The 126342-nt window shown below is 32.7% G+C and overlaps 4 protein-coding genes and 1 long non-coding RNA gene across 9 annotated transcripts; 2 read left to right on the forward strand and 3 right to left on the reverse strand.

Moving 5' to 3' along the window:
- Positions 1-25857: 25857 nt before the first annotated feature.
- On the reverse strand, positions 25858-30409 carry LOC139491377 (uncharacterized). The gene is made up of 2 exons (XM_071279027.1): positions 30349-30409; positions 25858-28040 (listed from the first exon to the last, which is right to left on the reverse strand). The coding sequence occupies exon 2, from the start codon at positions 27973-27975 to the stop codon at positions 27055-27057; it is 921 nt and encodes a 306-aa protein (XP_071135128.1). The 5' UTR covers positions 27976-28040; positions 30349-30409; the 3' UTR covers positions 25858-27054.
- Positions 30410-41973: 11564 nt separating this feature from the next.
- LOC139492463 (uncharacterized) lies at positions 41974-53953 on the forward strand. Its single transcript, XM_071280645.1, has 6 exons — positions 41974-42061; positions 45155-45847; positions 48213-48323; positions 50654-50758; positions 51790-51941; positions 53359-53953. The coding sequence occupies exons 2-6, from the start codon at positions 45244-45246 to the stop codon at positions 53524-53526; spliced, it is 1140 nt and encodes a 379-aa protein (XP_071136746.1). The 5' UTR covers positions 41974-42061; positions 45155-45243; the 3' UTR covers positions 53527-53953.
- A 6421-nt stretch (positions 53954-60374) lies between these two features.
- On the reverse strand, positions 60375-73631 carry LOC139491378 (coiled-coil domain-containing protein PF3D7_1144200-like). Of its 2 annotated transcripts, XM_071279029.1 has the most exons (3): positions 72986-73631; positions 65491-65613; positions 60375-63489 (listed from the first exon to the last, which is right to left on the reverse strand). In XM_071279029.1, exons 1-3 carry the CDS (start codon positions 73551-73553, stop codon positions 63104-63106), a joined length of 1077 nt encoding a protein of 358 aa, XP_071135130.1. In that variant the 5' UTR covers positions 73554-73631; the 3' UTR covers positions 60375-63103. The 2 variants fall into 2 exon arrangements, with proteins under 2 accessions (XP_071135130.1, XP_071135131.1); XM_071279030.1 differs by lacking the exon at positions 65491-65613 and having other exon boundaries at positions 62530-63489.
- Positions 73632-74939: 1308 nt separating this feature from the next.
- On the reverse strand, positions 74940-79593 carry LOC139491379 (uncharacterized). The gene is made up of 3 exons (XR_011656526.1): positions 78926-79593; positions 76737-76949; positions 74940-75521 (listed from the first exon to the last, which is right to left on the reverse strand). It is a non-coding gene; the product is annotated as an uncharacterized lncRNA (long non-coding RNA).
- Positions 79594-106609: 27016 nt separating this feature from the next.
- Positions 106610-119899, forward strand: LOC139491380 (fibropellin-3-like). 4 transcript variants are annotated; one of them, XR_011656527.1, is made up of 10 exons: positions 106610-107032; positions 109789-109896; positions 111176-111286; positions 112427-112534; positions 113801-113908; positions 114283-114390; positions 115188-115298; positions 116703-116812; positions 117171-117322; positions 119370-119899. XR_011656527.1 is itself a non-coding variant. In XM_071279031.1 (9 exons), exons 1-8 carry the CDS (start codon positions 106693-106695, stop codon positions 116783-116785), a joined length of 1077 nt encoding a protein of 358 aa, XP_071135132.1. In that variant the 5' UTR covers positions 106610-106692; the 3' UTR covers positions 116786-116812; positions 119370-119899. The 4 variants fall into 4 exon arrangements, 1 of the variants encoding a protein (XP_071135132.1); XR_011656528.1 differs by lacking the exon at positions 114283-114390; XR_011656529.1 differs by lacking the exon at positions 111176-111286.
- The last annotated feature ends 6443 nt before the right edge of the window (positions 119900-126342 follow it).

Consider the following 126342-nt stretch of genomic DNA (forward strand, 5'->3'; position numbering starts at 1 on the left):
GATGCTGACGAATTAGGGTTTAACGTCCAGTGACAAATATCATGTTCATATGTGAACGAGAACACGTTATATGTACCCTGTGTTGTATTAGAAAGACACGTTCAGTCGGAATTGAGAACGTGCTACTTCGAACAGACACAAAAATTAAGGCTGATTGAAAATGTCAATAAAAAATTCATGCATATTCCAGAGGCCAATCCATATCACGCTATATTGAAGTGACACACCCTTCAATAAAACGAAAGAAAGTCAAAATAAAAATGCTCTTTCTAGGATACTGTGGCACCGTATTGTCATTTTTGTTTACTCAGGAACATCTCATTCTTAATTTTTTCAAGGGGAAAATATAAAGGTAGTAAAATTATTGTCGTGGCTAGTAAGTAACTCTTAACTGACACAATTTCAATTGTCCAACCCATTAACAGACTTTATTCCCATAATTTTCACTAAAACGTGGTATTATTCACGTTATTTTACAATTGTGAAATATTACTAATGTCAATTTATTTTTTAGAACCACAGTACTATTGTTTGTCCTTTAAATGATATCTTTATTTGTTTGTTTCGCCTTTTATTAAAAAATTTGCTATGCGTATAAGCATAAATACTACATACTTGCGCGACGCCTTTTAGTTTTACTGAAAACTGCGCAGACTAAGAAATGTTTTTACAAGTGAAAAATGTTCTATGAAAGATATCATTTTGACAGACACTTTTCTTTTTTTGATTTGGTTCTTATAACATGTCAAAAATCTGTATATTTAATAGAGTTTTACATTAAATTAAGCGTTTTACTCTTAACAGACGTATAACCAACCCGATTAACAGACCAATCGCCCATATAGCCGCATACTCAATATAGATTAACCGACCAATCGCTCGGTTAGCCGAGTGTCGGTCGTGAATCTGGGGTTGAAAATCATTAGCTGTGTTTCACTTTTTAGTCGTGTTGCTGTCTCTATGGCCTATACTCATTTCCATTCACAACTTACGCATTTATAAGATATAACTGTAATGACTATTGTATTTTAGTATTCTCCCCCTTTTCAAGATTTTATATGTATTTGTATGTAATTACAGTTATAGCATTAGTGTTATTATTAACTTTGCTCTTTTATGGTGGGGTTAACAATTTTCATCATTCATATATAAGTTTGTCAGTTATAATTAGTCAGCCCACTGTTTTTCAAGGTTGTTCTTTGTTTCATAACTGAAATTTAACTATCAATGACAGACATTTCCTGTTTTGTTGACCTAGTTCGCAGAGCCCTACCAAGTGCCCTACCAGGTGCCCTACCAGCCCTACTACTGGAGCTGTAGTGCCCTACCAGGTGCCCTACTAGCCCTACCAGTTTATGTGTCACTTTTTCATTGGTTAAGAAGTTAAGTGTTTTATAATTATTCAGGTTAATTGGGGGAGTATAAATAGGGGGGTTAGGCATTATTTTAGTCAGTAAGATGGCAAGAGTTTTGTAGTCTATAGGGTAAATTTATTGTAATACAGTCCGTTTACTATGCACTGTTAAATTGAGTATATTCTACATGTCTTTTTAATATAAGTTGGAACTTATCATTGACTTCGAGTATCTTTTAGTTATACACTACTCAAGGATCCATTTATAATTTATGTGACCATGAACATTCTCAGTACAACGCTACATAATTCATGAAACTTAACATGACTTGGAGGATCAACCTGAGAGAAAGCGGAGTACCACAGGAGTATTAGGAAATTGCCATCACTTTCATTCGTCATCGTCAGGTTTAGGCATTTCTAGTTCCTCCAGTTACCCAACCATCCTCGCTTTTTCGTCACATTGGTGGCAGCGGTGGGATTTTTATTGAGTTACTTTGATAATCTTAATGACATTCAGTTGTGATATTTTTCTCTTGGATTTATTGTTTGGGAAAGTCCAAGGATTATATACGGAGGTCAAATACTCGGGCTCCAAGGTCCGTTGAGGTAAGACAAGATAAATGTGGATCTGGATTATTTTCACCTGCAGACTCAGGAGTGGAGGTTTCACATCAGTCCTCTGAATGCACACTGGGAAGAAGGCAGGCGAAACGGATATTCATCACCCAGGGGCTACCAGAGTACGGATGTTGTTGGTGTGGTCATTGGTTTGGAGATCAAATGCAGTTGGGGTTGGTTTTGGTCCGTATGGATTTGCTTTCTTGTTGTATGCAGTGGCTGTGATATTTTTGTTTGGGTGTATTTTCCTGAGAATAAGGTTGTCCTATGGTCCCAGGAATATATAATGACTGGTCTTTTTATGATTATTTGGCTCCTTGTTTCGACGGTAGGCATCAAGATTGTTTGGCGCTCTAGTAAAAACGGTGAACGCCATATGTCCGACTCGATGTGTGCTGAGGATGGTATTTTCCCTGAGATAAATTGGAATCAATGCGTTAGTGAAAACCGTGATCAACCATGCGACAGAGAAGATTGTAATATTGGCGCCTCGATTCCTTTATTTAGGCAGTCGAAGCCCTCACAATGTGCAGATGGAGCTGAAATGGTGGTGAATGCGAACGATGTGTCAGAGCTTGGACGGTGTGTCTTTTCGCTGGTGTCACACCGGGATGCTTCGGCTTCATCTTATATGGCAGCTAGTATCTCACATCAACCAGAATACCCTGTTCGTAGAATATTCTCTGGAGTCAACAAAGACGTCTGGAATGAATTTCTGCAGTATTTTGAGAACATCGCGGAGCTCAATTCTTGGGATCCTGAAAAATCAAGACGGGTAAATCTCAGCACTCTTAGAGGACAAGCCGAAACTTTTGCATAAGGGTTGCCATTAGTATTTCAGCGAGATTATACGAGGTTGAGGCAAAAGATGGAGGAAAGGTTTGGCCATACAGCAATGAAGGTGAAGGAGAAGTATGTAGCCGAAGCTAAGATGAGGAGATGGCGGGATAAAGAGTCCTTGCGAGATTTTGGACAGGGGTTTGAAGATCTATGCTTACCTGGGGAATTCTGATATAGTTGAAGAAAATGCTGTGAAAGCTTTTCTGGACAAGTGCGGTCAGTCTGAGGACTTTCGCATGGCCGTTAAAAGGACAAGGCCTAACAATTTGCAAGAAGCAGTTATAAATGCAATGCAAGAGGAATGTCTAAGAGTAGGAGAAAATGATTTTGTTAAAGATAAGCCTGTTAATAGGCCTATATATATGAAGTGAGACATAGAGATAATATGATGATAGATGACAGTGAACCTCCAAGGGCGGGTTCTACTGAGCAAACAAATGATTATGAATATAATAGAGGCGTCCGCCGAAGAAGATATAATTGGAATTTTACTGGTAGGGGTCCAAAGGGAGACTCTTTAATCGAGGCTTTATGAGAGGTAGGGAAAGTGCCCCACAGTTTGGTAGAAGCCAAACAGACAATGGAGGCGGATAACAAGAGCCGTCACCATTGTCCGTTGGAGCCGAGCCGAGTCCGTTAAACTAGATGTGACCGATACTGAGGGCCAAGTATCGGTTACCCAAAGAAGGCCTTATAAAGAAGTTAATGTAAAAGTAAAGAGAAGATGGAGGACGAGGAGAAAGGTGAAGTTTAAAGAAGATTGGAGGTTATTGTAATAGAAACGAGTAGCAGTGACGGTCCTGCAGTTGAGACGCCCAGGGAAACTGGAACTCCTATTGATAGTCCTATCCGAAAGTTAAAGTAAGATGAATTGCAAATAGGATTGTGAAAGGACAGATCGAGGGCACGACGGTCGAATGGAAAATAGATACTGGTGCCATGAGTACTTTCATTACCAATGAAACGTTTGATTTATTACTGGACAAACCCATATTAAGCCCAGTTGATAGTCATTTTTTAGCTGCTAACGGACAACCACTGAGGTGTCTTGGTAAAGCGGAGATGATGATAACGTTTGGGGAGAATGTTTTTGAACATGATATTATTGTTAGAGGAGTGAGAAACAACTTAATAGGAGAGGATTTCATCTCGACTCATCGTTGTACCTGGTATCATGACGAGTCTAGTTTTGTTATTAAAGGTAAGAGAATACCTTTGGAAGGGTCGAAAGAGACCAAGTTCAGGAGAGTTATAGCATTGTGGTACCGCCGAGACATGAATCTGTAATCAAGTCGGGATAACGAACAAGGCTAAATATCGCAGTGCATCCAGTTCCTTGGGTATCTTGACACCCTGGATCGGCTTGGGCTTGCGTTGGCAAAAACGTTAGTTGAATCAGCGGATGGAGTGGTGTATACCCGAGTGTATAACCCTGGTTCTTCAGATGTTATTGTATATAGGCATACACAACATCTGGCATTGTTTACGCCCGTGTGTCGAGTCGGACCGGTTATAGATATGAATGAAATGTCGAACATTTGTAAGGTTGAAGTGGATGCCTCAAGTAGCACAGGCAATACACCTGAGCACCTGCGTCCAATGTTTGAGATTGGTTGTAGTTATTTAGATTAAAAAAAACCAAGTGGAATTTCTCCCCAGACGGGCTTCTCGGATTTATCTAACTTAAGGTTTAAAATTTTCTCTAAAAAACATCATCTTGTTGTCGGCGAGATATGCAAGGATACATTAAGTTATATATACAGCAGTGCGAAATATGCGGGGAGCACAAAAGCCCGATGGTCAAGAAACGTCATTTGATTAAGTCGTACGTAGTTGGTGCTCCATTTGAACGGATAGTGAGTGACATTGCCGGCCCTTTTCCTACATCAATTAATCAGAATAAGTACATTTTGGTAATAAGGTATTATTTTTCGAAATTACCAGAAATGTATGCCATGTCTGATATGCGAGCAGAAACCGTTGCGGATATTTTATCAAGGGCATGGGTAAAGAAATACGGTTGCTCCGTTGAAATTCACTCTGACCAAGGTCGACAATATGAGAGTGCTGTTTTCAGAGAGTTATGTCAGTTATTAGAAATAGATAAAACTAGAACGACACCCCTTCACCCAAGATCCGATGGCATGATTTAAAGAATGAATAGGACCGTCAATGATATACTTTCGAAGTATATTAATTAGAAACACCAAAACGTTTGGGATGAACATTTATACTATATTGTTGTGGCTTATAACGCTACACTCCACGAAAGCACTGGTAATACACCTTACCGCATGAAATACGGTCGGGAGATGTCATTTCCATTAAATTTAATGACTGAGACTGTCTCGGATGAAGAAGATTACTTTTTTTCTGAGTATGCTAATAAACTTGAATATAAATTAAGGGAATCACATGAGTTAGCCCATAACAATTTAAAGTCTGCTGCTGAGCCGCAGAAAAATATTTTTGATGCCAAGGTTCGACCATTCATCTATATATAACGTCAGAATACGTGTGGAAAAACCAAAAAAGAAATGTTCCAGGAATTAAACTAAAAATTGCTCGTCATTGGACTGGGCTTTAATAACTGAAAAGCTTAGTGACATTACGTTTAAAAAAAGTGTGCAAAGAATTTTTCCAGAAGTAACTGTTCATGGTGATATTTTAAAACCGTATTTGCCCAATTGGGATCTAAAAAAATGGTTTGGTTTAATCTACCAAGAATTATGGGGGGTGAACAAATATGTTCGCCTGAAATAATACCGGTAAGGGATGGCAACAACTGTTCTGGTACATGCCCGACTAATTTGGGAACCCCGGAATCAGGTACCCGACCAGCCTGACCAAGCGCGCGAATTAAAATCCACATGAGCATTTCAACAAACGATTACCAGACCTAAAGATTTTTGGATAAAGACACTTTCGACAAGATGCCAGAAGTTATTTTTAGCTATTGTGACACAAAGTATGCTAGTCTGAGGAACCTAAAAAGGCATATAAATGCCGTACATAACAGTAATGTGAGATATGTCGGTTGCAATGAAAAAAACTGTGATCGAATATTTTTTCGAAGGAAATATGTAACTATTCACCTCCAAAGTACGCATAAAAACAATGGACAAGCTCGGGATCTGTCCAGAGAGGCTTACCTGAGTTACACCTCTAGAGAGAACATTGAAAACTATGGGCCCCAGGAAAAGAAACTGAAGAGGGATGAAGAAGATAATGTGCCTTGTCCCAGCAGTCCAGAAGTCCCTGAGTCCGTGGATGAGGTAATTCTGCAAAAGGACGCTTCAGAATTTGATATAAAATCTGCACAGGAGGGTGTCGGTGCTTGAGGAAGCAATACGCTGGAACTTGATGATGTGTATAACTCTGATTCAGATACCACAAGTGATTAGGAAGAGGTAGGAGATTCACACATTGACAGTGTAGAAATAGTGAATTTGTCCTTAATCAACATTCGATCGAGCAGGCATGGAGTCTCGTCCGTCTGGAGAGAACACAATTTTGCCACATCCACACATTATGATCCAAGGAATTTTGATTGGCGTGGTATCATATGTCACATGGAAGAAGAGCTGTGTGAACATGCGGCAGCTTCAACTTTGTACTTGTTTGACTTTGTAGCTATTTTGATCTGAGCGTTACTGAAGAGTCTTATGTAGACGAAACACGCGTCTGGCGTATTATATTATAATCCTGATACCTTTGTTAGCTTTTGACATGTTTAGTAAAACCATACAATCTGTCTTTCAATTGATCTTTCGGAAATTGCAATGTAAATAGTAGGAAACGGACGGTTTGGTATAACTGCACAATTGTAAATATTGTGAAAGATTTTTTTACGAGTAAATCTTTAGAATTCTTATGAATCAGATGTGATCCTTGTTGAATATAGCTTATCATATTTAACTTTTTACCGATTTATTTTGACAAAGAGACGAAACGATTCATACATCATGTACATGTTGAAGACACACTGGAGACTAGCGATCTTTATATGACAAGGTCATTTAGTCTAATCTTCTTCTTATTTTTTCCCCGTCAATTCATATTGTTTTTTAAAATCTTTTTTGGGTATTTAATGATGTAAAGGTATATAATAGAACTTTAAAAACCAACGAAACATTTTGGGAAATCCCAGTGAGATCTATTTAAGTTTAGTTTTAATCGGTGTTAAAGATAGAAAAATAAAATAGACGATAGCACGTGTCTTTTTTAACTAACTATTCAAGATCTCGTATATAAAAGGTACGTGAAATTATTGTATACTGCATAATCATTTTTATAGAACTGTTGGCTGATCAATGTGTTTGCCGAGATAAATCACTTCGGAAACAGAAAATGTTTGAAACAAAAAGGTAAAACTGTAATATCTACTTTTTTCCATAATACTTTAAAACCGATTCGAATTCGGTGGCTTATGTTTGTTTTCATTATTAAATGACGAAGTTGTGATTTTTAATGCTTTTTATAGACTATGTACAATGAACATTTTAATTTTCTTCAAACTATTTTGCGAGATTCTGAATATATGTTTTGAAAGAATTAACATTTACAGGAAGATGCTGGTATTCCGTCATCTTTTAAAAAAAATTACACGACAATGGGTTTAGATCTTTACAAAATATACTAATTTAAAGAGAGGAATGTGATGCATATGATAATAGATGGCTGCTTTACGTCCAGCGGTAAATCAATGTACATCAAAGAGAAGAAATGCTAATGTTAAATGAATACTACTCCTGCTTTGTACTGGACCGGATTTTAAACGTGTTAGTTCACAAGATACCCGTTCACTAGTAGACATATCACCTTATCCGGACACATTATTCTGACTCACCGACCAGCTATCACTACTTAATGCCGCGTGCTGAGCGCCAAAGCATCAAATACAAATTCTAAAGTTTTTGATTTGACCCGGTCGCGGTTTATACCCCTGACCTTCCGCACGTTAAGCAAACACGCTTCTACGTGACAACATAGGCAGTTTAATTCTTATTTATTACTTATCATCTAAATGAAGAAAGGTGTGTGTTTTGTCTTTTTAAAGCGGTTTTATTTTTTAAATGCAAAGCATTTTTCCCTGATTAATTCTTTTTTCAAATTTATGATAATGGATTAACGAGATCACCTTACTTTTAATGAAAAAAATGTGAAGAAAATTTACCTATTTTGTTTTGTAGGTAGACAACAAGTCCCGTGACCCAAATATTTATTCAAACTTTCTGAAAGTGCGTTATACGAATATTTGGTTTCATTAAGATATTTCAAAGATAAAAGTGTCGAAATAAAGAACTGTTATTGCCGATAACAGGATAAAGAGAAGAGTAGAGAAGTTTATTTACTTTTATAACAGAAAATATTATCATAACTAACACAAAGCATCAAGCCTGCAACATTTGTTGTTCTTTAAGAAACGTACGTAGATTGAAAGATAGATATCATTTTCCTATCAATACGCTTATTGTTACCATTTAGGAACATCTAATGTTATATGACGAATTTCTATAAGCCTTAGAATGGTGTACTGTTATCAAATATAAAGCGTATTCAAAAGTCTGGTTGAACATTGTAATCACATTTTAGCATCTACATACCGAACTGCATGTCATTTAAAATTACGTTATGTTGTATATATTTGTCAAGAGAGAGATGAAAACAGAGGGGCCAAAGATACCATAGGGACAGTCAAACTCATAAATCGAAAATAAACTTACAACGCCATGGCTCAAAAAGAAAAAGACAAACAGAAAATAATACAACACAAGACACAACTTTGGAAACTACAGACTAAGCAACACGAACCCCATCAAAAACTGGAGGTGAAATAAGTTGCTCCGGAAGAGTAAGCTTATGTTATTACAAATCCGGTAAATAGTATAATTCAATAGGTCAAATTCGTTAAAAAGGGGCGGGGATTGTAGTAATGACATAAGGAACATATCCGATATGATCTGCGAAGTGGTTATTCCATACCGGTCAACCAACTCTTGATGGCGTCCGTCAAATTTACGAAGGTATGATTTCAACTTCCCCATTTGGACTCTTGGATTAATAGCTTCCTTGTAAGCAGCAACCCTCTATCAAGGAAATCATGATAGGAAATACAAACCCAAAAATTGTATCAATTGGGACATATATACTGCAAAAGCTTTGATTTTGTATTTTCACTCGTTGGTGACAGACTGTTTGTTTTTTTCTGTTTATTAATGTCTTTCTACTTAAAAAGGAAAGACCTTTTGTTAGTGTTCTGATAATATTTTTTTTCCCTGTCGTATGAGGTTTTTTTTATGGTTTCAAGCCATATAGCTAGCTGAAACCTCTCACTTGTATAACAGTTGCCTTTTTTGCGCATAATATTGCACAGTGATTAGGGTTTCACCAATGATACTGCATAACCGAACGAACCCCAAGTTTTCAAAGAAGTTATCTCCCTCTGCCCAGTTTTTTCTTTTTATCTTGATTCAAGATTTTTACATTTGCTTACATTTCATATTTATACATCATTAAAGCTATAGGAACTGACATTTTAAACTAAATTTTAATATTTTTTATATCAGAATATATTTTAAGTCCTCGGTGTGGAAATACATTCAATTGTTCTCTGAACAAATGGGTTTAAATTTTTTTTTTCTTCCGTCAATTTTTTTTTTTACGTTTAATTTTGGTTTCGAAATATGTCGCTTAGATATTGCTTACGTCGTATTGTACAGTTTATTTGCTATTTAATTTCATTCTGCCAAGCCGAAAAACTATCTTCGTTATAAAATTCCTGATGTGTTTTTTTGAATGCTTTGTTGGAGTTTCACAGGGGTATTTCCAACAATTCCATCCAGACACAAGGCCTAACGCATATCATGACAGCTATTCGAAGCTCATGTACAGCCTCTTTTAGAATCATATAAGCAATGGGGATATGCTGCATCACCTACATTCAAGTACTTGTATATGTTTCTGGAAGCTGTAGAAATTATGCTGTCAAATGTTAGAAAGTAGACCGAGAAGGTAATTGGTCACTTCATTTGAGATCGTCATCTCAAATGTTACCTTTTTTTTTGTAACCAACCGTACAAATTACCCAAGGTGGATGCCAGTTTACATACTCGATATGCTTCAGCTTCCTGAGAATATTCGATCAGCTTTTATAGATAGCGACTTTGCTATTAGACAGACTTCTTGACATTTTAACGATATATGGACCGACATGGCAACAGAAAATACCGTTATAAAAGACTCAAAGGGATCAGGTGAGTGGCATTGTAGACATAAAAAATCAAAAGGCTGCTCTTGTACGATGGACACTTACCAGACATTTCCTAGCATCCCTTAGTCACGTAATGCTGGAAAGGGCTGGAATTGCTACAAATAATGCAAATACACACGAGGAAACAACACCAACAGCAATGAAAAATGACGAAGAACATGTTATTGCCATTGTGAACCATCTGAATGAAATCATGACTGATCCCTTTGACGTGGAATCCCATCCTCCATGTTTAAACAATATATCTTCTGATATACATGCTACATATTCAAGATTCTTTGCTCACAGCTGTCGAGGAAGGCTTGAACATGTCTAGAAATTTCATCACTAATGTTCTTTCTGTTGGTCAGTCGAAGAATTTTATTGTCCAATGTCAAAGTCAAAACTAAAAACGTTTGAAAACATGACCTCAAAAACAAACCTTAAATGTAAATCGGGGGAAAATGATTGCAGGTCACATAAATCCAGAAAATGTATTTAGACTTTCACTGATTTTGGTAAACTATAGGGATGATGTAACACAAGAAAATGTGTTGTCACACCCTGAAGTTCCATTCCAGATTCCCTTTTTCACGATGACGGCACCATGAGAAAATCATGTAAGTCTGATTTGGTGAAGCAATTCGAATCTGAATTCGCTTGTGCACTTCCACTACCTTCCTTTGACCCATCACTCACAACTTACATCAGGTATTGCATTGGTTCAATGTTTTGATGTTAAGAAAAGTAAAACATTCGGCGACCTTGCAGCTGACTATTATAAACATAGGTCCCGATGCTTTTCTTTAACGCACACAGTTGCAGTTTTTGACCGCTACGACATACACAACTCTATAAAGTCTGCTGAAAGGGAACGCCGCACAAAGACTACAGCTTCCACCAAAGTGTATCAGATAATTGAAGGGAGAAGTTTTCCTGACTGAAAGAAGTTTCTTTTATTGAAAGAAAACAAACAGGCTCTCCTTAATTTCTTTGGCACTTTCATTCTTCAAATTTTTAACATATCCCCTTTGATTCCCCCCGATTGTGAACGTTTGTAAATCCCGAAATTATCAAAGTTATTCCAACCAACACTATTATTGACTGTCGTAACTTGTTTAGCACTCAAGAGGAGGTCAAACTCGCATGATACTTCATGCCTTATACTTTGACACGAAGTTAAGGGAAATGGGAAAGAGCGGCAGAACAATAATACGGACCTCTGATACGGATGTGACTGTTCTGTTTGTTCACTACTACCAACAGATGACACATACAAGCGAGTTGTGGGTGCAAATAGGGAACATTAGCAGTGTTAAGGAAGGGCGAAGATTTTTACCTATACACCAACTATGTGCCTACTTTTCCCAAACGATTCGTAAAATGCTGCCTGCTTTTCGTGCTCTTACCAGATGTGACACAACTTCGTCTCTGTTTGGAGTAGGTCAGAAAACTGTCTACAAGACTTTGAAGGACACGCACGACTATTTCAGTGGTTTGCACAGCTTTGGTAATACTGATAAAGATGAAGCCCTTGTTTGGACAAGAAAGTTATGAATACAATTCGTGTCAAGCTTGCCATCAGTAAAGATGTCAGTTTAGTCTCGTTACCTCCATGTGAAGCGGCACTGAACCAGCATGTTTTACGTGCTTCGTTCCAAACTAAAATTTGGACGACATCGCATATTGCTAAACCCCCTATTCCTTCACCTTTGGAATACGGCTGGCGAGAGTCAAATAATTCCTTACACCCCGTGTATTTTGAAAGCCGTATGTCAGCAGAATTCTTGCAGGATCTTGTGTGTTCATGTAAGGGACAATCTCCATTTAAAAAGTGAAAAAAAACCTTACATGTAAGGAGCTTTGCTCATGTCAAGGGTCAGAATTGTGTAGAAATTCCCAATCATGTTCCTTGACAGATGAACCAGAAGATAATTGTAATTGTTTCGAGTTAGTGAGTGGTTTTTGTGTTTGAAGAATAACATGAATGAGCCTTTGCAAAATACGCGTTCAGGATACATTGTAGTAGGCTTCAAGTAAAAACAATGTTTATCATTTATTTTTGAGGTAGAATATCAACCGGTAAGGTAAATACTGTAACTTTAACGGAATATGTGTTGAACTTGTATATTAGAAAAAGAGGATGAATTTTTTTTTCAGAATAAATTGACTACCTTTTTTTTTCTTCATATTTTCGAGATAATTCATTGTTAATTGATTTAAAAGAAAATATGTCTGTAACAGTGTATCTTAAATTTTACACAAATTGCTGCATATATCTTCAAATCTTGAAAATAATGAGAAAATAATTAAAACAGAATTTGATCTTTGACCTCATTTAATGCAAAACTGTTACCACATTTCTTTTTGACGACATCGTATATCAAAAGTTCTAATTTTTCCGAATCCAATGATATATAATATAGCCATACAGTATGTTTGACGATTAAATCTAAAACAATATTGTGTCTGGTCACCGTACTACTTAAAGAAAAAAAAGAGTTTAAGGTAAAACACCAAGTTCTTCTTCTTAATTTTTACTTTGCTTGACTGTGATCGTTTATTCCGTAGAAACCAAAGCAGCATTTGTTAATAGACTTTTCTAAATAATTGGTAACTATGTTTTGCAACTTTGATACAATTGAGATTAAGTATTTTGGTGACGTTTTATGGTTTAATCCCTTCATATATATTTAAGATCAGTATAACGTCTGTACTATTCATGGAAAATACGTTAATTTTTGTGTTAATGTGATATCCATTATTTATAGCCTTAACATTGAGCCCCAAGTCTACGATCAGTAGATTTGACGTTCTAGATGTTGACTTTTGCGATAACTTTAGGTACCAGTCTTGTATTACAACTCCAGTTTCCGGTGCATGTCAAAACATGGAGGGAAACAAAAAAGTGTCTTTTTTTCTGAATTTTTTTCTGAACTCAATTTTTACTGTTTGATTATAGGTTTATGCTGAATTGAAACATATATATAGACTTTAAAAAATCTTGCATCTTTTTGGGGATATCAATCTAGGAAAGTGGAAGGATATCATGTTTACTGGAAGTGGTGCGGCCTAGTAAAAACAGCAAACAGAAAGTAGAAAAATAATGTTTTGACTTCAGGGTTACATAACTTTTTATTATTCGTGGCAAGACCCACTTTTTTTCTCGATTAAATCACAATTTCACGTTAGTACATATATGATATGAACATGATTTTTTTTTCTATGTAGCATTTTTTTTATTTTTTTATTTCAAAGATCAGCTGTTTAACATGTAAGCCTATGGAGCAGTCAATTACAAGACTGCAACCTTTATATAGGGAACTTCATGATCCATCTATTGTGTCTTTTGCATTTGGTTTGAAGGCATGTAATCTTAAAAAGGGCAAGCGGCAGCGGTATTGTGTAAACAAGATGTGGAATTTTTTAATTTTTAATATTTCAAAGTAAAAGTACCAAGAAAACATATACTGTAATAGTTAAAGATAAGTTGTTAGTTATCATGTGACACTGGAAATTGCATCTTGTATACATCAAGTATACAAGTATCTCCCTTATATCAACGAAAAAAATATATGGAAACCATATAAATTTGGAATTAAAGAAAAGTATTCTTTCAATTGATAATCGAAATGGGTTTTTGAAAGCGGAAATATCAAATCTCAATTTCTTGATTTCAAAGAAGAACTACAAACTCTATCAACTTTAAAAAAAAACCTTTTTATAAACGTATGGTACCTTAGACAGGATCAGTAATAAGACCATAATGATGCTCGCTTCTCTGTTTCAAAATAAAAAGCTTTGTAAAAAACTGTTATATATTGATAGTAAATACATAATTGAACTAAGAAAGAAGAAAATCATGACAGGTCCGTGTACTTGTTTTAAATATACATGTAATCAATCGATACTTTGGCGGATCATTATTCTCTCTAATTTTTCATGCATTTAACATTGGCACCCTTTTCTTCAAAAACCATTTGAAAAATAACTAGTATGTTATTTGATTTAAAATAAAGTGGCTTCAGAACCTAAATGTATTTAAGTTAGAAAATTAGGGATAAACCGGAACATTTTTAATGGCACTTTCCATGAATTTAAAGTTTTTTTTAATTATGATTGTTTGTTTGTTGTGGTGATGAGGAGTTCGTTTATTATTTATTTTGTACGGTTTATTTATCAGGTTTTGTTTTGTTTTGTGGTAGGGGTGATTTGTTTAAAATAATTATTTTGTTCATTTTTTTAAATAAACTATTTATTTTTACTCCAAAAATCGGCGGTTTGTTCTTTAAATTAACACAAGGGACACATTATATAAGTTTTTGATAAAATAGATGGCATAATTGCTTAACAGAATTAGATTTGTTTAGCTTGCCCATTATATCTTTATTTTTCAATGACAGTTGATAACACTGAAACGATGCATACGATTGTTGTCTCTTTGGCACATTTCTCATTCCAAAACACAATTTAATAAGATACTTTCGAAAGATAGATTTAACTGGAGTGACTATCTAGAATTTGAATAAGCTTTGGAAAATAGAGTTCAGGTGTCGCTTTTCAAGAACATGGCACATTGTTATTAACGGAGAACTAAAACACTTATGTTCAAAAAACACAGACAACTCCAGGTCAAAAAAAGAAAATGAAATGCTTTGTTATATGTAATAAGAAATACAATTACAGGTGATCTTTTTTTAAAGCATTTTCGATATATCTCAATCGTTGTATTGATATGTTTCTTTGCAATTCTTAAGAAAATTACTGTACTTATTCAAATTGTTTGATTTTATAGAAAGAAGAAGAGACCTCAAATTGGATTAGTTTAATCTTTTACGTGAACAATAAATATTGAAGTGGTTTTCATAAGAACTATACAGTTTCCAAAAATCATTGACAGTAAACGATCCGTTCTTTGCTATGTTCAAATACAACAATAACAATTTTTTCGAACAAAACATGGATGTTTATCTATATTCCTAGTTAATAATAATATTTAATATGTAAGTCATTCCTTTGTAATTGACAGTTTACGAGTGAAAAAATCGAGGTACTTTGCGTGTGTAACGTAAAAATATTATCTACGGAAATAAGTTTGTTACATAATACGGATAGATAACATCTCACAAGATTGAATCAATAATTTAAATTAATAGCTAATTTGAACGGGGCTTTTTGTGTTTTTTTACCATAACATTAGAATTTCAGTCATTTAGTTATCTTATTTTGTTAGGGTTACGTCTAGTTGACATTTTAAATATTTGTATTCATATATATTTAAGTACATTTTGTTTCTAATTAAGTTTTCATTGAAACTTATATTTGTAGATTCAACCGCAATATGCTCTCTTCTTTAACAACAGAATTACATTTTTTTTAGACATCAAAATCTGGCCGGGATGTCTAAAGCGAAACCGAATGTATATTTTAACAAGGTCTTTAATGAAGGAAAACCAGATGATGATGCAGTGTTCGAAATACGTTTTGATACTGTAGAGACATCCAATTGTGATCAACTCTCTTCGATTTCAAAAGAAAGTTCTGCTTATGCTGTCTTTAATGTTCCACATAGTAAATCCAACATTCAGTCAATACAAAAAGCTAATTGCCAGAGTCGAAAGATACAAGTTCCATGGAGGGTACTATTTTTTATTAGTTGCGTTTTGATAACAATGCTTGTATCAAATATTATCACCTATAAAACAACAAAAAACAAGTTTTTGGGAGAGAATACACTGTGTGAGTATATGTTCAAACAGTCTGTTTATTCTATCATATAATATTTTCATTCGTTGTGTAATATACACTGAACTTTTACAAACTGCGAACTTAAATGAAATAACTAAAGCTAGCTCACAATAGCAAATATTCTTGAAATTAAAAGAAATTTTACAGCTTATTGTGAATTGCAAGTTTCTAAAATATTAATACAAAATTCACACGACCCTTTAATGTAAATGCGGCTCTTGATCAGGTTCTGCAAATGTTTTTCGAAATTAGATTATATTTAAGTCTATTTGACATTTTAAAACATAATGAAATATAACATTTGAAAACTATTACTGTTTGACTTCTATATAACTGAAGGAAACTTAAAATTTAAAAATACTCATCTTTTCAGATAGCATTTGTAGATCATCCCCTTGCTTGAACGGAGGAGTTTGTGTAAATGATGACGAACAATACTATTGTGGCTGTACTCGAGGGTTTTCGGGTACAAATTGTGAAGGTGGGTTGATACTGCATGCGGTAGGAACAATGTAATATTTAAATTCTATTTTTTAAATTCTATTTTGAATTAGTAATTTAAACTTGTGTTGATCGGTATAATATAACTACGCTAAAGGAATGAATATATACATTTGTATTAATAAAGTGTTCCGATAACTATTTATTATTATCTTTGAAAAGGAATAATTTTTGTGAGTGACCAAAAGTCGGACGAAAATAATTATCATGTAAATAGAAGATGTGGTATGATTGCGACTGAGTCAAGTCTCCACAAGAGATGCTTGTAATTTATAGACAGAAAATATCAAACAAAAAGTGTTATAGTTTATATTAAGTCACTTGATTCGGTGTGAAGATGCATATATGTTTATGTGCATGTATGAATACAGAGAGTTTATAGATATTTATGCTAAATCTATCAAATCTTTGATCTGTTATGTATATTGTTCATACGACAAGCATTATATTATTTCAGTGACACCTTGTACTGGACTTAATTGCTTGAATGGGGGATCATGTGAAGTGTCAAATGGTACATTTCATTGTATATGCAAGTTTGGCTTTTCAGGACATTTGTGTCAAGGTACATTTAAATAATTAAAACAAATAATAGATATTTTTAACTAGAATACCTTAAGTGAAAGAAAGTCAAGGTCTATTGATTTTAGGTCCAGGGTTAATCAAAAAAGAAAATAATGCGGTCAAGATGAAAGGTCAAAATCTTGTTGGTAATTTTGATGTTTTGTCATCATAGCTTTATATCAGAAACAGAATAAGATTTCGAAAACATATTTTGAAAATTAACGACATTTCGAAACATATATTCTTAGGTTGAAAGGGTACGTTGACAATAAATAGAAGTTTTCTCCACTCTTATACATCATTTTAGTTTCACCATGATTTTTATACAGAGTGGGAAAGTATTAAATACTATTCATCCGCTTATTATTCAGAAGAAAATGCAGTTTTTTTACTAATTATCCAGCAGATAGGTGAATAATTGTGCACTTTGTGTTAAAAGCATAAAATTTGGTAAAAATCTAGTTTGGACCATTCTAAACAAAACTAGATATGGAGACAAGCTTGATTTTATCCACTTCCGGTTTTATCATAAAAATGGCGGACATGCATTTGATAACTGATTAATGGTTATTTAATTCTCACAACTGGTATCCAAAGTTTGCTTTGTAGACTATAATATTATTGTGTATTCATGGTTTGAAATAATATATCATTTCTTTGAAACCCTCGTGGTATTTTATTCAGAACTGTGTTGCTTCCTGTAAAAAATATCACAAGAAAACGTAATTTAGAGACAAAATACATATGTTTAATAAAAATAAGCAATGTTGTCAAAAATAAAGGTTGAATATCATTGACCTTCTCTGATAAATTTGTTCGATCATACATCAGATTATATATATAACGAACGGTTCGATTAATTGCGTAATACTAAATAGTGGTTTCGACATTCAGATTACTTGCCTTGGTTACGTTCAATATCGTAGCAGCTTCATAGGGCGACGTAGATTTATGAATATTGAACGTGTAGCTAGCCTAGCTGCTACATAGATATTGATAGCAGCTAGACTAGCAACTCATTCAGTAGACAAATATCTACGTAGCACTCAGTTGCTGCTACGATATTGAAGGCAACCCTGGTCTCTCATAACGGTGAATGCTCTTGTGACACCATTCAATGCCATCCATGTATCCCCTGCTGTTTTTTCCTTAAACAGCGATCGATGCCACAGTGTCTAATCCAGTGAATGCATGGAAAACAGGTAATGCATATGCTTTTTTCTTGTCCTAAAAAGTTAGCAAGTTCATGAATTGAAATGTATTCGAAGTGTTTTCCAGTCCTAAAGCAACCAATAAATATCAGCTGCATTTGTTACATGAAAGCATGACACAACAAGGACTACTACATTGGTATCAGGTGTAGCAATAATTCTCTTCCCGGAAATGTGTTTATCCATCAGTTTATTTGACAGAAAATGAATAAGCTCTGTTTTGTTTATATCTACACGTGAGAAGCTCTATTAGTTTCGTGGTTAGCATGTTTTGCCTTTGACAACGTCTCCTTGTACCGTCAATCTTTATATTGTCTACAATAGTAACATCTTGTCAATTGTTCTAAATACTCCGTATTAAAGAAAATCAGACTGAATGTGATTTTCCTGTTAGAACTCGTCCAAGTTTCATATTAGATAAACTTTTCATACTGGTACTGTCCAACTATTTCTATTCAACGGACTACGAATAGTATCAAGAACTGCTGAGGGAGCTATATCTGTAATTGGTATACAGAACAAGCAGCTCGTTGCTGTCTTCAAGAAATTGATTTCCTAACTCTTCTACCACAGAAGCTACATCATAGATAAACGACATTTGAACACTTAGTTTCTGCTCATGGTCAGTTGTGTCCTCTTCATCAAGAAATCGATATATGACTGTCCCTCTGGTATCTTTCGTCCCTCTTCTCAAACTCTTAAGCAAGTCTTGCCATTTCTTGTCAAGCTATCACCCATCTTCGCAGGGCTAATGGGTTTTCTGTCTCCATCTGACTTAACAACATGTTTATTTCATGTTTTCTGTCTGACAGTGTACAATTTTTCCTAGATGCATATGTTAAGGGTTTCTTTACATGCATGATGACGGATCTTTGGAGAGTTAACGTTAAGGATTCGTTTGTAGCTGTTAAAAATTAACATTTAAGCAATCGTTATTATTTCCTGCTAATGAGAGTCGGTTGTTATATATTGTCCATACAACAACATACTAACTAAGAGTTACAAGAGATCTTGGAACATAATTCTCCTCACAGTGCACTGAAAAACTACCATCAAACCCAAATGTAACAATAAACATGTCGCTGCGAATTATTGTTACTGCTGTATAAATCTGCATTTAGTTTGAGTCAAAGTCATCATCGCCTATTTTCTGAAGGGATGGTCCTATGTCATCTTTGAAAGCAAGTTAATTCTCTCTCCCTTGTTTTAATTCCTGAATATCAGGTCAATAAGCAATCATTAGATATAAAGTTGTTGTATGAGTGCCATTGAGACAACTCTCCATCCAAGTCAAACATGGGAAAAGCTCTCTCAGAGGCAAACAACCCATAATTGCAAAATGCAAGAAGTCTATTCTTTTATCTTGTACTATGATATCTGTCGTCAAATGTCAACTCCTAGATTCCTTATTCGTCTAGAAAAAAAACCTGACATCTCGAATACTGGTGCTAAATCTTCCTCGGTTATGGAATCTTTAATGTAGCTGATGAATTCAGCTAATGCGATTCCATGGCTTATTCGTTTGTTTCTTCCTTATTCAGTCTCATCTTCACTAGAAACTCTTGATACCTTTCGATAAGATAAGCAAAACATTGGAAATGATATTTCGTTTCTTGTACAATAAGGTTCCCAGCACTGATCTTCTGTAATAAAGTTGTGTACTGAAGCTTTAGTACTCATTGACGAAAAGGGATATCAACATTACTTGTTTCTTCTTGTAGGTTTTCAACTGGTTTATACGAACAACAAAACTAACATACACATTTTGTCATTGCTACTTTCATGGTAAGCTGGTGCAGGTGAGTTTCCAGCTCCGATTGCCTGTTTTTGTTTTACACATCATCTGTATCATTTTGATGCCTTATTTAAGGTAGCACAATACAAAGATTTTTCGTCCCCATTCAGACATCTTTAAACTGATGTAATTCCACCCATCCTTCTTTAAATTTTATAAATGAGGTACCAAAAGAAAGAAGAAAGATTAATCTTTCAAATTGTGATAATTTCATTATGACATAATTATACATAATTAATTGTTATGTAATTAGTTGCTACATTGTGATGTCCATATTTGAATGAATTTAGCTTCTTTGTTATTCATAGCATCCCAAAATATTTTATAGGTTCTTGCAAAACACAGTTTGACCTCCAAAACCGTGTCTCAGATTTTTCCTATTGTATTCATTCTCTCATAAATCTTCAATGAAGTTTGCAACATCAATTCGTAAGAGATCACTAAATTCAATTGGGTATAAAATTTATTCTATTGATGTTTTTGGAAATCTGAGACACAGTTTTGGAGGTCAAGCTGTGTTGTACAAGAATCTATAAAATAGTTTGGGATGCTATGAAGAACAAAGACGCTAAATTCATTCAAGTGTGTACATCACAATATAGCAACTAATTACATAACAATTGATTATGTTATAATTATATCATAATGAAATTATTAAAATTTGATAGATTAATCTTTCTTCTTCCCTCTGGTACCTCATTTATAAAAAATAAAGAAGGATGAAATAAATTATATCAGTTTAAAGTTGTCTGATTGGGAGTGAAAAAAAACCGAGATTTCCCGCCAAAGTATCATATCCGGCACCAATATTTATACATTTTGCGGATGTAGGGCGTTGCAGCTATTTGTCTATCATATTTTAACAAACTATACATTTAACATTGAGAATGGAAATTGGGAGTATATCATAGAGACAACAAACTGACCAAAGAGCAGACAACAGCCGAAAACAACCAATGGGTGTTCAATGCAGCGAGAGATTCCAGCACCCGGAGGTGGCCCTCAGCTGGCCCCTATACGAAATTGTGTACTGGTTCAGTGCAAATAGATGTCACACTAAACTCAAAAACATATAAATGAACTAAATTAAAGTCCAGTCAACCTCTTCAACATTAGAGGAAGAACTACCTGGTCTTTGATCATCTGATTTCGCAATAAGTTTAAATTTTTAAGAGCTCATCTTTGAATTGTTATTTAGACTCTTGATTTATAAAGTGTATGTCTATCTTCATTTAAATATAATAATGAAACAATATTGTTCTCCTTTTTAATTGAATTCTAATGGTCTCCAAAGAAATAAATACATGATTCTATTACATCCTTCTTCTCACTTTTTGCTAAATTAAAAGTCGACATTTTTCTTGAATTTTAACATGAAATTTCTACCGGAAGTTGACCAAACGTCACCAAGTTGCTGCTTCAAGAACACTGAAAACCATCTTATGATATTCAGATCAATTAAAACATCAGTTCTTGTAGTTTAAACTAAAAAAATTGAAAGAGAATTAAGAAAAGTTGAAATTTAAACATGCATCCGCCATTTTGAATTTTACCGGAAGTTAACTAAATTTCCAGCTTGCCTCCATATCTAAAATTGATGAGAATATACAGAAGTATGTTTGATCCAAGTTTGGTGCTTTTAACACGAAGTGCACAATCCCTTCATATATTGCACCTATCTGCTGGACATCGTAACCGTCATTATTTATCCCTTTATAAATATATGTTAGATATTTACATTTGTTCAATAACATTTTCGTCATTCTTTTCAAATGCGACAATTGAACTGACCCTATAGAAAAAATACGATGTGTTAATTATAATATCAAAGATTTCATTTCATTTAATTTCAGAACTTGGACCATGCATTTCAAATCCCTGCTTCAATAACGGCTCGTGTACTGTATCAGACAACTCTTACAGTTGTAGTTGTCAAAGTGGAACACACGGCAATCATTGTCAATGTGAGTTGAACATAACAAAACCAACATAAAAGATTAATTCAATAAAGGAAAAATTAATAAGATAAGGCATACTTTTTCTTAACCGAAAAGAAAACATATTTACAAAAACCAAGGAAGAAAACAGGAACAAGTTCAGATAGAAATCTTTTGAAAAAACCCAAAACTATTTGCTTAATTCAGTTAAGGACTGTAACAAATGAAAATAACAATTCTAGTATAGAAAAGCTGTTCTTGAAATAAACGAACTTATCAGTCACGGATCCGCTCGGGTGTGTTCCAATACTTAAGATAAGAACGCTTTAAAATATTGCATGTTTTTCTGGAATTGTCACAGGTGACAGGTGATCATATTCCTTTTCAGTGTAGTGTATCTCCGGATTCGTCAGATGCTGAGGGTATATGGCACTGACATAAAAAAAATCAACCAATATTCCCTGTGACGCCCGATTAACAATTATATTATGTTCCCTATCATTTAAATCAATGGAATATAGCACGTTTTCATGAAATTTCGGTAAAAATCAAAATGAGTACGTTTTATGACGTGGCGAAAAGAGCACAGTACATATATTTCATAAAAAAGGCTATATTTTCTATGTATTTATTGCAATAGATATAGTATGTTATTAGGATAAAAAAATAAGGACCATTTTAGAATCTTATAAGAACTACTTCTTTTGGAAATTTTAAATTCTAAATTTTAATAAACTTATTTGTATTCAAACAAAACTACGTTACCCCCATAGAAAACAAAACAGTTTCAGTAGCTTAGAAAAAAAATATTGTTACAGACTCGAATATCACGTTCATGTACACATATGTATTAATTTTTAAAATAATTTCGTTTGAATAATTTAAAAGTAAAATATCTGTTAAATTTGTTTGAATATTTCAGATTTATTTCATGAAACGATAACATCCCAAGGATATCCGTTGAACTACGTATACGGCAACTCAATGTATCATATATGGAATATTGATGTCGGATTTCGAAACACTATTGTATTAAAGTTTACGGATTTCAACCTTGAAAAAGGTTTTGGCTTTGTAAAGGTATGACATTTGCTCTAAAAATACTTTCCCAACTGTGCAATGCTTCCGATTTCAAAATTAGCATATGAAACTTTATAACATAGTATCATGGTCTGTTTTAGAACATGAGGGTGTCCTGGTTGAAATTAATCAAAGGTTGTGTGAGCTTTTGGTCATCACGCATTGTCCGTCATGGTCTGTTGTAATGTTTCTTTTAAAGATTGTAACTGCCACGAATGAACTTATTGGTATCAAACCTTACTTGGATGATCCTCGTTGTAGTTTATGGAATTTTTAAAAGTCAAGCTAGTCAACAAAAGTGAGCCATATAGGCTAACAATATAAAACTAAGATTTTTGATTGGAGGCATTCAGATGATTTCTGATGAAGTTTTTTGACAGCAAAATCATACTTGTTTTGATTCGTGATATACCTTACAAAATCATATCTCTAACATTTGATTAGGAGTATGGGGGATATCTTGCGTAACCAATGACACAGTGACGCTTTTAATTTTGAGTTTCGTTAGAGGCTTGCAATAACGCATACTTCGCCGTCCCACGCAAACAAAAAAATATTTCATTTTAAAATTCCTTTTGAAATCCAAATTTGTATAATGTTTTAAGCTGCATATGTATTCGTTTAAGTTAAATAAATATAAGTATTTGTTTTATCCTTTTTATTAATCTGTCTTTAAACTTCTTCCAGATCTATAATGGACGTTCAACAGACTACTGCCTTGTAGCAGAGTTAACTGGCCTCACTCTGCCAGCAGAAGTATCAGTCATGGGAAGATATATGACAATGGTATTTACATCAAATCGTTACTTAACACACCAGGGATTTCATGCAGTTGTTTATAAAATTCCATCAAATGATGTGTTATTTTCGACACATAATATCGAATCTAAATCAACTGTTTAAAGCCATACATATAGATGCACCGATTCTGCTAATAACGTTTCTGTGGAAATAGTTTTCCCATTTTATACATTTTTATTTTTCTTGCTTATTCTTAATTCACATTTTATAATATATATGTATTGCAATCTTTTTATTGTTTCGTTGTTTTCTTCTCTTTGTTGATGTTTTTTTTACTCGTTTTTTATTCATAACCTGGATTTGTTTTCCCTCAATTGATTTATGACTCTCGTACAGCAGTATACTAATGTTGCCTTTATTATTAATATTGATTATGCTAGTATCCTAGAAAACTATTCCTACTGAGTTTTTTTAAATACAATGAAGATGAGAAAAATACTTTAGCTTATGAATACTTGCCTTACTTCTAGAATGATTATATTATATACAATAAGGAGAAATGGTATTATTGCTGAGAGAAAATATATCGATCCGAAACAAAAATAAAATGTGATATTAAGCACATTTAGGTCACTGTTTGGCCTTCAACATCGATATCGAGGTGTGTCCCTTATCAGTATGTATTGCCTGTATGCGTAATAAATAGAATCTTCAGATTTGTAGAAAGTAATAATCGATCATTTTAAAATGAATGACTAATTATGTCTCCAAATTACACTTTTCTGTGGATAACAGATGAATTGTTTAGAGTTATACTATCTAGATCAATATAATTGCAGTCACTCTGCTAATGAATTACAAGATTCAGTTATTATGAAAAAATACTTGATAAATTTTGAAGAATCCTTTGAAACCCTGTTGTTAGTCTAAAGAGGCAAAACTTACCTTCGAGGATTGTTGCTGTTCTAATCATAACATTTTTAGTTTTGATGCCCTTAAATAATTTATAACAGTTGTTGTTCATTCGTTTGATGTGTTTTATTTTTTTTCCATTTGATTAGGGAATGTCGTTTTGAATTTTCCTCGGAGTTCAGTATTTTTAATTTGTGATTTTACTTTATATATAAAAAAAAAGAAGATGTGGTATGATTGCAATTAAGACAACTCTCCACAAGACACCAAAATGACACAGAAATTAACAATTATAGATCATCGTACAGTTTTAACAATGAGCAAATCCCATACCGCATAGTCAGCTATAAAAGGCCCCGACATGACAATGTAAATCAATTCAAACAAGAGAACCAGATAAACAAACGACAACCACTCATTTACAGGCTCCTGAATTGGGACAGACATATAAATACATAATGTGGCGGGATCTCAATTCTCCCCTAACCTGTAAAAGTGGTATAACAGAACAATAAAAAACGAACTATAAAAAATCCGTTAACTCATCAGATGGACAAAAATACAAGAGGACATGGCCGGGTACTTGTACATTCCAACAACAAAAAGACACTAAGAACATATCTGAGAGTACTCGCAGTTAACTGACAGCTAGTTCAAAGCCACTAACAACTAATAAAACAATCATGCATCTTAGACTAAATTATCAATCCGTACACATCAAACATCCAATGGATTTAGTGTAAAGATGTCATAAACCGTCAGCGAAAAACATGACCTTGTGCAATGCCAAGATACAGGAATCGCGAGATTGTAGATTCATCAATGTGTATATGTATATAACATACTAGTAATATTTAGTTTGCTTTTAATAAAATCAATATTTATACCAATGAAAACAATATATAATGATCTTATTACAGTGTTTTTATATGTATTTTGTGTGTACCTGCAGAAATGTAATTCTTAAAATACTTATTGTACTCACTTAAGTTGGTATCTTTAATTTCTTCTAATAGCTGTTTAATAGAAAGTGAGTGTACTGTCACCAACTTAAGACATATATAAATAGAAGATATTGTATGATTTACAATGGGACAACTCTTCCCAAGAGACCAAATGATACATAGGTCACCATACGGTCTTTAACCATGATCAAATCATATACCAAAAACTAAGCATAAAAGGCAACGAAATCTCAAAAGTAAAATATTTAAACGAGAAAACAAACTTTTTAATTAATAAACGGACGCTTAAAAACAGACAATACAAATTGTAGAAAGAATATAGAATATTTATTACTAATAATACAACAAGTATATATGTACAAAATATGTATGTGTGGATATTTGATAGGCCGCAGATAAAATGTTTAACCAGTTCCAGGGAGACAAACAAACCGATAGCCAAAGGATTGAAAAGAGCATATCGGTGACCCTATGATAACATAAGTGTCAAAACATCCCTCCTACGTGCAAGAGTGGACTGGACGGAGAACCCCCCTCTGTTTACACAGACCTCTGAAAACAACAGTCTCTCCGATTTTTTAAATGCAAACAACCTGAATTACGTGTACTGCGGAGATGACACCTCCCTTCTGATACCAGAAGTGGAGGGGATTCCTCTTGATGACAAGAGTGAACCCTAGGAAATTATTTGATACCCTCCACTAAAGAGCCGGTAGGGTAGAGATATGTGCCAGAGGGGGACAGTTCCAAGTCCGTTTATTGTCTCCCTGAACCGCCAAATGAATGGGGGTCTTATAAATCCCCATTCACCGCCAAACATTCTCTGCGCTCATTTTTCTGGTGGGAAAACCTTAGCAACACCGAGTACGAAAGTTTCAATGGCAGCCTGAATGTTATTTAAGAAAATGCCAATACCGACTTGTGACAGGTGGCAGCCGTCATGTCTAAATAAATTGTGCTCAGAGGCTTTGATAGTTGGATACCTCGAAATATATTGGCCTTCGGTCTTTATAAATGATCTTACGGCACAATTGACTCTTTTTCTAGCTATTTCCACTAACTTTGGCCTTAATGTTCCATGCCAATAGGGCCTTGGTAAAATGTCTGACCAAATTATTCTAATGTCAGGTGCAAAAACCTTTATTCTCAAAATTGAACATTTGATGTTCTCTATTAGCTCTTTTGATTTCATAGAAACTAAATCATTTGCACCTAGATGTATTAAAATATAATTAGGGGCTGGCCACTTTTTGATTTCACTTTCAAAAGATGAATCCAGATCTTTCCATTTCATTCCTGATTTAGTTATCCATTTAACTTGTACTCCAAGCCTATCCAAATTAAGGTTTTTCCCACCAGATCGGCTAGCAGCTGTTATGCCAGCCCAATGGGGAATAGAAGATCCCATTATCCAAATAGTTGACTGCAGCTCATGACCTACAAACCGAAAACTTTTTAAGGAGTTTGTTATAATGTTGTATACTTCTGTTCTATATGTACATATAAAGAAATTGAAAAATTTCGAAATTATTTTCACCACGGAATCCTGATGTAACGCTCAAATGCACCTGACGACCACCTTCCCCATTTTTTAATAGTTTCGTCATTAATACCACGTTTGCTCGCCTCTGTGGCGGCTCCAATTCTAAATGAATGAGATTTCAAAAGGTTAGGGTTTGGAATGTTACAAAAATTAACTGACTTTCTTAGCATGGCTGACAGTTGATAACGGGTAAGCGGTGATCCGTCAAAATGCATAAATAAATGATAACAGCCTGAAACCGCAGGACGTGCAGCTAAATATTTCTTCAAGGTTAACACAGGGCAAATGTTCGCGTTATCTCTGTATTTATTTATCACAATGAACGTTGAATAACCTCTCTGATCCGTTTTACTTTTCTTAATGTTAATTTTTAATTGACAATCTGACACGACCACATCCGACAATTGCAGTGCCTCGGTACTAGAATCAGATTTATTTTTTGTCGTAAATTCACTTACACGTAACATAGCGAAAAATGCCAAAATAAATGAAGATTTAAATAATAAAGATTCATAAGTAGATGAACAAATACTAGGGAGAGCGTCTGTAATCTGTCGTAATAATGGTAATGTTACCGGGGCCCTATTGTCTCTCTGTGGGTGATTTCTGTGTAAACCTTCAAGCATTTTTGATACCACAAAATTCTTAGTAGTATCCTCTAAATTACGTTCCTTGTGAGAAAAAGAAATGCCACTTATATATAATCGAACTGTAGCTGGAGAAAAATGCTTCAATGATAAATAAGCGATGAATTGTACTAACTGTTCAACAGGAACTGGCCATACTTTATCCAGTGTATATAGAAGTTGGAATGAATCAAGAACAGATCTCGCTCTTGAATAGCTTTTCCATGTATTTCCGGCTAACGAATCAGAAAAAAGTCTAGCTGATTCCTCTGTTATAGAATCCATACTTGGTTCGGAATTGGAGTTGGTGTCAGAGATGCATTTGGTGCTAGGTTCCGGAAACGGGACCACTGGCAACGAGAAATAGCATCAGCTATAGTATTGACCTTACCTGGGACGTGATCTGCTTTAATTAGTATGTTATGATGTAATGTTTCTAGAACTAAACGTCTAACTAAAACCATGACATCTGATGATTTTGATGATTTCTTATTAATAATGTGCACTGCTCCTTCGTTGTCAATATGAAACAACACCTTTTTATTTCTAAGTTCAGACCCCCACAGAATGATCGCTACCATGACTGGAAATAGTTCTAAAAATGTAATGTTAGACAATAAACCGCGCTCATGCCACGTTCTCGGCCATAACCCGTGAGCCCATCTACCCTTAAAATATATGCCGAAACCAAGTGTGGACCCCCCAGCACTGTCTGTGTAAAATTCGAGCGCCTCGTTAGAGGTCCATAGTCTATCTGGCATAAGAGTAAGACCGTTAAAATTTTTCAAAAATGATTTCCACATCAAAAGATCAGCTTTTATGTTCGAAGTTATTCTTATTCTGTAATGTGGTTTATTCAAACCAATCGTTGAATCAATCAATCTTCTGCAAAAAGCTCTCCCCGGCACGACATGCAAAGTTTAATGAACCCAAAAGGGATTGCATTTCTCTTAGCGTGACCTTCTTGCTTTTTAAAACAAAGGAAATTTTTTGAAGCAATTCATCAAGCTTATCTGAAGGTAAGCGGAGAGTCATGTCGGAAGTGTCAATTTCTACACCCAAGAATGTAAGCCGAGTCGTGGGAGAGATTGTTTTCTCATCCGCTAAAGGAATTCCCAGATCATTGCAAATAACCTTGAAAGTATGAAGCAGGTCAGCACATTGACAAGTTCCGCCCCTTCCCAAAAATAGAAAGTCGTCAAGATAGTGTACAATGGCGCCCTCAGATTGTCTTACAGAAACCGCCCAGTGTAGAAATGACGCAAACTTGTTAAATAAAGCACAGCTAATTGAGGCTCCAAAAGGGAGGGATTTATCAAAATAAAATTCTTGATTGATTTTGAAACCAAGAAGATCAAAATCAATCGGCGAGATAGGGAGTAATCTAAATGCTGAGCGGACATCGGACTTGCTGGCTAATGTCTTATTTCCGTATAATTTTATAACATCGACAGCGTCATCAATATTTGAGTAGACAACTGAACATTTCTTTGGATCAATAAAATCGTTGACGGAGGAATTTTCGGGATAAGATAAGTGGTGAATAACTCTAAACTGACCGTCCTTTCCCTTTGGAACTAATCCCAATGGCGAGATTCGTAAAGTAGGAATAGGCCTAAACTTAAAGGGACCAGCAACACGCCCTGCATCTATTTCTTTCTTAATTTTTTGAAGAAGTATGTCTGGTCTCTCAATAGCACTTTTTAAATTTTTGGAATCTGTAGGTAAACGAGGTCCTGAGTAATGTAAAGAAAACCCAAATTTGAAGCCGGACAATAAATACGAGGCATGTTCTAAAAGGGGGTAATCATGTAAATATATTTCTAAATTTTCAACCTTAACTGGGGAAAAACCAAGTGAAAATGTGTCTCTCTGTTTTGCCATTTTAATGTCTCTTACAGAAATAAGCTGGGTGTTGACCTCCGCATGCTGAGCATCCATGTTTGAATCTGCAGGGGTTAAAATTACACCTCTTCCCTTTTGTGTTGTATGCATTGCATGTTCTAGGTTGCTGAACATTTTGTTGGCCTGATGACTGACGAAAGGAATGAAGAGGCTCACTTTGAGAACTGAAACCTACTTTACTTTCATTACTTTGACCTTGATCTCTCATAGCTGTTGTTATATAAAATGACCATAAGTCTTGGTTTATGACAGCCCAAGATGACTGAGGTCTTTGTGCTTTGCGGAGTCTGAATTGCTCATCGTATGTTCCCCAACCGTGTGATTTATTTGCTGCAAAACGAATATCTCTCATGTACTTTAGCAATTCTTGGGCCAAAGAACTCTGTTTCTCTAGCAAAATACTCATATAAATCATGAAAGCGCTTGTCCATGTGTGTATATTTGGTATAGCGCGACATGGTAAAGATTCAATCCGCATGTGACCCCCTTTTACAACTAAATCACCTACATGGTCAGGAAAATTTGCCAGTTCTCTAGGAGATTTAATCAACAAATTTAGGTCGATAAATTCATGTTTCCAAATTTTATCTTTTAGTTTCATGGGTACATAACACCCGATTTGGTCAAAAAAACTTTCCTCAAGACAGGGAAGGCTTTGTGAAAACTGAATGTTTTCGTTAAATATGTTAGATTCTGTCCCAGTTGATGTTTGGGAGGGCCCTGGGTCACTACTAAAATCTATAACCGACTCACCAGATGATCTTGGATTAACTACACTAGCTATAGGTTGTTCCTTCTCCTTAGGGTCGGCCGTTCTTCGTCGTTGGACCCCCTGCCCTCTAGCTGGAGTTCCTTTCTTTAAATTTCCTCTAGGCATGGTATATTAGAAAACTGGTCAGCAAATGAAAAACTAGGATGGCACTAAATCTGGAAACTGGCAGCAAACAAACAGCTAGGATAGTTCGTAATTAAGACAAAGAACGTCACACTTATATACGGCTAATGTTTCTTCGTTATAAAAACTCTTAAGTCAATAAAATGTTTGTTTGCGATGATACTCCGAAAATAACTACACAGGTGGAAATTGCACAAAAACTAAGAATATAGACTAAGTCAAAATTATTTTTTGTTATAACAAAATGTTTGTATAAAGCTAAACAGATGCTATGTGAGAAAGTTATAACGTGCTTTACACTCTTAAGAACAAAATGCACGTGATAGTAATCATTCTTAACAAGAGGCGTTCCCAAAATGTAAGACAGTGTAAACGGCCACTTTTGATTTACAATACAAACACGTGTACAAATCCAAAAACAACATACGCCAGTAGCCTCATTAAATTCAATTATCTGATAAACAATAATTGCTATTAATGTAGATTTTTTTTAGACAGGCACATATATACAGAATGTGGAGGGGTTAAACATGTTAGCGGGATCCTAATTCTCCATATTCTGGGACAGCGGTGTTATAGTACAACATAAGAACGAACTCTTAAATTCATATGAAAAAGACTTTACTCATCAGATGGATACAAATAGAAATACATATAGCAATCAGACAGAGCACACATGGACGGGTACTTTTACAACCACACAACAAAAAGACACGAAGCACAGAGATAACTGAGAGCTAGTTCAAAACCAATAACAACTAATAAAAGAAATCATACAACTAAAACTAAATTAGAAGTCAGATCACATACAACATCGAATGGATATAGTGTTAAGACACACGATATCCAATCTAGACGAACTGATTCTGCAAATACCACTTCTTTGTGAAATAGTTTTCCTATATATACATTTAATATATCTTACTCATTGTTAATTCACATTTTATAATATATCTGCATTGCAACGTTTCTGTTGTTTCGTTGTTTTTCTCCCATAGTTGATGCGTATTCCTCGGTTTTAGTTTATTACCCAGATTGTATTTCTCTCAATCGATTTATTACTTTCGAACACCGGTTTACTACTGTTGCCTTTATTATTCATGTAGATTATGCTAGTATCCTAGAATCTATTACGGTACCAATGTTTATGAAATATAATTAAGACGAGAGTAACAAATCAGCTTATAAACACTTGCCTATCTGCCAGAGCGGCTATATTATAAAAAATAAGAAGATATGGTATGATTGCTGATGAGAAAAAACTATATATCCGAGACCGAATGATGCGATATCGATTGTAAGCATATTAAGGTCACCGTTTGACCTCCAACATCGATATCGGAGTGTGTACCTTATCGAAATATGTATTGCCTAATAAGGTCTCCAAATTACACTTTTCTATGTATAACAGATGAATTGTTTAGAGTTATAAACTAAGAAAAAGCATTAGTCAACTATCTAGATCAATATAATTGCAGTCCCCGATGAAACCCTTTGCTAAGGAATTACATGATTTAGTTATTATTCAAAGGTTACTACAAAATACTTGTACATTTTGAAGAGTCCTTTGGAAACCTGTTGTTAGTCTAAAAAGGGCAAAGCTGACCATAGACGATTGTGACATTTCTAGTTTTTATGCCCTTTATAGAGTTGTTGTCTATTCATTTGAAGTGTTAACAGCTATAGGTCATTGAACGGCCTCCTAACATGATCAAAGCCTATACCACAAAGTAAGTGATAAAAGGCCCGAAATCACAAATGTAAAATATTCAAACGAGAAAACTAACTTTAGAATTTGTTTTAACGAAAAAGAAATATGGAACACAGCAACAAATGACAAAAACTTAATTACAGGCTCTTGATTTGGGACCGGCAGATATATACAGAATGTGGAGGGGTTAAGCATGTTAAAGGGATCCTTATTCTCCAATAATCTGGGACAGCGGTGTAAAAAGAGAAAACACAAAAATACTGAATCACATGGCAAAACCAAATGACAAAACACATAAAAAACGAATGGACAACAAACTGTCACATTTCTTACTGGGTGCAGGCATTTTCAAATGTAGAAAATTGTGGATTAAACCTGGTTTTATAGCGCTAAACCTCTTACTTTGTCCGACATTCTCATCAAATTCCGTAACAATACAACATAAGAACGAACTCTAAAAATCATTTAAAAAAGACTTAACTCATCAGATGGATACAAATAGTAATACATATAGCAAAAAGACAGAGCGCACATAAACGGGACTTTTCCAGACCACACAACAAAAAGACACTAAGTACAGGGATTACTGAGAGCAAGTTCAAGACCAATAACAATTAATAAAAGAATTCATGCATCTCAAACTAAATTAGAAGTCAGATCACATACAACATCGAATGGATATAGTGTTAAGACGTCATAAACAACCAGCAAAAAGCATGAACTTGTGCAATGCCAAGGTACAGAATTTGATAGATTGTAGATTCATGAAAATGCATATGTATATAATAATTCTGTTTATACTGCACTCGTTCTATTTGAGCAGTCACAATGCCTTGACTGTATATTTCTATGTCTAAGAATCTAGTTTGAAATAGTCCTTTTTGGGGCCTATTATTATTATTCTATTTGTAATGGGTTCATTGCTACATGTTACGTCTTTTATCTATGCATGTCAATTTCATAAGCGATCATACCACATTTCCTTGATTATTATCGAAAACAGTATATATACATACCAAGTCTTCTTTGTATGTGATATAGGGGCCTGAAATTTGTCTTAGTTATTAGTCACAAGTCATATTGGGAATCATACCAAATCTGTTTCCTGCTTATTTTTGTATTTTTTGTATTAAATCCAAATAACGTATTCGTAATACCTTGTCCTTTTTTATTTAAATTTCTTTACTCCAAGTTTAAAGACATAAGAATTATAGTTTGAATTCAACAATATAACATAGATTTATGAATAATTAATATAACTCATTTAAAATCATGTCAGTCATCCAGATCAACAATATTTGTGTAGAATAAGATAAGCTGAATTCTTGAAAAGTCAACTCAAATTGTTATCATTACAACCACTGGGTCCATGCCACTGCTGGTGGAAAATTTATTTCCCCGAGGGTATTACAAGCCCAGTAGTCAGCACTTTGTGCTGACATGAATTATCATTGATATTGTTATATTTATAAATTAACTGTTTACAAAATTTTGATTTTTTTGAAATAATAAGGCTTTTCTACCTCAGGCATAGATTAACTTAGCTGTATTTGGCAACAATTTAAGGAATTTTGGATCTCAATGCTCTTCGACTTCGTACTTTATTTGGCTTTTTTAAAACCTTTTTTGGATTCGAGCGTCACTGATGAGTCTTTTGTAGACGAAACGCGCGTCTGGCGTATAAATAAAATTTAGTCCTGGTATCTATGATGAGTTTATTTACAACCACTAGGTCGATGCCACTGCTGGTGGAGATTTATTTCCCCGAGGGTATCACAAGCCCAGTAGTCAGCACTTTGTGCTGACATGAATTATCATTGCTATTGTTATATTTATAAATTAACTGTTTACAAAATTTTGATTTTTTTTGAAATACTAAGGCTTTTCTACCTCAGGCATAGATTACCTTAGCTGTATTTGGCAACAATTTAAGGAATTTTGGATCTCAATGCTCTTCGACTTCGTACTTTATTTGGCTTTTTTTTTAAACTTTTTTGGATTCGAGCGTCACTGATGAGTCTTTTGTAGACGAAACGCGCGTCTGGCGTATAAATAAAATTTAGTCCTGGTATCTATGATGAGTTTATTTACAACCACTAGGTCGATGCCACTGCTGGTGGAGATTTATTTCCCCGAGGGTATCACAAGCCCAGTAGTCAGCACTTTGTGCTGACATGAATTATCATTGATATTGTTATATTTATAAATTAACTGTTTACAAAATTTTGATTTTTTTTGAAATACTAAGGCTTTTCTACCTCAGGCATAGATTACCTTAGCTGTATTTGGCAACACTTTTAGGAATTTAGGATCTCAATGCTCTTCAACTTCGTACTTTATTTGACTTTTTTTTTTAACTGTTTTGGATTCGAGCGTCACTGATGAGTCTTTTGTAGACGTAACGCGAGTCTGGCGTATAAATAAAATTTAGTCCTGGTATATATGATGAGTTTATTTATTAACATCATACAGAAAAGCTTCATTGGATGTATTTGCAACTAATAATTCATTGGTAGACGTGTCATAATGTAGAGCCTGTGTGTACATCAGTCCATCTTTACTTGATAAGAGTTGTCTGCAAACTTGTCCATTAGGAGATCATATTGTGAATATAGTTCCCCGCTACATAAATGTTGCCATCAATGTCTACAGAGATACCTCGTGGAGACAGCAGGACATTTATATCACAGAACGTCCACATTATGTTACCATGGTTATCACAGCAGGTTACGCTATCATTATCCCAGTTTAAGTAGAGCAATTTGTCATCGAATGTTGTCACGTACGCAAAATCTTGAAATTTGGTGTTGCTAACAGTGGTAATGGTTTCGTCATTCAAACTGATCATCTGTATTCCTTTCTCCCCAGCACAATAAATCAAATGTCCATCCCCGTAAACTACTCCAGCAGTGAATGAATCAACTTTTGTTGATTTATTTCAGTTTCTGCTTCCCCATGTCGATTTAACTAATCTGATTTGACTCCCCGGATGTTACAGGAAAAAATTCATCACCAATAAATACCACATCAACCGTTGGACCAATGTTCTTTATTGCGAAATCTTTTGATGCGTCAGGCGTGAGTATTCTTATTCTATTGTCCCTATAAGAGGAGAATACCATCCTATCACCAGAAAGCCGGATGCAGCGAACAACCACAGACATACGAAAACTTTGTATTGATACATTTCCGTAATGTCACAGTAATGTTGTCAATATTTCTTGTTACCATAATCTGGGCTTGTTTGTCCTTTCGTTTTAGGATAGAAAAATAACATGGATCAGACTTGACATTAATGTCTCCAAACTTTTGCACGCTGGCCGTTATTTGCTGGAAAGACTTTTTAATCTGACAAGAAATATTGACTTGATTTGTGGAGTCACTTTTAGCAATCGATTGAATAAATTTGTCTTCGCCTGCAATATCTTTTTGGATATCTTTCATGGTTAAAAATGTTTGAAGTTCGGATGCATGCTGTTTAAAAGTAGCAACATATTCTTTTTTTGTAATTCAGTAGTCATGTTTTGCTTCTTTTTCAGATTAGTCAGCAGTTTTTCTATTTATTTTTTTCTGTTTGTTCAACTGTCAATAATTCTTAAATAAAGTCCTCCTGAAGTTTATCAAGGTAATGACTAACATTTGTCCTTGTTTGCTTTATTTCTTCTTCAATTTCTCTTTTCTTGTATGTTAGCGATTTTTAATTTTCTTTCCTGTTAGTGCTGATTCGTTTAATATTCTCCACGACTTCCAGCAGTTTTGCTCAATTTCATGAAATGCGTGTGAAGTTTTAACGTTTTTAATGATGTCATTTATGTCTTAAACCTTTACAATCGTTGTGAGATTTTAAAGATTTCTTACAGCAAGGACAATCGTGTTTTGCACAGAACAGCTCGTATTTCTCATTATGACGTTTGCAGGTCTGAGCAATTTTGAGGACTTCGGTCGGTAACTTTTTGTATTCGGAGATAGAAACACCTTCATGGCTTTTTGATGCTCTGGAAACAGCGTGATGTTTCTTACACTCTTCACAAAGTCCTTCGTCACATTCGGAACACCACACTACTGATTGTTTGGTTATCTGAAAATTTTCACAAACACCACAAATATTCGAGTTGGTGGCCATTGCCCTACAAAAGAATGTATGCTCTTCAATCAAAACTTCATCATAATCAAATCGTTATCTGGAAAATGGTCACTTTACTGACAGATTCTAGTTTAACATTGGTCTTCTTCTTATCAAAAGGAAAATGTCAGTTTTTATGCGTGTTCAAGTCGAGCACAAACTAAAAAAATACAGGACAATTGTGGGAGCTATAATGTAGATGGATAGGGATAATTAGCCAATAATTGAATGTATAATTCACTTTGTAAAATAACTTATGTTTTATACAATGTCATATTACTTATGTTTTTATTGCTGATTTTGTGAGATGTATAAAACACATGACTTTAAAAATATTTGTAATATGATTATTATTATTATAATCAAAGTATGTTAAAAAAAAATATTCTTGACATGTACGTACAGTCAAAGTTGCCATGACTTATGCAATGCCAAATAAAAGTATCGACAAGCAGAAGTATAGTTAGGTTATGTTGTACATGCACCGTTGATTGTGAGTAATCTCATTTGTTATTTTATTTTGCTGTTTAAGTGAAATATTACATAAAGTGAAATATTCTAAGTGAACTAAGTCTCCAAAACACATTCAATGAGACATTTTTCTTGAAATGACTCTACCATGATTATGAGTAGAAAGAAGAAACCATACTTAGTGTTTTGGGGTGCTGTTTCTCCTTATTTCTTATATTCTGTAAATTATTTCTAAAGCCGTCACAACAAATTATTCATTGAAAGAGAAAATCTGTATGTCCCTTTCTAGAAGGTGGCGTAAATTAAAGTTTTATGTAAGAACTAACTTAAACCTCCTTGAGACCTTAAACTTTTATATATATAGTTCATTAAGCTTGAATACTTCATCTGCTTATTTCTCATATCAGCACTATCATAAATAAGTGAAATGTATCTTAAATTTGTATTTATTGGCCTAAAACATTGAATTTAGAGAAAATGAGAGGTATAAATGGTGCAAAGAGATCTTATAAGGAAGACAGAGAGATCCATTAGTGGGGTTTATCTTCTTAAAGTCATCGTATGTATAATATTGAACTGTTAGTCGGTCTATGAGATAAATGTGTGATTATTGGCCCACACTATAGTCTATCATGATACGGCTTGGGTTGGATTTTTCCAAGAAATTTTGCTGGAATCGCTGAAGATGTTGTCTCACATTCTTCTTGATTTTTCTCAAAGTATTGAACTGATTATGACTAAACTTGAAGCTTGTAAACAGATAACAAAAGAGGTGAACATTTGATTGATTCATTTCCAGTGATGGTTATTTTCTTATATGCAATAAAATGTTATGTGAATTTTTTTCTATAGTGCTGGGCAGGATAACACTTTATTCATGCCAATTTTTTTTTATTATTAAAACAGAGATAAAATCTCCACAATATTTTGAAAACTGAAAATTTAACAATGACTATTTTAAGGAAATATCAATGGTGGTTTTACACCTTAAAGATCTTTTACAACCTTAATAAGATCAACTTTACGAATGAGTTTGTTCAAAGGTTCGATGAGTTTCATACACGTATCACATAGTGATTTTCGCTCTTTAAGTATAAAAAGAAAAATCACAAAATACTGAACTTAGAGGAAAATCCATTCGGAAAGTCCATAATCACATGGCAAAAGCAAATAACAAAACGCTTCAAAAACGAATGGACAAGAACAAAATTACCGTAAATTTTAGCACGTAAATACCATTTTTAATAAAATTTCTACAGGTTCAACCAAATGTATGTATCTTTGAAAGAGTTTATTATTTAGTGTTTTAGATAATTTAATAATTTATATATAGATCAATATTTTTAATGCAAGAAGGTTTATAATATCTTTCAAAATCTCTTTTTATACGGTGATATTGTTGTGTACCTAACGGCAATTGAAAAATATTTCATGCATATTTTGGGCTACTTAAATCATGCAATAAATCAATTCTATTTGGACGAAGGGTGGTAATTTGATTTTCCACAAGAACCTTTATTTGTCACGAACTAACCTCTAAAGATGTTAATACAAGAGTTCTAGTGCGTACAGCGATCTTACTATCTTGTTTTTTTAAACTTAAGCGAAATTGCTATCTAGGATTTTTGCAAATATGTCACTTCTAATGTCTTGCAGCTTAAATTTGAACTTAAACAATAATATCTGAAGCTATTTTTGATGTGAAATAGAAATATTCTGATGAGAAATTTATTTTTGAAGTATAACTCCTGTTCTGTTTTCCTTCTAATTCTTATGCTTTTTTGTGTACTATTATAATGATCAATTAGAAAATTTAATCTTTAAATGCAAAATAGTTAAAAGTCCTCAAAATCGTAGGAAAGGCATCACTTTTGTTTTTTTATAAAATCTTATATATGCTGTGGTCTTATAGCATTGGTACAGATAAGTTAAAGCTGCCACCATGTGAGATAAGCGTAGGTTTAAATAACGTTGGAAAAGAAGAAAACATTGCTAGCGCCTATTTGCAAATATAATGTAACGTGTAATCAGGCGTTTATATCTTAAACGAACGTTCCAGTAAATACTTGGATCCAAGTTGTCCACAAACAATACGTCAATACCAAAAACTATAACTATCTATATTATTCACAATGAACCAAAATATATACACGGGCTCTTTGCCGATACAAAGTAAGTATGAACTCTTATATATACAAGTTTATACAATATAACAGCCTGTCCTCCTAATGGGACTTTATGTCACTAAAAGACAGTATGGCTGGTACAGTCTGTCTGTATCAGACAATGTGTGCTGGTACAGCCTGTTCTCCGAATGAGACAGTCTGTCACTTCCAGACAGTGCGGGCTGGTACAACTTGTCCTCCGAGAGGGACAGTATGTCACTACCAGACAGTGCGGGCTGGTACAACTTGTCCTCCGAGTGGGACAGTCTGCCTTGTCAATCCAGTCAACTCGTACGTTTACTTTGTACCCAGTACAAAGTGTCCTCTAAAAATTAAAGCTCTTTCAGCCCTTAATATTACCGACGTACGCTCTGTTGACTTATGACGGCTCATCGTCAGCCAACCGACAGCCTCGAATGCCGTTTCTAATTCGCGTATATACCCTTGGTCGAATATATTATTTACTGGATAGGGGTGTTCTCGAAATGTTCCCGACACCGAACACAAGAGTACCTCTCAAACACCCCCATACCAATGGACCGAACCACTGACTCTCCCGCCAAACTTCTAAATCTGTCTAACTCTTTCTCTAGCGTAAACCATGCATTGCTACTATAAGATCCTACTTATTAGTAACCTTAACGACCAATAAACATTACTATAATATCATAAGGCTTAAGTTTAAACGAAGATTGTGTGATTTCCGGTGTTAGACCTGTATGTCAGTTATAAAGCTTACAATATCAAGACGTATTCAATTAACTCCTTATATCATCAATTATTTTGAAAGGCAGAAATCAGTTCTCAATCCATCCAACCATTGTCAATACCGTGTTGGTTCCTTTTCCTAGAATAACCTCTCCTTTATCTGTTGCCAAAAAGGAACTTATTAATTCATACTCAATTGTTTCCTTGCTTGGCTTTACTTTTTTGGAGTTAACTGTATTGTATTTTAAGCTTGGCATTCGTAAATCGAAGATTTCAATGTAGCAAATTCGGTTTACTCAGCGACGCGTATTTGCGCAGTAAAATCAGGTTTTACTAAGAACGAGCAGCTTAAAATACATTACTGTGAACGCGTTCTAATGCCACATATTAAAATAGATTTTTTATTTGGTAAAACATGGTACACAGAAGAACATGTGGTCAGTATGCTGGAGTTTCTTATCGACAACATATTTGTTGAGTGTGGGGGTAGACTTTTCCAACAAATTGTCGGCATTCCTATGGGAACAAACTATGCGCCTCTTCTTGGCGATCTCTTCTTATTTTCTTATGAATCGAAGTTCCTCCAGACACTTGTCAAAAACAAGAAGACGAAAGAAGCCAGATTGTTCAATTTCACTTTCAGATATATTGATGATGTTCTTTCCATAAACAATCCGAACTTTTCTGATTGGGTTCCATTAATATATCCTAGAGATTAAAGAATCAACAGACACGGCTTCCTCCGCTTCATTTTTAGACTTATATCTTGTTTTTGACTTACACAGTCATCTTAGTACCAGAATCTATGACAAACGAGACGATTTTAATTTTGAAATTATAAATTTCCCCCACCTTAGAAACAATATACCAACTTCACCTGCATATGGGATATTAATTTCCCAACTTATTCGATATTCAAAAGCTTGCAGATCCTACTCAGACTTTGTAAAACGTTATCAGTGTCTAAGTAGAAAGTTGATGAACCAGGGTTATGTCAAAGAACGTCTCGTCCTTTTTCTAAAAAAGTTAATCGGAAGGTACCAAGACCTTGTTAATAAATATTCCGTATCAACTTCACAAATAATACACGATGGTCTTGATGTATAGATTCTGCGAACTGATGTTGTTTATCACCTTAACAACGTGTTTTATAGTTCTTTCATTTGTCTTTGTTCTATTATTAATATTCCTTTTACTGTTGGATGGTTTTATGTGATATCCGTTTGATGTGCCTCGGTACTTATACATCTCGTCAATGTGTTTGTATTGTCTTTCATTTTTTGGTGGCGTGTTTAGTATATGCGACTTTTTGTATTTCTTTGGTTCTTATATAACGTGACTCTGTACTTATTACAAAATACGTTGAACCATAAACGTCAAAATCATTCAATCGCGTAGTTGAATTAACTATTTGTGGATTCTTATAAATTCTATATATAACTTTTGGACTATTTTCAATCTCGGTCTATTTCTGAAATTTATTCTTACATACTTTTGTTTTTCTAACCCTATATGCTAACATTACCTATGTAAATTTTAAAATTGTTTGTATGCACATTGAACGACAAATCTATGTGACGTATACAATTTTCTGACATCAGACACACAATATAAATATATGGGCTCTAAAATTCAATGAATGAAAAGTCGTCGAAACTTATGAATCGTCTTTACGTGTCAACCAGGACGAGAATATATACAGTAAACGAATTTATTTTCGCGAGCGATTTATTTTCGCGACTTTCGCGAGAAGATAAGTAACGCGAATATAAATCGTCGCGAATGTTGGATTATTTCTTATTTAACTACATCAAGTAAATTTGAGAATCGCGAAATTTAATAGCCCCAAAATGGACCAGAAAGGGCTAATCGCGAAAATAAAGTATCCGCGAAAATAAGTCGGTTTACAGTGTATATATGAGATATGAATACGAACACTGCTTTGCAATGGTTTGCTACAGATTTAAGAAATATTGTTTTGTTTTAACTTGTTTTACTGATCAATTTAATACGCCTTTATTCTTTTTAAATGGTAATCGATAAATGAATATGTTTATCTGAAGTATCAAACTAAAGTAGGAACGCCCAGATCAAAGGAAATGAAAACACTTGTGAAAATTTTACTTATAACAAATGAAAAACACTTATCTATAGTAGAAACGGAAGAAAATGACAGAATCTTGACTCTCTTCCTATTTCTACAAGTATATGCAGAAATACATGAAATATATTTTACATATATAAAATTAAATATGGAACTTCATAAAAGTTTCCTGTTTGGGTTTTACACTCTGAAATAAATTGTTAAAAGAATAAATAAACAGGAATACAATATCAGCAGTCGACCAGATGTACTGCACAAAACGTTGAGCTAAATTAGCCAAATCATTGTTGTAAGTTTGTTATTTGTTATATTTTATATTGTTAAAGTACTTCGATGGATATTGTGAAACTTATAGGAACAAGTAATTTTGTTTTCGAATGCATTTTTTTTAAAAATCAGTTTAATTTGTCGATATGACTGAATTATGGAATGTATAAATACGCAGTCATGTTCTGTTCAATTCCAAAACTGCAATCACGTAAAAAATTCATTCATTAAAAACTATATTTTTTTTAAATCGACAAGGAAACAACCTCATTATCAAACCTGACTTGACATTAATCAACCAGTCTTTAAGTTCCTGTCCAAAGACAGGAGCCTTTAATTCAGTGGTTTTTAATAGGTTTTGTCTGCTATGTTAGTTTTCATATTATTGTTTTGTCATAAATCAGGTCATCGTTTTGTTTGCTTAAACTGTTTAAGTTTTGTCTTGTCCGAGGCTTTTAAGTCAACTATACAGCATACATTTTGTTTATTTTGAATGCCAATCAGTGACCAATATTTGATATGTTATAAGGATCCATTGACATTCATACCATACTTATCATGTTTGTTGGAAAATACCAAAGTAATTATTAATCTTTGTACATGTTGTATGTCAAGGAGCTCGCTTTTGACGTCAATTTAAAGGTGTTGTATAACAATTGTTTTAAAAGGCTATAAAAGATAACAATTTTAATTATATGACAATACAAAATTAAAATAATATTCATTTGTCTGAATGTTAAACAATGGGATCATCAAGTTAATGTTTACTTTTGTTAGGGAATTAAAAAGGCTTAATAAGCCAAAAGTGCCTTTTACTCGCATTAAAAAGGGGAAAATTACAGAAGAAATTATCAACCACAATAGATCAATTGTATACAGTTTAACCAGGAACCCTTAAGTATTTTCGATTTTGCATGCTTCAAATATATTCAAACTGGACATGCTCTTACGGTTTTCCAAAGACAACACTAATTCCTAATTAGTTAACTAAGGGGTTCATTTCTTTTTGTCAAGGACAATTCTCGTGTTTTGAAGGTAATGTAATCTTTTTTATGTTTTGATTTCGTAAATGCAGTTGCGCTGTCTGCGTACGATGTCTTCTGGTAATTACGACATTTGTATTCTATTATTTTGACTATAATACATGGCAGATTAAACGCAGAACAATAGCTAGTGTTATAGCAAAATGTATTGTTCGTCATTTGTGTCTTATTAGTTCACAGGTTTTACCTGACGAAATTAATTTAAAAATCATTATTTATATAAAAGGTAAAAGTTTGTTTGTTTTTTAATTTGGTTTGGAAACATGTATCAAGCGTTATAACTAAAATTTTCTAATATATGGAATTTCTTGATCACCAAATTATTTAAGAGAACATTCTCAACTTTAGCTTCAATAACTAATCTCCTTATTTGAATACATTATGATGTACAACAAAAACATTTGACAACAGAACTAACGTACACAAGTCCTACATTTTTTTTTATAAATCTTGCCGAAACCTTTTTTTTAATGTTTGATTGCTAATGACAACTGACCTTACATTCGGGGCTAACCTGCACCCACAAAAAATAAATAAATAAATATGACTGGATTTGATTTCAAATGAGATAAGTGTCCAATAAAGTTTAAATGAATAAGATGAACCAATAATAAGTAACCGTACAGTTAATCACGAAAAATAATGAATCCATATAAGTCATATGCTAAATTCTTGACATAAGACAATCCAGTAATCTCTTAAAAAATGAGAAGTCTTCAACAGTGTGTTTGCTTATGCAACGAACGCCTATTGAAAAACATTCATGTATTATGATAATTTACAATAATAAAACAGTTACTTATGAACTCTCTTCAAGGAGTGTAGACCGGATTAGATGACATATACATTGTTGCATTCGGAAATCTAAAGACAACCTGAAAAAGGGTAGTCTAACTGAACATGGTTCATGAAATTTTCTCCATTTCTTCGAACATTCATTCAATGCAGCCTGAACAGCCCTACATGTACTATCACGAAGAGGTAAACGATACCTGTTTTTAAAGCATTGCCAATTTTGAGTGAACCTAAATATTAAGAAAATATGGTTTGTAAGTCAAGCATAAGTTGAAACATGAAATGCATGAAACGAATATAAGACATGATACCAAAGATACGCTAGAAATCCCACATCGAAAATGTACACTACTTATCAACACGAACTCAATTTGAAACGGGAGTTGAATAGACGTACGCCAGAAGAGGCACCCTATCTTATCTCACCAGTTGCATTGCTACCCATCGTATGGGTTGTGGTCTGTAGAAATATGGTAAAATGTCGTATCAATGTTTGATTACAAGGGACAAGGTATATAAGTTATGAAAATGTCTGTGGAAAATAAAGAGAATTCGAAAGTTTAATGATATCTCGAAATCTTTCTGACAGTTTTTCAAAAATTAAACAACAAATTTAAAAGACTGCAGTATGTGGATATATGAATGAAACTATTGCTTAAGTGTATAACGTATACATACACATGTTATATATAAAGGCAACAGTAGTATACCGCTGTTCAAACTCATAAATCCATGGACAAAAAACAAAATCGGGGTAACAAACTAAAACTGAGGGAAACGCATAAATATAAGAGAACAACGACACAACACTACAATAGAACTAACATACACAGAAACGGACCAAGCATCAGACAAAATCCTACGAGAATAACATATAATGATTAAACCCTTAAGCAAAACGACAGCTTCTACACATTAATGTCGAAGGAACCCTCTTCCTTTTGTGAAAAAATTAGTTACCTTAACTGTCAATTATACAAAAGCTATCATTTTATAGCCGACTATACGGTATTGATTGTTCCCATTGTCGGAGGCTGTACGGGTCCTACGATTGCTAAAATCGTCTTCATGTGAGCTTAAGTGGGTATTTCTTGCATTGGAAAGCATACCACATCCCCTTATTCTTATATGCATAGCTTATAAAATTACAAATATTGGTGACCGTATATTGTGCGGTTAGGGTGATATTTTATTGCCGATTTTAGCAAACGCTTAGTATTCATATGATTATATAATTTTATATGTTAACCTTTATATCGAAATCATTGTTATTTTAGTAATAAACAAGAGTAGATTGAACGAAAGGCTTCTGTATCCTATTTAAACAACATGTGTTTAGCTTTGTAAGAAACGGAAACTGTCCGAGATGTCGACAGCAAATCTAAATGTATATGTCAACAATATCGTCGATGAAGAATCAACACATAACGATGTAGTATACATGGAATGTGCTGATGCTGAAGGTCAATATGCAGCTTATAAAAAAATGCCCCCGAAAGCTGAAGAAACGTCATATATTGATGTAGTGTACACGGAATGTTTTGATGCTGAAGGTCAATCCGCTCATATAGAAATGTTCACGGATGCTGAAGAAACATCACATATTGAAGTAGTGTACACGGAATGTTTTGATGCTGAAGGTCAATCCACGTATATAGAAATGCTCCCGAATACTGAAGAAACGTCACATACTGATGTAGTGTACATGGAATGTTTTGATGCTAAACGTCAATCCGCTTATGAGGAAATGTGCTCGGCTGCAAATACAAATCCGGAATATATTGACCTCAATATTGCACATAATAGTCGAGATAATCAGTCCATTCAAACCAAAAATAGCCGGAGTCGAACAATACACGTTCAATATCGGTTACTGGTTTTCATAAGTTGCTTTTTGATCACATTAGTTGTAACAAATATCGTGACATTCATTACAACAAAAAATAAATTTTCTGCAATAAAAAAACCCTGTAAGTATGAATATTTATTTTGTTTAGTTAAATTATATAAATTCAATAAGTGAAGATATATACTTAATGTTATTGCCAACGACCGCGGGCTAAAGCATGAACAAGCAATACTATTTAAAGATGCTAGTCAAAAACATCTGCACGGATATTCATGGAAATACAAAAAACTGACATGTTTTTACCAAATGAACATTTCTTAAATATCAATATAAAAGTCACATCGTTGTTGTTCAATGCAGTGACAACCGGGTTATTGCAAATTTAGCCATTTTGCGTTACCTGTTGCAGCCCTCAATTTCAAAATTGATTAAGCTCTCCAACAGGATATTTATATGTTATCCATTAAGGTATTTATATTACAAATTTGCTTTAAATAATAATGGAAAGGTTTTTAATATTAGTCGCAATAGGTTTTCTTTCCACTTCTGTAAACAATTTCGAAATTTTCCTTTGACCGATGCAGACGATTCGCACACCACTCAATTGGGGAATCTGCTAAGCTCTCCGTCTTGTCATTGATGCTCCATCGGGGTATTTATATTAAATACATACTGGAAAGGCTTAATTTCTGTAAAACATATCATTGATGGTTTTTTTTTTTATTTTATCCTGCAATTAGGTGTCTTACTATAAAGATACAGCCCTACAGATATCACTATGTTTTATCCGTATGACTTACTTTGACTTATTCCTCTTTGTTCCTTGTGGAACATAGGGATGCTACAGTCGCTTTCCACTTTACTCTGTTTTGGGCTATCCTTTTTGCTTCGCTCCAGGTATATCAAATTTCCTCTAGCTCTTTGTGCCTTGATCTTCTCCAGCTGTGAATGGTCTTCCTATCTCCTATGTCCTTGGGGGTTCCATTCTAATGCCTGTCTAGTGATGGTACTTACAGGTTTCCTCAAAGTGTGCCCAATCCATTGCCAAGTTCTACTCTTTAGCTGTTTAGTTGCTGGTTCCTGGTTAGTTCTTTCCCATAAGCATTTGTTACTAATGGTTTCTGGCCACCAAAATTTACAAATTTGGCGCAAGCATTTGTTGATAAAAACCTGGATTTGATGTTGTACCCCTGCTGCAAATCTCCAGGTCTCTGCACCATAGAAAAGGACTGATTTTACATTCGTGTTGAAAATTCGAATTTTGGTGTTTTCTGTAAATGCTGTTGATTTCCAAACTGGCTTCAGCATGGCAAAAGCTTGTCGAGTTTTACTTATTCTTGTCCTGATGTCTGCATCTGTCCCACCAGTTCTATCCATGAAGCTTCCTAAATAAGTAAACTGATCTACTTTTTCAATATCTTCCCCTTCAATTGACACTGTTCCTCCTTTTCTGGTCTTTCGTAATTTTTGTCTTCTTAATGTTGTTTTTTAGCCCTAGTTTTTTTCCTGTTTCATGGAGTTCGGTGGTTTTGTCTCTCATGTCTTTCAAATGGTGAGATAACAGAACCAGATCAAATCTAGACTTTGTGCCAAGTTTCACTGTAAACCTCTTGGTGTAGTGTCTAGTGCTTGCTTTGTTACCCAGTCTATAGCTATCAAGAATAGTGTAGGGGAGAGTAGGCAGCCTTGTTTCACACCAGTATTTATATGGAAAGGATTGGAAAATGATGATTCATATATCACTTGTACTGTGTATCTGTATCTGTATATATACTATACAGGATTCCGTTCAATATAGTTAGTATAAACCCGGTAATAAGTTTAATTTTTGTATGTCACATTCGTGGAAAGTCCAGACATGTGAAGGTTATCCTTTAAAAATTAACGGGAAAATGTAAAGATAGTTTAAAAGAATTTATAAAAAAATACACTGACGGAATCAAATTATTATTATTACTGAAAGTAAACATTTCTCGCACAAATTGTGTTTTGAAAACAACACCATTAACAGAATTATTTGATTTTTCCGACAATTTACCCCACATAACAACACTTTGGAAACATGTTTTAGCATTCTTGAGCAAAATCTATTTTAGAGCTTCACTGAGTTAATATGTATTTGCGTTTTACCAGCGTTCCATTATGAAATTCACACTTAAACAAAGTCTTTATCTAACGAAGATGTCACAATACGTTTTTTACTCACTATCGTCGTAAATATTTCCGACGTTACAGTATTAATGGGCATTTGTTTGTTTAATTTGCCTGTTTAACTTGAAATATATATAAGAACTCTCCGAAAGGGTAGTTACTATATTTTCCTAGATGTAATATATAGCGGCAATATTTCATTTCAGCATATTCCATGATCCTCGACACAGTTTAAACAAACATTGAAATCAGGAATTTTATGGAATACTTAGACTTGAAATATAATTTTTTTTTTCATTTGTTTTTATAAAAATGACGACCCTTTTAAATTTTAGTGACACCTTGTACTGAAAGTAAATGTTTGAACGGAGGATCATGTGCAGTGTTGGACGGCTTGTTTTACTGTTCATGCGATTCTAGGTTTTCAGGACGTTTGTGTGAAGAAGGTATGCCTTTGATAGGGATAGTCGTAGAAAAAATACAGTGAGATTGAAAAAAAAAATATCGTTTTTTATACTTTGCGCTTCTGAGAAACCAATTTTGATAGAAATGTCAAGGCATCATGTTAGTATTTCTGACCAATACATGTGATTGGATCATATGGGTTATATTTAAACAATTTAGCACTTAAGACTTTCAGCTGATCATATTTTTGAAATAATGATAATAACAATACTACCTCTAATACTTAAAGTTATAAATTAATAAATCACCGTAAAAATATAACCGTAAACGGAGAAAACAGATATCCGCTAAATGAATGAAATATGGAAAAAGGAAGAATATACAGTTTCAAACCCCGGGTTCATTTGACGACTTCAATTAAGGAATAACCTATATGTAATAGTTGTACTATATAGGTCACTTGTTAACTACTATATACTGGTGCAATACAGAATTTGTTCATACTTTAAACAATTGTTCATGTTATGCAACATTTTATATTGTACCAAAAAGAAGTATTAACTATACCTCGTTTTTTTAATTGTCTGAATTATGTTATGGATAATGCATATTTAAGGAATTTCTAGTCGTAGAACATTCCGAGGGGATATTCCTTTCTAATGTGTTCAGATTTGTATACGCCCAGTAGTTGTCGTTTGTTTATGTAATGTATACGTGTTTCTTGTTTCTCGTTTTTTTATATAGATTAGACCGTTGGTTTTCCTGTTTGAATAGTTTTACACTAGTAATTTTGGGGCCCTGTATAGCTTGTTGTTCGGTTTGAGCCAAGGCTCCGTGTTGAAGGCTGTACATTGACCTATAATGGTTTACTTTTTTTTTTAAAATTGTTATTTAGATGGAGAGTTGTCTCATTGGCACTCACATCGCATCTTCCTATATCTAGATACATAAACCTTAAAAATTATTATCCATACACAATAAAAATATTACTGTAACTACATGAAGAAAGACACAAAATAATTATTACCATCCGATAAAAGTGTATGACAAATACAAGACACATTGTTAGTAATATATTGTACCATTTTAGTTAATGGAAAAGGGGGAGGGGGTGTTTTTTTTTTTCTATTTGTAATGACATTTCTATCGCGGAATGGCTGTCGGAAAATTTGTTATATTTTCAACAATTTTAATTGAATCGAATGAAATATTCACCTCACTTAAGGTTTCAGACGGCCCATAGCACCGGTTTGAGCGTATATATTTGCCTGATATCTATTACGAATACGCTATGTCAGTGCATTGAAGGAACATTGCTTTGTTTATGTTGTAATATCAACAAATATTTTAAACATAGATAACGTAGAAAACTAATCTATAGATAAGTGTTGTATAATGGTTTGACAAGAGATTATTGTTAAACTTCCTTTAAAGACTTCTTGTTCAACGCTATTTCAAATTTAAACAAAACTGGTGGTCACGGAGCTTTTTAGTAAAAAAAAACATTGAAATTAATGAAGCTATTGATATATTATAGAATGATAGTATTTATGGGAAACTTCAATTCTCCCCATCGATTAAACATTGAATTATAGAATTGGTTAAATTTCAATGAGATACATGTACATGTAACTGCTTTTCATGAATATTTCTGAAATATTGAATAATCATAGGGGGTCATAGACATTATTTTTCTTTAAAATGAAAATAAAACTCATCACAATTAATATTTTTTTTCTGCCTTTGATTTTAAAATAATTCCCCAAACAGTGCCTAATTTTTTATCTTTAAGATTTAAGTTTAAGATGTTTTTGTTATATAATGACTGATACCTGTTAATAAATAAGAACCCAAAAAGTATGTTTGCAACATGAGAGGACGGGATTCTAATTAAAAGACACCCAACCCCCTATTGGCATAACCATGCCACTTCAATAATTCCGCTTTAAATTATGCAAGGTAATACCAGCAACATATATACTAGTATATATTTGTTAAGGGGCCAACTGAAGGACGCCTCCGGGTACGGGAATTTTTCGTTGCACTGAAGACCTGTTGGTGACCTTCTGCTGTTGTCTGCTCTATGGTCGGGTTGTCTCTTTGGCACACCTATTTCCATTCTCAATTTTAGTAATCTAATTTGAAGAGATTATGCTACAATTGTATCTTATTTAGTTTGATTATAAATTGCTTTGCTATATGTGAAGTGTTTATCAATAGCAAATATTGTTAATAACGGTAAAAAAAGTCATTCTTTAAAAAAAACCCAGATCATTCTTTAAAAAAATAAACAAAGTTTAAAATGGATTTTTTTTTAAAATTAGAATATAAAAATTTACATATTTTACCTTGAATTTACCTTAAATTTCAGGACCATGCTTTTCAAATCCTTGTTTCAATTCTGGCTCTTGTACCGTATTAGGCAAAAATTACACCAGTAATTGTCAAACTGGAACAGATGGCGAGCGTTGTCAAGGTGAGATAAATGAAAAGAAAAAAGATTGATCGTCGAAAGGTTACAACACTATAAAAATAAAGTGAAAGATTAAATACATCAACTTGTTTAATTGTGAATATTGTTGAGGAATTTTATAAATAGATATTCAACTGGTATGTTATTTTTATTTATACTCTCTCACAAATTAAGCCGAACAATGTTTAATCTGATTTTTGTGGGATTAGAACCCTTGCTCTTCTTTTACCTAGTTGGTCGAGTGGTAAAAGGCTCTGAGCATATTACAACCTCGATTTTTACGAAGCAGGTGTTCGAATATATATAACATGTACCACATTACCTTGACGATAACAACAACAATTGTTTTACACATCTTGCAAAGTGAAACCGGTTGCAGAAACACTATAAAAGTGAATTTATGTCTTAAATAATTGATATGAATACAAGTCCTAGTTCATTTTCCCATAAATTTACATCATATGATGTGACTTGTTTGGAATATTACACTGTGACAAACTCATTCAGCCTCATAAAGCGCTTCGAAAATCAAGCTGGAATCGATCTGTTTCTTTACTTACCTCCAAACCTTGACTTGGACCTGTATTTTCACTTATGACATCTACAGCAATACCGCTTATAATTGCATGTATGTACTACATCATTTTGCTATGTTTTGTCACTGCAGTAAGTGTATGGTTTTTTTTTACAATTTTTAACTTAACTCATTACACATTCAATCTGTCTATTTCGAAATGAATAGTTTGCTAGAACAGAAACATTACTAAAATAAGTCCCGTTAGGTAGCTTGATTTGCGTTGCAATTTTGTCCTCTAGATTATACTGAAAAACAGTTCAGTCTTATTCTAAAGGACCTTGAGCATTGGTTTTCAAATATGACATTATCAATTGTGGGTACACTTATTCCACACCCTGTAATATTTGTGATCATAGCTAGATAAAAATGAATTTGCTAGAAGACGAGCGCGAATCATACAGTATATTATAATGTTGTTTCATATCTTATAATATTTCAAAATCTATTCAATTTACAGATGTTTTTAATGGAACGATAACATCTCCCGGATACCCGTCAAACTACAGAAACAATATTAATGACAAATGGACGATTGATGTTGGTCTTGGAAACAAAGTCAGACTTAAGTTTACTCTTTTTGAACTTGAGAAAGATTATGGTTATGTAAAGGTATGGTTATAACGCTATAAAGTTAAAAAGGATTATTACGTCAAAATGGGAATGCATCACCTGAAAAACATGTACAAACAAGAATGTAAAAATTAGAAAGATCATATCATAGGGAACATGTGTACTAAGTTTCAAATTGATTGGACTTCAACTTCCTCAAAAACTACTTCGACCAAAAACTTTAACCTGAAGCGGGACAGATGTACATACGGACGGATGAACGGACGAACGAACGAACAGACGGACCCACAGACCAGAAAACATAATGCCCATAAATGGGGCATTGAAAGTATTCTGTCAATACAGCAGAACTGCAATATAGTACATTTTATTAAAAATAAACACAGCTATTCTACTTGAACATGACGTCATGATTGGATTAATAACATTAACCTGAACATCAGGTAGAACAACATATTTGTTTTACTGCAACATTCAATCTATGTATATGAGGAATTCAACTCCAATAGCTGTTAAAAAAAGGATAAATAACTAGGAATCTACGAATGCACCATCCATAGGACTTCTTATTAGTTAATAGGTGGGTAGTATATTATTCTTTCACAGGACTCGTTTGGAAATAGTGTGTCAAATTTTCTAGTTCCGTTGAAACAATTTAGAAGACAATAGTAACAAAACATCAGGTATTTCACTTTACTAATCTATTTTCTTTTACTGTGAATTCCAATTCTATCATAGGAACATGAATTTTGCATTTGTATTACTATAACAAATAATGGTATCTGAAACTTATTTTTTTTCTCTTTAAAATAGTCATTTGCAACACGCCTGAACGCAAATGGGTGTACCCGACCTTCTCGTTTGGATAAGGTTATTGCCAATGTTTTGAATTTTCCCCCAATAAACCTTTCCAGGGGGCAGAGATGAAAACCAGAACTCAAAAGAGACAAAATAAAAATTAAGAAGCTATTCTCACACAACATGTATTTTTTTTATAGATTTAGTGTTTCAAAGAAGTAATTAATAAATAACACACAATAAACACTATTTAATTGAGTAGTTTAAAGGTCTAAGTAAAAAGAAACACAATGGTAAACTGCTTACTGGAGTAGTTAAAGATTAAAGTTAATAAAACAGAAGGAAAAACTATTAAATAGAGTAGTTCAAAATGTTAGTTAAAAACGCACAAATAAAAACTATTTCATGAGGTAGTTTTATGATATTAATAAATAACACACAATGAAAAAACTGATAAATTTAGTATTTTAAAATTTAACTATTAATAACACACACTGAAAAAGATTCAAGAAGTCAATAAAATTAAGAAAGAAAATGGGGAATGTGTCAAAGCGACAACAACCCGACCATACATACTTATATATGTAAATGTAGTTTAATAACTCATGACATAATAAACATTTTATTAATCTTCATTGATATTTTCTTTTCATGTCAGATATATGATGGACGTTCAATAAAGTGCGCTAGTTCTATAAAAAGTTTCACTGGAAATATTCTACCAAAAGATGTGATATCAACTGGAAGATATATGTTAATTGTATTTACTTCAAACGGATATAAAACAGCGCGGGGATTTCGAGTAGTTATTTATAAAAGACAATGAATTTAAACTTCTGAACCAACGTACTTTGTTGTGTTGGACAGGACAGGATACAATAAATGTTGAAAGTCATATGTTTTCAGACATTATACAAATCAAATTAGATTTTTTATTGTACTATTTTTTTTTGTATATAGATGCTATTTAAGGAATGACTGTAATATTTTTTCTGTCTATGAAGAAATTACTTAAAAAATTTGGTGCTCACTGAATAACGCGCGTAGCGGGTTATTTAACAGTGTGCACCACCTTTTGTTTTGTTATTTCGAATAGACAGAAAAAACATTACAGTCGTTTCATATAATTTAATTCTAAATTCCATTTTAAACTGTAGAAAACCATGAAAAAACGTTGATGACGTCACGATCACATGCTAAATTATGTCTATGGGGTGATAACAAAATAACGTCAGCCAATCAGACGACACGTTTCATCCAAAATAAAATTATATGAAAATGGGTTTGGACTTATTGTTTTGTTATAAAAGCTTAAAATGAATGTTAATTACAGTCTTGCTATGTGTAAATACAATCTACAAAACTGTCGGATATGGCTTCCTCTTCGTTATAAAAGAAGGACGAAAGATACCAAAAGGACAGTCAAACTCATAAATCGAAAATAAACTGACAATGTCATGGCTAAAAAGACAAACAGACAAACAATAGTACACATGACACAACATAGAAAACTAACGAATAAACAACACGAACCCCAAAAAAACTAGGGATGATCATAAACTTACAACTGCCATAATCATAAAATGTGTATTAATATAAACGGTACCAATTTTTTGAACCATACGCGCATTTCGACAATCAATGTCTCTTCAATAACGCTCGAGGCCCAAAAAAGAGAAAGTAAAATGCTTATAAAAAAAAATTACGAGCTATAAAACAAAAACGACAAAATGTTTGCATACGCCGGGCAATGTATCAGAGTTTTGCACGAGATTGATACAATCCTAACTCGTACAAAATTTCCCAAAATTTAAAAAAAAAGAGATTCATAGCACAACATCCGTATTTGATGTAATACCAAAATATAATGACTACTGTACTCGAAATACCCCCGGGTACTACCAGTTCAGCAGCAGAGACATCTATTCAGTGGGAGTTATAACATTAACGAAACCAATGTTCCAGCACCAGATCCAACTTCTGCAAACCGGAGCGGTTGAGTCAATACAAATATGATTTGTAAATCTTGTAGTGAATTAGTTGTAAATAAAAGAAATATCGATGCATTAGGTTTTTGTCTCTTGCTTATCTGAAGACGACTTAAGCCGATCAAAGAAAACAACGACTCGTAATCACTTAAATTGTTATCATAAAGTTTTTAAAAAATGTGTCAAGGGAGTATGTTATAACCCTAGGAGTATCCCATATCCGCCACTGGTGTTAAAACATACATGTGAATGTTGGGTGTTTTTGGTAGTTTGACTCGTTGTAATCACTTACATAAAATACATTTGACCTGTGTGTGCATTATTGTCTTTGCGAAAAAATCAAGTACCAAGAAAGGCTAGCTAATATTTAGTACTAAAAATAATGTACAGGAAAACAAGACGGGATAAGGTGTACACCAATTGGGAAATATACATTGTTATATGTGACACAGATATATCAAAACGATTAACCATATAATGAAAGCGTTCTTAAAACTTACTACTTTACAACTAATATTACTAATAGTACTATTATCATTATTAATATTACTGTTGTTAGCAAGGAATATAAATATGTGGATGTGTAAAATACTTTTCTATTATAGCTTTTAACATGAGCAACACGACGGTAGCCACATGTGGTGTAGGATCTGATTACCATTCCGGAACACCTGCTATCACCCCATTTTTTAGTATATGTCGTTTTGTTTAGTCTTTATTTTGCCATGTTGTGTTTTGTGTATTATTGCTTGTCTGTTTGTATTTTTCTTTTCTAGCCATGGCAGTTCATTTTCAAGTTTGAATGTTCTCTGGTAATTTTCGCCCCGCCATCAAAGTTGCTTTACAAAGGAGTTTGTCCAAATGAGACAATCAAAATGTCTTGCATAGAAAATGTTTGACATCCATTTACAATACTATCATGTAACATTTATACTTGTTTACGTATTAATTGTGTGTTTTTAAAACATCTTATAGATAGCCCATTATACAATATATGTTTTGTCCTAAACAGTTTGAAACTGTCATTCAGTCTTCTTACCGCCTTGAACGTCTCTCCTCGGGTATGAAATGCAATGAGCTTAATTCCCGATCGGGTAAAAGTAATGACCTCAAAGATTTTATAAAATGTGCTAAACACGCGACTTTTTGTAGTAAGAATACATTTTTAATAGTGAGAATAACGTGTCCGAGTGTGGCATGACTTCCTGTGGTTAGTTATCTTGTTATAACTAGCATGTTAAAGCTATTGCTTTACGTGTTGTTTTTACTTATATATACTGCAGCTGTGCTATTTGAGCAGTCAAATTGCATTGACTGTATAATTATATGTGGTATACAGTCACTGACCGTATATCACCTTGTTCATGACGTCAATAAAACATACAGGTTCGCGGCAATTTTACGTTGTCTGCTCACAATTAAAGAATGACGGTTTTTACCGTAAATACTTCATTATGAACAGTTATAAGAGTTTCAGTATATAAAGAATAACCATACATTGTCTCAAAATATCAATCTGTTATTTGTACTCGGCTCGAAACAGGTAGAAATGCTCGACACAGCCCCGTTTTCTACCTGTTTTTAAGCCTTGTACAAATAACATTGATGTTTCGAGACAATGTATGGTTGTTATATATATATATAACGTGTCCGAGTAGTGTGTCATGACTTCCTGTGGTCAGTTAACTTGTTATAACTAGCATGATAAAGTTATTGATCCACGTGTTGTTTTTACTTATATTATAGTAACTTTTTAATATTCGAATTTTTTTGTTATTAAATGTATAATATCTCTGCCACAAGGCAATATGGATGAATTAATCCTTGCATAAGATGTGAAAGCCAGTATTATTAAAAATCAAAGTAAAATTAAGAGATGCCAAGTAGCTTTCAACCTAATGTTGCTAAACACTTATCCTACATTCATGACATATGTTGTTGTCCAAGCAGAGAAAGCCCTAAACAACATCGTTTTTGTGTGTAAAACTCATTACATTAAATGCTTGATAACCGAATTAGGTATTGACAATTCACTTGGAAACTCAACATATAACCTCATGAGACTTACCAAAGAGGAAATCCGGGATAATCATAGGTCTGTTCTACGTTCCTTTGGAATTTAAACCAAAGATGATGAACTGGATCTTCCATCACTGTATTGGATACCTAACTGCATAAGTGTCTTTACAAACAACGGTATATTGCTGGATCTTCCAAGTGCTCCACGAAACCTCTTTTTTAAATTATTAACATCTATTTTATCAGCAATTAAAGACGGGCTTCAAAGTTATTGTGAAACTGCCTATGATAGAGTTGCCGTGAATCAGATGTAGATACTTAAAAATTCCAAAGATCTTTTAGAGTTAATACAATCTAGCTCTCTTTCATCTTGTAATAGTATTAAAACATTTGACTTTTATACACTTTATACAAGTATTCCACATTCCAAACTAAAAGACAAATTGAAAGAGTTCGTATTTCTTTGTTTCATAAAAAAAAGAATGGCCAACGAAGATACAAGTATCTTGTCTTAAGAAGGGATAAATCCTACTTTGTAAAGGATCACTCTGATTCAAACAAAAAAATCTCTGAAACTGACAATATCAAGATGCTTGATTTTTTTTATTGACAACATATTTGTTACGTTCGGAGGACGTGTTTTTCAACAGACTATCGGCATTCCAATGGGAACGAATTGTGCCCCTCTTCTTGTCGACTTGTTTCTTTATTATTATGAGGCTGACTTCATACAGGAACTTCTTAGGAAGAAAGATAAGAAGTTAGCAATATCCTTTAACTCTACTTTCCGCTATATAGATGATGTTTTTTCACCTAATAATTAAAAATTTGGTGACTATGTCGAACGCATCTATCCCATTAATTAAGGATACAACAGATACAGTTAATATAAAAAAGAAGATCTGGTATGATTACTTATGAGACAACTATCCACAAAAGACCACACAGACATTTAAAACAACTATAGGTCACCGTACGGCCTGCAACAATGAGCAAAGCTCATACCGCATAGTCAGCTATAAAAGGCCTAGATAAGACAACGTAAAGACAACGTAAAACAATTCAAACGAAAAAACTAACGGCCTCATATCTTGACTAACATCTAGAAATTGACAATGAGGGTCGATTGAAAACAAAACTATACGACAAAAAAGATGATTTCAGCTTTCCAATTGTGAACTTTCCATTTCTAAGTAGCAACATTCCAGCAGCACCTGCATACGGTGTATATATCTCCCAATTGACACGATATTCCCGTGCTTGCAATTCCTATCATGATTTTCTTGTTAGAGGGTTGTTGCTCACAAGGAAGCTATTAGGTCAAGAGTTCTAAATGGTGAAGTTGAAATCATCTCTTTGAAAATTTTACGGACGCCTTCACGAGTTGGTTGACCATTATGGAATAACCGTTTCACAAATGAAATCGAATATGTTCTTTACGTCGTAACGATAATCCTCTTCCCTTTCATAAAAGTGACCTACCGAGTTAGACTATTTACCGGATTTGTTATCTCATAAGCAACACGCCGGGTGCCACATGGGGAGCAGGATCTGCTTACCCTTCCAGAGCACCTGAGATCACCCTTAGTTTTTGGTGGGGCTCGTGTTGTTTATTCTTTAGTTTTATATGTTGTGTCATGTTCACTATTGTTTGTCAGTTTGTTCTTTTCATTTTTAGCCATGGCGTTGCCAGGTTATTTTCGATTTATGAGTTTGACTGTCCCTCTGGTATCTTTCGTCCCTCTTTGTCAGTCATTGCAAATGAATAAACAAACTACAATCTAAATCAAAATGAAACCAATGACATACATGCATTTTCATGTGTGTGTATATTTTAATAAAAATAGATAGGAAATGCTTATTTGCTTCATGCAAATCTTTGAAATAAAAAAAAACAAAAAAAAGAAGTGTAAACTAAAAGTTAAAATTATGTTGGAAAGTGTTTCCTTTTTTTCCAATATGAAAACATCAAGCCAGACAGAAGTTTTAAAGCTGATGAACATTTAATTTTTATTCCAGTGAAATTTTATGTTTCCGTAAAAACTTCCTACCTTAGATTTTTTTTGATGATTTTCATATTAGCCGTTCGAAATTTATTGTACTCTTATGGACAATAACTTAACCTTTTCAATATCCGCAAATATCTTTAAATTAGTGCCTTTGTGAACTTTATAGATGTTTTTCTAAATATCTGCCGATAATTAAAAGTCGGTTTCATCGATTCATATGCAGTGCTTTACAATGACAGAAGTAATCAAGAACAATATAAATAGTTATTTGAATTATTTTGCACAATTGGATATTTTGGTTTATTATTTCTTTCATTTAACGAGTTCATACAATTTTGTTTTACCTTTTCAATTCAATAATAGATGGAAGGTATTTGCAAAACACACAAGGGTGACAAACCTCAGTTAAAAAAAGTCCTTTACTTTCAAACGACAAGATTGAAAATTGAGGACCTGAACTTATCCTTCAATTTGACATCATAAACATACAAAATTAAGTGTTGTCACTAGAACTTCATTGGAGAAACTCGTAAACCATTGAAAATCATATCTTACATTTATGTTTACCTTCACTTGACTTATTAGTTAATAACTTTTTTGTGGAAAGACTTTGTGCTGATTTTATTGGTGTGTTCTTCCGTAAAATTTTAAAATAGCATGTAATGTTTGTCGCTGAGATATTTGGTATTTGATATGATGGGTTTATGTGCTTTGTAAATTTCTTTGTTATCCCCCCTTGCGACTTTTTTTGTTATTGCTAATCCTTTGTAATTTCATAAAAACCTAGATTTGTTTTTTAACAATTCGTTATAACTTCTTAATAATTTTGACTGAAGGGATTTTGAGACCCACTCCTTCTGTATTAGATATTAATGGAATGTGTTTGTTATTGGCAAACCATGAGTGTGAAGACTCTGGGAATTTTTGTTGTAGGTCATTGGTTCCACTGATAAAAAATTAGTTCAAGGTCAAAGGTCAAGGTGTTTTATTTTGGCTTTTTTTCGGTCCTCCTAAATAACCATAAGATATCGACCAATTTTTTTTTACTAAACTGTTAGTTTCGACATCTCGTTACACCGAGCATACCTCTTACCAATTCACGTTCTACTTAATATACTTCATCTTACTTGGGATCGAGATGAACTAGTTTTCAACAGGTCAATTTTCACCTCGTAGATCATGTGAAAAATAAACAGAAGCACCAAGGTAGGCAATTTAGTAGTTATCTTGTTGGTAGCTGAAATGTGTTACGGATGTAAAACGGCGTAAGTCCAGCAAAAAGAGTGGCTACACAAAATAAGCCATCTGAAACATGTGTATTTTGTTGAGTGTCTATTTTTACGCTTGCAACAGTTGAAGGTTTCAAGCTTGACCTGTTTTTAAAATATTCAACGTTTTAATTCATATATGTATTATATCAATTATAGCAGAATAGATGGTTTTTAACTAATATTTGAAAACCCGCTGCAGTGGCCGAAATCTTTGACCACTTTCTTTCGCATGACAGAAAGAGAAAATGAATGTTGTCCTAAAAGTAAAACACAGAAAGGAAATCCTTCCAAGTCTTGCTGTCATAATTGATATATTAGATGCGTTTCTTGCAAACAAGTTTTTATTGTCGCTAAGTTATTATGTCTTTAAAGAATAAAACAATCAAATTCAATCAAATAGTTTTATTAAATCTAAAGTCTAAACATTGGACTTTTGTCAATTAAGAATACATTCAGACTACACAGACAAAAATTTCATTATGATGATATATAAAAACAAATGGTTAACACGTATTTATAAGCAATATCTGAATACAATAATGATAACTGACACTTTTACTAGTGTTCACATGACCCTTACATTATATAAATTCTTCAAACATGTTGTAATACCTGACGCGTATCAAATGCAGTACAAGACAAAGAAAAGGACAATTAAACATCAAGTTAACACTTTTTTACAAATTCTTTGTTCAATTTGCAGGTTTAAATAGCTTGCTCTCTCAAGTTTCTAAAACATTTATAATATCAAAATTGTAAATTTGAACTTTTGAAAGGAAATACTTTTTCACACACATGCAAAATACAACATTCTTGTTGATAAAGTAGGAGAAGAACATTTTTGATATCATTTCATACTGGATAGGTTGTTATAAAAGAACTAGGTCTTTGTCAAATGCATCAATGCATATTCGCATAGCTCATATGCTAAAAATAAGTAAATTCATTAAGTACCATTTAAAAATTTTTACTCGATTCAAAAAACTTTTTTACAGATTTTTTGTTTGTTTTTAAAATTTCTCTCTATTTGTTATCCTTTTTCAATATGATAGCGAAAAAAAGGTGTCAAGCGGGTTAACAAATCGTCCTTAAAGGACAATCATTCGTACACAAAAGTAAAATCACTAAAATACTGAACTCTGAGGAAAATTCTAAATCAAAAGCTCAAACACATCAAACGAATGGATAATTATGGTCATATTCCTTACTTGGTGCAGGCATTTTGTTAAGAAGAAAATGGTGGATTAAACATAGTTTTAAAAACGAGCTTAAGCTCTCACTTTTATGACAGTCGCATCAAATATCTTTATATTGACAACTATGTGTGAACAAAACTAGCATAAATAGCAGGTGAAAATGTCAAAAAAAGGGGAACAGCAGTCAACATTATGTTATAATCTAATCACAATAAAAACAAACAAATATGTAACAAAAAAGCACGAAATAGTATATAGACCAAACATATCAGTAAAAAATAAGACAAAAATACACAAATTTACCATAGTACAATAACACGATGACGGAATGTAAAAGAACACAGCCACGTCATACATGTATAAAAAAAAAAACATAAAAAAAGGCATATGAACAAAGCACATTAGCAAAAATGAAAGACTACAATATAAAAATGTTTAACAATTACACAATAACGGGCAGTATCCTGTATAGGTACAGAGCCACGTCATACTGTAAATATGTATCAAAGAAACAACAACAGTCATATAAACAAAGCACATTTAATTTAGCAAAATTGAAAGATAAGATTACGAGAATTATCATACAACAATAACGACGGGATGTACAAGTACCGAGCCACGTCAAATAGATGTCAATGACTGACAACTCATAACCTTTTTTTTTATTGTGTACATACAATATGAATAGAAACGAGGCTGAAGACGACAGATTAATTTGTTCGCACACCGATGTATAACTTGTTCATCAATTTGGTCATGTACACAACAAAAATCTCACAATGACCATAGCAATTTTTTCTAATTTTGAAAACAAAATCGAGTTTAAAAACCAATTCTACGTAAAAATTTATGAGCATTCTTTTTAAATTTTTTGGTAAACGAGATTAATATTTCAGCTAGAAAACTCAGGAGAACACTGATATATCCTAATGGGGATGTTCATCCCTGAACTATCTGTTATACTTTTCTACGTTGAGACCACTAAATAGCACTTTATAACCCGGACTATGATTATAGAAACAACACATTGACGTGGCGATAAGTGACTATACAAATTTATTACTTAATAAACAGTATGTTTTGGTTTTATTAATATTTCTATATTATTTGCTTTTTTTCTGCCATTTTATGTTCCATGGTCTATAGCACTGGAAATTATCGTTCTATTGCACCTGTTTGCAGTATATTGCAATGTATGAAGATGAGCTTATACCACGGAAAATATTTTTTGATCTTTTACATAGTTACATATTAAATAACTGTATAATATCTTTCTGAATATTTATTATAGGTATAGAAAATAAATAAAAAAATGATGATGAGTTATGAAAAGTGCGAAACCCATGTCTATTTTTTTTTAAATCCCCCGTCCTGCTAACGACACTCATTTTTCATATTGTAAGTACATGCATATTTTAAATTTTAAAATTATCTCTTCACATTTGTGATTAAATGAAGATCTTATTAAAGTTATACCTAAACTATTAGCACTCTCTAAACTTTAATAAGTATTTGTACTCATCAGGTAATCAGTAGAATTAAGGAAAATAAAACCCTATAAAAATAAAGATAGCTAACGCGTCTTAATTCTAAGCTTGTTGCTAACTTATATACTGTATGTTTTTTTTTATAATCAGATTGTATATTATTACTTTAGATATTGTAAGTATCTAAATGCCATATTTGCATAAAAAACTATCGTCGGATATTTATATTGGATACAAAATAAATTCACAAAGAAAAAGAAATAAACCTGTAACATATCACTTTTTTTTAGTCATTTGCCATGTAATAGATAATTTCTTAGATAATTTCAATAGTTACAATAACTAAACAAGTATTTTAATGTCAGTCTATTTTATTAATGAACTCTTTATCTACAAAATATTGATACAAAGTGTAAATCACCGATTTTTTTATTTATTTTAATTTAACAATGGTAAGACACGAAAACTGTGCATATACAAACATCGATGTTGTAGTTTGTGCCCATACAACATCCCCTGCTTTTAATTCAGTGGAAACAATAGCTGAAGCGCTTCCCCCGTTGGTGTTACTAGTATCTGTATCATAATGTGCATATGCCAATGCTATACTTTTGCCGTTTTTATACACCGCGTAAGAAGCGCCATTTGTGTATGAAAAAATCCAAGTAGAAACCAGATAGAGTCCTTCAGTCTCAGTTATGAATTTCCCGTTACTTTTGAAGTAAGATAAATTAGAAATGTTGCTATTTGTCTTAATATCATTAAATTTCACCACACCAGTTACCGTATTTCCTTGTTTGACACATGCTGTCATAGCCACTGAAAAATCAACAATAAACACATTAAATATTGTTTATAGAACAAATGAAATGTCGTTTTCGTGTTAAGATGTATCTGTATAAATAATTTAAGATTTTATTTGGTTTAATCAATGTAGTCTTATCAAATGACAGTTTCATACAAAATGAGACGCTGGAGTATTTAATAAAATACAACCAATCTCCTTATAAGTAGTAAGTGAGATATGATACATTTAAATTAAAATTTACAAATTAACAAGATCTTTATTTTTGCTTTAACAGATTTTCTGTTTGAAAAACTGTCATTCAATAAAATCCCAGACATTACTGTAAATACGTTGAATAATGTACATTCCGTAAAGAGGGAGACAAAATGAATGTACGATTACAATAAACACGATAAAGGTGACAAGGAAGTAACATATAACTGTTTGTCGTAAATATCTGTACGAACTTTACAATAGTGTTTTAAAACCAAGGTACCAAAGCCATTGGTCACTATTGGTACGTGATATACTGTTTATGACGTCCGAACACTAAATATGTTGTGTTTTATTAAATTAGAAATTGAATTAAACTAGATTTCAGAAACTGTTAGTACTTTATATCTGTGATTTGTATCTATAAAGTGTTTTCTACGTTTATGTAGCCGTTCATTTTGATATATGAACACCATGAAATTTGTGTACCAAAGTTTACCCTGAGCCGAAGCCAAAAGATTAACAGAGTTCAAAAATGTGTTAAAATACCAAAATATACGGATATAAACGTAATTAACGAATATCCTCGGTCTTGGTCAACATCGGGTGATTTTTAGGGAAATTCAGACATAAAGTGTAACGTGAAATCAACGTTCTTTCATATTATTCAAAAAGTGTTATTGAAATTTGGAAATTTGACAAAGAACGAGATGTAGGGTGCTCCATGTTGCAAGTGTTATTCCATCGGCGGCGTGACGTCTACATGGGTAATTTAATATGCATAACTAGGCCAGTAGTCCCGTTCATTGAAGACGTGGTAGCCAAGTGATGTATTTATCTAAATTATTGTCAACGGTCGACATATTAGGATAAAATAGTAAATAGATTGCATATTGAATTACAGACATCATACAAAAATCAACTATTCAATGGGAACAAACTTAGGGACCAGAAAACGCTTGACCTTCCCCGTGGTAATAGATAAAAACGTCTGGTTATATAGGTAAGCAAAACCTGTGGCTATGTTTTTTTTTATGACGGTCATTAGCCAATCAAAATGCGAGAAATATACTAAACCGGGGATAATGTTTTTTGTTAATTGCTCTTTGTGTTCTCTATATAAATATATTGGGTTGATGATTTAAAAGGTCACAACAATATTGTCTTGATTTAAATCGCTTGTATAGTTACTGTTTATAAACTTTTAAATTATTCGAAAAAAGTGATGGACTTCTATCTTTAACACAGTCGTAGTTTGCATAATTTTTCAGATTGTTTTTAATGCTCTTCAAATTTAAAAAAAAAAAAGCATTCAAACTATTTTTGGTCTCTATTTATTTAAGAACCACTAATGAGTCTCATGTAGACGGAACAAAATCCTGACTAACCAAATAAAATGTTGGTTATCTCCAACGACTTTTAATTTGTATATGAACATGATGAAACAGGTGTCAAAGTACAAATACTGGAGTTTTCCGATAACATAAGTGTGAAATATATGAATACATTGCTGTCCCTTTGAATTTAAAGATGATTGATATAACAACCAGGAGGGGATCTAATTATCGATGTGTTTGAACCTTACCCTTTTAATAAACAATGATAAAGCTTATGTTTCAGTTAATAAGGATGTATCGTTTATCAGTTGTCTGACTACAAAAAGATGAAAAAGATTGTATGAAATGGAAGTTATGAACAAGTGAGGATTCCGAAGCGGAGGCAAACACTCTTTTCTTAATTAATTTTAGGGAAATACCATACCAGTTTTAGAAATCATATGTATGAAAATAAAAAGAGTAACACTACATGAAGTTACATACCTCTAGCACTGTTACTAACAATCTGCTGTTGCATCTTAGCGATAGTTGTCTTCAAATCTTTGGTTAGATTTTTCAGGTTCATGTTTTGTTGAGCTACGGAATTCTTCAAGGTTTCTTCAGTCTCTGTAAAAGAAATATAATGATTAATTTTGTTAATTACCAACTGGTTGTTCTACAAATAATTTCGGTTAAGAAAAGGGAAATACCAAAATCACTCTCAATAGATATAAGAAGATGTGGCATAAGTGCCAATGAGACAACTCTCCATCCAAGTCGCAATTTATAAAAGTAAACCCTTATATGTCAAAGTACAGTCTTCTACACGGAGCATTGGCTCACACTGGACCTCAACCTATAAAGGACTGCAAAAAAATACTGTGGCAAACCATTCAAACGGGGAAACCAAGTGTCTAATCTATATTAAAAACGAGAAACGGGAAACACTTATGAACCATATCAACAAACGACAACTACTGAATCCGATTCTTGGGTAAGGACAGGAGCAAACAATTATAGAGGGTTTAAAGGTTTTAATGATACCAAACCTTCACCCTTATCCGAAACAACACTGTGACATTACAACATGAAAAGACACAATGTAAAAATATCAATTGAAATGGCTTAACTCAATCAAAAGGCGACGTAGTAACACAAACAAATATACACTGAATGAATAAATTTTATCTATGATTAAATGTAAATACAAAGTTAATAAAACTAAGGGATGAATAATTTATGTAAAAGTATTAAACCGGTGTGAAATGTTAAACAATTTAAAAAAAAAAACATCAACCTTGAAAAAAAATCCGCCATTTGCAATGTCTGTAATTAATTTATCATTCAAAACGAATCAATCTAAAATAGAATTTCATTTCGGATTAGATATGTTAGCAGACAAACATATTGATTTATGATTTTTTTTGTGATGAAAAATCTGTTAGAAACACAAACTAATAATCTCAAAAAATAAGGTTAATTAATGTATATACAATTGTCAATAAGATGGTAGAATGTTAAAATTACTCCAATTCACGATTTACAATTTGCCCTATAGATCTATCAAATATAACTCACAAAAATGAACTACATGTGTTAAAATAGTTATTTTATATTGGAGTTTGTAGGAGCGTATAAATGAAAAATTATAAATTATGCAATTTTTCAAACTTTTCAAAAAATGAAGTACATATTGTGCTAATATAAAAAAAAAATATGATAAAAATGATATGTCTCTGAGTTTTTTCCAAGCTGCAGTTTGTACGAACTATACAGGTTAAAAAGATCATAAAGTTGAAAGATTTTTTTGTGACTTATTTTTTTCGGTCTATTAAAAGAGATTAAAAGGATGACAAAAATAGTATAATTGTTTTACATAGTTTTATCGGGGCCTTTTATAACTGACTATGCGGTATGGGTTGTGCTCATTGTTGAAGGCCTTTCGGTGACCTACAGTTGTTAATGTCTTTGTCAATTTGGTCTCTTATGGACAGTTGTCTCATTGGCAATCATAACTCATCTTCTTTTTTATAAACTCACCACATATGTATGTATAGGTCGAACGTCAGTTACATACATTACGGTTATTGGTTAAGAAAAATAAACGGAACTCCTAGATAAATTCAAAAAGAGGATGTCCATAGGGAGACATAATTTAATGTTAGTCTATATTAAACAACAGACCGAATGAGAAATTATTGTTATATTACTGACTTGGTACATGTATTTTCCAAAGTATCTTAATTATTTGTAATTTGAAGTTTTTGACGTTTTACCCCTCTTTTCCATTATTCAGATGTTACGAGTTTAAAGTAAGGAATGTTACAGAGATTGTGATATGATACACAATCGTATCATACTTTCTGTACTTTTCAATTTATGGTTCGGTTTAAAAACTGTTTTGTTTGATATTATCATTCGAAAATGATCGTTGATTAAGCATTTATCATTTTAATTATTAGCTCTTGTCAAGCAAGAGCTACTTTTAAGCAAGAAGTGATAGATCCATTTTGAAATAAATCTCGTTGGATTGCTAGGCGAGTCTTATTAAAGTATTTCTTATATATAATTTGCCTTTTCAGAATATAATGGACTATGGTTTGTATACCAAAATGAAAATAACGTTACGTCATTGGTTGAATTTCAAATGTTTAGAACGTTTTAAACCAATCACAACGTTTTGGAGTACGTTTCTGAAAATATTACACAGAATACATTAGATTCTGAATGAGCGATTTTTTGATATTTTGTTTTAAATAGGGAACACCCTTTTCATTAATTGTAGTGAAATATGTGAGACGTATGTGCTGCTTTCAGAAATTTTATTCATTTGAAATGTATGGTGAAGCTTTACGTTTCTTGCAATGTTTATTTTAATGATTAAACATGTGATATGAGACTAGATAAATATACTATACAAAATATGTTTATAGTTTGTGCATCTATTATTTGTATTAGTCTTAAAAAATAAAGAGTAAATTTGCAAAAGAGTATAACAAAGTCTATCAAGTAAAACATCCTATACAAACCTTAATTGTTAGAAATTTGAGCTAGCACCATATGCTACATGAACAGATTTTTTTTAAGTCAGAAGACGGTCGACAAACAAAGGTAGAAATTATAAGAGGTTTAGAAAAGTTGAAATGTTGAAAACTTTTTTTCTGTTTAATATTTAAAAATTGAACTGTTTTGTGTGAAATCAGGTACATGTACCCTTAATCATGTACATGTACCCTTGTCAGTTAAGTATTCAACGACTTTATGAATAAAGAAAACACAAACTCCTACTGCTTAAACATGTTAAACTTTCTTGAACATGCACGAAATATTTGTCACTGGACGTTAATCAACCAACAATCAATCAATAAATGTGTTGTACAAAATTATATCATATTGCATATATAAGAATACTAAAAAGGTGCCATATTTGGAGAACTTGTTTTCTGTATAAACGTCTTACTGTCGAAATACTCAATTACAGTTTAATTGAAATCAAACAGTATTTTTGACATACAAAAGCATATTTTCCAAACATTGCACACTATCCAGAGAATAGCAGAATTTTTCTGTGTCGAATGACCCTCCATAAAAATACAAATATTCAAAATTAAATCTAATTTTGAACTCGACTTTATAAAAAAAACAAAAACAATTTAAATCTAAAAAAAATAGTTTCTGTCTGTATGTCTTCTTCTGAAGGATATGATAAAAAGAACATAACATGACATTTTCTATATCAGACCCCTTATCAGCCCTAGGTCATGATATCGAGTGACGATTTTGACCTTGGGCTGATAGGGGGTCTGATATGAAAAATGACATGTTATTTTCTTTTATCATATCCTTCAGAAGAAGACATACAGACACAAACTATTTTTTAGATTTAAAATATTTGTTGTGCATCATATAATAAAATATTTTCTTGAATCCCATTTTTTTTTAAATTTTATAAAGAAACAAGGTACATTGATGAGTTTATTTACAACCACTGGGTCGATGCCACTGCTGGTGGGGATTTATTTCCCCGAGGGTATCACAAGCTCAGTAGATTTTTGTGTTGACATGAATTGTCATTGATATGGTTATATTTATAAATTTACTGTTTACAAATTTTTTAATTTTTTGAATTACTAAGGCTTTTCTACGTCAGGCATAGATGACCTTAGCTGTATTTGGCAAACTTTTAGGAATTTTGGTCCTCAATGCTCTTCAACTTCGTACTTTATTTGGCCTTTTAAACTTTTTTGGATTCGAGCGTCACTGATGAGTCTTTTGTAGACGATACCCGCGTCTGACGTATATACTAAATTTAGTCCTGGTATCTATGATGAGTTTATTTGTAACAATATAGCATAGGACTAATATGTTTGTATAGTCTTAACTTCACGTTAGGGAAATCGTGTACACAAAAATTTGAATGTAAACAATGTTAGAAATTCCATGTCTTTTAAAACTTTTTAAAAGATACCTACAAAACGATGATGTCGGCTCAAGTGAAAAGAAATTGATCAGGGACAGAGTCAAAGGTACACATGAATATGACACTACGCTTTGCTTTTTCCTGAACTTTAATATTGATATGAATAGATCTTTTTCAAAGCTCTGATAGGGGCAATGCAGAATATTTAACCACTAGGCCATCACCAGAAGCCTGAGGAAATATTTTACATTCAGTGTCGTATAATAAATTCCACAACGGCTTGCCATATGATACAATTGCTAAATCTACATGTCTGCCTCTGGGGACCTACACATGTCGGTCAATGGTAATTTGTTTTGTTCCTAATATGCTTCCGTAGGATTGAGTCCATTCACACGGATCAAAATGTTTATTTGGAATGATTTTGGCAAATTCAGCAACATTTAAAAGATATTTTTTTTCAAAATATTTAATGGTTTACTATCATTTAAAAGGTCCAAACGTTCTGTAAATACTTGTCTTGGTCGATACAAGATAATTAAAGAAAAATATTTTCTAATATTAATCATGTTAATAAATCAGTATTTAATATTAATGAATAAGAAATAAATTCAACATCGGGTTGCCATATCATGCTCCCGAATATGATTGTTTTACTGAGTATGCATTTGCATTTCTATTCGACGTGTCTCGTTATTTTTGACTTCCAACTTTCATGTATTTTGTTTGATGTTTCTGGTATGGTTTTGATTGGATAATCTGGTATATCTAATTGTTTGTATTCTAAATAATTATGAAAATTATGTGCACGCTTATTGTGAAATAATTGTAAACAAATTGAAATTGTATGTTAGTTACGTAAGTGCGTCACTGTTTTTTATATCCTGTACTGTGGTGTTTGACGTTGATGGAATATATTCGTTGTTGTTCTGCGGTTTGCATATTATATCGACTATTACATTATTTGTTTGTTCGTTTCTATGTGATGAATGTTCTTGTGTGTGTGTGTATGCGGTGTTTCAGTCGCGTAGTGTTGTCATTTTAGCGATATTTTTTTTAAGCCAATAACTATACTTTTAAGTAATTTGTGGAATTGATATCCCTGAATTATTAATTTGCCAGTAATACATGAGTTAACGCTTATTGACATCCAAAACGTAACTACTGACACAAGCATAGCGAACGAGCTGGGATATATAAACACCGTAAGATGATGCCAAAAGAACATCGCCGTCTAAAAAAATAAAAATTAACAATAGGGAAAGAAACATCCTCCTTTATGTCGTCAACTCAGTAGATTGTTTCGTGTAAAACTGAAATATCTAAATCTAGGAACGTTCAGTTATTGTTGTTAATATTTGATTTATTTAAAGTCAATTCCTTTATATCAGTTATTCTCGTCGGTATATTCAGATAATTCCTGATTATTTTACGAATACCGCTGTTTTCTTACATAGCTGTGAGGTTAATGATAAGCTTTTTGCTATTAGCCAAAAAAAAAACCCAACATGAAACAATAGCGACAATTTTATATAAGCCGTCATACTAAAAATAAAAAAGTATGCAATGGCAATAAACTTATGAAAAGACATTAAGGTCAAGGAACAGTAAATTGCTCTTTCATCTTTTATATAAGCTTTGGATTTCAAATATTTTGGCCACGAGCATCACTGAAGAGACATGTATTGTCGAAATGCGCATCTGGTGCAGGAAAATTGGTACCGTTAATGTCATTACTACCACTGGGTCGATGCCTCTGCTGGTGGACTGTTAGTCCCCGAGGGTATCACCAGCCCAGTAGCCAGTACTTCGGTACTGGCATGAAAATACGGATTTTTTGTGTTATTGAAATTTGCTGTTACAAAATGTTAGAAATTATTATAAATTAAGGAATGTATCTCCCTCTTGCAAAGCTCTGATTCCTTTCAAGGATTTGGCTATACTTTTTGGACCTTTTGGATTATAGCTCTTTCATCTTTTATATAAGCTTTGGATTTCAAATATTTTGGCCACGAGCATCACTGAAGAGACATGTATTGTCGAAATGCGCATCTGGTGCAGGAAAATTGGTACCGTTAATGTTATTGGCTATCTCGCAGATTTGGCATAAATTTTGCATCCAACCTTGGCTCGATGAACTACAACTGAAAATCAAAAAAAAATAATGCATTTATCTCTTTTTTTATCCGAAATATTGCAAATTGAAATCTTTAAATGTAGGTGAACATTTGTATAGAAAGCACATAAAAACGGGGAATATAAAAGTTGTCTCAAAATCGCCAAATCTCTAATTCTACTCCATAGATATTCTTGAAAAACTATATGTTGTTGCATCATACATTTCTGTTTTAATGAAATGAAATAACAGAATTCGTTTTTTGTCTAATAATCAATCTATTTCATTGTTGGTAGTGAAAAACGTCAAAAATCAACGTGTTACGACCTGCATCGCAGCGACTTTTTAATCATTTCGACGTTTTATTGGAATTTTTCACAAAAAATTGATGTATACCGTAAAAACGTAGTCGGTGACCCTATCTTTATTTTGCAACATATAACGGAAACTTATGTATCAACAACATTTAGTTTTGTAAGAAAACTCTAAGGAGTAGAATTAGATATTTGATGATTTGAAGACAAATGTTTAAAAGTTTTATGCCGATTGGATGTACTTTCTTTAAAATGTTTATCAATTTTGTAAGAATTCAATCAGTAATATTTTAAAAGATAAATGAAATAAATGCATTTTTTTTTCGATTTTTAGTTGAAGTTCATCGAGCTAGAGTTGTATGCAAAATTTTACTGACATATTTGACGTAGTCCATTTACTGTTACTTAGCCTTACGTTGTGAGCTTACCTGAGGTAAAACATGTAAGAAAACTAAAATTCCGAGTGTAAGAAGATTGAATCGTTTCGTGGTTTTTTATAGGTAATGTGCCATAGCAAATGTAAAATTGAAAGACAGGTTGAAAATTCGTACAAAGGAGTAGGTTCAGTAAGACCCCGTTTTGGCCCCAAAATATAGCAGTTTTACAAAATTGTTAAAATGTAAACTTTTAGTTATTTATTGGACAGTAGAATGCTTCTGCTACATAAATATGGGCTGTTTTTGACAATACAATGCACATATATCGGGTACTAGCACCATTATGTCATGCTAAATTACTGAAATCTTCACAATTCTAGCATTTTAGTTAAATTTTAGACAGTTTTCGTGTGAAACGAAAGTGGCCGCATTCGTGTTCATCCTTAATATTGAAATGTAAGTTGTATTTAATGATAATACATAACATATATATAAAGGTTGAGGATGAACACGGATGCGGCCACTTTCATTTTTGACAAAAATCATCTGAAAAGTGACATTTTTCGGCATATTAGGTAGATTTTACATATTTGAGCTTGAATCGGGTTGTTTTTAATGACTATATCAGTTAAAATCTTTCACATAAATTAATTGATTCAAATAAATAGACACTTAAGTGTTTAAAAAGTGGTCAAAATCTTTCGTAAGATAAACTTGAAATTTGAGGCCAAAATCGGTCCTTACCGGACCTTCTCCTTTCAATGAATCTTACCTTTCTGCTGCGTTGCAATCAGTTCATTAAATGTGTCATTAGAAGCAAGTCTAAAGTTTTCCAAGATAAGATCAAATGAATTGTTAAATCTCTGTTGCTCTTGGTTAAGAGTATACCGCATTAATTCTAAAGCTTTTTGTCTATTCTTTTCAGCCTCACTGGACTCTTGCATTTGCGAAGACATGGAATCTAAACTGGTTTTCATCTGTTCTCCATTAAAGTTTGTTACATTCTTTAATTGAATATGAACGCGTTTGACAATTTCTTGGTACGAATCATTAATGCGTACTTGTTCCTGTGCATGGTATATTCGAATTGATTCTACAAATTCCTTTGTTTGCCTAATGGCTGAATCCATTTTATCCAATTTAGAAGAAAACGAATCTTCCCACTTTTTCATCTTTTCTTCCGTTAATTCCATTTTATGTTCTAAGCGTACAAGTTTTTCGAGCAATTTTTCTTCAAAATGAAACTTTGAACACACCAATAAAGATTCAGAGTTAGATCCTATTGAACTTGACAGAGTTGCTACAAAAGACAAACACAAGAAAAAAGATTTAACATACATGTTGTATACTTTTTGGCCGTTGCGTTGAATAATACAGACTTCGTGTATCAGTTGCAGTCAAATCAACATATTTTCAAAGACAAGAATATCCAGAACTTAGATACAAACAACTCTATACATTTTCGTCAATGTCAGCATAGAATCATAACAACTGACGTTATATGAATATGAGGCTGCCAAAATGTAGAAGGTTATATTCCATAACAACATATTTTATTAGAATACGAAGTGGGTTTCAAAACAATTTAGCAAAAACTAATGAGTGAGGAGAAATTCACATGCTTAATAAAAAAAACACAAGTTCAATAAAAACAGACAGAACTATGGCAAAAAATAAACTACAAAATTTAAAAAAAAATGACATAACACTGCACAAAAAAAGTTAGGAACAGGAACAACAACACAAACGGTGTTGATCACAGGTGCTCCAGACCAGAAGGGCAAACTCCTGTTTGTCATGTGATTCCCGTCGTGTAACAATACAGCACGGAATAATATCTAGTGGTAAGTAAGGATTCTAAAATGGTGGATTCATAAATGTTTCTTATTCAAACCATGACTAATAACCAAAAGTACAATTCAATTCTTTAGCCCTATTTTTGGTTTATAAGGTCTTCATATCTTTACATGCTTTAATCAGCTTTGGGTTTTCAAGTATTTTGACAAAGAGCATCAATTAAGATAATTTTATTGTCGAAATGCGCATATGTTGCCAAAAAATTAGTACCGTCAATGTTATTTAACTGATACTGAAGGTGTGAAATGAAAATGAAGTTTAACACGACGAAGAATAAACACTGGACACTTTAAATTTGCAAAACACTCATTTGCAAATCCGCCGCCGCCTCAAATAAGAGCTACAATGTCATGAATATAACCAAAATGTGCAGAATTACATGGGATTCAATAATTTCATTGGTTTTCTACTGTTACTATTATATTTATTTTTCTATTTGATTTATAAAAACATGGGATTTTCAATATCCCATGGGACAGGGCAAAATCCCATGGGATTTACCATTATCCCATGGGATTTTGGTTAAATCCCATGGGAATTTTTTTGGTCCCATGGGATAATTGTAGTCCCATGGGATATTTGTTGTCCCATGGGACAAAAAAAATCCCATGGGATTATTATTATCCCATGGGATTTTTAATATCCCATGGGACAAAATAAAATCCTATGGGATTCAAATTATAAATATATAGATATAAATATACAGTAATGTGTATGTTACAATGCATTCTATTTGGTAGTAAATTGTTATAAGATGAATCTTATTAATTGAATATCTTTTTTCTTTGGAAATGTTAATTCAACATATTGTTCTATAACTGTTCAAAACTAAACTTTTAAACAACAAAGTAGATAATGTTAGTATCAATATATGTTTATTTATGAATTATAGAATACTTTCTTGAAACACTATTATTTACCATTTGAAATCAATGAAAAACTCTAATATAAGGCTGAACATACTAGTACTGTAAATTCAGAAATTATTGCGTGCATTTATTATTGGATTTTTGTCATTTAAGACTAATATGAGATTTTAATTTTTTACGATTTTGAGATCAGTTTAATTCATATAAAATATTTCTAAATGGGAGTTTAAATTATTGCGTTTACATCTGTGTTGCAATTTTTGCAAATATAAATCCTCACAACAATTCTTGAATTTACAGTAGCTATTTAAGTAAATCTATTTTTTTCACAATATCCCTCCACACAAAACATTAATAGTTTCTTATCATCCAGCATTGTGTGATCTTATAGTCCACTTTTTGGTCATTAAGCGCACAGAACATTGACATTATTGTGGTTTCAATATCTTTGGTATTTAAAAGAACTTCAAATTATTGACTGAGTAATGAAAATAATAGCTGATCCAACTTTTGTCTTTGAATTTATTCTGGTCTTGTTTCTATGTTTTCTCCATTTATTCTAGATGATGAATTTCAATCCTTCTGAAAAAGAACCAATAAAATCTGAAGTATTATATAAAAATTTTTGCATACATGTAGCAATAATATGATTTTTAATAAAAATACTATAGCTATGCGGTATGGATTTTACTGATTGTTAAAGGTTGTCCAATGTCATCAGTTTCTAACCTCTTACATCCTTTGGTCTCTGATGGAGAGTTGTCAAATTAGCAAATACCACATCTTCCTATTCTAATACTACCGGTATATAATAATCAATTAATTTATTCTTCTTTATAACGTATGGGTATTTTCCCCAAGTTATTTATATCATATATAAAGATCAATGTTAAAACTTTAGGCAATTATAATAACATATTCCATTATTCACTAGAATTTCAATATATTATACAAAATGCAGACAACAGAAACAATATATCTTTAAGCTTTTGAAGTTCTGACAGAGTTCAATTTGTGTTTTATTTCAATGTAAAAATACCTTGAAATCTTCGGACATATTGGAAATTATCATGATTATAACATTGATACAAAAAAATATATTGTTTCATACTTATTTTTTGTGTTGTTGGCTTGCTGTCTCATTTTACAGTTATACATACATCAATAATCTTCTTCTTTATTAAAAGTAAATATGGGATATTTTTATTTTTATAATCTGAAAACATTATATTTCTATCAAATAACTTATTACCAAGTTCACAAACACCAACGTGTTTGTCAGATACTTATTTTAAGACATGTATAAATGTTTCAGACCATATAAGTATTTGGACCGTACGTTTATGGTCCGAAACATATAAGTATACTCTTAAAGTCCGACCATATGCTTACAATCAGACCATTTGAGTATACCCGGTACTTGTACTGTCTATAATACCAGAGCTCAACCAAACATGTATTTTTATTTCTACTGCAATTAAACTTTTTGTATTAATCTATTAAAGATTTCAGTTATGTTGATCTGTAATGTATATTTGTTTCTAATAAACTTGACCAACTTCTTAAAATTGGGCAGACTGTACGCGTAGTCTAAATACTCATATGTTCTGGAACATAAACATGATTAACAAGCATTCGGCAGGATGTCATGCTAAAATCCCTTAATATTAGTACTAAATTTTGAGTATATATATGTAAATCCACAGGCTACTTACTGAAATTAAAGAGGATAAAATTTAGAGGAAGGACTGGACAGATGAATGCACCAACACTATTAAAACAGAGCATAAAACTTACCAAAAACAAGATGTTTTACATTTATCCTTCAGAAGCAGGAAAATTGAAAGTTTTTTTTTTCTTTCTCTGCTGTCCATGGTATAAACTTTAAATTCATTCACGCAAAATATGAAAATCTGCAAAAGTAGGACCTTGAACCTCAGCTTATCCACATTTTGACTTTTGAGCTGCATATTTTTTTTTTCTTTTCATCTTGCTGACAATCTACATGATCTAAACATAAAAAAATGATAAAAACATAATTCTAGATTAACTTTGTGTTTTTATTTTTGTTGATACAAACAATTTTTCCCAGCTTAAAAGGAAAACATCATCACAAAAAAGGAGGTCATACTAACCTCCTAAATATTTAAACAAACCAAAATAATTACTTGATTAAGAGCTTGTCATAAATTAATAGCATTGATACTCTTATTTTTGAAGACCATATATATATATATATGTCTTTTGCATACTTATATTCCTTTGTACAACAGTATGCATATTAAGATTGATTCCGAGGACTTAAATGTTAAATTAGCATGATTAATTTTACAGTTTCTCAGCTCCATATGTGTACAATATGAGAGTATCTTGCAATACTGTATATTCTGATATTCAGAACATATTGTGAGGTTTTTATTAATGCAAATGAGAGCTGTATATCATTCTCATTTCTGAGACATATTTATGAGTTGAAGACCAGTGCCAAAATTTCCTCACTGCATTGAAGACCCATAGGTGACCTTCGGTCGTTGTCTGCTCTTTGGTTGTCACTTGTGTTGTTGTCTCTTTGACAAATTTCCAGTTTCTACTTCCCATTTTATAACATGTATGCAGATTTTTCGTAAATTACAATAATCAATCACGCAATTCTGTCCATTATTTATTTGTTATTGAAAATAAGCAAAAATAAATGCACACAAAATTTAACATTGTTAATAAAGGCTTTTTTTTAAATTCAAAACAGTTGCCTACACCGTTAATTTCCTTGTTTGATTTATTTCATATTTTTATAGCCTTAATAGCTAGCTAGATGGTATGCCTGGATGGATCCAGCCATTTTATAAAGGGGGTTCCCTGTTCCCAACCAAAGATTTAGGAGGGGTGGTTCCAACTATATGTTCCCATTCAAATGCATTGAGTGTCCAAAAAAAAGGAGGGGTTCCAAGTTGAACTACCAACCCCTAGAATCCTCCCCCTGTGATCTGGAATTTTTTTCACTTAACCACTGGGGATCTCAACCATTTAAAAGTTTTTCAAACATGTGAGGGTGGGGGTGACCCCCCATGGACTCTCCCTATATTTCATTTGATGTGTTTTATTGTTCCATACAAGAATATATATGGTTTAGGGGTGGGGATCTTGACCGTTTACAAGATAATAGCACATTCTCAAATTGAACGGGACGGGGTGACCCCCAGGGACTTCCTTTTAATTTTAATTGATTTGTTTTATCGTCCCATTCAAGAATATATATGGTTTAGGGGTGGGGATCTGGACCGTTTACAAGATAATAGCACATTCTCAAATTGAACGGGGATGGGTGACCCCCAGGGACTAACCTTTAATTTTAATTGATTTGTTTTATAGTCCCATTCAAGAATATATATTGTTTAGGGGTGGGGATCTAAACCGTTTACAAGATAATAGCACATTCTCAAATTGAATGGGGTGGGGTTACCCCCCAGGGACTTCCCTTTAATTTTAATTGATTCATTTTATTGTCCCATTCAAGAATATATATGGTTTAGGGGTGGGGATCTTTAGGGGTGGGGATCTAAACCGTTTACAAGATAATAGCATATTATCAAATTGAAGGGGGTGGACTCACCCTCCCTTCTTTCTTCCCCCCAAAATACCTGATCGCCACCCCCCCCCTTTTCCTCATTTCAATCACCCTGATATTATGATCTGATAGTTTTATCACTTACAATAGGAATTGGTTTAAATTCCCCAATTAATTCTAGTCGGTCAAATATATGAATAAATTGATTTAAATTTCATTTTTTGATAAAGAAGGACAACAGTTTTCTATGGTTAATAGAACTTGATAGTTACTAATTTGGGCTCAATTTGGGAAGCTTTCAAATTCATAGCATGCCGGTGGCTGTGTTCAAAGTGCTGGGTTTTTTATCACCCTCGTTGTTTGCGGACTAACGATTTAGGCCTGTGGTGGATAATAGTGTGCGTGCATTAATTTTCTATACCTTCTTAATTAATATTTTCAAATACTGACGGCAAGTGTTGTAATGTATCAGTGTCTTATTTGAGACCAACGTGCTATTTACATGTGCGATCGAAAATGCAGGGGAAGGAAACTTGTCAATTGTGTTTATTTTTAATCCAAAATAAAATAAGCCGCCGTAAAATTAATCTTGGGTTAATTCCTCAAATTGATGCAAGAGGCTTCTTTTTTTTTTTAAGCTATATTTTTAATGACTTACACTTTTTATCATTATTCTCTTTCTTTCACTATTCTTTATTCCTTTTTTTCTTTGCCCGTTATTCTCTATACCCTCTTATGATCTCTTATGTGGACTTTCGGTGGTTTATTTTTTGAGTTCTGTGATAAGTCAATATTTCATGCAGGTTCATGAAATAATGGTTTTATGCATATCAGCCAAGATTGTGCGTGGAATTTTAATAAACAATTCAACACCACATGTTATGTGAATTTGATTAAAATCGATGAACATGAATTTGACAGCTAGTGACCCTTTTACAGGTAAAATTCAATTAACAAATTCTGACCTACTGGCATTCAACACCAAATTACCTACTTGCTGTATATTGATAAATGTGATTGTAGGTCAATACCTCAACATCGTGAATACGCCATGTGAGGTGTTGGTTATGTGTGCTACGGGGTCACTGGTGGCGCCTTCAAAACAGAAGGAAAAAAAAATCCCAGTAAAAAAGTGTGGAATTTTGTTGTTGAAAATTTAAGTTGTAAATTCCTGGAAAATGTACTTAATTCCGTTCAACTGCTAACATGTAAGTTCGATACGAAAATAGGATAATAAGCATCCGAAAAATTTGTGATCAGTAAATGAAGAGCAATGGGTAAAAAAAAAAAAAAAAAAAAATGAAGAAGAAAAGTAAAAAGTAAAAGAAAGTTGTTGAATTAATTATTTTACAATTGTTTAAATATATGAGAGAATGTTTTAGGCAAATTGTCTTTATTTACAAATAAATGTATTTAAGTTCAGGAAATGATTTATTCTTCTGGCGGCTTCAAATATTTTTTTATCAATAACTTATACACAAGGAGACATTTTTTACCTTTGACAGCATGAACCGCAGTTAATTAGCAAACACAAATTAAGACACAAAATTCGTTTACAAATAAATTTTATAGAAGGAAAAAAAAAGGGGGGGGGGGGGTAATACGCTCACATACTTCTAAAAAGATTTGCATATGAAAGCTGTCTAAATATAATTTTAAATTATTTCAGGAGTTTTGAAAAAAGAATATATATATAGAGTTTAATTTTCGACGTCTATACTGTTACAAAAAAAGGTGATTCTTTTTAAAGATTTGGTACTTCAGTTTCGACTCAAAATTTCTTTTTAAATTGTTAGATGGCAAACTATTTAGGATAAGATTGTATCTGTTCTTTAAGTTTTTATGGTGATATTGGCGACGAGTTTCATTATATTATAGCAAGGGCTTATACAAGTTTTTTATTAAAGAATTTCAGCAATATAAATAGACGAAAGTAGGCAAACAATTATTAAGATCTCCAAGCGGGCCAAATTGTACATCGAAAAAGATCTATATTTCTAAACGTTTTTAAATGATATAACTTGAATAGAAAATTTCCCAACTATGTGAAGATTCTTTATATTTCTAAACGTCTTCGATTATTACATACCAAAGAAAAATTTATTTAGCATATTCATATAATTTTATATTTTTTTCCAAGTAAACTTTTTTTTGCAAATTTTACTTCTATGTGTTTATAACCATCAACAGAGACACATTCTTTGCCATCACCAATCAGTCCTAATCATTAAAGATCAATTGACAAAATTCAAATGATGATTGGTATTGAAAATGATCATCGGTCATCCGTGACGTATTCTAAAATCCTAAATAACGGCGCATGTCGATAGATAGATAGTTTATTAATTATCGTTTCGCCATTTAAATTTCACCAAGGGGTTGAAGCAATGAAGGACTTTATAAAACCAAGGATGTGTGCAGTTACTATACAAATCCTTGATAAAACCAGAGACATATAATACAATTATATTATATGTTGTCTCTGATAAAACTATGTACATGTACTTATTAATATTTCTATAACAAATTATAAAAACGTTTAGTGTAAAAATCATCGATTTATAAATGTCTCTTTTTGCCTAAAATATATTTGCAGGTTTTGGCATTTTTGTAAATAACATTAATGTTTTGGCATCCCAATGCAAAACACAGGTGACAGCCGATTCAAACTTAAATAACTTCTTTAAAGTTGGTTTTATTTTATCAGAGACATATAATACATGTATTATATGTCTCAATACATGTATTCATGTCTCAAATTTTATCAAAACAAAAATTACAAGATTATGAAATAAGTTATGAATCGAATGAATACCCTCAACACTAAAATACATGTCCTAAGTGACTTTTTATGTCTTGCGTGCACCGAGGAGATCCTTAACGGTTTTTAGACGTATCATTATTATTTATGCATATATTTGAAGCATTTTGTACTTTATAGGTATTTATATGTGTGTATCAGACAAAATGACTTCCCAATTAGCAGAGGCGGATTTAGGTTTTTTTTCCAGCCCCACCCCCACACACTAATCTTGGAAAATGGGAGATTATATAGGGAATCACTGAAGCATGACTGGCAGGGACCCCCTATTAGGCAGTCAATGGGTCCCCACTTATGAATTTCTGGATCTACCACTGCTTAGTTCTAGTTATCTAAGGTCCTAGTGTGCAATATAACCAATAGGAATTGGTCTTTTTAAACACTTTTACATAGGCCTACATGTATACGTTTTGTCAAGGGTTGGTTCATTACCGACCGTGCAAGGGATGTATAGCCAGTCAAGGTCGTTAAAAACTTCCATTTGTTGGTTCATGCAATATTGAAATTATGATTACTCAATGCGCAGTTACTAGTTACTGAAGTTGATATTAGCTACTTTTCTTCTTTTTTTCATATAATTGATTTTTTGATTTGTTTTCTTCGAAAAATTTGTGGTGTTGAAATAGGGAATAGACACAGATACCTAAGCACATTTAACAAAAGAAATTTTGTGTAATGTCATCAATCTGTATTACACGTAGACAGGATGTTCTCTAGAAACTTTACGTTATACACACCGGAGAGTACACGCACTGTCGTAATGGAAAATTGCTGTATGTTATAATTACCTGTAATCAGCTTTGCAACAAATCAGTTGACTGACCATGTCAGTACAGTTCAAACAGATTTCCCTCAAATCAAAATGGAATATATATCTATATATTCGTTTTTATATCTTTAAAATTTAAAACTTTAAAAAGTACACTTTGACAAAATTATGAAATATAACGAATTGAACAATTTAAAATAGTATTTTAACAAAGTTCAAGATATATAATTTTACAACGATCCTAAAAATATCCAAACAAATGATAAATCTAACGATATGAACCTACGCAGTTTTATATTATAAGACTGACACACACCAGTTTGCTAACTCAGTGTGCTGGGCCAGGGTGCTGGGTGAGGTGTTGGAACTTGATATACATGTATCATTAAGTTACAGTTCTGTTAAGATTTGACTGCCTTTTTACAGGGAATTTCTATTCTTACAGTTAGTATATACTGTTCCTGGCTTAAAATGATTCTCTGCTCAGCAACTGGTGCGTAATTAGCATTTTTTTCACGTGATTTTATTCAAATATCTTGTAGCAGTAAAAAACACAAATTAATGTATTTTTCAAATAGCTTTATTCAGCTTTAAATAATTATAGCGAAAAACAGCGAACATGGGAAAATGAAATGTTTTTAGTAGCCTCATTATTAAATCTCCCGGTGAGTGTGATCAAATAAAGAGGTTCTCCGACTCCGTAATACTTGGAAAATCTTATCTGATTCAGGTTCAATTCATCGGTTACACTCCCCTATCACCAGTGATTCTTTGTTTTTAGCTGACATTCTGAAAAAAGGTGTGTAAGTGTTGACTCGCAATTTGCATGATTAATAACAGATATCGACTCGTTACCCGGACTACTGCAAAAAACAATAATTCAGTTTACTGATTTAGATGGAAGGTAAACGGACAGAAAGTCGCAGGACAAAAAGTCACAGGACATGAAGTCACAAATTTGATAGGACAAAAAGTCACAAACAAATTGTTGACAATTGGTTTGAATATATATGAAAAAGATCTTGAAATATTTTCTTTTTATTACATATATTCATTTTCAATTTAAGGAAATTGCTCATAGAGCTTGATAAACACGATAAATGGAAATGTATTAGATTTTAATCTTGCAAAGGATATATTTATGGGGCCATATTTATTGGCAAATTGAAGCCATTTAAGTACCAAGCCACTTTGAAATTTTGTTTTCATAACAATTATTTGATTATTATTGATATTTATTGAATAAATTTTAATTACTAAGTTGCTTCTTAAATAAAACTTCAAGAAAAATACAAAAAAAGTGTTTTCTTGTTCAAAGAAAAATAATCTCTAAACTGAATTGTGACTTTTTGTCTGTGACTTGTTGACCGTGACTTTCTGTCCTACATTCAGATTGAATAGGGGTTTGGTTGACCCTGTCTCCCTCTATCTGAGACTACTATCTCAGTGATGAACTTAATGTTTTATGTATTGTTCTTGTCATATATATATATATATGTTGGATAAAAGCTCTAGAGCTTATGTTGTATTGTATGTATAACCAACTTTAAATAAATCTTTTTTGTTAGCCCATAACAACTAACAAGTAAGATTTAGGTTTCTTCTTTTTGTAATACAAACAATTATTACACCTTGAAAGGATTTTTTTTTACTATGACGGCGTCCAAGAAAAAAGTTGAAATAGCTAGACACTAACTTTATATTGGACCCTAGTAGCTTTATATGTGCTTGTGGTTGCAAATGTAAATGCATGGATGCCTGCTACACTGTAGAATACATAACAAGGAAGCTTTGCTTTGCTCTTCATGGAGTACGAACTCGTCTTCATAATTAAAAACCTTCCGCCAAGCAAGCGTAAGGGTCTTTGACAGTAACCAACACTTATCTCACGAGGCGTACCTAGTATGTCTTTTTAGGTATATATATATATAAACATTTATTCGTCATTGTGCAAAGTGCTCCTTTGAAGGAGGGATTTTCTAAACCAGAACAGAACAGAATAGCCATGCAAGACTTTATTATCATTTGGACTAATATTATGGCACATTTTGTCTTACCACAGGGATTTGTGTCAATTTATCTGGTTTTCTATCCTCTGACCTCATTTTCATGGTTCAGTGGTTATTGTTAAGTTTTTGTGTTTTGGTCAGGTTTTCTAATATTGTATGCAAACATGCAAAGTATATTTGTTGTATGAAAATTTTTAGGGATGTACATGTTAGACTGGCATGTTTTATTCAATCTTGACCTCATTTTTATGGTTCATTGCTTAATGTTACCTTTTTGTTTTTTTTGGCCAGTTTCTCTATTTTATTATTTTCAAATTAGCAAAAGGTCGACTAGGTGCATATGTCTGACTGAGAAGTTTCATCTTACTTTATTTTCATAGTACATAGGACAATAAAAAAAAAGAAGATGGGGTATGATTGGACAACTCCCCATGAGAGACCAAATGAAACAGAAATTAACAACTCAAGGTCATCCTACAGCCTTAACAATGAACAAATATAAAAAAGAAGATGTGGTATGATTGCCAATGAGACAACTGTCCACAAGAGACCAAAATGATTCAGACATTAACAACTAAATGTCGCCGTACGGCCTTCAACAATGAGCAAAGCCCATACCGCATAGTCAGCTATAAAAGGCCCCGATAAGACAATGTAACACAACTCAAACGAGAAAACTAACGGCCTTATTTATATAAATAAATGAATGAAAAACAAATATGTAACACATAAACAAACGACAACCACTGAATTACAGCCTCCTGACTTGGGACAGGCACATACATAAATAATGTGGCGGGGTTAAACATGTTAGGGGGATCCCAACCCTCCCCCTAACCTGCGACAGTGGTATAACAGTGCAACATAAGAATAAACTATATAAATCAGTTGAAAAAGGCTTAACTCATCAGATGGACAAAAATACAAGTGGACATGGCCGGGTACTTGTACATCCCTACACAAAAAGACACAATGAACAGATCTGAGAGTACTCCCAGTTATACTGCATAGTCAGCATGGTCAGCTATAAAAGGTCCAGAAATGACAACGAAAACAATTCAAACCAGAAAACTAACAACCTAATTTATGTACAAAAAATGGAAAAACAGTTAAATGTTACACATAAACAAAGGACAATCACTTCATTATAGGCTCCTGACTTGGAACAGGCACATATATTATGAATGTGACAGGGTATAAGGAACTATGAAAATGTTTAGCTTTTGTGGTTTGGTTTATTTTCCAGATACTGTAAGCAATAAGGTCACTTTATTTAGTGAACGGAATGATTGAAAGATGCACATGTCTGTCTGTCATATTTTATATGACCGTGACCTCATTTTCATTGGTCAATGAAACACTGCATTGTTTATCATAATTATGCTTAAAGTTACAGGTAGATTATATTTGTAGGATATGTAACAATTGTAAGGTGTGCATGTCTCTCTGGCAGATTCATAAAACCATGACCGCATTTTATGGTTCTTTGGTCAATGCTAAGTTTTCTTGGTTTTGTCATTTTATCAGATATTATAAGCATAGGTCTACTTGTTGTACGAAATGAATGCAAGGTGTCATATAAAAAAAGAAGATATCTGTTTGCCAAGGTTAATTTTACTAAGACCTCATTTTCATAAAACAATGATAATATTAAACAGCAAGAATGAGAATCAAGTCAAAGTTATATACAAATGAGGCAAAATTTTCAGTTGCCTACTTTTTAGCTCACCTGGCCCAAAGGGCCAAGTGAGCTTTTCTCAGCACTTGGCGTCCGGCGTCCGTCGTCCGTCGTCTGTCGTCCGTCGTCTGTCGTCCGTCGTCGTCTGGCGTCGTTAACTTTTACAAAAATCTTCTCCTCTGAAACTACTGGGCCAAATTTAACCAAACTTGGCCACAATCATCATTGGGGTATCTAGTTTAAAAAATGTGTCTGGTGACCCGGTCAACCAACCAAGATGGCCGCCATGGCTAAAAATAGAACATAGGGGTAAAATGCAGTTTTTGGCTTATAACTCAAAAACCAAAGCATTTAGAGCAAATCTGACATGGGGTAAAATTGTTCATCAGGTCAAGATCTATCTGCCCTGAAATTTTCAGATGAATCGGACAACCCGTTGTTGGGTTGCTGCCCCTGAATTGGTAATTTTAAGGAAATTTTACTGTTTTTGGTTATTATCTTGAATATTATTATAGATAGAGATAAACTGTAAACAGCAATAATGTTCAGCAAAGTAAGATTTACAAATAAGTCAACCTGACCCAAATGGTCAGTTGACCCCTTTAGGAGTTATTGCCCTTTATAGTCAATTTTTAACCATTTTTCGTAAATCTTAGTTATCTTTTAGAAAAATCTTCTCCTCTGAAACTACTGGGCCAAATTAAACCAAACTTGGCCACAATCATCATTGGGGTATCTAGTTTAAAAAATGTGTCCGGTGACCCGGCCAACTAACCAAGATGGCCACCACGGCTAAAAATAGAACATAGGGGTAAAATGCAGTTTTTGGCTTATAACTCAAAAACTAAAGCATTTAGAGCAAATCTGACATGGGGGTAAAATTGTTTATAGGGTCAAGATCTATCTGCCCTGAAATTTTCAGATGAATCGGACAACCTGATGTTGGGTTGCTGCCCCTGAATTGGTAATTTTAAGGAAATTTTGCTGTTCTTGGTTATTATCTTGAACATTATTATAGATAGAGATAAACTGTAAACAGCAATAATGTTAAGCAAAGTAAGATTAACAAATAAGTCACATGACGGAAATGGTCAGTTGACCCCTTTAGGAGTTATTGCCCTTTATAGTCAATTTTTAACCATTTTTCGTAAATCTTAGTAATCTTTTAGAAAAATCTTCTCCTCTGAAACTACTGGGGCAAATTTAACCAAACTTAGCCATAATCATCATTGGGTTATCTAGTTAAAAAATGTGTCCGGTAACTCGGCCAACAAACCAAGATGGCTGCCATGGCTAAAAATAGAACATGGGGGTAAAATGCAGTTTTTGGCTTATAACTCAAAAACCAAAGCATTAAGAGCAAATCTGACAGGATGTAAAATTGTTGATCAGGTCACGATCTATCTGCCCTGGAATTTTCAGATGAATCGGATAATCGGTTGTTAGGTTGCTGCCCCTGAATTGGTAATTTTAAGGAAATTTTGCTGTTTTTTTGTTATTATCTTGAATATTATTATAGATAGAGATAAACTGTAAACAGCAATAATGTACAGCAAAGTAAGAACTAAAAATAAGTCAGTATGACCAAAATAGTCAATTGACCCCCTAAGGAGTTATTGCCCTTCATAGTCAATTTTTAACAATTTTCTTAAAATTTGAAGATTTTCAATAACATTTTCCACAGAAAGTACTGTTATAGATAGAGATAATTGTAAGCAGCAAGAATGTTTAGTAAAGTAAGATCTACAAACATATCACCATCACCAAAACACAATTTTGTCATGAATCCATCTGTGTCCATTGTTTAATATTCACATAGACCAAGGTGAGCGACACAGGCTCTTTAGAGCCTCTAGTTATGTATTAGTAGTTATTTTTGTCATTAAATGATATTGTTTACCCTTTTATGTGTAGGGCAAGAATATTAAAGATATAAAAGGGAAACTATAAACAGAAGAAATTATCAACAAAAATAGATTTACAAAGGTCAACAAAGCCTAAATGGTAAGTCCACTGTTGAAAAAAGTTTTAGCCCTTGAGTAATGATTAAATATTTATTAAAATAAGATGTGGTACGATAAATGAGAAAACTATCCATCAGAGTTCAATTAAGTGGATGTAAGCATTGTAATTACTTATTAGAGGCCAATGATGACCTGTTAGTAATGAAAAAACTCATACCCTATACATGATATAGTAATCTATAAAAGACAACGCTAACAAAATTTGAAACAAAGCATCAATTCAAACTTCAAATATCCCAGACTAATTTATAAAAAAACAAAATATTATGAAAAACAAAAATGACGGATATGAACCAACATCAACCACTGAACTATGTACAAGCTCCTGATATTGGACAGGCATAATATGGCTGGGTTGATATAAAAATAAGAAGCAGTCTGATTTCAAATAAGACTTTTCTCCTATAGAGATAAAATGACATTTAACAATGTTTTAGGAGGCTCGAGGGTATAAAAATTTCAGAAAAATATTAAATATTTTTTTTTCATAACTAATTTTATTTATAACTTTATTAGTTTTTACCTTTTCATATGGTACAGAAATCATTCTAAAAAATCAATTCGTTTTGGCCCCAGACAACTTTTAAAATGTATATATATATCATTGAAAAAGCTCCAAATTATCTCCCTTTGGTGCAGAAATGCCATTTTTTGGCATGAGAATTGTAATATCTTTTTTAGCTCATCAGTGACCTATATTTTTTATTATCATTTTCAACTAACTTTACTTAAACTAAACTATTGTAAAATTTAAGCGATTTCTGTAATTAAGTTCTTTTTTCATTTCAAAATGTCACCTCTATTTCTCCTATTAGTTAAACAGAAAAAAAAGTACCTTTACAAAAATGTATATATATGCTTCTTTCAAAGGCGGATTGTGAGTGTGATTGAATGGTGTCCCCATTTTTAGCTCACCTGGCCCAAAGGGCCAAGTGAGCTTTTCTCATCACTTGGCGTCCGGCGTCTGTTGTCGTCCGTCGTCGTTAACTTTTACAAAAATCTTCTCCTCTGAAACTACTGGGCCAAATTGAACCAAACTTGACCACAATCATCATTGGGGTATTTAGTTTAAAAAATGTGTGGTGTGACCCGGTCAACCAACCAAGATGGCCGCCTCGGCTAAAAATAGAACATAGGGGTAAAATGCAGTTTTTGGCTTATAACTCAAAAACAAAAGCATTTAGAACAAATCTGAGGGGGTAAAAATGTTTATCAGGTCAAGATCTATCTGCCTGAAATTTTCAGATGAATCGGTCAATCGGTTGTTGGGTTGCTGCCCCTGAATTGGTAATTTTGAGGAAATTTTGCTGTTTTTGGTTATTATCTTGAATATTATTATAGATAGAGATAAACTGTAAACAGCAATAATGTTCAGCAAAGTAAGATCTATAAATAAGTCAACATGACAAAAATGGTCAGTTGACCCGTTTAGGAGTTATTGCCCTTTATACTCAATTTTTAACCATTTTTCATAAATTAAAGTAATCTTTTACAAAAATCTTCTCCTCTGAAACTACTGGGCCAAATTAATCCGAACTTGGCCACAATCATCTTTGGGGTATCTTGTTTAAAAAATGTGTGGCGTGACCTGGTCAACCAACCAAGATGGCCACCATGGCTAAAAATAGAACATAGGGGTAAAATGCAGTTTTTGGCTTATAACTCAAAAACCAAAGCATTTAGAGCAAATCTGACATGGGGTAGAATTGTTAAACAGGTGAAGATCTATCTGCCCTGAAATTTTCAGATGAATCGGATAACCCGTAGTTGGGTTGCTGCCCCTGAATTAGTAATTTTAAGGAAATTTTACTGTTTTTGGTTATTATCTTGAATATTATTATAGATAGAGATAAACAGTAAACAGCAATAATGTTCAGCAAAGTAAGATTTACAAATAAGTCAACATGACCTAAATGGTCAATTGACCCCTTAAGGAGTTATTGCCCTTTATAGTCAATTTTTAACAATTTTCATTAATTTGGTAAATTTATGTAAATTTTTACCAAATATAGTTCTCTGTTACTAATGGGCAAAGTTCATTATAGATATAATTGTAAGAACCAAAATTGTTCAGTAAAGTAAGAACTTCAAACACATCACCATCACCAAAATACAATTTTGTCATGAATCCATTTGTGTCCTTTGTTTAATATGCACATAGACCAAGGTGAGCGACACAGGCTCTTTAGAGCCTCTAGTTTTAATTTAATTTTTCTTTTTTTCTATAAAGTATAAGATAAAGTTCATTTATAGAAAAATATAGTGTAACCCTATATTACATGTATTAAGAAAAAAAAATTGATTGAAACCTGTGAGCCCCCTTAATTTAACAAAAATAGTTCACTGTACAGCCTTTGACAATGACCAAACGCTATACCGGACAGTGGTTTTAATAACAGCACAACATTTGAACAAATTGTAAAAATTTGTTGCAATGGGCTTAACTGAAAAGACTGCAACAAGGAACCAAACAATAACCAGTAATATGTAAATCATAGACACAAAGCACTGAAATAAGAGTACTAACAATAGATATTTAAATGAAAGTTTATTAAAATGTTCATAAACATGATAAAATAGTCATTTTATTGCTGTATTTCTCTTCACTGATAATTTTTGAGTTTTGTGTATTTGTAGGTCAGACATCTCAGTTTTCATGGTCATCATTCAACAGATCAACACTGAACAGAAAACTTGGAAGATGATATTTTTCTCAACAGTGCGACTTTTTTTATTAATTTGAAATGGAATGTTTTTTTCTACATTTAATAGAAAAAGGAAATTTCAACATAATGACTATAAACAAAAAGGAGTCATATCATCACGATCATAGATGCTCAAGAACTTGATCATGTAAATGCAACAATGTAATTATCAATTGAAAGAAGGAACGAATGAAAAAAATATTAGTATGTTGTTGTCCAAATAAACCTGCTTTGTCTTCTCATTTGAATCGCTCCATCCAATAAAGATGTACCGAGGAGGATCTTTGAAGAACAGATTGAAAAATGTTTTGTCTATGAATTGCAGGAATATTCTAGTGGATGAAATAATTTATTGACTTGACTCTTATATAGTGGACTGAATAATTGTACATAGCAAGCAGCGAAAAAGAAAACTAAAACTTTAACACAAAAAGTGTTTAAATTATAAATTTGCAAATATAAGCATAATATTATGTACACCACAAAGGTATATAATTCAAATTGTTTGCATATTCAATCATGTATTGCAATGAAACTATAACAAAGAAAACCTTATTTCATGAAAGAGTAAACTATTCAGTTAGAATATGAAATATTTTTTTCAGTTCTATTTTTCATTATAAAATGAACAAGACAAAGATTTCAAAACAATATTTTTTCATTTATTTAAACATGTCATCATTTTGTTTCAGTGAAAGAACTTTACTCTTTGACCTTAAATTTTATTATACATTCCAAAATCAGAATTATAATCTTTATTGTCATATTAACAAATAAAAAACATGTTTGTGACAAAATGAAAAAAAATTTAATAAAATATAAAAAAACTTGTATACATTTAAAACTTTTTACTACCAAACAGCATTCATTGCAACATACACATACTGTATATTTATATCTATATATTTATAATTTGAATCCCATAGGATTTTATTTTGTCCCATGGGATATTAAAAATCCCATGGGATAATAATAATCCCATGGGATTTTTTTTGTCCCATGGGACAACAAATATCCCATGGGACTACAATTATCCCATGGGACCAAAAAAAATCCCATGGGATTTAACCAAAATCCCATGGGATAATGGTAAATCCCATGGGATTTTGCCCTGTCCCATGGGATATTGAAAATCCCATGTTTTTATAAATCAAATAGCAAAATAAATATAATAGTAACAGTAGAAAACTAATGAAATTATTGAATCCCATGTAATTCCGCACATTTTGGTAATATACATGACACTGTAGCTCTTATTTGAGGCGGCGGCGGATTTGCAAATGAGTGTTTTGCAAATTTAAAGTGTCCAGTGTTTATACACGAAACTTTGACCAACGGACCTACACAGACATTAAAATAAAATACTTAAAAAAGCTAACCCATTTTATTCAAAAATAATGATGAATGTAGGTCCTTCGGGAGAGTCACATGTAGAGTTCATGCTGTAAACTGCGTGGAGACCGTGTATATTCAATATTAGGTAAGTAGGTGGGCGAGGCTTATTTCAGTACATTGTTAGAGGTGGTGTTACGTCCCTTTATAAAAACAAAACGGTACTGAGAAAAGATCTTAACGGTTTCAACAGAAGTTGAAAGATTGAAATAAATTCAGAAAACATATTTAAAACTAACAAGTTGTTATTGTTTGCAATTGTTTTTGAATGATCAATGGTCTCTTAATTCTAACGGTTTTAAAGACTTGCTCACTATGTGTGATAGGTCACTCGTCTATGGCCACATGTTAAGATAGTCGTTAAGATAAATTCGTTACAAAGTGTACTAGTGACGTAATACGGTATATATGGGGTCAGTAAATTCCATATGGGGATTCGAGCTTCGCTCTCACCCAATATGGAATTAACTGACACCATATGTCCATTATTAGGTCACGAGCACACTATATAATTTATAATATTCCATAACAGTTAAAATGGCGTTGGTAAAACACAAGAAGGGACTTTTTTTTATCACAAGGAACCTTTGATATACAAGCTTTAAATTATTGCGCACATCTGAATATTTTGTTTTGAACATGACTATCTAAATCAAGAAATTGATCATGAAGATAACCTCTTTATAGATACCAGCAAGCACTTGTAAGAAATACAAAAGTATTCTTAAATATTAAAAGAGAAAACGATAGTGATACCACAACCCAACAGTACATATAAGATATGTCTAGACTTACACATGATGAACATATGAATAAAAGTAAACATGACAAATGCGTTAATAAGACAGTTTTTAACAAGCCAAAAGACAGCAAAGGAAAACGGTGGCCAAAGGAAAACATTGATTCACTTTTTTTCTTAAAACAGCTATAAATGTTTTTTGTTTAAATATTGTTTCTTAACCAGGACAACATCTTTTACAATGTATAAACGTTGTACAATGTCTTCAATTACAAACATAAGATAAACAGAAACCAGCGGTGTATGGTTGAGACTCCGGACTGTTTACTCGTATTATAACAACTAGGTCGATAAAGAACTCAACGAAGATATCATGCTTTAAATTTTATACATCAGGGGTTGAAGTCATAAAACTTTGCTCGGGCCTCGGAGCACAAAAATCATGCTCGAAACATGAAATCCAACATTTTGATTGGTTGATATTGAAGTATGAGTACAAAAAATTTACTCGAAAGGTTTATGACTTCAAGGCCAAAAAAGCAAAAATGACAAAAATGAGACTCCCGAAAAGTTAAAAAGCCAAGTAAAGTAAAAAAAAACGCATTCAGAACACTCAATTTTGAAAGGTTTTGGAAAGCACAGGTTAAGGTATTTAATACTAGTCTAAGAGAAGATAATGACTATGGTACAGTATTCGACAATCGATGATTCGACATATTTTATTTTGCAGTATAACAAGTGTGGACACATATGAGTGTGGATAGTATGTTTGGATGTTTGACAGTGTCTTATGACAAAAGGAGTTCTATGTTTTTCCTATATGGTGTTATTAGTTGTGTTGCACGATGACAAACAATCTGAGCATTAGGAGTGTTGTTTATTTATTATTTAGTTTTTATGTTCAAGACGGGCATGGAAGAGACATTAATTGCATTAGGGAGCTACCATTTGATTTTTATGGAGGGCTAGGATGAAATCTGAAAAAAATAGGCAGGACAGGAGTTTTGAGTTAAAAAAAAAAAGGCAGGATGAGACACTTGCAAAAAAAAAGTCAGGACAACAATTTAGGTAACAAAAAGTCAGGATAATTAAAAAAAAAAGGCAGGACCGAACAGACTGAAAAATAAAAAGGCAGGACAGAGATTACAGCTTAAAAAAAATGCAGGACAAAAAATTTCATCCTAGCCCCACCATAAAAATCAAATGGTAGCTCCCTTAGTTACCAAATGATTATGATAGAATATGTTCCACATCTTTGATTTTGGATACATTTTGTAGCTAGGAGACCAACACATAATACATTTTTCTAGGTTCATTTTTTCATGTGTTTTTTTTTCTAAATGGGAGATGATATCTAGATTTGAGAACATGATATAAGGAGCCTGTAATTCAGTGGTTGTCGTTTGTTTATGCGTTACATATTCGTTTTCATTTATTTTTTGTACATAAATAAGGCTGTTAGTCTTCCCGTTTAAATTGTTTTACATTGTCATTTCAGGGCCTTTTATAGATGATTATGCGGAATTGGCTTTGCTCATTGTTGATGGCCTTACGGTGACCTGTAGTTGTTAATTTCTGTGTCATTTTGGTCTCTTGTGGAGAATTATCTCATTGGCAATCATACCACATCTTTTTTTATATGTATTTGCTTACTATTTGTATGGTTCTATTTATATTACTTTGTGGAGGATCATCATTAGTAAAAAAAATTGTTAAAAGGTCGAATTTTTCCTCAGATTAGAATACATTTATTGGTTTTTAGTAATGACAATGCCTGACAAGATGCTAGGGGCTAGATGAGCTAGGAAGTAAACTTCTGTGCTGATTTTTATCAATTCTTTGATACTATTTCCTCCAAAGCTGGTCGAAACAAACAAAAATTGACAAATATGAAAATGATTTCACCAAAAGAACTTTTTTGAGCATGCTTCAAAGACTCAAAACTGCTCCAAAAGTAATCTAATAGAATTTCAAGCATGTCAAGTGGATATTATCAACATCTACTTAATTAGTCTTAATATGTCTAAATATCTAAAAAGTTATAGTATTCAAAAGGTATTGCAAAATTATTCTCTTTTCATTTTTGTTTGTTATATGGATACAAATATAAGTGATACATGTACCACAAATACAGTATTTGTTGTGGTATGAAAGTGTAGTAATTAACATTTACTGTTACAATGTTAATTCACACAAATTTATTAGAAATAAACAATTGAATGAAAAATGTTGAACATGTACAATGAAACATAGTTTTAGAAATCAATTAGGCCAGATAGGCCTTATAATATTTTTTAAACATAATCGAATGACCATTTACACTCAGGACCAAGTCATCAGTAGGCAGTACAGATGTATTAAAACAACCTAGCATCATATTGCTAGTAGCGGGAGTAGCATTGTCGGGTAAAAGAGTATGTTCGGTAAGGTCCTAAAATGGTCCCCATTTTTAGCGTCAATTTCAAATTAGGATTTATTGACCAATATCACAATAAATTATAGCTTATACAGTGACTAGATAGGAAATAAGCCATTTTGTTGAAAATTTTTCGTTTTTGCGTTTCATTATGACGTCACAAGTTGTACTCATATTGATTTTTTCATTTTGCAGTATAATTATCTTGTCAACTGTACTCGATCGTATCAGTTTGTCGATCCAATCAATTGTTGTACCAAATTAACATACTTCATTTATGTCAGGATATATCAACTCAGTCAACTGTGCTATTATTATAATGCATTCTATTATTTTTTCAAACTCTGCACGATCGTATCGATCGTATTCAATCGTTACGATTGTGCCACAGTTGATCAATATAATCAACTTAGTCAACTCTATTCTTTTTTCAAACCCTGCACGATCGTGTCGATCGTATTCAATCGTTACGATTGTGCCACAGTTGATCAATATAATAAACTAAGTCAACTCTATTTTTTTTTCAAACCTTGCACGATCGTATCGATCGTATTCAATCGTTACGATTGTGCCACAGTTGATCAATATAATCAACTCAGTCAACTCTATATCTTTTTACATTTTAAACGTTGCACGATCGTATCGATCGTATTCAATCATTACGATTGTGCCACAGTTGATCAATATAATCAACTCAGTCAACTCTACTTTCATATTTTAAACGTTGCACGATCGTATCGATCGTATTCATTCGTTACGATTATGCCACAGTTGATCAATATAATCAACTCAGTCAACTCTATTTTCATATTTTAAACGTTGCACGATCGTATCGATCGTATTCAATCGTTACGATTGTGCCACAGTTGATCAATATAATCAACTCAGTCAACTCTATTTTCGCATTTTAAACAGTGCACGATCGTATCGATCGTATTCAATAGTTACGATTGTGCCACAGTTGATCAATATAATCAATTCAGTCAACTCTATTTTTTTACATTTTAAACCCTGCACGATCGTATTCAATCGTTACGATTGTGCCACAGTTGATCAATATAATCAACTCAGTCAACTCTATTTTTTTTTACATTTTGAACGTTGCACGATCGTATCGATCGTATTCAATCGTTTCGATTGTGCCACAGTTGATCAATATAATCAACTCAGTCAACATTATTTTTTTTACATTTTAAACGTTGCACGATCGTATCAATCGTATTCAATCGTTACGATTGTGCAACAGTTGATCAAAATAATCAACTCGGTCAACTATATTTTTTTTACATTTTAAACGTTGCACGATCGTATCGATCGTATTCAATCGTTACGATTGTGCCACAATTGATTAATATAATCAACTCAGTCAACTCTAAGATTTTTACATTTTAAACGTTGCACGATCGTATCGATCGTATTAAATCGTCACGACTGTGCCACAGTTGATCAATATAAACTCTGTCAACTCTATTGTCATATTTTAAACGTTGCACGATCGTATCAATCGTATTAAATCGTTTCGATTGTGCCACAGTTGATCAATATAATCAACTCAGTCAACTCTATGTTCATATACTAAACGTTGCACGATCGTATCGATCGTATTCAATCGTAACGAGTGTGCCACGGTTTATTGATCAATATAATCAACTCAGTCAACTCTTCATTAATATTATACAGGTCGAGAACTCTAGATTTTCTGACGTCAGAATATATTTGCATAGTAATTTCCAAAACACAAGGCCAATATGGCCTTGAAAAACTGACCAATCAACTCAATGAACTACAATGCATTGTGGGCTACTACGAGTAAACTACTACTTAAAACACGTGGAATTAGTGGGAAAACAGTCAATTAATATATTGTCTGGGACTCTCATTACCAAAGTTTTTATTCTGCAAATATATTTAATGTAAAATATATAACGTAATCTTCAATTTGCATGCTCAGATTAAAAAAATATTGTTTATTGGCTTCACGATTCGACTTTCTTTTTCGCCTTGCAAAAGTAGTTGAACCGGTTTTGTGCATTGTTATAAATTGAACCTGCATTAATTTGACGACATGACATAGTGAAATATCCAATGAAGTGACCACTGTCCAGTAAAAAATCATTTGAGCTCTTTTAAACCTGTATAATGTCATTGCAAAATCATTTCTGCCTAGAAAAACACGAAATTTTCATTGAAACACTTCTTTCTGTACTTACTGAATGTGTATTTTTTTTTATCAGGACCTGAACTAATAGTAAGAACATCATAATATTCAGTATGCTAAAAAGAAGTGTTATGAAAGCGGCAGGGGCAGGTCCAGCCATTTTAAAAAGGGGGGTCCTAACCCTGGACAAAAGGGGAGGGGTTCCAACTACATGTCCCCATCCAAATGCAATGATCGTCCAAAAAAAAAGGAGGTCCATCCCCCGGAACCCCCGCCCCCTGGATCCGCCACTGAGCGGGTACGGTATATAGCTCAATACATTTTTTATAGTTTAAATTCATCCATCGATAATATCCGTTTGTTGCTAATTTTATCACAAAATATACCTCAGAGATTTTTTTATCGTTCGGTTGCTGTCCTGTTGACATATGTAAAATATCTCCAATATTAAAAGTCTCTGGATCATAGTGGGTGCCATATTACCTATTATTTTTTTTCTAAAACGTGCTTTGTATATAGAAATAAGAAGATGAGGTATGAGTGCCAAATGAGACATCTTTCCAACAAAGACATAATTTAGTAAAGTAAGCAGTCATAGGTCTAATGCTGAAAAGTAAGCTATTAATGACCCAAAAATTACTTGTGTAAAACAATCCAAAAAAAAAAAAAAAAAAAAAAAAAACCCGGCCCAAATAAATATATAAAAGGACAAGAAATCTATCCCATCAAAAAAAAAAATATTGTATAGGAGCCTGTATTTCAGTGGTTGTCGTTTGTTTATGTGTTACATATTTGTTTTTCGTTCATTTTTTTTATATATAATTAAGGCCGTTAGTTTTCTCGTTTGAATTATTTTACAGTGTCATATCGGGGACTTTTATAGCTGACTATGCGGTATGGGCTTTGCTCATTGTTGAAGGCCGTACGGTGATCTATAAATGTTAATTTCTGTGTCATTTTGGTCTCTTGTGGACAGCTGTCTCATTGGCAATCATACCACATCTTCTTTTTATTATAGATCCAACGCTGCAATTTTCACAAAACATATCGAATTTTCCACCTTTTCGCACATACATATTGATAAAATCATTACAGCTTATTTCTTATGCATGTGGAGCAAAACTTTGGTTAGCTTGCTTGCTTGTTTGTATATTGTACAAAATATAAAATATACAAGTTAAATTATGCCTATATATATATATTGTTAAAAGATGTCAATCTTATTTTCAAAGCTTGTATAAACAACTATTCAAACAAAGCAAGCAAGCCAACCAAAGTTTTACTTTGCAGGTTTAAGAAATCAGCTGTAATGATTTTATTCAGTTTGGCAAATGTCCGAGCCCGTTAAAAAACGAACAAACTGAATCGAAACTACAGTTGCTGACTTCACTACCTTAAAAAAAAGGGGAACAGTTTGGAAGTCCCATATACTCGGAAATGTGACCAACAAAAATACTTATAAATTTTGTAAACACTGCCATGTATGTAAATATTTCTTCGCCTTTTTTATGAACACAAAATTCAAGGATCCCACATTTCCTTTAATTATCTATACGAACATTGTTGTACTCTTGAATATCAGCACCGGCTGTTATCGACGGCTTACTTTACACCAGTAAGTTTGTCTCATGGGTAATTGTGTTTTTTCGCTGTTGTTTCGTTGCTTCTGGTGGACAAATACATGAAATCTCTGTGCCATCATCAAACATGTTAATGGCTATATATCGGGTAATTCAAACCCTTTTTTCTTCACATAGAAACAACTCTTCGTTAATCTAAGCATGGAAGTAATACTTTATATCACGAACTATAAATGAGGATACACAAAATGAAAAACTAAGCGAAATTACGTAGTAGTCCATCATGCATTGTGACTCATTTAGTGGATTGGTCAAAAACCTAGGTAAAAATAAATTGCGTCATATGTAAATAAACAATTACATGTGCGAGAACATAAGTATGCTAATTTATGCATTTCCATATAAGGTAGTGGTCCCGACCTGTTATAAACTAATCACGAAAGTATAAATCGTATTCAGCCAATACGATTATGCCACGGTTGATAAATATGGTCAACTCAGTCAACTCTGTATTTAAATAGATATTCTTATAACCTTAGTCTAATACAATAACATACGCAACATACGCATACGGCGCTAGGTGGCGAATTGACACAGCCTACGGCGCTATAAGGCATATTGACACAGCCTACGGCGCTAGAAGCAGTATTTATTACAGTCTTACTGTCACCCTAACTCTAACCCTAGCCTTAGTCTGACACAATAACATAGACTTCAGTGCTAGGCGATAAATTGACACAGCCTACGGCGCTAGAAGGTACATCAACACAGTCTACGACGCTAGATGGCTTATATTTTATACAGCTATACAAAAAATTATATAGGCGCAATTAGGCCGGCATATATTTACATACTACAGCACAAGCAGGCACACTGAACTCTCTTTCTTTTAATATTCATTTGATAATAATTTTTAAAATAATTTTCATGTTCACTATACTAATATCTCCGTACTCATTCTGACATATATTATTTTCATAGAGTTTATCTCCATCAGTGCTGAAGTGGGAAATACATTAATACAGCTTTATTTTGTTTAATCTTTTTTAATAAAATTTATTAAGTATAGTTACCATTAACAAATGGAGTTGATTGATTCGATATATGACGTTCAATCGTTATAGATCGTATCGATCGTTACAATCGAGTCTTCATGAAAACACATTGAGTTGATTGATTCGACCTATGACGTTCAATCGTTATCGATCGTATCGATCGTTACGATCAAGTCTTCATCAAAACACATTGAGTTGATTGATTCGACATATATAGCGTTCAATCGTTATCGATCGATTCTTCATGAAAACACATTGAGTTGATTAATTCGACATATGACGTTCAATCGTTATCGATCGTAACGATCGAGTCTTCGTCATAACACATATGAATTGAGTTGATTGAATCGACAAACAATGTTCAATCGTTATCGGTCGTATAAATCGTTACGATCGAGTATCCATTATTAATAAATAGAGTTGATTGAATCGACAAACAATGTTCAATCGTTATCGATCGTATCTATCATTAAAGATTTGTTGAATAAATCGATCGTTAATGTGTCTATTCAATTTATTCTTTTTAATTAAATTGAATTAAAACCTGAAGGAAAAATCAACTCTTGTCGAATCAATCGATTGTCGAATACTGTACCTTAATGAAGATAATCCTTAGTATCTCGAGTATTTTAAAGTTTTGTAAACAGTTATTTGATAACCACCGATACTAATGGACGTAAGGTTTGAGTGGGTATCACACGTCCGTTGCATTGCTAATTCATTCAAGTATGATACTACCTAAAATTGAAATATCTTTTATAGTTTGTTTTTGGTTGACAAAGGTTGGTAGAAATGTTGAATACTTGTAGACTAATTGGAGGATAATCAATTTTGGCGTAATTTTGGTTTTATTACGCTTTACAATCTTTCTTCTGATTTCACCAATAACTTTTCGTGGTTATCCTATTGCATAATCTGTTATTGTTTGTATCGTGTTGTGGAATGTTTTTTGTTTTCTTATTTTTCTTTGGCCATGGCCACGTTAGGTTTTATAAGAAATTCATATCCTTGTAAAATAATAAACATGCATAGAAATAGTTCAAGTAATTTGCACATTGAATAGAAACATTGTTCTTTTTCATCAAATAAACTACACAGCTACTTTAGCATAGGTACTATTTCTGTACCAAAAATCTGTAGTACTGGAAATCTACTTTTAATATTAACATGATTAAATACCATTTTGTTACTTTAAAATTATTGTAATATTTAGTTACCTGTATTTTACAGTACTGTAATTGATTTGTACTTGAAATTTAAGTACTACAGATTTTTGGTAACATGGTTACATTTTCAGCATTTTGAAAGATTGTCTTTTTCAAATCTCATAAAGTTATGATGTTCCAACATGGTATACTGTAATCATTGTTGGTATTATATCTGTACCAATATTTTACGTACGTATCAAGTACTGGAAAATACAAGTACCTAAATATTACAATGATTTTTAAGTAAAGAAATAGTTCTAAATATTAAAAGTAGATTTCCAGTACTACAGATGTAAACAAAGCCAATTGATGTAAAAGAACCGAAAAACATAAAAAGCTATATATACCGAACGTGAATTAAAAATAAAAGCCAAATACATCTAAAGTACGTGTGAACTCTTAATGAAATTGGGATTTAACTTCCTCTGTAATTAAAAAAATTATAAACAAAAAGTGTACGTAAGAATGTTTTTAATCTTTTTATAACCAAAGCCCTGACTACAAGCGATCTGATGATACACTCATGATTATATACCCTATCATTAGAAGCTAGATGTATACATACATCAGTTTTGTTTTCGAAAAAATTATCAATATATCCAACAACAACAAAAAAACACTTTAAATTTAGAAACCGCGTCCCTTTGTCATCCTCATAGAGGATGAGATGAAATGCCTAGCAGAGGAACACTTTAATTTACATTTTTGAATGATGAATACATTGATGAAATGAAACATGAAGTTGTACTTTGTTGAAATGTGCGTTTAGACATTCGAAATATTTGAAACACATACGACAGTGACTTTTGGTTTGAAAGTAGTGAAATTGGTCTTATGGTATTTACAATTAAATTTGAAAGCTACTGAGATAAGCAAAATAAAGAAAGAGTTTTAGAAATAATCTTCAAAACCAGTTTTTAAACAATTAATCAAACTAAATTGAAAATCTTCAAAAAGCATAATTTGAATATACGTTCGTTACATGTATATAGATATTTTTTTCACATAAATCTCTTCTTAAGAGTTTCAAACATAATTATTTGATTGATATTTAATAAAAAAAAAAAAAAAGTTAACTTATAATTATTTACATCATCCCTGATAATTTATCGAAAATAATGGATTGTATTTAAGATCCAGAGTCAACTATAAATTGTCATTCAAGACAAGAACCCGTAAAAAAGATACGTATATTAACCCTGATTTGTGCAATAATAGCAAATGGATTTAATCTCTTCGCTTCCAAAATCGTATAAAGATTAAGATCAAGGAATATTTTTTTCTGATTTGTTTGACTAATCAACTGAATACACTTTATCATCTTTACTTAGTGATTGCTAAATATAACTTATATATCAAAAGTTTAGTGGAAACGTCCAATTTAAAGGAAGTAAAAACACTTGTTAAAATCTGCCCCTACTTATGGTCACATGAAAAGATGTGGGAAATTACTGATAAAACACTTGTCTACAGTACAAACGGAAGATATTGGACGGATCTGAAACTTGAATACAAAGCTTTTTTTTTCTATATTTAACAAGTTTACCTAAAAATAAAGAGAATATATTATACACTTTTTTTATAAAAATAAAAGATGCATCTATGATATATTGAACGTGATTGATTGTAACGCAAATTTTCCCATGAGTGATGTGAGTTAATGTACCAACCAGTAAACTGAAATAAACAAGCAGATCAGTAGATATGATGCTCAAAGCTGTGAACTAATTTAGCCAAGTAATTTTTCGTTATTTTTACATATACATTCATAAAGAAACTTGGTTGATACTGTAAAAAAATGTATGTGGCATTGAACCCGGAAGTTTAAACAAAAAAGATGATTTATGACATATTACAACGTCGTGTCATTTTATAGTCTTATACTGGTAACAGTAGGTATTAAAACAATTGATTTTGCTTCTGTGAATGCACTTACCTACTGTTTGTTTGAGAAATCAGTCTAATGTGTCGATAACAAGCCAAATACCATTCCTAATTGACTGTACTATTATTACAGAAGTTGACTACAATGTAAACCATTTGTGATATTGAAAAATTCTTTCAAGTGCATTTTCATGTAACCTTTTGACAAGATGACATATTACCCATATTAACATATAAGACGCAAATCCAGATTGAATATCGACCAATGGGTTGACTGAGGAACATGAACATCTTCATCCCTGGGCAGCCCTGGGACTGCAAACACGATCACCACACAACTTGCTACCTAACGAAAGTTCAAGAAATCTTAGCTTTGAAATTTAATAAAACTTAAATGACTGCAATCTTGAGTGTGCTTACCATTAGATAACAAATAATTGTATATATGTTTATACGTGTAAATCCTAAATTGAGGTAAATTATATGACCTTCCAAATACCGTTTCGATCCCTAAAATCATTGGAGAGACATTTATTGTCCAACTCCGGATATGATGTACAGAATACTTAAGATCCATGTTATATCTGGTGATCAGGACACGGAGGTGCGATGGGGACACTGAAGTACGATGGTTACGCTGAAGTACGATTGTCCACGCTGAAGCACGATGGTCCGTACGCTTAGATGCGATGGTTTAGCATGACATTTGACTATTGTGACGTTTTCAAATACAACATGGATTCGAAGGCAGGATGATAGGGAGTGGTTTCATTCTAACAGAAAAGGGAGGAAAAAGGAAAGTAACGAACATTACAAGTCCCGGAAAGGTTTTTTGCGTTACATGTAGATGCAATTTTAGGGCAGAAAAGATAAACTTTATCAGCAAATGGACGAACCAGTGTTCGGAATTATGGTGCAAACTTTTCGCACTATGAATAAAGTATATTTATCTTTATATCAATTTTAATTATCTTGAAGTAAGCGTCACATGATTTAGTATTAGCAATGTTTTGTTATATCAAGTTGATATACAGTTGATATTTTATTGTTGCTCCTGTGATATTTGGTTTATTTTCTACAACATGTTAGGCCGAAATTAATATGACTGATTAATGTTCTAACCTGTACTTCCCAATTTACCATCTTCAACAAAGTTGAACACCATATTTTCTGAACCCATACTAATGCGTGCTAATCGGAAAATTGGCTTATTTGACGAAATTAGATTAAAAAACATCAAAATGATTTTAGCCCCAGTCATATTAGATCACGATTGCACCACGTTCACCGCGATCTAAAATAAATTCAGATCGTGGTGAGCTCGTAGCATGAGTGGCATAAAAATGTAAATTTCGTTTCAATCACGTTTCTACTACTAAGTCATCATTACGCTTCTACAACGATCCCGCTGAAGATGCTTGAGTGAACGATAGTAGGGATGATACAGATGTTTCAAGAATTATTGAGCCTTTGAATATAAAGGAAAAGCGTTTCAAATTACATACAGACAGACAAAATCGGGAGAGCTTTTATAAATTAAAAATGAGCATGATGATCGTAGTATGAACGTAGTTGGGTCGTAAGAACAGCGTGATGAGGACAATATGGGCGTGATAAAATCGTATAAAGGTTTTAAACAGCGTGATATAAGCGTGGTATAAACGTGATATGGTTGTAGTGGAAGCAAGTTTGGGTCGCAGTAAGAACGTGCTGGTTTGTAGTGATGTCGTGGTAAAGTCGCTGTGAGATCGTAGCGCAGTACTAGTCTCCCCGCCTAAATAGACCTTTGCGATCTTCATTTGAAGATATACTCGTTATGCTTCGATGTGTACTTGCGATCTTCCTACCTAGTTGAATTTTTGAGAAACTATTTATTTGTTCTAACGAAAGTGCCGTGAATACTATGTTTAAGAATCAAGTCGGACCAATATATCCATTTTCTAATTTGTCCGTGCACTTGTCTTGTTCTTTACTTATTTTCCTCGTTCTTTTACCTCCAAAGCATTTTTAATTATACCCGATTTGTAGTGAAGTTTTTTTTTCTGTTTTACTATTATATTGGCTGTCTGTTTTGGATATGTAAGTTTTTAGAATACCCTTGGTACTTTCTGTCCTTTGTGTAAACTTTAGGATGTGTCAAAAGAATTGCTGTATACATACAATTGATACCATGTCCCAACATGTTCTTTACATAAAATATCACCCTAAATTAATACGGCTACAGAGTTAAGTCTATTTTTATGTGCTGGTAGAAAAACCATGACAAAACGATTTCTATTTTGGTTACAATTGATGAATATCCAATTGAATTGGAGAAACTTTAAACTCGTGAGCCATATTCAAATATACTACCCCTGTGTAGGTTGCATTTATATATTACCTATTTGCTTTCGTTTCCGAAGACAATTTAAATTTCTGGCTACTAGTATTCAATCTAGTCTATCCTCCATAAAGAAAGTTCTTATCCATATTTACATAAAGGCAACAGTATTATACCGCTGTTCAAAACTCATAAATCTATGGACAAAAAACAAAATCGGGATAACAAACTAAAACTGAGGGAAACGCATTAAATATAAGAGGAGAACAACGACACAACATTAACATGTAACACACACAGCAACGGACTAAGCATTAGACAACATCTGATGAGAATAACCAATATAACATCAAAACCAAATACATGAATTTTGGATAGAAAAGTACCGTGACACGTCTTATAGTAATGTGAATTCACACTCAAAAATAGGAGAAAACAAACGACACAACGGAAACACAATTTAAAAATGTTACACACACAGAAACGAACTATGATATAACAATGGCCATTTTCCTGACTTGGTACAGGACATTTTTAAAGAAAAAAATGGTGGGTTGAACCTGGTTTTGTGGCATGCCACACCTCGCACTTTGATGGCATTGTTAAATATAACATTAAAATGACAACATAATAATACAGGACTACAATACAAATAAATAGGAGAACGTATTAAAAAGAGAAAAGAGGGAGTATACAATTGGCGAATTTAGACCATAGCTCAAAAGAAAAAAAAAACCACAATGACCCAAAACAAGAACGACGAAAAAGACAAAAAAGAAAAAGCGGTAGAAAGATTCGCAATGGTACACGTATAAACACAAGTCGAAATTGAAAGCAACGTTCAATTCTATCATTCCATGTAAAACACTTTTCTTGGTAGGGGGGACTAAATACAGAACAATCAATATTATCCAAAATATCAAAAAAGTAAAACGTATATTTTAATAAAACGCATTTGACATACAAGTCAAACAACGGATGTTCTTGAAACCTGTGGACTACCAATAACGACTCACAAATATATATTAGGACTCGCAAGCGCGATGGTACTCCTAACCGATATGGTCATGCTGAAGTGCGATGGTTAACACGGCGAAGTGTGATAATATAACGAGTATATCTTCAAATTAAGTTGATTTAAAGCAAACGAATAGACAACACTAGAAGCAATACAAATGTATGACATGTATAAGAAATAATGTTTTTTTAGCTGTTGCTTTCCAATTATATTTCTATCTTCTGATTTTTAATTGAAACGTGTGGTTAGATTTATAATTCATAACCATTTGAACAGAAATACATTTAGTATTTCATCTTTGTAATTTAATATCGTTATTATTGATATTTTAGATTTTAACAAGATAAGAACGAAGGAACATATGATTTTGCCTTTTTAGCCAACTTAATAACAGCTTTGTAAAATTGTTCAAATGGACAAGATGTCGAAAGCAGAACCAAAAATATATTTGAACAACATCTTTGTTAACGGGCCAACAGATGATGATGTGTACGAAGAATGTTTCGATACAGAAAATCAATATGATTATGAGGAAGTTTCCGTTATCGCCATAACAAATCAACTTGATGTCGATATTCCAGACAATATGCCAAAGAATCAGTCAATAAAAAAAGATAACAGTCAGAGCAAAAAGAAGCACCCGCATTTGCGGCATATGTTTTTTATTTGTGGCTTCGTGATCATGTTAGTAGCATCAAACGGCCTGACATTCATTATCACAAAAGATATATTGTCTGAAGACAAATCAAATAGTGAGTATGATTAAGTATGTACTAGTATGCTGTCATCCCTGTTTTCAGAACTGAGTTTTGTGTCAATGATATCAACTGTACTATATAGCTGAACTGTTCGTAAAAATTGTGAAGGTGGTTCAAAATGTTAGCTGCAGTAGTAGTAAAATTGAGAATGGAAATGGGGAATGTGCCTAAGAGACAACAACCCGACCATAGAAAAAAAACAACAGCAGAAGGTCACCAACAGGTCTTCAATGTAGCGAGAAATTCCCGCACCCGGAGGCGTCCTTCAGTTGGCCCCTAAACAAATATATACTAGTTCAGTGATAATGAACGTCATACTAATTTCCAAATTGTACACAAAAAACTTAAATTAAAATAATACAAGACTAACAAAGGCAAGAGGCTCCTGACTTGGGACAGGCGCAAAAATGCGGCGGGGTTAAACATGTTTGTGAGATCTCAACCCTCCCCCTATACCTCTAGCCAATGTAGAAAAGTAAAAGTACTTGTTTTAGTTCCCATTTATTTATTTTGGAAAAAGTTAGTTCCAATAACATTGATCGGCGGTGATTATATCACATACAGATTGTATGTTATAAATTTGAGAAATATATATTTTGATGAACACTGCGCTGATTTGATTTAAAACTTGAACAGTTTGAAATTCTTTGTATGTACTAAAATTCTTGCTATCACCTTGCATTTTATAGTTCTAAAAATTAATCTCTATTAAAAATTAAATAATTCATATAACCTCTAATTGATTTAATATTTTTATGCACGATAAATAACATCACGGGTACCAAGATTCTTTATTGTTACAAAACACGCTAGCACTCGGTTTGCGTGTTCCATCTAACTCCTTTTCTTACCTTCTAAGTTTGATATTTTCATTATTCATTTTTCCATGTCAGGAACATGTGTTTATTCTAAATAATCTTTACATCTTTACTTTATTATCAATGTATACCCCTACATTAGGATCATGTAATAATGTCTCTGTATTGTAGCGATAAATTAACAAAAATTCACACTATTTCTTCTAAAATTAAAATGCAGGCAATGACGATTTTATTAACACATATTATAGATTGAACTTTAAAAAATAAATTACCAAATCGTCACCAAAAAAATATCAGACGAATATAATTTTGAGGTAAATTTTAGTTTGCCTTTGTTTCAGGGAAAATAATGACCTCACACAGGTCAATATTTTATGCCTTAGAGCATATTTCTATTAAACATGTTATCGCCTGAATTGATTCTTCGAAAAAATAACTTATCGTTCTGAAAAGAAAAAAAACCCCAGATAGGTATATTATGTTCAGAATAACTATTATGTTAATTAATTTGTGTTGCTCAAATATTAGTGACACCTTGTACTGGATGTGGGGTGTTAAATGGCACATTCCACTGTTTATGCGAATGCGGCTTTTCTGGAAGTCTCTGTGAAGGTAAGCATCAAACATCATTAAAGTCATATGAATCGATGACTGGTAAAAATTGATGTTAATGCAATTCTTGAATTGATTCATGTATATATATTAAACTTCTGTGCACGATTTTATCTTTTTATACGTATCTATTTTGTATAATCGTAAACAAGTATTCACTTGTTCAGTGTTGTGAAAATATATCAGCTCAAAAATGGTCGTGTTTAAAGCCGATGTATACCGATTGTCACATTTGTAGACAATCAACAAAGAAGCATGTATATTCAGATAAGCACGTATACATGTACAATAAAATATAGTTTAGTTCAGTGACGGGGCGATGTTTACGTTTATTGACTCTCTCTGCAAATTTTGTTTTCCCCTTTGCACTTGCGTAACTGCGATCCCGGGATAATTATGAGAATGGTCAGACCTAGGTAACTGAATACGAAAGACATGTAGGCGAATTGTTGTCTGGAAGCCAAAAAAGTGAAAAAGGAAATGTCTTATAAGTTTGAACTAATGGAAGACTTTAAAAAAAAGTGTTGTACACGAGTCATGGTTAGTTTTACAATTAAAAAACTAGACATTTGGTTATAAAAAAAACCATATACATATTTTTTTTCAATTTGAAGTTTCATTTTGATTTAACGTTAGTATAGTATATTGCTACATTAGTGTAAAATAATAGAGAAAAAACAAACAAGCTTATAGAAAACCGGAATCAGCTGAAACAAAACATTTTGCGTTCTAAATTAAACATAAATTAGTTGTTTTTGATAATGTGTAAAAACTTAAAGAAAACCTTCAAGGGGTTGCGATGGTGTTCGTATTTTCTTCGTTATTGAACAATACCTTAAACATAACGTTCATTAACCTACGCTAAAACTATTCTGTTTCTCCCTAATATCGTCATAAGTTCGTGCTACTAAACATGAATTCTTGTAATCTTCAGGTTTAATATTTTTTAAATGAAATATTATCTGTATCACATCATTCAACCTAACTTCGATTTTTAAAGGGGTAGCGACTGTGTTGTCATTGATGTTATATATCTTGCGTCACTACGCTCCTTGGGGTATAAATGTCATCAAACTTTGTCCACCTATGACATAATCTGCGATAGACAACAAACTATGTAACGGCCTTATATGATATCAGCATATTGACCATTACTTTCAAAACAATTAAACCAAACTTCAATTTCAAAATGTAAGCTGATATCATAATATCAAATTTTTAAGTCTTTGTTTTTCCAGTTTAATGAAATAAATATTTAATCGAATCTGTTTTTAATTTTTCCATTAATACTAGTATGAAAAACATTTTGAATTTCAGTGACACCTTGTACTGGACGTAAATGTTTCAACGGAGGCTCATGTGAGGTGTTGGATGAAATGTTTCACTGCTCATGCAAACCTGGGTTTTCTGGACATCTGTGTGAAGGTAATTCTTAGATATCATTAAGGAAGATAAAATGTAGTGTTCATTTAAAAGAATCTTGAGAAAGAGTAGTTACTATACATTCATTAATGTTATACATATCGCGACGATAGGCTCCTCGGATACAAAGGTCACACACATTGTCTCCATGGCAGAATCTCCGAAAGACAACTAACAATGTAACGGCCTGATATCATATCAGCATATTTACCAATACTTTCTAGACTGGCTTGTTTTAAAATGTAAACTGATGTCAGGATATATTTTTTTTTATTCTACGTTTTTTTTTTAAATTTAATGAAATACTAGAAAGGATCAATAACAATCTGTTTTTGATTTTTATTTAAATCTATGACAAACATTTTGAATTGAAGTGACACCTTGTACTGGAATAAACTGTTTGAACGGAGGCTCATGTGAGGTGTTGAATGAAATATTTCACTGTTCATGCGAATCAGGTTTTTCTGGACGTCTCTGTGAAGATAAACCTTTTTGTGTTTATTCTTAGTTTAAAGGAATATTAATGAAATACAAAGAAACAAGAGAATACCGCAAAAACAACCCGTGCTTTTATTGAAACGAACCGTTGAATAGAAAATAAACTGAATTAGGTTTTTAGCATGTTTTCGCAGCGATACCATTCTTGAGCAATATCCAATTGAAAGCTACACAATAGGATTTCATCAAGTTTACGTTTCATCCTTAAATAATACACACGTAAGTAAAGTCAAATTTTGAATGATTCGCCTGACCTAATGCGACTTCCTGTAATCTAGTGTTTTGATTAATCTATTTGACTTGCAATACTTATAGAATCCAACGACGAATCTTCGATGTTTGAAAATGCAGCTACTCATAAAATTTTAATTGATGTTATATCTCACGTTGGTGCGCTCATCGGGATGAAAAGAGTGAAATCACAAATATATCGAACTCCGAAAAAAGTTCAAAACGGAAAGTCAAACCCATCAATCGAATAAATAACAAATGTCATAATCCTGTAGTGTAAACAAATGTAACAAAACTTTATACCTACACGTGAAGGAATATTTGATAGATAACGAAATATGTGACGACATGAATTTGTATCCGTACACTAAGCACTACTTTCAAGACAATTGAACCAAACGTTTCATATTAAAAATGTATACTGAATCATGATATCAAATTGTATATTCTATGTTATTTTCAAATTAATGAAATACTTTAAATGTTATAAATCCACCTAATGAAATCTGTTTTTCCTTTTTTCTATAATTATGACGAACACTTGAAATTTCAGTCACACCTTGTACTGGATTTAAGTGCTTGAATAGAGGCTCGTGTGAGGTGTTGAATGGCACATTTCACTGTGCATGTGATTCTGGGTTTTCCGGACGCCGGTGTGAAAACGGTAAGGCTTTCGTAGCAATAAAACGTGTAAAGGTTTCAGAAGCGATATCTCAGACAAGCTTGTTAAAACGTGCCAATACGGTTTTTAAAAGAAGTTCTGAACTTGCTTATGTCTATACTAACATCCGTCAGTCCTTATAAGCTCTCCCATGGGTACAATTCTTTCCAGAATAGCTTTACCGGCTAGGACGCATCCCGGGTACCAAGATTCCTTATTGTTACACAAAACACGGTAGCACTCGGTTTGCGTGTTCCATCTAACTCTTTTTCTTACCTTCTAATAGATATAGGAAGATGTGGTGTGAGTGCCAATGAGACAACTCTCCATACAAATAACAATTTAAAAAGTAAACCATTATAGGTTAAAGTACGGTCTTCAACACGGAGCCTTAGCTCACACCGAACAACAAGCTATAAAGGGCCCCAAAATTACTAGTGTAAAACCATTCAAACGGGAAAACCAACGGTCTAATCTATATAAACAAAACGAGAAACGAGAAACACGTATATATTACATAAACAAACGACAACTAATGTACATCAGATTCCTGACTTAGGACAGGTGCAAACATTTGCAGCGGGATTAAACGTTTTAATGGATCCAAACCTTCTCCCTTTTTCTGAAACAATAGCATAACATCACAACAAAGAAAAACATACGATAAAATATCAATTGGCAGACTTAACTCAATAAAAAAACGTATGATTAAACAATGAACGAATAAATTTGATCTGCGATATCTGAATACAAATGCACAGTTAATTAAATATTAGAGACAAACATTCATGACCAAAAAGCTAACAAACAAATTCAAAAACAGGACATGACTGAGAAATATTTAACCAATCAATGTTCACTTTAGAAAAAACCGGTTTTTTTATAATCTTGAAGTTTATACAAATGTTGTAAGAATAAGTGAAAAATTGAAGATATTACAAATAATCAAAGCTGGTGTACAGAAAAGATCCGTATAAATAAAAAATAACAAAAAAGCATTATAAACAGTATCAACAGGTCGAATTAACAAGAAAATACGATTTGAGAGTACTCGCAGTTACTGACAGCTAGTTAAAAGCCAAAACCAATTAATAATAAAAAATCATGCATCAGAGACTAAAATCGACTAAATGATAATTTCAGTGACAGCTTGTACTGGACTTAAGTGTTTGAACGGAGGCTCATGTGGGGTGTTAAATGGCACATTTCACTGTTTATGCGAATCCGGCTTTTCTGGAAGTCTCTGTGAAGGTAAGCATCAAACATTATTAAAGTCATATGACACGATGACAGGTAAAAATTGATGAATTGATGCAAGTATATATTATAAACCTCTGTGCACGATTTTATCTTTTTATACGTATCTATTTTGTATAATCGTAAACAAGTATTCACTTGTTCAGTGTTGTGAAAATATGTTAGCTCAAAAATAGTCGTGTTTAAAGCCGAAGTTTACCGATTGTCACCTTTGTAAACAATCAACAAAGAAGCATGTATATTCAGATAAGCACGTATACATGTACAATAAAATATAGGTTATTTCGGTGACGGAGCGATGTTTACGTTTATTGACTCTGTCTGCCAATTTTGTTTTCCGCCTTGCACTTGCGTAACTGCGATCCCCGGAAAATTATGAGAATGGTCAGACCTAGGTAACTGAATACGAAAAACATGTAGGCGAATTGTTATCTGGAAGCCAACAAGTAAAAAAGGAAATGTCTTATAAGTTTGAACTAATGTAAGACTTTTAAAAAAAATCGTTTGTTCACGAGTCATGGTTTGTTTTACAATAACATATGCATATTTTTTTCAATTTAAAGTTTCATTTTGATTTAACGTTAGTATAGTATATTGCTACATTAGTGTGAAATAATAGAGAAAAAACAAACAAGCTTATAGAAAACCGGAATCAGCTGAAACAAAACATTTTGCGTTCTAAATTAAACATAAATTAGTTGTTTTTGATAATGTGTAAAAACTTAAAGAAAACCTTCAAGGGGATGCAATGGTGTTTGTATTTTCTTCGTTATTGAACAAAAACTTAAATATAACGAACATTAACCTACGCTAAAACAATACTGTTTCTCCCTAATATCGTCATAAGTTCGTGCTACTAAACATGAATTCTTGGTATCTTCAGGTTTAATATTTTTTTAAATGAAATATTATCTGTATCACATCATTCAACCTAACTTCGATTTTTGAAGGGGTAGCGGCTGTGTTGTCATTGATGTTATATATCTTGCGTCACTACGCTCCTTGGGGTATAAATGCCATCAAACTTTGTCCACCTATGACATAATCTGCGATAGACAACAAACTATGTAACGGCCTTATATGATATCAGCATATTGACCATTACTTTCAAAACAATTAAACCAAACTTCAATTTCAAAATGTAAGCTGATGTCATAACATCAAATTTTTAAGTCTTTTTTTTCCAGTTTAAGGAAATAAATATTTAATCGAATCTGTTTTTAATTTTTCCATTAATATGAAAAACATTTTGAATTTCAGTGACACCTTGTACTGGACGTAATTGTTTGAACGGAGGCTCATGTGAGGTGTTGGATGAAATGTTTCACTGCTCATGCAAACCTGGGTTTTCTGGACATCTGTGTGAAGGTAATTCTTAGATATCATTAAGGAAGATAAAATATAGTGTTCATTTAAAAGAATCTTGAGAAAGAGTAGTTACTATACATTCATTAATGTTATACATATCGCGACGATGGGCTCCTCGGATACAAAGGTCACACACATTGTCTCCATGGCAGAATCTCCGAAAGACAACGAACAATGTAACGGCCTGATATCATATCAGCATATTTACCAATACTTTCTAGACTGGCTTGTTTTAAAATGTAAACTGATGTCAGGATATATTTTTTTTTTATTCTACGTCTTTTTTTTTAAAATTTAATGAAATACTAGAAAGGATCAATAACAATTTGTTTTTGATTTTTATTTAAATCTATGACAATCATTTTGAATTGAAGTGACACCTTGTACTGGAATTAACTGTTTGAACGGAGGCTCATGTGAGGTGTTGAATGAAATATTTCACTGTTCATGCAAACCTGGGTTTTCTGGACATCTGTGTGAAGGTACAATTTTTTGTTTTTATTCTTAGTTTAAAGGAATATTAATGAAATACAAAGAAACAAGAGAATACCACAAAAACAACCCGTACTTTTATTGAAACGAACCGTTTTGGTAGAAAATAAACTGAATTAGGTTTTTAGCATGTTTTCGCAGCGATACCATTCTTGAGCAATATCCAATTGAAAGCTACACAATAGGATTTCATCAAGTTTACGTTTTATCCTTAAATAATACACACGTAAGTAAAGTCAAATTTTGAATGATTCGCCTGACCTAATGCGACTTCCTGTAATCTAGTGTTTTGATTAATCTATTTGACTTGCAATACTTATAGAATCCAACGACGAATCTTCGATGTTTGAAAATGCAGCTACTCATAAAATTTTAACTGATGTTATATTTCACGTTGGTGCGCTCATCGGGATGAGTGAAATAACAAATATACCGAACTCCTAAAAAAATTCAAAACGGAAAGTCAAACCCATCAATCGAATAAATAACAACTGTCATAATCCTGTAGTGTAAACAAATGTAACAAAACTTTATACCTACACGTCATGTAATATTCGAAAGATAACGAAATATGTGACGACATGAATTTGTATCCGTACACTAAACACTACTTTCAAGACAATTGAACCAAACGTTTCATATTAAAAATGTATACTGAATCATGATATCAAATTGTATATTCTATGTTATTTTCAAATTTAATGAAATACTTGAAATGTTATAAATCCACCTAATGAAATCTGTTTTTCCTTTTTTCTATAATTATGACGAACACTTGAAATTTCAGTCACACCTTGTACTGGATTTAACTGCTTGAACAGAGGCTCGTGTGAGGTGTTGAATGGCACATTTCACTGTGCCTGTGATTCTGGGTTTTCCGGACTCCGGTGTGAAAACGGTATGGCTTTCGTAGCGATAAAATGTGTAAAGGTTTCAGAACCGATATCTCAGACAAGCTTGTTAAAATGTGCCAATACGGTTTTTTAAAAGAAGTTCTGAACTTACTTATGTCTATACTGCCATCCGTCAGTTCTTGTAAGCTCTCTTATGGGTACAATTCTTTCCAGAATTATTATCATGAACATACCAAATGTTAAGTTCTGCAATTTGTCGAAGGATTCCAAAAATCATTGCCGATTAACTATTTTTAAGCTGTTATTCCTTTCAGAAATTTAGATTATTTGGAAAAATCTTTGTTAGAGCTTTCAATAGATATATGAAGATATGGTACGAGTGCCAATGAGACAACTATCCATCCAAGTCTCAATTTGTAAAAGTAAACCATTTTAGATTAAAGTACTGTCTTAATTTACCACGAAGCATTGGCTCGCACGAAACAGCAAGCTATGAAAGGCCACTACTAATGGTAAACCATTCAAACGGGAAAACAAACGGTATAATCTAAATAAAAACGAGAAACGAGAAATTCTTCTGAAACACATCAACAAACTACATAACATAGAACACTGGCAGGTGCAAACAAATGCATCGCGTTTAAACGTTTTATTACATGTAGGTACCAACCCCCACCCTTATCTGAAACAATAGTGTAACATCGAAAGACACACTATTAACTATCAAAGGAAATGGCTCAACTCTATCAAAAGAAATTTTGCAAGCCTACATATATGGTAAGAAGTTCAACTATATCGATTATTTGTCAATAGTGTAAAGCAATAATTCGTCTAAAAATATGGATTCAGCGCTGATTTACAAATTTTTACATGAAATATGTCTCTTAGAAATATTTATTCAAATATCAGTTGTAGTGAACTATTTAGTTTTAAGGAATCATTTTGCATTGAAATTGAAAGACTCTAACTTCTGATAATTCTAATGAAATTTTTATTTCACAAATGACTAAAGATATTTTCACAATACTTTTTTTATAGACTTGATACACAGAATTAGCCAGATAAACGAACGTGTACTTACATGATCGACTCTCTAGAAAGTAGAGACCCGAGACCACTCAATGTTTTGGGTGGTGTTGCTAAGTATTCTTTTCTAGGTTACGTCTTAAAGACTTATTTGTCCTTTGCTTGTTTTTTGTTTTTTTGCAATGGCATTGTAAGTTCCATTTTTAATTTCTGAGTTAGGTATATTCCGCTATGTCTTATACATATAATAAAGTTGTAAATAAACTAATCTAGAGAGTTCTTTACGTTGAAAGGATGATATAATGTATGTACGTCGGTTTTTATAAATTTAAACGCAGTTCTTTAATCGTTTAGAAAATTACAACTTGACATTACATACAAACGAAAAGTATGTAGCTGATAATATAAAAGATTAATTGCAGAAGTTGGACCATGCTTTTCAAATCCCTGTTTGAATTTTGGTTCATGTAGAGCATCTTGTAATACTTATACCGTTACTGTCTAAATGGAACCAAAGGAAGTCGTTGTCAAGGTGAGTAGAACACACAAAAAAAAAAAATACAAAAAAAGGATAAAAGTAGAAATGTATACAAAACCAAACAAAAACCGATTAATGAATAAGAAGACAATATCAATATGATCTCGCGTGGTATTAACACCATAAATATGCAGAGCTTGATAATCAAATAAATATGTATAACATATGACCTTATGATGAACCGTCATTCATTTATGGTATTGCAGCTGCGAAGCCCTTTTTTCAGGAAAAAACCCCATAAAAATACTGATTGCAAATGAAAATAACACTTCTAAAGACTAGAGAATATGTATTCCCCATATAGTATATGTCAACGTTGTGTCTTTTAACACCTTATATTCTTTACATACAGATTTATTACATGAAATAATAACATCCCCTGGATATCCGTCGAACTACAACGACAACACGTATAAACTATGGCATATTGATGTTGGACTTTCAAATATTATCCGAATAACGTTTACTCAGTTTGAACTTGAAGACGAATATGATTTAGTAAAAGTAAGTTAGTTGCTCTATAATATTTCTTTCCACCATATAACGAAAGTAATATCATTCTTAAAATGTATATCCTTATAACACATTTCAACACAGTATTCAAATAAAGGAAACAATGAATACAATGTTTGTCGGCAAAACCATCCCAATATTTAAAATACTATGCATGAAACTTAGTTGAATTAAAAAAAAAGGGGGGTAATCGTTACCATCAAAGCTTTAAAAGTACTAAAAAATGTACAACCTTTACCTTATCCGTCAAACGATTTTTTATGCATCATATTTTATATATAAGATATAAGGTAGGTTTGGTCATCGACAAGATCGTAACAGACGGAGGATTTTAAATCTATCCTGCTTTTTGAAATACGATAAAACAAGAATATGTGTGGGAAAATAAAAAAAAACCAATCACTGAACATTTCTCACATATCTAAAATCAATCGTAAAAAAATAATAAAAAAGGAAACTAATAAACTTGAAACAAATAGTTGACATCAAACACCTCCCTTTCCTTGTAAAAAATACGTTAAAAAATACCCGGAAAAGTACAATACAAATTATATAATAAAGATAATAGGATGTATCCTAAGTATTCACTGACATCTTCGTCTGTGGGAGAAATGTTTCATCTCATATATAGGTATACAGAATTAACTTTATCAAGTCAACGCTATAACTTTTAATACACACATCTTAACTTTCCAATTGGAGATATATATCCATTGTTTTCTTTTCCATGTATCCGATATTTGTATTTTATTGTTTTTTTCTAATGTTAGATGACGTTGATTTTCTTTTTTCGGTCGTTGATTGTATATCATTAAAGTTTAATGATATAATTTAACGATGTTCCATTTGTATTATATAAAAACTGTAGGATTACAGAACAAACAGAAATGAGATAAAAAAAAAAAAAAAAAAGGCAACAGAAGTATACCGCTGTTCAAAATGCATAAATCGATTAGGAGAAAACAAACCCGGGTTATATACTAAAACAGACCACTGAAGTGCAACAAAAAACAAACAACAATGCAACGTACATATAAATGAGTTATAAGATAACAACTACTATGTTCCTGACTTGGTACAGGACATTTTAATAAAAAAAGGTGGGTTGATCCTGATTTTGTGGCTAGCTAAACCTCTTTGCTTTATGGCTATGTTTAATTTACTGCCAAAATGACAACATCACATAACGGGAGTACAGCACAAAAAATGCAAGAACACGAAAGACAGCGATATACACTAATAAATAAAATAATAGTATATTTCGACATGTTAACAACATAATGACAACGAATAACTAAAATGAATTTAAGGACAGTATGCAAAACCAGTGTAATAGAATTACGAACTCTGTGTGTGTGTGTGTGTGTGTGTGTGTGTGTGTGTGTGTAAAAACTTTATTAAGCTGATAAAAGATATTCTTGATCCGTAATATATTTTGATTTGTAGATACCTAAACATCATCGTACTACCTTCAAGGATGTGTCAAACATTTACTGTATGATCATTTTCAATGTATAATTAGTCCCTTGATAACAGAGTGGGACAGTTAACAAAGGATAATTAACGTTTTTATTTAAGTAAATAACATATATATGTGACAAACAAAACAAATTAACAGTAAAAAGTAAAATAATTAAAGTACCGTACTCCGAGCAAAATATAAACGAAAATTACATTAACAACTTGTGTAAGCAAACATATCAAATGAACGGAAAACAAGTGTCATATTCCTGATTTGATACATGTATTTCATTATGTAGGAACTGATGTACAAAACCTGGTTTTATATCTAGCTTAACCTTTCTCTTATATGACAGTCGTACAAAATTAAATTATCACAAACTAACTATAACCACTTGACTGTTATAACTTTGTTGCATTCGCTATTTAAAATCTGTGTACCCCGATTTTGTTTTTTGTTCATGGATTTATGAGTTTTGAACAGCGGTATACTACTGTTGCCTTTATTTACTGGATTTTGATTATATTACAAATGATAACGTTTACTGGTCCTCGTATATATTATGTTTTATTCAAGATATATAATGGACAGTCAATTAGATGTGGTTCGTTGTCAAATTACACAGGAACAATCACAAGAACAATTTATCCGATGGAATTAGCATCCACGGGCAGATACATGACAATATTATTCACATCTGATAATTCTATTCCCAAATCGGGATTTCGTGCAGTTATATATAAAACAAGTAACTAGACGCTAATAAACTGGTTTTCGCCAGATCAGGCAAATACACGAATTGTTCAATTCATTGATCATGTTGATGCTTAGAGTTAGAGATTCTATTTATAAAAAAAAAATGGTTTAATCTTCTTACAACAATTGCGGGTTTAAGCATACATGTAACATGAATTGTAAATTGTATATACTTAAAGCCAACTCTCAATTTGTATTTCTTATGATTGGACTTCCTAAGGATTATATATATATATATATATATATTAATAAGTCGAAAATAAATTTGATATATATTTTAGAATGAAAGCCGTTCCTAGACGACAGTTTCTTATTTTAAATAAAAAAAATTGTAAAAAAAAGTATCAAAATTGGATTTGCATCTTTCTATCAAAGTAACTATTTACGTACTCCTACCAACAAAATGTATTTTTCCTTATTGGGCAGTTTGTTTTAATACTATAACATATTGTTATCTAAGTCTTATATTGGTGTTATTAGTATATTTTTAAGTTTGTTGGGTCTGCAGTCAGAAATACGAGAAGCTGATGACAAAATCTTTTTAAAAATGAATCAATTCAACAAAAGACCAGTTCTTGCGGACAATACTACTAGACGAAATAGTCTGACTTTAATACGATCCACTAATTTTTTTAAATTTATACCACCTGTTTTGTACAGTTATCTATTGACACTCCACTTTCGTGTCATTCAATATGAATCACCATAAGTTTCACAAAATGGCACAATATCCAAAACAGGGGCGAAATATACCGGAGGGACAGTCAATCTCATAGATTGAGAGGAAAAAAACTGACAACGTCATGGCTAAAAAATAAAAAGACAAGTAGACAAATAATAGTACACAAGACATAACATAGAAAATTAAGACTAAGCAACACAAATCCCACCCAAAACGGGGTTGATATCAGGTGCTCCTGAAGGGTAAGCAGATCATTTTCCACATATGGCACCCGTGTGTTACTTATGTTATTACAATACAATACAATATGCTTTTTTTTTAAAACACTCCGTCACATTGACATATGAAATAAGAGTTAAATTACAAAATACAATCACATACAATTAAATAAATAAATAAATAAAAATCCGGTAAATAGTAGTTCGGTAGGTCACATTCGTGGAAAGTGAAGGGTATTGTAGTTACGACATACAGTTTATTTTTGCATACTCTGTGTTACAATCATATTGCAGGAAAACTTGAATTTTTTCCGGAGCATAAAATGCATTAACATTTATTTGTCTAGTTTCAGCAATTTTCCATTTGTCCAATTTTTTCTGATGAACCTTAGCACTTACCTTTCCTAGAATTATCGTAATATAAAAAAAATGTTGCAAATAAAACAACCATTAACTAAACTAAACTAGTGAATGTTAGCAACACATGGCCTTTAAAAACAATGATATCAGATTTTGTTTACCCTTTCAAACCCTTATAGGTGTAATTGATTAATGTAATATTCTCAAACGGTATCGTTTTTTCTTTTAACGAATCAGAGATTTCATGTTTTATAAACATAAAAATAAGTCCAAATTTCCAGCAAAATAGCATGCAGCCGAATCAATTGGCTCGATACTGTTGTGATCCTTTAATATTATTTTGGGACATTATTGGGAATAATAATTTCATAAATGAATATCCTGTTTGGCTGAAAATTAAAAAAAAAATCTTACCTTTGATTACAAGGAATAATCTACCCGATCACATGATGCTACTAATTTTGGTCAAATTTGAAATGGAGTTTCGAGCGAGATTTTCAATCAGATAACTATATTAAAAAATCAGATATAAAAGAAAATTTGATCCCCAACCAACATCAAATAGTCGCACAATGTTATATAGTAATTGTTTATATTTTTTGTTTATATTTTGTTTTATGTTGTTTGCATACACCATATACATATTATTGTCCGTTCTGTTTTTTCCTTCCAAATATTACATTTTTATGTAATATATACTAGCTAAATTATGCTTAATGTTTTGTGTACCGTTAGTCAATTATAGCTAATTAGTCTTTGAAATACACAGAGTTTTTCGCAAGTTTCTCGCTACATTGAAGACTCATTGGTGGCCTTCTGCTGTTGTCTGCTCTATGGTCGGGTTGTTGTTGCTTTGACACATTCCCCATTCCCTTTCTTAATTTTATACATTAATAATTTAATTTTGGATGTAACGCGTCTTCTGATTGGCTGACGTTATTTTGTTATGAGCCCATAGACATAATTTGGTCATATGACCGTGACGTTATCAACCTTTTTTCGTGGTTTTCTACGGTTTAAAATGGAATTTAGAATTAAATTATAAGAAATGACTGTAATATGTTTTCTGTCTATTCGAAATAAACATAAAAAATGTGGTGCACACTGTTAAATAACCCGTTACGCGCGTTATTCAGTGTGCACCAATTTTTTTATGTTATTTCTTCATAGACAGAAAATATATTACGGTCATTCCTTAAAGGACAAAAGACAAGGTTTGAAAAGAGGCGTTTTTGGCCCCTTGCCAAATAAGTTTATATATACATCATTGATAGCCTTAGTTAGAAACTATTCAAAACTATGATTTTTTATGTTTCGGTGAAAGGAAGGTTGCCTAGCAACGGTTATATTAAATAGCCAAATTATCACTTATGCATTGTTTTCTCATTACACATTAGCATATCAAAATAGTATTGTTTGTTTAACAATAACTTGAGGTTACAAATGAGGAGTCACTTCAATTTCAGTTTAAAAAATGGTAAGCAACAACCTAGCAACAAAAAAATTGCCTACAACGGTTAAAAAAATTGTAATTTCTACCGTAGTAAAAAAAATCCAATAAAAACGTTGAATGTAAAAGATATGAACCTCTAAAGTCTTATATTATAGGACTCATGTTTTTCAAACAAATAATGTTGATCAATTATGTTATGGTAATTTTAATAAACATTTATTGATTACATAATATCGAGTTGTTCCAACGATACACTTGTCGGTGTGTTCGATCATACGAATTTACCGACATTCATACAGACAAAATTACCCAACTTTGAAAAATTCTTGTGACGAAACTGCATTTCGGAACACGTTAAAAATTAGATACTCAAAAAGTTACATTGTTAATGTTTGATATATATATTTAAAAAAAAACAAATATGCAGTCAAATCCGGCAGTTTTTTTAAACACCCCTATGTTGAACAACAGATTGTTCAATTAACATAAAATTGAGAATGGAAATGGGGAATGTGCCAAAGAGACAACAACCCGACCATAGAAAAAAAACAACAGCAGAAGGTCACCAACAGGTCTTCAATGTAGCGAGAAATTCCCGCACCCGGAGGCGTCCTTCAACTGGCCCCTAAACAAATATATACTAGTTCAATGATAATGAACGCCATACTAATTTCCAAATTGTACACAAGAAACTAAAATTAAAATAATACAAGACTAACAAAGGCCAGAGGCTCCTGACTTGGGACAGGCGCAAAAATGCGGCGGGTTTAAACATGTTTGTGAGATCTCAACCCCACCCCTATACCTCTAGCCAATGTAGAAAAGTAAACGCATAACAATACGCACATTCAAATTCAGTTCAAGAGAAGTCCGAGTCTGATGTCAGAAGATGTAACCAAAGAAAATAAACAAAATGACAATAATACATAAATAACAACAGACTACTAGCAGTTAACTGACATGCCAGCTCCAGACTTCAAATAACTGACTGAAAGATTATGATTTCATCATATGAACATCAGGCACAATCCTTCCCGTTAGGGGTTTAGTATCATACCATCATAACATATATGAGAAGAACATAACCCGTGTCATGCCAACAACTGGTTTTTGAATAAATGTGTTTAGTTCCGATGCAAAGACCCTATAAGTGAATCAATATAAACGACAAAATATGCAATCTTTAATGACCTGACAACAGTATCGTAACTATATCCCTTCTTAATAAGTCTATTCAAAGGTTTTGTTAGTTTTTGAGGTGAATACTGACACCTTTGTGCTTTATAAAGAATATTTCCATAAACATTGGGTGTGAAATACCTGAACGTATAAGAAGTCTGCATGTTGAGCTATATTTACGAATGATGTCCTTATACCGATGATAAAATTTAGTAAATGTTTTGGCTAGTTTGTGATATCGAAAACCCTGGTGTAATAATTTTTCAGTAATACATAAATTTCTCTCGTTAAAATCTAAAACATTGTTACATACACGAGCGAATCGTACAAGTTGAGATATAAAAACACCGTAAGATGGTGACAAGGGAACGTCACCATCTAAAAATGAATAATTAACGATAGGAAATGAAAAGTCATCTCTTTTATCATAAATTTTAGTATTCAGCTTCCCGTTAGTGATATAGATATCAAGATCGAGGAAAGGGCAGTGGTCATTGTTAGTATTAGCTTTATTTAAAGTCAACAGGATAAATTTCTTTAATATACATACTGAAGTCGTCATTATTGAGAGCCAAAATATCATCCAAATATTTAAAAGTATTATTAAATTTGTTTATCAGATGTTGTTACGATGGGTCTTTGCTTATTTTTGTCATAAATTGTAACTCATAGCAATACAAAAACAGGTCCACAATAAGTGGTGCACAATTAGTCCCCATTGAAATTCCGATAATCTGACGATATACGGAATCCCCAAAGCGAACAAAAATGTTATCTAGTAAAAATTCAAGGGCATATATAGTATCAAAGCATGTCCAATTGACATAGTTTTTTTGTTTATTGCTACTAAAAAATGACCTAAAAGAGTTTGAACATATATAGTCACATTCTGACTTTTTAAATGCCCATTTAATTAGGTGTGTGAATTTTTTCTTAATGAGAATGTGAGGCAATGTGGTATACAGGGTAGAAAAATCAAAACTTTGAACAGATTTAAAATCACCAATATAAGCATGCAATTTATCAAGTGCTTCCAACGAGTTCTTGACACTCCAAAAGTAATTAATTCCACTATTTTCGAAGGCCTTATTTGAACAATTTATTATCAAGTTTTTAATTGTACCAAGTGTGCTGGTAAGAAGAATAGACAATTTAGTAGTGGAACAATGGCTTGAGGACAAAATAAATCTATATTTGTAAGGTGTTTTGTGTAGCTTCGGAAGCCAGTACATAGTTGGGACTTTCATTGTATTTGGCTCTGCTTGTAAAGCGGTAGCTAAAAGTTTATGTTTGTTACAGATATCGTTTTCTGAAAATGGAGTCAGTTGGAATGTTGGTGAATTGGTGATTTCTTTTTTCAGAACCTCAATGTAAAATTTACGTCAAACAATAATAATATTATTAGCAGCTTTATCGGCCGGGACAAAAACAAATTTCTTGGCTAGTTCTTTTAGTTTATGTTTGATACGAGAAATAGGTTTTTTGTGGTTATTGTTAATAGTAAAATGTTCTTTAAAATGTTGAATACGTATATCAACTATCTTCATTACTGAATTAAAAAAAGAGTCCAAAGATTTTTTGTCAGCTTTTTCCCGTTTTATCCATTTCATACAGTAAGTATGGAGTGAGACGTAGATGATATTACGACACTCATTCCAATTAATAATTGACGGGGGACGATATTTAGGTCCTTTACTGAGGAATGATTTTAACTCTCGGTCTTGAACGATGTTAAGATCTCCTGTTATAACATGGGAAATGGGTCCATAACAGCATGTTTGACAATTATAAATTCTATATTAACAAATTAAGCTTTAACATATACTTTACTTTTAGTGATGATAGAAGTTAAATAATGGTTTTGTGTTTTAAGAGATATCCATGCCTATGCATATCGGTTTTTGAGCGTAAATTGTCTTCCCATTTTTTTGACCTTTTCTATCTCTTTCATAAGAAGACTTACTTTTCTATTGTTCTAGTGTGACTGGAAATCCCACTGCTAAGGTGAATATTGATTACGGAAATTACTATAATAGTAAAAAGCCAGGTGAAAAACTAAACTTGACCGAAACAAGCCGTTGGTTTCATTCGTCAAAACTATTCTTTTGAATAGCCTAATATGTTGAATCAATTGTCATTTCAACTTGGAGGAAGTGGAACATGTATATGGTTATAAATGATGAACAATATGTTCAGAAACTGAGATATGATACCGTCATGTTCACGTTTTCCATTTAACTTCATATGCAGGTGTATACAATGAAGGCAATAATAGTATACCGTTGTTCGCAGTCATAAATCTATTGGGAAAAAACTAATCACAGTAACAAACTAAAATTGAGGGAAACACATCAACTATAAAAGGAAAACAACAAAACCACAGAGACACTGAAGTGCAACAACAAATCAAACGACAATGCAGCACACACAAAAAAGAACTGCCATTTTCTTGACTTGGTATAGGACATTTTAAGAAAAATGTCGGAAGGAATTTGGTTTTGTGATTACAAAACCTCCCGCTATTATGGCAATCTTAATATAACACAAAAATGACAACATTACATGAAAGGACTACAGTTAAAAGAATAGAACACACTTGACAATTAACTATTACAAAATAGACAAAATCAAAGTCATTCATCTTTAGACGTATTGTCAGTAACCTGTTACGGAAGATGTTTGTTACAATAGTCCCCTTCCCCCCCCCCCCCAAAAAAAAAAGCTTACTGAATAAGACTTATCATTAAGTTTGTACCAATATGAGTGACACAATGGGGGCTGAATATAAGCAATCGCATACCCTTCAAGAGCAACCAGTTTGTTGTGGGGTTCGTGTTGTTTGGTCTTTAGTTTTAAATGTTTTTTTATACAATGTTGTTTGTCTGTTAGGACTTCTATCTT

Source organism: Mytilus edulis, chromosome 10, assembly GCF_963676685.1.
Source record: "Mytilus edulis chromosome 10, xbMytEdul2.2, whole genome shotgun sequence".
Classification (NCBI taxonomy): Eukaryota; Metazoa; Mollusca; class Bivalvia; order Mytilida; family Mytilidae; genus Mytilus; species Mytilus edulis.

What these genes read in the sequence shown, in the direction of transcription:
- LOC139491377 (XM_071279027.1), bottom strand. Translation starts at nt 27,975, where the DNA reads ATGGATTCTATAACAGAGGAATCAGCTAGACTTTTTTCTGATTCGTTA.
- LOC139492463 (XM_071280645.1), top strand. Translation starts at nt 45,244, where the DNA reads ATGTCGACAGCAAATCTAAATGTATATGTCAACAATATCGTCGATGAA. An exon ending in AGGACGTTTGTGTGAAGAAG is followed by an intron (nt 48,324 to 50,653) that starts GTATGCCTTTGA and finishes CTTAAATTTCAG; the next exon opens with GACCATGCTTTTCAAATCCT. An exon ending in AAGATTATGGTTATGTAAAG is followed by an intron (nt 51,942 to 53,358) that starts GTATGGTTATAA and finishes TTTTCATGTCAG; the next exon opens with ATATATGATGGACGTTCAAT.
- LOC139491378 (XM_071279029.1), bottom strand. Translation starts at nt 73,553, where the DNA reads ATGTATGTTAAATCTTTTTTCTTGTGTTTGTCTTTTGTAGCAACTCTG. An exon ending in GATTGCAACGCAGCAGAAAG is followed by an intron (nt 65,614 to 72,985) that starts GTAAGATTCATT and finishes TTTCTTTTACAG; the next exon opens with AGACTGAAGAAACCTTGAAG. An exon ending in TGTTAGTAACAGTGCTAGAG is followed by an intron (nt 63,490 to 65,490) that starts GTATGTAACTTC and finishes TTGATTTTTCAG; the next exon opens with TGGCTATGACAGCATGTGTC.
- LOC139491380 (XM_071279031.1), top strand. Translation starts at nt 106,693, where the DNA reads ATGGACAAGATGTCGAAAGCAGAACCAAAAATATATTTGAACAACATC. An exon ending in GTCTGAAGACAAATCAAATA is followed by an intron (nt 107,033 to 109,788) that starts GTGAGTATGATT and finishes TTTGAATTTCAG; the next exon opens with TGACACCTTGTACTGGACGT. An exon ending in CGGACGCCGGTGTGAAAACG is followed by an intron (nt 111,287 to 112,426) that starts GTAAGGCTTTCG and finishes TGATAATTTCAG; the next exon opens with TGACAGCTTGTACTGGACTT.